Genomic DNA, 144,179 nt, shown 5'->3' on the forward strand with positions numbered 1-144,179 from the left:
GTGCTATATATTCATTTTTTGTATATTTGTAATATTCTAAAACAAGAATATATAGCAATATAGCGAATATAAAAAAAAAAAAAAAAGGAATGTAGAACAATTTAGCTAATCTTTTTTTTTATAGTTGTACATTTTTTCCAATCTGAACTTCAGATGAGAAAAAAATGACAACTATTAGACAAAGAAGATTATAGCACTATATTAGCTAAATTGCTCTATATTATTTTTTTTCTTCGAATATTCGCTATTCCTTCTTATTTTTTAATATTACGAATATTGTAAAATACGAATATATTCGTTTTCTAGAATATTCGTCTTTATTTTTTAAATCTGTACAGTTGTTCCACTTTGGCATACTCCTCCCCGTCAAGCGTCCCCGTCACCATGGGAGCGCTTGGGGGTTAGACTATACCATCGGATCTGAGTTTTCACAATCTCATTGATTCTCATTACGAAAAATCGCATCACGAAATTTCTCATTACGAAAATTCGCAACCAACACTACTCCTAACGAATATTCGAATTTGAGAATATTCTACTAAATATTCGTGAAATATTGCGAATTCGAATATGACCCCTGCTGCTTATCACTTCTGATTATTTGCTTCTAATCTCTTGTGTACATGAGACTTTGGTTATTATTTTCCTTTTTCCTTAGTTTTTGGATGGTTGTTAACCATATTGCTGTAGGGTTTAATTGTAACTCGTTGAAATTCCATGCCTCATGAAATAAAGAGATTCTGTGTTTCGTGTCTGCAAAATTTCTCACCAAGGTAATCACTTGCCCACACCCCACATTACAGCCATGAATGGCTAACAATACTATTTAAAAGTTTGACAGTCTAAATCTGCCAGAGCAAAACCCTTTTTATTAGAGGCTCTTCCCACTGGCTAACTGTCTATGAAGTCCATCATCCCTGATAGGGCTTGTCTTTTTGAAACCATTAAGGCTATACAGTTTGACAATGCACCATTAACGAGGTTATGCCTTGATTAATTTAAAAAAGGAAAATCAGAGATGATAATCTCTTTATGTTACGACATTGGTTGTGGAACCGCAGTGTCAATCAACTAGTTTGACCTTAAGCTAAACCTAAGGGCATTATCCTGGCTTCTCCCTGGTATATACCCTCAGGACTTTTCTGTAGGGAACCACCAGACCACTACCTACCAGAGTAGTCCTGGTATGGTTGACAGCTGACTCACTGAAGGGACAGGCAAAACTCGTAGTCAGTAACAAGCTGAGGTCAGGGCAGGCAGAGTTTATGCAACTCCGTGAAACATTTCCGAGGTCAGGGCTGGCAGCAGTGGGTCACAACCGTAAACAGGCAAGATCAGTACATAGGCAGTCAACCAAGAACAACACTTAGCAAACAGCTAGCACCCTAAGAACTTAATTGCTCAGGCAAGAAGTGAGAGGGCAATACTGCATTTATAGCAAGAGCTAAAGAGTAATTAGAAACAGCCAGGCAGCAGAACACGGAGCAAGGAGAGGAGCAGAGTAGTGGTTATGGCAAAAATGTTAGGAGTAGTAGTTAAATAAATAATGTTCCTAATAGAAATAGTGGGATGCAAATGTAACATTAACAAAGCTAGAACCAGCTCTATACCTCACATGGATTCAGAGATCTCCCAATTCATTGCTTCAGTTGCTCTTAGATTTATTTCAAGCTGGCAGCTTAGGGGGCTTGTCCTTTCTCAGGGGGCTTGCCCTTTCTGCTGCAGGTAAGGATGTGTGTTCTTACTCAGGGGAAATTTTTATGTAAATGTCACAACTTCCAACAGAAGATATGGCTGGAGGTAGTTGAAGGTTGAAGGACGAAACAGAGCATGTGCATCCACCTCAGCAAGATGGGCAGAGAGATGAAAATAAGGACAAACAGCAGGTGGCGCTATACAGACACAGAACATTTTTCATGGGACAGACCCTTTAATTTAGAAATTAGCAACTCAGTGGCTATACTGCTGGTTTTAAAAATTTAGAACATTTTTAATGGGACAGACCCTTTAATTTAGAAATGCTTTTTAAAAGAATTTTCTATTGGAAATCTAAAAATGTTGAAAGTATTAAATATGTTAACTTACTCAGTAGCACAGCATCCTGTGGAACTCAGAGCATGTTTCCATATGACTTGAGCCTTGCAGTCCTATCAAGTGTTACAGAGATGAAGCTTTGCATACAGCAATTTGCTTAGTTAGGTTTAGAAACTGCTTGACTGAAAACCACTCATGTTTATTCATTATACTAGTACCAGGAAAACCCCATTAAGCATGCTTGGGTCATGTCCATTGCAATGTGAGGATAAGGCATATCAGCTCCTGGGTTAACCTCTACATAGTATCCTATGGAGAAACTTAAGTTTATATTACATTTAAAGAGGACCTTTCACCTGGAGAAACATTGTGAACTAAATATCCTGACATATACAGCGGCACCCAGGGATCTCACTGCACTTACTATTATCCCTGCGCGCCGCTCCGTTCTCCCGTTATGTCCTCCGGTATCTTCACTCAGTAAGTTATAGTAGGCGGAGACTGCCCTTGTTCTGCTGGGCGTCTCCTCCTCCTAGGCTGTAGCGCTGGCCAATCGCAGCGCACAGCTCGGGATAAAAAAAACTCCCAGGCTGTGAGCTGTGTGCTGTGATTGGCCAGCGCTACAGCCCAGGAGGAGGAGACGCCCAGCAGAACAAGGGCAGACTCCGCCTACTATAACTTACTGAGCGAAGATACCGGAGGACATAACGGGAGAACGGAGCGGCGCCCAGGGATAATAGTAAGTGCAGTGAGATCCCTGGGCGCCGCTGTATATGTCAGGATACTTAGTTCACAATGTTTTTCCAGGTGAAAGGTCCTCTTTAAAGATAAGTGACTAGAATAGAATACATATGGTCATATAATGTCGGGAATTTAAAGCTTATTGTCCAGAGGAGGAGAGTTTTAGAAAAACCATCCCTTTTCCTCTGTACTAGAAAGTGAGTTGTTGTTGTATTGCACATATTCGGAGGCGTACACAGATCTCATAGGTCCCCTATAGCAAAGCTCAGTGTGAGCCTCCCTGCACCACCATTTTCTCAGTACACCTACCTCAAACACTCTCAGCCAAGGCAGAACATAAAGAGCAACGTCCCAGATTTCAGACCAATTTACAATCTTTTTCTTTAAGCAGAAGACATTTTTATTAAATTAATTAAAAGATTGTAAGAAAAAAGTCCTTGGCCTCACCCACTTTATCTAACTTTAATGTCAGAAAATTGAACCAGGGCTTTAAAAATATGGCGCTTATTCTCACATCATATTTCTCAATGTACTTTCACAATGTACTTTACACCAGACAACTGGTATAAATACATTCATAAATCTTCTGCTTTATTTCACATATTACAAAAGATGTTTGCCTGCAGCCATCCCTAGGGGGAGCTCAGTGCATAGGAATTTAGACAGTTACCATTGTCTGCATTGGAAGCTATAATCATTTATTTTCCATGTGAGCTCATTCTAGTAGCAGCTGCAAATAAAATGTGGTGTTTTCACATTGGGAACAGGAGTTCAGTGCTGGGCCCCTCCTCCCCTCCGGTCTCTGTAGCAGTTGCATGGCCTGCCTCCATTGAAGGTATGCCTCTGCTTATATTGTAAAATTAGGGTGAAATTTGATGAACTGTTAAGATCCCCAGTGATCATCTCTGTGGGTGAATTTGTCAGCAAGTGTTTAATTTTTCTCCAGCAGTACCACAGGAAAAGTAAAGTATTATATCATTTGCGTAGAAAACAATGGCTTGTCACCAGTTATGTCATCGGAGAAGGGGGAGACACTCTCTTGAAGGGCGGAGGAACTTTGTTTGGGGGAGGGCCCTGGCTTCCGGTCCCTTCACTCTCTAGTGTCGGCTGCGCTCTGAGGATGTAAATTTCTGATTTGACGCTGCTGCATCAAATCCCTGGCTGCAGCGGTGTCCTGCACCCCTTGCATCATGATGTGGGAGCACAAGCGCATCTTGGGAGAGAAGGTTCTGAGAGCCAACGTTGAGAAGCAGGTAAGTATGCATCCTTTCGCAGGTTTGCCAAAATCCCCCCAAAAATGCACAACCCCTTGATTTACAAACAAACCAACACACAAGAGTTCTAAGAAAAGAAGACAGTCATTATTTCATGTCTATTAGAAAAGTAGATTTTTAATTGTAATTCCAGACATACTACTAAGCTCGCACAACAGGCAACATACTTAAGCCCTAAATTCCCTGAAATTAATAAAAAAAAGTGTCTCTATGGAGAATATCTTCAAGCTAGAATTGTTGGCAAAAAAAAAAATCCCATCCGTTTAAAACACTCAATATAATTCAATACAAAAATGTATCTATGAAATCTGTAAGAAGAAAGAAAAGAGACTTAACAAGGTTTTAGAAGATTGCATTCCATCTCGGTAAAATTGTACATCGCGTACATTAATTTATTACATTCCTATTTTATACAGCGTCAAATAAGTGTCGATACATCATTTGTAATGACTAGGTTACATGGTTTACAAAAAATTGTCAGCAGTGCAGAGATATATTGCACTGAATGTGGTAAGTATTTACATCTAGTTAACATTCACATTCCCCTATATAATCACAGCTCTTAAAACATGTCATCTAATAGTTTATATTCCATCAGTAAACCAGGGATGGGTGGGATGATTATCTTGCGCTCATCGGGCAAATGCTACATACAATTGCTTGCTGCTGAAGGTGAAATATGAGACATCACAAGTGACATTTGGGGGCGTGTATATTTTTGCACAATGTATTATTGCCAGTATTTCAATGCCACTCTAAGAAAGCAACCTATTCACAATCTTTCATGTAGGCTCATTGGTAGCAGCTATTTTATGAGCTGGGTCAGTACATGCCTCCTCGATGCCTGGAAGTAATGTCTACAAAAGGACTGCCTACAACAGATGATGACATAGAATTGTTATAATGACTTTCCGTTCCCTTCAGTATGTGGGTGACAATTACCTGATAATCATTTTTTTTCTCCCTTGTTTAGCAGTCCGTACTTGCTATCATTTTCCCCCTGCCAAAATGAAAATCAAGCTCTTGGTGCACTTTGAGGAACTTGTGAATCCGAGGAGGCAGGGCTGAACGGAGGAGACACAGCGCAGAAGCCTGAACGTATCAGGAGGCAGGGGACATGTCGCAGACTACCTCAGCCTCCCTGGAGGCACTGTAGCTAAACTGTAGTCACAGATCACAGTTCTACACTAATGAAGCTAGGCTAAAAAGCAGACAAGGAGTAGGCATTAAGGAAAAAAAACTTGCTAGTAGTCATCCTCCACAAGGACTTCCTTACAGTACACAAATATAGCCCATGAATGGACAGTCACATGAAGTATTGTTAAATTATTTGTTAACTATTTGTTTTCTCACTATAGTTTTCAAAGTGCATTTCACAATTTTGGTTCGCAGCACAAATAATATACTAAAGCTATAAAGCAAGTAGTAGTAGTAATATGTCTATATATTAGTTGGCTCACCACCCTGCTTAATCTGAGAAAAAGGTGCTCTGTCTGTATGATTCACCCTATCACTTCAATAAAAAAATATACAATATTGAAGAGTGAAGAGTGCATGTCCACAATATTATATAAGTAGTAGTAATAGCAGGTGACCCATCCAACTCTGCTTTGTTCTTCAAAGTGGATGCATAACTAATGCGGTAAAAAGGTTAAGAAGGTACAGAACTTCATTTACAGCATGTTGGAATAGGCACGATATTCCATAAAAGAAGACTCCCATAGACAAGGGTTGTCATAAGAGCTTGTGGTTGGTAAGAACCAAGAGATGAGAAGAGCTTAATCCAATAATAAAAAATGTAAAATTAAACTATAAGGCGGAGTATGCCAATACGGAAATGTAAGGCCAACATAGTAAGGCCTATAGATTGCACATAAGGTAAGGCCTATAGTATAAAATATGTCAATAAGGTAAGGCAGTCAATCCCAACCTTTTTAGTCAGGGAGGAACTCTGGGGAACCCATACAACCAACCCAATAGGGTTGCTGTCTTCTGGGAGCCAGTTCCCAAGGAACATTATGGTTCTTAAAACCTCAGGTTGGGAAATGCAGGCCTAAAACATTTGTACATACATTTTTACTCCAGAGAAAATGACGATATGTATATTTCTTGGATCTTACAGAAATGCACATGGATGACAATCAAAAAGATTTAAAGCCACAAAGAGAAAGCCATTAGCTTAATGCCAAATGTGTTTTTGATACGAATGCAATGTGCACATATTGAAACGTATTATCAAAGAAAACAAGGCGAGTTCCTGGTGGTTCTTCTGCTTTAAGGACTCCTTTGATAATCAACCCCTATGATTTAACTTAGCGGAAAAAAAATTATCGTAGGAATTTACCTAGGATAGATATTGCCGATCGTTCTCGGTAGGAAATGTTGTTTTTGCTCATTGTGCTTGTATTTTTTGCAATTACTATTAAAGAGAAAGAGATTGATTTTGACCTTACTAAGGCATGTTCAACAACCAGTCGAAAATTGCACTATGTATGCACCGGAGGAAGTAATGAAAAGTGCAGCAACATTAATGGATTGCACTGAAGTAAATGTCCTTTCCCCCCCCACCCCAGTTTTAAATAATACCTTCATGAATAATTCAAGTCGATAAAATGTACAGATGATTGAACTGCTGATTTTCTGCAGGTTGTATGCGCACATAGCTTGCATTAGGTATTTTACAGCGTCAGTAGCAGGTCATGGCGTATACAAAACACAATGTTATACTGGACATGTCATCAAAAAGCTGCAAAAAGCAATATACATATTAAAACATTAATTATTCTATACAAAGACTCCTGCGGGCTTACAGTGTATGTTCTAGTTTCCTTTTTGTCATGAAAGATCACATAGCTAACTAAAACTTTAAATTCCAATTATTCACCTGGTGAGACAGAATAAATAGCGGTAGCGGTTAACTCTGTCGGTTTATTGGTAAAAATTAAGCACCTTCGGATGTCTTTAGAAGATTTTTCAAGAACGTTGTATTGCACTACTGCATGTAAATGGCATATATCAAAAGAATTCATCAGTTCAAATGAAGCCATATGACTCCTGTCACACTATCTACTGGAGTAATAACTGGACTTCAACATACATTCAGCTTCATGCCCTTAGCGTCATCCTGGATCTTAAGATCACTTCAGCCGTCACGCCCGTGCTGCCTATCAGCAGCGACGTCAAACGTTATGGCCTGTGGAAAGCGCCTACACACTTGAGTGCAAAAAATCAATTACAACAAGCTTTTTCAATCAGCTGTTTTCTCAAACCACCAATTACACCAGTGCGTCATGGTGAAACTTTCACCGGTTTACCATTCTTGTCGTACTGATAGACGAACATTTTAATACAGTGAGAATTGGCTGGTGAAATCCAAGGGCTACTAGTGATAGAGAAGTTATAATTCGTATAAAACTGAACTGGTTGTTTCTGGCACTTGAAAAATGCCTTGAGCGTCCCAGCGGCCATTGTGCGAAATCTTTTACTTATAAAGCAGTAGAGGAAGAAATTAATTGCAGTGTTTAGGAGTGCTAACATGTTGGCAATGTCCGTAACTATGTGCACCAGCCAACTATTGTCTATAGGAGATACGTAGAGATGGTAAAGTATCATAATTATTCGTGGTGCCCAAAGGATGGCAAAGATGGACGTTATTGTGAATAAAATAGCAGTGGTTTTCCCAGTGGAGTACCCTCGAAGACGAAAGTTGCTTTTCCTTCTGAGCTTGTAGACGATGATGGAATTTAGAACAAAGAAAATGGAACATGGAACCAAGTAGACTGTGAAACAATGTATCCAGATAAGGATGTGATGTAGAGACGTGCTTGTGTAATCCTCAGTCCATATGTTGGGCCACCAATAGTAAGGGATGCTAGTCAAAAAACAAGTGATGTATACACTTACAATGACTTTCCTTGTACGAGCTGGGAAGGAAACAGTGTGATATTTCAGAGGGTGGCAAACAGCTATATATCTATCAATGGTTAATGGTACTGTAATCCAAATAGATGTATGTATGGAAGAAAACTCCAGAACTTCAATCACCTTGTTCAGAATTTGAGGCATCTGCTTATTAAGGATGAAGTCCTCTAAAAGGAAGTCCACAAACACAATAAAGAACAGTACCATGATGTCTGCTGCAGCCAAGGCCAAGAGATAGTTGTAAGAGGACTTCTGTCTTCTGGCCACAAGCTGAGACAAGATGATCACCGTCAAAATGTTCGCTGTGGAGACAAAATGGGAGAATGAATGTCTTTTTATGTTCATACAGAGCTGTAACATACTCAACATACAAGAAGGTAGAGGAAGCCAATTCTGCTCACCGCTCAGTATCTCAACAGCCAGACCCCAGGCATGGAAGGGTGCAAGGCATGCACCACCTTGGCTGTGGTTACAATATAGAAAAGAAGTCCAATCTAGCACCACGTCCTAAAATCAGCAGCATGCCATGACTAAGGACTAAAGGTAACTGTCTAAAGCATGCTGGTTGTACTTTTTCTACTCTATGCTTCTGATTTTATCATGAACAAATAAAGCTTGAAGATTTTAGGACGTTGTGCATGATTGGACTTCTTTTCAACATACTCAACAGGAATTGGAGCTGTAGGATTCAATTGTAGTCATTTCCAAAAGATATAGTCAACCAAGCCTGAATCTCAATATCTCTTAAAGTGTCCCTGTACTTCAAATAGCTTTTGACATATCAAAGGTTTTGATTAGTGGGGTTAAAGTGCTAAGACCCCCACCGATCACTAGAATGAGGGTCAACGAGGTCAATAGAAAGTCTATATGAGCCCATCTCCAGTCACCAGCAGTGAAGAAAGACATTCTGTATGAAAGGTTCTTTCTCAATCAATCGGCAGCGGTCTTAGCACTCTGACTTCACCTATCAAAATCTTTGATATGTCACTATGACGTATACATTTTATTTTTAAACACAGGTACGCTTTAACTCTTTAAGTTTTTTTTTTTAAATAGAGACTGGGAAAAAACCCAGTTATGTGTCTCACAATGTCTCACAATAAATACAACAGCTACACATGCTTCTTAAAACCTCAGTATCTTTGTTTCTATGCAGTTATATCCCTGGCTGCCTGCTACATTGATTTCTGCTGGAACCCAGAAGCCTCCAATCTTTAGAGAATAAAAGACTATAAAAGAGAAAGCTTATTAAAAGAAACAACTAAAGGATGTGGCTTTTGTCTTAGTGTTAAAGAAGTTGGCTGCTTCATTACCGTGCAGCTTATTTTAAAGGGGGGCACAATATTGATGGCCTGTCCTGAGGATAGGTGATTAATATCTACGTGGTCTTGGCCGGCCAGCAGTTTGAAGAAGTGGTTGAGCATTGGCGCAGCCTTGCAGCATCCCAGTCAAAGCATTGTACATTGTGTAGTGGCTGCGCTTGGTACTGCAGACCATGGCTATTTATTTGCCCACTTACAGGCCAGATGACCAATTAATATGACACCACTGTCCTATGAAGAGGCTGCGGTTCAGCACTGATCTCTTGCATTCACAATGGCCTGTCCCCGTGTCACTAAAGCCTTCTGCACTGTTTGTAAAGTGCTTTCATTCTCAACGTGGTCACTGATGAAGGCGAACATGACCAGATCCATCCATAAGTCTCCTCCATTGAAATCTGCAGCACATGGGAAAATAGCAAATGCGCAGTGTGAGAAGGACCCACCAGAGTCTAGTCTAAGTGTTATCTGAACCTTCTTACTATTGAACAGCTGAGATTTCAATGGGAGTGGGGAATAAAAACCTGTGGCAGAAAAATCTAAAGGATCTTGAGGAAATCTGTGGGGGAAGAGCCAGGACAACCCCATGCATATCAGTGGTAGGCCAGTCCTGCTGAAATTGGCAGCATTGGCTGATATTTATCTAATGTGTATTGCCAGGTTAACTTAGAATAGCTAGGACAGTGATGGCTAACCTCCAGCACTCCAGTTGTGCTGAAACTACGACTTCCAGCATGCTCCATTCATTTCTATGGAGTTCTGAGAAGAGCCAAGCAAGTGTGCCTTTTGGGAGTCATAGTTTTACTACAGCTGGAGTGCCGGAGGTTAGACATCACAGAGCTAGGATAGCATTAATTGCCAACGGGGGGATTTATGTCTTACAGTTAGTAACCCTGATGCCCTCATTGTCATGAACATTCAACTGAATTTGCTAGTGAAACCCATGAGGAGGAGAGAAAGGTGACCAGCAGCCAAAAAACTGGAAAAGAGAAAAGGTTCGAACTGACAAAAATTCACCTGACCCATTTATCTTCCTTTAGGTCTACTTCCTTAATTTCTTAATTCTTCTTCCCCTGAGAGCAAAACTAGGTAATTGGCAACATTAGGATAAGGGATGAAAAGTTAGTAGTATAACCTGGGCCCTGGTGCTTGAAGGGGCACAATGGCCCATCTACCACATAAGACAGCACTATTAGGAATGGTATATAGTAGGAGAGGGGCTTACAGATTATGTATTGGGGACCAGAAGCTTACTCCTCTCAGCAAATTTCTTTGAAAATGGGGAGATCCATTGAAAACAGTGTTGTAAGTTTGGGTGGCCTTGGACTGTAATTATGATAATGGATACTTCTGAAGCATGGCATCATTTCCGTCCTTTGGGGTGCACAAAAGTTCAAACTGAAAAGCTTTCATAGTTTAGATAAGAATTCACAAAGCAGCAAAATTTCTCCTATTATCGATAGCAGTAATGTATGAATGTGCAGTAAATATTAAAAATCATCATTTCATACATTGACAATATGGCTGAAATTTCTCGAAAGCATATGAATATCAAATATAACTGGATGCGATTGCCGTTTTTTTAATTTTAATTTAATGATCTACTTGTCCTTTCTGTCTTATGGATGAGCTGCTTGCTGCTTATCATCTGACTCATTAATCAAAGACGGCAAATACTAATAGCATTTAAAAATATCTCATTAGCAAAGTTTCTTAAGCTGTATATTTGCTATATATTTACTCTATTAATGATATTAATTGCATATCAACTCTGCAGTGTTTTTTGCTTTGCACGAAAAACAAGACAGCATTATTTATTTATTACTTATATAGCGCTGAAATATTCTTTAGCGCTTTACAGACATTATCATCCCTCACCGTCCCCAGAGGAGCTCACAATCTCAATGCCCTATCAGTATGTTTTTTGAGTGGGGGGAGGAAACCCACACAAACACTGGGACAATGTACAAACCGGATTCCCAAAAAGTTGGGACACTATACAAATCGTGAATAAAAACTGAATGCAATGATGTGGAGGTGCCAACTTCTAATATTTTATTCAGAATAGAACATAAATCACGGAACAAAAGTTTAAACTGAGAAAATGTACAATTTTAAGGGAAAAATATGTTGAATCAGAATTTCACGTTGTCAACAAATCCCCAAAAAATTGGGACAAGGCCAGTTTCACCACTGTGTGGCATCTCCTCTTCTTCTTACAACACTCAACAGACGTCTGGGGACCGAGGAGACCAGTTTCTCAAGTTTAGAAATAGGAATGCTCTCCCATTCTTGTCTAATACAGGCCTCTAACTGTTCAATCGTCTTGGGTCTTCTTTGTTGCACCTTCCTCTTTATGATGCGCCAAATGTTCTCTATAGGTGAAAGATCTGGACTGCAGACTGGCCATTTCAGTACCCGGATCCTTCTCCTACGCAGCCATGATGTTGTGATTGATGCAGAATGTGGTCTGGCATTATCTTGTTGAAAAATGCAGCGTCTTCCCTGAAAGAGATGACGTCTGGATGGGAGCATATGTTGTTCTAGAACCTGAATATATTTTTCTGCATTGATGGTGCCTTTCCAGACATGTAAGTTGCCCATGCCACACACACTCATGCAACCCCATACCATCAGAGATGCAGGCTTCTGAACTGAGCATTGATAACAACTTGGGTTGTCCTTGTCCTCTTTGTCCGGATGACATGGTGTCCCAGATTTCCAAAAAGAACTTCGAATCGTGACTCGTCTGACCACAGAACAGTCTTCCATTTTGCCACACTCCATTTTAAATGATCCCTGGCCCAGTGAAAACGCCTGAGCTTGTGGAGCTTGCTTAGAAATGGCTTCTTCTTTGCACTGTAGAGTTTCAGCTGGCAACGGCGGATGGCACGGTGGATTGTGTTCACTGACAATGGTTTCTGGAAGTATTCCTGAGCCCATTCTGCGATTTCCTTTACAGTAGCATTCCTGTTTGTGGTGCAGTGTCGTTTAAGGGCCCGGAGATCACGGGCATCCAGTATGGTTTTAAGGCCTTGACCCTTATGCACAGAGATTGTTCCAGATTCTCTGAATCTTCGGATGATGTTATGCACAGTTGATGATGATAGATGCAAAGTCTTTGCAATTTCTCGCTGGGTAACACCTTTCTGATATTGCTCCACTATCTTTCTGCGGAACATTGTGGGAATTGGTGATCCTCTACCCATCTTGGCTTCTGAGAGACACTGCCACTCTGAGAAGCTCTTTTTATACCCAATCATGTTGCCAATTGACCTAATGAGTGTTAATTGGTCTTCCAGCTCTTCGTTATGCTCAAATTTACTTTTTCCAGCCTCTTATTGCTACTTGTCCCATTTGTGGGGGGATTTGTTGACACCGTGAAAATTTGAATCAACGTATTTTTCCTTTAAAATGATACATTTACTCGGATTAAACGTTTGATCTGTCACCTACGTTCTATTACAAATAAAATATTGACATTTGCCATCTTCACATCATTGTATTCAGTTTTTATTCACAATTTGTTTAGTGTCCCAACTTTTTGGGAATCCGGTTTGTATAAACCCCATGTAGATGTTTTCCTTGTCAGATTCAAACCTAGAACCTCAGAGCTTCTAAGTTATACGTTTAATGATCACCTTATGATGTTCAACTGTACACCTACGTGTTAGGTTGCTTTCTCACTTGTTTTAGTGGATGCAGAAGACACTCATACTTTACCACTAATTGCCTTGACTTGACATTGTTTCAATTCCTGCAAGCCCAGGTGCAGACCAAGAATTAGCTATAAAGCACAAGTGCTGGCCACGGTCACTAACACAGGTGTAATAGCACCAACAAAGGGTTTTTTCCAAGGACCTTTTTTTTTTCATCTACTAGCCTACCCAATTATATTTCCCTCTCTGTGTTTGGTACTAGCATAACTTCTAGGCAGCACGCCTGTAGTCTTTGGGTTTGTTTGACGCTGATCTTTTCTTCACCCCTTATATTCAATCTCTTATGCGCTCATGCCGCCTACACCTCAAAAACATCTCTAGAATCTGCCTTTTTTTTTTACTTTCTCATCTTGATTACTGTAACCCATTAAAAATCAATCTTCCGTCACTAAACTCTCCCCTCTCTAATTTATCCTGACTGCAGCAGCCAGTCTCGCTGGAGGGAGTCCCATAACTGTAACAATCACTTGTTCACTGTTGTTCTAGGCACAGTGGTAATTCTATTCTGTCCCTTGTTTGGGATATTCATGTATGTGTTGGTAGCATCAATGAAGATGTAAGCTATCTTCACCTATCTAAATATTAGATGTTTGCATCCACTAGGCATAGGTCAATATACAGTAGAGCCACTGTATCTGATATATAACAGTAAGTTCTGCTGCTGAGTAGGGTTCTCAGAGATTGAACTCCCATTGATGGACTATGCCAAGGATAATCCATCAATGTAAATTCCTGGAAAATCCTATTAATGCCAATATTCAATTTCTATGCATACAATCATGCCAATGTTTTAAGGAGATTCTGTTGATATCGAGACAAGTGCCAAAATTGTGAAGAAATGACGTATGAGTGAATTTGATCATTAGTGCCTGAATTGGTGGTTTCAGTATCTCAGAAACGACACACCAGGTTCTACACCTGCCAACCAAGAACTGAAAGTGGAGACTTTAGTAGGCACAAAGTGGCACAGATAAAGATTAGAAAAACTGGCCTGCCTACGACAACATATTATTATTGACGTGAACCTTGTCCAAAACACCACCTCTTTGAGAAGAAAACTCACTTATCCAGACCAGATTTTATGTCACAGATGCTCAGTTTCACCATATATTATGCATACTGCCCATCATCTTTGAGAAGGTCACTACTTCTCAATGCAACTTTGTTTGGTCTCAAAAAGGTTTATTATTATTATTAATAATTATGATTATAATAAAATCTTATTAACCACTGCCCGTAATAATAAAATCTTATTAACCACTGCCCGTAATAATAAAATCTTATTAACCACTGCCCATTTCAAATAAACATTCAGTCAGCCCACACTTAACTCGGCAACAATGTTCCTAGATGTCTGTGCAGAGATAGTAGGTGCATGGAGATTGGGAAACTGTGGTAATGGAAAACCCACTGTCTGTGACAGCAAGGCTTTCCATACAGAAGGCAGGGCTGTTTTTAACTGTCCCTGCATTCTCCATTGCTCTGTACCCGGTGATCAGTGAGTATCGTACATTCAGATCAGCAAGCCACCACCAGCCCGATCATGTGATTGTTGAGGGTTGGGCATCTGCAAATGCTGCTGGGTCTAAGCAAACCTAGATTAGCTTTGCAGTGAGGCTGAACAGCCTTGCTAAAATGCCTATCGGCAGTATTCCCTCTATAACTGGGCTGTATTCCATTTGTAACTGGGACAATATTCCCTCTGTAATTGGGGCTAATGTGTCAGCCCTAGTTAACGAAGAAATCAGAAAAAAAGCAATATTAAAGAAATGTTAAATGCCCGTCAGCCAAGTTCACATCTGTCACATGACGAGCAATGAGTGTGTCCTCTGATTTGGAAATATCCGAGACATGTTCTCTCGCTAGGTTGGCTGAGTGAGCGGGGGAACGCCTGCGGGGCGGGGTGTTTTGCCCTTTAAATCGCGGCACATAGGCGGCCGTTTCGTGGCCATAACAGTGCCAAGGCTTACATCACAGCCACACTAGAACGCCGACTCTCACACTAGAAAAGTGCGGCTTAGGCAGGCTTAAGTTTCTGGTGAAAATTACATTAATGGCTCCTGAGGAAGTGTGCTAACTCAGCACGAAGAAACGCGTTGAGCCTTCCCACTACCACACCTCTGCCAGCTTGCGCTGATGTTTATGTTGCCATATAAGCAGTTCTCTGCACTGGCTTTGTATGTGGCAGAATTTTTCTACTGTCCTTAGTGGATGGCAAAGTGCACGGCCTATCCTCTGAGTGGCGTTCCTGTACCCAGATTTAATTCTGTTGCTCTCATTGAGCCCGGCATTGGATACATTATTTCTGTTCAGAGGTTTGATCCCTGCAGGCATCTGTGTTATGGTGGCACAGCACATACCACATATAACTCATTGCTTTATGCGCTCTATGATGCCTATTTCTCACCCTCTGGATTAGAGGTCTTATCTTTTAGTGTGCTCATCTGACTGACAGACAAATAACAGGGTTTTTTAAATGTAAAAACAGTGTTCAACCTATGTAGTCACTGTGAACCACACATGACCTTATAGTCAGCCTACTACATATGATGTTCTTTTGGTCATACACCCTTTTGTGTATTTTATTTTTTATTTTCAATAAAAATATACAATGTAAGCATAACACCAACATTGGTGTGAATCGGTACCAGACACATAATCATTAAGAGGTAGCAAAATGTGGAGAGGATGGAGATTAGTAGCATTTGATTTTTAATGCAGTCGACTAATAAACTTTGTTGTGTTAGTTTAAGGTCCTAAATTATATTTGCTTTACTTCTACACTTATTGCCCTTGGAATTTTAAATATTAAAGCAGTCCTATACAAAGTAATAGAGAAAAAAAAAAAAAGTATAATTATTGGAGCTCATCATGATTTATTGATCATTGGGCAGTATTTCCCTAAAGTAGTTGACCTTGAATATACGCCTAGCAGCAAACCTTACCAAATTAAAATGTCAGGGATGCCCAGCTGACAAGTTAAGTGGATTGCTGCCTCTACTTGTGCCGGCTTTGGGTCAACCTTTTAAACCTAATGCTTCTTTTGAACAGGATCCAGTCTTCTTCCTTTCCAAGCCTGTATTTGCATTGCTATATATCACTTCTGGTTTAACTCGACTTGGAAAAAAAAAATACACCCTATGATTTTATGAGACGAGCATAAGTGAATTAGACAGTAGGGAACAGAATAGTGTATACTATAAGCATTGCATAACTATCATTAATGGTCATTAAGAAGACACTGGGGACATCAAAGTGGTCAAAGGGGCCGAGTATTCCTGATACTTTTAGACTGACATATTCATTAGAACCGCATATATTTGCATCTTTTTCTCTCAGAGCTCTTCTTTAAAGTGTTGGCCCATCTCACTCTTTGATGTAATATCACTAGGCCATGCTATCAAAGTCAAATAGGTGCGGGTCCCACCTTTTATCTCCAGAATAGGTGCCCTGAAGTGAAGGAGAGCACACTGCGCAGGCACGGGTGCTCCCCATTATCAGCTATGGGAGCTCTGAAAATAGCTGAACGAGCGCACTTGGCTGTTCTCGGAGATCCCAAATCGGTGAATAGAGAGCACCCCGCTTAAGCACGGTCACTTTTCCATTCACCTTTATGGCCTGGAAATAGCCAAGCAAACAATCAGCTTTTTCTGGAACTCCCATAGTGGTAGATGGAGGGTGGTGAACTCTTCTTTACTTTGAGGGGTATATTTTAAAGATAGATGCGGGTCCCAGAGGTGGGACCTATCTGACTTTTATGGCATAGCCTAGCGATATGCCATCAAAGTCTGAGATGGGAATATGCCATTAAGGCACCCCATACACATTAGTGTATTTCTGGCTGAACTGGCCACGATTTATAGCAATTTAATGTGTAAAGGGAGCTCGCGACTCTCCCCCCGGAAGTGTTGTTGGAGGACAGACGGATTGGGTGGAATCAATATTTTCTTTTTGTTCTCTGTGGAGATAAGCTGCCACCAGGAGTGTCCTGCAGCAGTTTTTCCCCCTCTCCCCATTGGATACATATATGCCAAATGTGCATATATAAGGGGTAGGGAGTTGTGAGGGGGTCAGGAGAGATATCTGTCGGCCGAACACCTATTGAATGTATATGACCTCCTTTAGTGTAGCAGTGTATGTCCCTGTTACTTAGCAACTGCTTGTTTCCTGTCTGGGTGACGACCATTTTGGCACATGAAGTTGCATGTGCAGAAGTGGGCATGGGAAGTTATATCTTTTGTACAAGAGGCTTTTATATAGAGAACCTGTTACCTCTCCTGACATATTTTTTTTATTTAAAGGGGTTCTACGAGCTTTTAATATTGATGACCTATCCTCAGAATAGGTCATCAATATCAGATCCGAAACCCTGCACCTGCGCCGATCAGCTGTATGAGGAGATGGTGCACGCGGATCCCCAGGATTAGGTAATCAATATCAGATCGGGGGTTGTGTGACTGCTTGCACCCCCACCAATCAGCTGTGAGCACCACAGCTTCTTCCTAGGCCAGTGATGTCACATTCATTGCTCACATGGCCTAGGTGGAGCTCACGGGCGAATTGGCCCTAGACCTTACAGGGAAATTTTCCGGTGGGCCGATGCCCAGAGGGCTGTCTGGGCCCTCCTCATGGCCGGCCAGTGGAAGTTTTTCGGGATGTATTTTGTGCTGCTGGCATTATTTTGTGATGAACTGTATTTGGCTCTTTTGGGGGGTTGTATAATGGGTCACAATAAGGTATTGCTGGTCCTGCCTTCCATCTATTTGGACACGACTACAAAATGGGGCCACTTTTATTATTTTTTTCCAGGGCCACTTTAAGTTCCCAGTCTGCCCCTGGTGGAGCTTAGTCCCATTCAAGTGATACCAAGAACACCCACTATAGAATGTACAGCGCTGTGCTTGGTGAGCACAGAGAAGGATGTGGTGCTCACTGGAACGACTGATCCATGGGGATGCAGGAGACCCCCACCTATCAGATACTGATGACTTATCTTGAGAATAGGTCATTAGTGTCATACACTTGGAAAAACCCTTTAATCTCTTTTTATCATATGTGATTCTTTATTTTTGATGTGACTTTATCCTTTGTGCCATTCTTTCCTAATGTATATTTGATAGGAGATGGAAATAAAGACTGACTGACATGCACACGACTGTTCCATTTTTTGCGGTCCAGAACGGAACAGGCGTCCCATTGTAGAAATGCCTATTCTTATCCGCAAAACAGACAAGAATAGGACATGTTAAAAAAAAATTTGCGGGGCCACGGAACGGAGCAACGGATGCGGACAGCACACAGAGTGCTGTCCGCATCTTTTGTGGTCCCATTGAAGAGACTGGGTCCGCACCCGAGCCGCAAAAACTGCGGCCCGGATGCGGACCAGAACAACGTTCGTGTGCATGAGGCCTAAAGGTACTGGTCCAGCTGCTGTAGAAAAAAAATGTTGGATGAATAATCGTCAGTTTTTCACTGACAGAACTCGCATGTGATTTTCATTGTTCATGTGAATAAGTCTTTAGACTCAGTATTATTTATTACTGGTCATTTCTAATCCAGTATCCTGAAACTCCTGTCTACCTATTTTCTACAGTAAAAAAAGATCTTCTGTAAGATTTGTCGTCATATTGATTTTAACACATGTCAATATAAATTTGCCTGAAAGATAGCTCCAAGAGTCCGCGCTGCATCGGGAAGAGGCCAGAAAACTCTGTTCTGTTTCAGATGAAAGCACTTTATGAAATGAGATTTTATCTCTGCCACCTAACAGCTATTTGTAGGGTCACAAGACGCGAGATCTAAGTTCATCCAGTATAAAAAGTCGTCTGTCCCTAATGTACCATATATGTCATTTGTATCACAAAAGAGGATGCACCAAAATGTTCTCTTTCCTGTTCTTCAATAGACTTTAAAGGGCATCTGTCAGCAGATTTGTACCTATGACACTGGCTGACCTGTTACATGTGCACTTGGCAGATGAAGGCATCTGTGTTGGTCCCATGTTCATATGTGCCCGCATTGCTGAGAAAAATGAAGTTTTAATATATGCAAATGAGCCTCTAGGAGCAACGGGGGCGTTGCCATTACACCTAGAGGCTCTACTTTCTCTGCAATTGCCGCACCCTCTCGCGAGCGAGCTCCATCTTTGAAGTCCCGGCTGGCGCTGGTTGGGAAGGGGTTAAAGTTCAGAGGGCGCGGCAGTTGCAGAGAGAGATGAGCCTTTGGGTGTAACGGCATTTTTCTCAGCAATGCAGGCACATATGATAATGGTGGTATACACTCTATGTGAAGAGCTCACCAGAATAGAGCACGACCAGTTATAACCACCTAGCTACAGTAATATATAATTCAACCAATGGCCGGCTCTAAGTAATTGATATAAAATGTATTTTAAGATACAATACATATGAGAGTCCAGACAACAATTATAAAAAAATAAAAAATTCCATTTCATATAAGACCAGGATAACAATTTTAACATATATATAGTGATATATTAGTATTTATTAGTTAATTGTAGTCATGGTCCCTCTTTTAGTTCCAATTGCGGAGCTCGCGCAGTTTTGGAACCAAATTCATATGCTGCGTTATATAAAGTTAGATACTCCTCTACATTATATATTCATATGTATCATATCTATAGTGTCATTTCAGGTTAATATATAAAGTTCAGTCTCATTGTTTCATACTGCGTTTTCCTATTGATGTCAATGTGGAGCGTAATTCATATATGGTTAAGTGGGGTATGTTGCGCTCTTGCGTTTCTTATCAGTATCCCGGTGTACCCGTCTTATTGTACAGTTGGCCACTACCAATAGATAGATTGATACATACGTGGCTTTATCATATGTCGTTTTATTCCGCCTCCACTCGACATGCGCTGCCATGCTGCCGCCGGAACTCCTGGCCCACCTCCATTATAGTCAATAGGGCTGGAGCGGTAGTCCGGGGGCACGCGTGCACTAGCAGGCAGCACGGATTCCTTGCCGCTAGTGTGAAAGTAGCCTCTTGTCTGGGGGTGTCTGATGTCACTTGCAACGAAGTCGAAAACCGAGCACCGCTGGGTTGCTGGGCAAGACACAACCCCTAGATGACACCGGGAGCTCAGGCCTTTCACTGCGATTGTTGCTGCCACCCCACTTCTTCTGCTGCCTGCAACAGAAACATTTTGGCCACTGCCCATTACCCTTTGAAGGGCCTGTCACCTGTCTGTCTAATATACTATATAATAAAATAATTTTATTAAAATTTAAATATTACCCCCCAAAAAAGGCTGTAATACAATGCAACTTCCCAGCTGAACGGAAATTAAGACATATATATTTTTTTCTGATTAATAAACCCCCCCAAACAAAATAACAATCACAATAACCGCAGAACAGATAATAGGAAGTAGGTTTATTTCCCTTCAATATACCCCATAAATGGCTGTAATACAATGTAACTTCACAGCAGAAGGTCAATTAAGACGTATTCTTTTTCCTATTTTTACACTCCAAAAAAAGAATCACAATTCACCGCAGAACGGCTAATGGGACGTACGTATATTTCTTTTTTTATACATCACTTAAATGGCTGTAGTAAAATGTAACTTCACCGCTGAACGGCAATTAAGACATATATTTTTTTTTCTGATTAATAAACTATGCCCCCCCAAAAAAAATTATAATCACAATTCACTGCAGAACGGTAATTAAGGCGTATTCTTTTTCCTATAACTACACCCCAAACAAAGAAATATAATAATAACAATTCACAGCAGAACGGCTAATGGGACGTACATATATTTCCTTTTAATACACCCCGTAAATGGCTGTAGTACAATGTAACTTCACCAGCTGAACGGCAATTATGACATATATTTTTTCCCCCTATTAATACACCCCCCCTCCAAAAAAAAGTTAAACAATGTAAAATCAACGCAGGACTGGCTAATAGGACGTACGTATCTTTCCTATTAAAATACCCCCTAAATGGCTGTAGTACAATGTAACTCCACCGCTGAACAGCAATTATGATGTATATTTTTTTATTTTATTTTTCCTATTAATACACCCCCCCAAAAAAAATGCCCCGTAAGTGGCTGTATCACACAGAACTTGCACCCCAATCACAAGCAAGGTTTGCTGGAATTAGGGATGTATCATATAGTGAAAACAACCTAAAAGCAGCAGTATAACTGCAATTTGGATCCCCAATTAGTGCAGCAAGGTGTAATAGAATCGCTCCTATTACCCAGGCTGTACACTCTCCTATTGCACCCTATTCTCCTTTTATAGCGTAGATAATGCCTCCCTATCCTTTCCCTACACCTTGAATAATCTTTCCCTGAACTTGTAAATCAATTTTTTAGCACAATGGAGTCTTTCCTACCACTTTCCCTAAAGCCTGCTGATGTCTCTCCCCGCACTAAGTGTAACACCCTAGAGTTGTGTTACTACACGCCTCTATCCCGCTACTATCTTCTATGAGCTTTTACACCATCAGATACGTCATCAGATATGATTTTGCTCATGTCCTCCAGAAATGTGCATATAAATCCATGTTAAATACAATTGTTCATGTAATTTGTCTGGTAACCAGTAGGTGGCAGCAACACGTTGGCAAGGTACTAGTCCCAGTTTAGTGAATCTAGGCTGGAATGGATTATTCCAGTTTAGCTCCCCCTCTGTGAAGTGGGCTGTTCCCATATCCTGCAGCATGGGTGGAAAAGGAAGTTAGAGTGAGTGTAGCCTCCCCCTTGCTAGGGGAAGGTTGTGTGACAGAGTTTTACCCCTGCATAGGGAAGACAGCAAGGACCTAGTCTTGGCTGAGACTTGGCCATATTCCCAGTGCAAGCACCTTCAGCTCAGCTGGATGAGAGAAGCAGAAAACCACAGACAACCTCCAGAATTCCGGGAAGAAGGCATCCCTTGAGAATCCATCTGTGCGCTAAGTCCAGTGCCTAGGAGAAGCCTATTCCTCCTCAGTTAGTCTGTACCCACATAGCAGAAGTTACATTTAAAGCAGAAGTATTCATTCCTGCCAATCATTGCGAAAACCTGCTGGGACCAAGAGACCAAAGCTGTATACTGCTTGGATGCAAGTTATCTCAAGTAAAGCAACGTTTGAACTTCATCTAAAGGTCTGGACATTATTTCTTCTGCAAAATTCCTCTATTACTCCTACTATCACTACACTCAAATTTATTGCAAGTGAGCCAGGAGCCAGGAGTCCAGCCGTACCCAGGTAGGAGACACCGTGGCACAACTACCACCAAACTATAAAGACATTCTAGGCCATTACACCACTCTGGCATTCCTAATCTGGGACGTGCATTATAACACCTTGGAAGGGCCATGGGATAGTACCCTGCGCACGCTGCAATTGGCGTCACGACAAATACAGAATATTATTCCCCCGTACCTGGCCACTGCATAAGTACACTGGAAAATGGCTGAATCCAAGATGTCTGAGGCTATTTATAGGGCTCTGACATCACAGGGCTGGCTGGCTGCTGATTGGCTGCATGCATGGCATTCTGGTTGATCCCTTGTTCCCAGAGTTATTTGCTCCATGTCCTAACACATGCAACAGCCATTTTATAAAAAAATGTGATTCGTTACCATGAAGAGCGAGGAAATTCGGATTCGGAGCGAATCAAATTTTTCCTAAAATTCAGATCGAATTCCACTCCATCAACTTCCATTCGCTCATCTCTACTGACCTTCTAAGTGAAATAAGTTGGATCTGCGCCGTTTTGTGTAATTATTCTGGCTAATAAAACAGGCGTTCAAAGCTAGGGATCCCCTTCCTATAATATTCATGTGCTCCTAATATGTCATATAGAGAGAAATTGCCGTGGTCATACAGCTCCTTTAATATAATGTATTAACTGCCCTTGAAGTATTTGGACACCTAGTATTCATTATGTCAAAATCTAGTTCTGGTTTCCACTAAAAGGAAGGGTTTTCTATATAAAAGTGCACTTCAAAGAGCCTGTAAGAACTATTCTTCGGTGCTTTTTTTATTATTATATTTGCTGGAGGAAATGAAAGATTACATTGTAAACGGACACTTGAGACACATTCGTTCATGTCACTTCTGCTCTGGTAAACTTTCCAAACGTCTTTTTAACATTTCTTGGCGAAAAGCTGCCATTTCTATTTGAAATGACTTAAATGGCCCATTTAGAGTGTAGGCACGAGCTCGCAGCGGGCGGACATTCTCAGTAGTTCTAAGAATCCACGGGAGGACGTGGTCAAGAATGACTCAGTTGACGCAGGGTTCCATCTACTAATGTTTTGCAGGAGAAGAAAAAACAAAACAAAAGACTAAAAAGCCCAAATCACTGCACAAAGCCATAGCAAATGCATCAAAGAAATGGAATCCAACTGAAATAAATTGTACTTTTTTTTCCCCTTGGTAAGGTTTTTCCCCGGGAGACTAATAAGTGTCACAGCGCGTTAAACAAATGCTCTGTTTGTAGCATGCATTAAGAGACAAAACGAAGGAAAATAATTGAATGTATACGTGGAGCCAAAGAAGCCTGCTGGCTGCATTTACTCCGGCGCGGGGGTTTTCAGTTAAATAGTGATATCGCTTTCACGTTTGACATATTGTGTCATAACAGTAGGTCGTACTCCTCTGGGATTAATCACATGCTTATGATCTGTGAAGGTGTTTGCCTACTCTTGGTTAAGAGTCTTTGTGATGATTCACCCATGGAAGTGATCTCAATGCTCAGTTTGTAGGATAACATTCAGAAAATGACCGGGGAGACAAAACAGCGTCGGTGGAGGGAAAGGGTTAAAGGGAACCTGTCATCAACTTTATGCTGACCTCACTGAGGGCAGCATCAAATAGTGACAGAAATGCTGATGTCAGCGGTGTGTCACTCATGAGCTAAAAGTAAGAGTTTGCTGAGAACCAGCATCATAACCATTGCAGCCCAGGCCTTGAAAAGAGTCAAATCTACCTGAGAAGAGTCCTGGTTATTCATAATCTCCTGCTCTCTCGCCCATCTGGTGATGATTGGCAGTTCTCTCCTAGAGAGAAAGGGAGAAAACTAGGTAGAAGATGGTCAGTCATCAGCAGGTGGGCAGGGAGAGCAGGAATTTATAACCATGACTCTTCTCAGGTGGCCGTGACTCTTTTCCAGGCCCAGTCTGATGTTGGTTCTCGGCAACCACTTACTTTTAACTTATAAATGACAGACCGCTGAAATCATCTCAGCTGTCTCTACTTTATAATGCCGTTAGTATGGGTAGCATAAAGTTGATGACAGGTTCCTTATAACGACTTTCATCATAAATGCCGGGGCACGGAGGTACGGTGACTCAGTGTTGCCTGAGTAATGCTGCACACATGGCAACGCCACTGCAATGATGGGTGTTCGCTGAAGGACTGCAAAGGTACGACCACACGGCGCCACACTGTGGTCGAGTAATGGACTGCCGTATGGACTGCAGTTGGCTCTCAGTCGGGCTGCATTGTTAATGGCCTCATGGTATTGAAGGTACATTAACAATGCAGACCCACTGAACAGTGTGAGCGCAGTCTCTTTACTTTAAAAGGGTTTTCTGAGATATTAATACTAGGTCATCAGTAACTGATCAGTGGGGGTCCGAAACCCAGGACCCCAGACGATCAGCTGTTTGAGAAGACACTGGTGCTCCTGGGAGCGCCGCTGCCTTCTCCGTGCTCACGAAGCACAGTGTCATACATAGTATAGAGGCTGTGCTTGGTATTGAGCTCAGCCCCATTCACTTCTAGGGGGCTAGGCTGCGATGACCTTGTCATCAATGGCCTAGGGAAAGCTGTGAGAAGTTCAGGGCGCTCATTGGAGAGTTTGTGCGTTCTCAAACAGCTGATCGAACCCCCACCAATCGATACTGATGACCTATCCTGAGGATAGGTCATCAATATTAAAATCTCGGAAAACCCCTTTAACAAGAGCCAGATGTGGCAAGCAACAGCAACATGACCACGCCATGCGGTCATACCCTTGAACAAAAGGTGTTTGCCAATTATTACTTCTACAACACATTACAACAAATCATCTTTAGACGGTTTAGTCTAAGGGATTCATATTTCAGGCCGTTTGCGTAAGAATTTTGGCTGAAGAAAATATTGCTAATTTTGGCGCATGCCATGTGATCTTTTCCTTTTATTTATCCCGTTGTCTCCACTTCTGAATAGTAGGTGGGAGGGAGGACTGGGAGTGTTCAATTATGTTAATTAGGTAATTTGTGGTAACTGCCACAAAAGATGGAAAATGTTGTACTTTCATTCCAGTATGGGGGTTGCTTAAAAACATTTAAAAAATTGAAAAAAACTCTTGAAAAATTTCCTTATCAGACTTTTGGGTGCACATTGTTGGATCTTAAAGGGGTTGGCCCATCTCAGACAATTGATGTCATATCGCTAAGATGTCAATGAAATAGTGGCCGCAACACTCGTCTTTAGTTAGGTGCATATCTGTAGTTGACCTGTCTTCATCCAACCAAGGATCCATTATCTCAATATAGCAGGGTTTCAGACAGCACACCAATGTCAGCCGTTGGGGTAGGCATCAGAATAGTGCAAGGTTTCAGGCCCTTTTGGGAAGCCCTTTTTATCAAGAAGTTCTAACGCGCTTTGATGGTCCAGGTCGGCTGACAAAAAAACTACAGGGAAAATTACATTACTGCAGCACAAAAAAGTTCATCAGCTAACCCGCAGCTAGCAAGAGATGCACACGGATCTCCCAGACCAGGACACTCCAATAGGAAAAAAAAACTCCAGCACGGTCATTCGCTGTTAAAATCTACGTTTTATTTGCCATACATTAAAAGTACAGGAACAAGAGCCATAACAGGTTGACGCGTTTCGACATCAAGTCTTAGTCATAACCATTGAGCTATAACAGGTTGACGCATTTCGACATCAAGTCTTAGACATAACCATTGATTGGTTATCACTAAGACTTGATGTCGAAACGCGTCAACCTGTTATGGCTTTTGTTCCTGTACTTTTAATGTATACCGAATAAAACTTGGATTTTAACAGCAGACAACAGTGCTGGAGGATTTTTTCCTATTACTGTAGCGCGTTCTGAACCAAAGATTATTGAAAGAAATGTATGGAATATGGAAATATAGTTATGTTTGCCATAAAGCCACTTCTAAATGTAACAGACTATAAAATAAAATTCATCCTATGGATTCTCTTACGTTATCCCACACAGTTTCTAATATTAATTTGCTGCACATTTTTTATATTACGTTTGACAATTTTTTAAGCCGTTATCCACATTATACCTATTTTATAGCTTCTGCTTGATGTCTCTGTGACTTTACCATTCACTGTGAAGTTCACTGTCCATCAAATATACACATTTTATTACAGCTCTGACATCATTATCTTTTCTCGGGGCGGTGATTGTGTTCTGCTATTTCCAGATTTTGAAACAAACACTTACCTAGGTATGTGTCCCAGGGTGTAAAGTAAAGCGTCTTACCCTTCCATGAAACCCAAATTTGTTTAAAAAAAAAAATCACAAGCTCAAAGATTTTAGGGTGAAGAATTGGGGTGAAGAGCTTAGTCTATACACACTGAAACAGTCATGCTGCTGACACCTATTTATACCCATTCTCTCAAACACATGTATGCTTGGCTCAGCCGAACCTGCATGTGTTCTCAATCAATAGAGTGGAGTAAGCCGATCCTGAGAACTAAAGGATTGAGCATATTGAAACTCAACAGTCTGATCCTTCTCTCCCCTAACATCTGCTATCGTAGGACACTCTGGATATCAAATATATGGTTATGTTTCAGGGCATCTAACCTCCATGGTGGCATGTTTACTTTGAAACTGATTATGTGTAACAGCTGCTGCTGTACGCCCCTGTTTTCCCACTTATCGTCGTGGTCCCGGGTGCTGCGCTCAGAGGTGACATGTGGTTGGTGCTTTTGAGGATTCCGCTCCACAGCTTTCACTCAGCCCTGGACACAGCATGATGTCTGCTGGTTTCATGTTACACTGCTCTAAGGTCAGAGTGAATCACTCCCTGGGCTGTGGAAGTTAGGTCAGGTGACCTCGCTGACCAACCCTGGCTCTCCTGCAGGTATTTCAGTGGCTCAGCCCTCTTCCCAGATGCCTCAGTGTCAAGGTCCTTGAGTTTGCTGGCTCCTGATACTCTTGTGTTCTCCTGATTAATCCTTAGTTCCTGGACTATGCGTATCGTCTGATCCCTGCCTGCTTGCCTTGTTGCTCCTGTTGCCGACCCGAATTGCCTGACCTGTACCTGTGCTGCCTGCCCTGACCTTTTGCCTGTCTGACTATGCCTGACTATGCACTGCACTGTTGCTCTTCATAACGACCCCGACAGTCTGGATGTCCACATACACATTTGATGGTTGACCTGTCCTGCTAAAAATTGGCAGGTTGCCTGACATAAATCTTAAGAGTATAGCCAGCCTTACACATTCTGATTAGATCATGTCTTGCGTTTTATAGTCATAGATTCAATTAAGCAGGAGTCTGAGGAATTTGTGAGCGAGAATATGTTGGGAAGATCTGAGAGAGTGGAAGCAGTAGCTTTATAGGAGCTAAAATGGCTAAAATGCTCTTGTCACATCCCTTCCTGCCCTTGCCCCACCCACTTTTAGAAAAGTGGCAAACATGGTATAAATCAACAAAAATTCACAACTTTTTCCATATATAAAAATGATTACTTTTCTACATTAGAAAACTAGCATAGAAGCCAACATACATTTTCCCAATGGGCTTTTGAGGCAGTAGAGGTTGTAAGTGCGGAATCACCTTCTGAAAGTAATTCCTCTTAAAGGTATGTTAAATGTGCTATGTGTAGTGTTTTTTTGTTTTAGGTTGAAAAAAAAAACAAGCATAGTTGTTGGGGTACACACAAGAAACAGCTGTGACAACTGCAGCTCTGATATACAGTACAGACCAAAAGTTTGGACACACCTTGTCATTTAAAGAGTTTTCTTTATTTTCATGACTATGAAAATTGTAGATTCACACTGAAGGCATCAAAACTATGAATTAACACATGTGGAATTATATACATAACAAAAAAGTGTGAAACAACTGAAAATATGTCATATTCTAGGTTCTTCAAAGTAGCCACCTTTTGCTTTGATTACTGCTTTTCACACTCTTGGCATTCTCTTGATGAGCTAAAAGAGGTAGTCATCTGAAATGGTCTTCCAACAGTCTTGAAGGAATTCCCAGAGATGCTTAGCACTTGTTGGCCCTTTTGCCTTCACTCTGCGGTCCAGCTCAACCCAAACCATCTCGATTGGGTTCAGGTCTGGTGACTGTGGAGGCCAGGTCATCTGGCGCAGCACCCCATCACTCTACTTCATGGTCAAATAGCCCTTACACAGCCTGGAGGTGTGTTTGGGGTCATTGTACTGTTGAAAAATAAATGATGGTCCAACTAAACGCAAACCGGATGGAATAGCATGCCACTGCAAGATGCTGTGATAGCCATGCTGGTTCAGTATGCCTTCAATTTTGAATAAATCCCCAACAGTGTCACCAGCAAAGCACCCCCACACCATCACACCTCTTCCTCCATGCTTCACGGTGGGAACCAGGCATGTAGAGTCCATCCGTTCACCTTTTCTGCGTCGCACAAAGACACGGTGGTTGAAACCAAAGATCTCAAATTTGGACTCACCAGACCAAAGCACAGATTTCCACTGGTCTAATGTCCATTCCTTGTGTTCTTTAGCCCAAACAAGTCTCTTCTGCTTGTTGCCTGTCCTTAGCAGTGGTTTCCTAGCAGATATTATACCATGAAGGCCTGATTCACACAGTCTCCTCTTAACAGTTGTTCTAGAGATGTGTCTGCTGCTAGAACTCTGTGTGGCATTGACCTGGTCTCTAATCTGAGCTGCTGTTAACCTGCGATTTCTGAGGTTGGTGACTCGGATGAACTTATCCTCCGCAGCAGAGGTGACTCTTGGTCTTCCTTTACTGGGGCGGTCAGCATGTGAGCCAGTTTCTTTGTAGCGCTTGATGGTTTTTGTGACTGCACTTGGGGACACTTTCAAAGTTTTCCCAATTTTTTGAACTGACTGACCTCCATTTCTTAAAGTAATGATGGCCACTCGTTTTTCTTCACTTAGCTGCTTTTTTCTTGCCATAATACAAATTCTAACAGTCTATTCAGTAGGACTATCAGCTGTGTATCCACCTGACTTCTCCACAACGCAACTGATTGTCCCAACCCCATTTATAAGACAATAAATCCCACTTATTTAACCTGACAGGGTACACCTGTGAAGTGAAAACCATTTCAGGTGACTGCCTCTTGAAGCTCATCAAGAGAATGCCAATGTCACAGCTGTTTAAGGGTAACCAGAGCATACACAGTAAGAAGAGCTACTGACCGGACCCAAACTAGGGAAGAGAAAGGGTGACCCCTGTCAGACCCTCAACACTCTCCCTATGCTGCTAAAGCACATGCCCGGATCCAAATGGTGGAACGAGGCATGCCCGCGTACCTTAGACTGATGAGCCCTTTAACCCCTACAATAGTGGAAGGGGCACGGCCACCGATGCCCTGCTCAGAATATGGAGGGAACCGTGGCCACCTCAGATGCAGTCAGGAAATCACCAGGTACACAACAAAGTCTGCACACTTAGCTGATGGAGCTGCAGCCGCAGAGAAGACGGATCCAAGGGCCGCTGGCAATATCCGGAGTGCTTGCAGCAGCAGAACACAGGTCCAGAGAACTAGTAGCTTAAGAAGTGAAGATACTCAAGGCAGAGCTACAACTGAAAAGAGAAATATAATCCACGCCCTGCAATAGGAGGAGGGGTGATTTAAAGGCAGGGAAATCAAACGCAGGAGAGACAGCTGGGAGTAAAGACCTCATCACAGGGGCGGAGAAACAGAACAGTGAGAACACCTCCAAACTCTAAGTGACATCATCACAGGGGTGGAGACACAGAGCTGTGAGAACGTCTCAAAGCTCTGGTAGTGACAGCCAAGAGTGTGCAAAGCAATAATCAAAGCAAAAGGTGGCTACTTTGAAGAACCTAGAATATGACATATTTTCAGTTGTTTCACACTTTTTTGTTATGTATATAATTCCACATGTGTTAATTCATAGTTTTGATGCCTTCAGTGTGAATCTACAATTTTCATAGTCATGAAAATAAAGAAAACTCTTTGAATGAGGAGGTGTGTCCAAACTTTTGGTCTGTACTGTATGTAGTCTCTTCTGCTAAAGGGCATCTGTCAACAGATTTGTACCTGCTGCCACCTCCTTATGACAGTAGGATTTGATTGTAGTCTGTTACCATGGAGATGCTTAGGTCTGCATATGAGATGTAGACACAAGCTGACATTTTTTTAAAGGGCATCTGTCAGCAGTTTTGTACCTATGAAACTGGCTGACATGTTGCATGTGTACGTGGCAGTTGAAGGCATCTTTGTTAGTCCCATGTTCATATGAATATGAAGTTTTAATCTCTCTCTGCAACTGGCATACCCTCTTCATGCTTCATGCTTCATGCCTGGTCCTTTCAATCAAACTGGAGAGGGCATAATAGTTGAGCCTATAAGTGTAACTGCAACGCCCCCGTTGCTACTAGAGGCTCATTTGTACATATTAAAACATCATTTTTTTCAGCAATGTTGGCACATATGAACATGGGACCAACACAGATGCCTTCAGCTGCCAAGCGCACATGTAATAGGCCAGCCAGTGTCAAAGGTACAAATCTGCTGACAGATGCCGCCTTTAAAGAGTTTGTCTAGTTCAGAAGGGGAGTCTCATCTATTATCCAGAGCATTTCAGATCTAGAGGACCTGGCAAGTTCATTCATTACAAGGACAAATACTTCATGGAAATTGTGTAATTCTTCATTTCCCTTGTGATGGTGCTGCAGGGAAATTGATTACATCCTGTCAGGTTCTCCACCAGATTATCACTGCAAGTTCCAGCAGTAGGACCACAAGTGGACAATCGCTTTAAAGGGGTATTCTGGTTATGACAAGTCATCCCCTATCCTATTAGAACAGTTGGGGGTCTCATTGCTGGGATCCTCACTGATCATGAAAATGGGGGCCCCATAAGGCAGGTCGGACATGCTCATTTGCTCACTGATGCTCCTGCCACTCCATTCATCTGGAGTTTCGGAGACAGCAGAGTACAGAGCCTGGCTATTTCCAGAACTCTCATAGAGATCAGTGAGGTGGAAGTGTGCATGCTGTACCTGCCACTCCATTCATTTTGGGGGCACTATGGGTACGGGCTCTTAGTTCTCATGATTGGTGGGTGTCCCAGTGGTAAGACCACCACCTGATCTAATAGTTGTCTCCTATCTTGTGGATGGGGATAACTTGTCACAACCAGAATAACCCTTTAATTCTAAGAACTTCCAGCTAAGGCCTCTTGCACACGACCGTGTGCATACGGCGGGTCTGCAATACACTGGCCGTGTGCATTCCGCATCACATGCGGACTAGGGTTGAGTGAGCATGCTCGGCTGAACTGATGTTCGGCTCAAGCATCACTATGCTCAGCACATGGCGGTACTCGGCTGAGTACCGCATGTGCTCGAGCTCCATTCTCGAGTCTCCTTCCCGCACGTTTCGCGGCTGCTATGCAGCCAATAAACTTGCAGGTAAGTACTGCCCTCACCCTGCCCTAGATATCTGTCCAATACCTTCTGTGTGTCAGGGCCAGAGATTGGAGAAATATAAATGAAAAATACTATATTTTTTCCATCATTTTCAATACTTTTCATATAGAGGGTGTTTGCAGTGACTAGTGACATCTGTCCAATACCTTCTGTGTGTCAGGGCCAGAGATTGGAGAAATATAACTGGAAAAATACTATATTTTTTGCATCATTTTCAATAATTTTCATATAGAGGGTATCTGCAGTTACAAGTGACATCTGTCCAATATCTTCTATATGTCAGGGCCAGAGTTTGGAGAAATATAAATAAAAAATACTATATTTTTTCCATCATTTTCAATACTTTTCATATAGAGGGTGTCTGCAGTGACAAGTGACATCTGTCCAATACCTTCTGTGTGTCAGGGCCAGAGATTGGAGAAATATAAATAAAAAATACTATATTTTTTGCATCTTTTTCAATAATTTTCATATAGAGGGTGTCTGCAGTGACTAGTGACATCTGTCCAATACCTTATGTGTGTCAGGGTCAGAGATTGGAGAAATATAAGTTAAAATTAATATATTTTTCCATCATTTTTAACAATTTTCATATAGAGGGTGTCTGCAGTGACTAGTGACATCTGTCCAATACCTTCTGTGTGTCAGGACAAGAGATTTGAGAAATATAAATAAAAAATACAATATTTTTTGCATCATTTTCAATAATTTTCATATAGAGGGTGTCTGCAGTGACAAGTGACTTCTGTCCAATACCTTCTGTGTGTCAGGGCCAGAGATTGGAAAAATATAACTAAAAATACTATATTCTTTGCATCATTTTCAATAATTTTCATATAGAGGGTGTCTGCAGTGACTAGTGACATCTGTCCTACACCTTCTGTGTGTCAGGGCCAGAAATTGGAGAAATATAAGTTAAAATTAATATATTTTTTGCCTCATTTTCAATAATTTTAATATAGAGGGTGTCTGCAGTGACTAGTGACATCTGTCCAATACCTTCTGTGTGTCAGGTCCAGAGATTGGAGAAATATAACTGAAATCAATTTTCCATTTTACATACTTTTTCCATATACTGTGCTTGCTGTGAACTGTGACATCCGTGCCACATCTTGTGTGTCAAGCGTGCATATAACATTTAATATGCGCAAGGCGAGCAGTAAGGGATGGGGAAGTGGCCATGATGCTGATGGTTCACGCAGAGGCCGTGGCCCTGGGCACGTTGAAACTGTGCCTGCTGCCAGAGCACAAGAAAAAAAATCATCCACGATACCGAGCTTCATGTCCAAGTTTGCAGGGCGTCGCAGGACAAAACTCTTGAAGTCAGACCAGTGCGACCATGTGATAAGTTGGATTGCAGCAGATAATGCTTCCAGTTGGTTAAGCACCACCCTGTCTTTTACCAAGTCCAGTCTCAGTAGCCAAGAGTCTGGTCAACAGAATCCTCTCCCTGATCCTCCTTCCTCCCACCATGGAGAGTCTGGCCAAACAAGTGATCCCACACTCGGAGGAGCTGTTTTCATTGCCATTTCTTGATTTAGCCCTCTCGCCTTGTACGCTTGAAGGGGACATGAGATCTTGTGCCCTGATTCCCAACCTCTTGAGCATCCACAGTCACAAAAACATGACGGTGGGGAACGGCAATTAGTGTTTAATGAGGTGGATGATGCGACACAGTTGCCAATTACTGTCTCAAGAGGTTGATAAGGAGGATTAGACACACTTGTCAATCACTGAGGTTGTGGTTAGGTCAACAAACAAGAGGATGATCAGAGTGAGGAAGTGGAAGAGGAGGTGGTGGACGATGAGGTCACTGACCCAACCTGGGAATGTTGAAAGCCGAGCGAGGACAGCAATACAGAGAGGGAAGGATCTGCAGCACCGCAACAGGCTGGAAGAGGCAGTGGGGTGGCAAAAGTGAGAAGACGGGCCACACCAAACAGGCCCACAACTGTTCCACGGAGCACCCCCTTGCATAAATCTCCCTTGCCAATGGGTAGGTGTTCCGCAGTATGGCGCTTTTTTGAGGAAAGTGCGGACAACAAAAGAATATTAGTTTGCAACCAGTGCCACACCAAAATTTGCCGGGGCGTGAACACTAGCAACCTCACCACCACCAGCATGATCCGCCACATGGCATCCAAGCACCGTAATAATTGGGACGAACGCCTGGGTCCACAGTATGTGTCTGCGAGTCACACCACTGCCTCCTCTTCCCCTATGGTATGTGCTGGCCAATCGCCTGTCGAAGGCGCAGGCAAGGATGCCTCCTGCCCTGCACCTGGACCTTCACAGGTACTATCAGCGACCACATCCATTTATTTGTCCAAGCGCAGCATCCAAATGTTATTACCTCAGGCATTTGAACGCAAGCGCAAATACCCAGCCACCCACCCACAGGCCATAGCACTAAATGCGCACCTTTCATTATTACTGGCCATGGAAATGATGCCATTTAGGCTTGTGGACACAGAGGCTTTCCGCAGTCTGATGTCGGCGGTCATCCTGTGGTACTCTGTCCCCAGCCGCCACTATTTTTCGAGGTGTGCCGTGCCCGCCTTACACCAACGTGTGTCCCGAAACGTCACACGTGCCCTGACCAACGCAGTTACTGGGAAAGTCCACTTAACCACGGACACATGGACTAGTGCATTTGGCCAGGGATGCTACATTTCCCTGATGGCACACTGGGTAAACATTGTGGAGGCTGGGAGCGAGTCATACCCTGGGATGGCACAGGTGCTACCAACGCCAAGGATTGCGGGCCCTAAGTCCATCAGGGTTCCAACCCCCACTTCTCCTCCTCTGCCTCCTCTTCCACTTCCACCTCCGAATTATCTCTGTGCAGCACCAGTCAGCTGTCAGCCGGTAACTGGAAGCAGTGTAGCACTGCAGTGGGGTAGCGTCAACAGGCCATGCTGAAGCTGATATACTTAGGGGACAAACAGCACACCGCCACACAGCTGTTGCAGCGGATAAGAGAATAGACTGAGCTGTGGTTCTCGCCACTCAACACACATGGTTGTGTGTGATAATGGACGTAACTTGGTGGCGGCTTTGGAGCTCGGCAAGCTCATACACATCCCATGCCTATCCCACGTCTTAAACTTAGTGGTTCAACGGTTTCTCAAAACCTACCCCAATTTGCCTGAGATACTGGTGAAGGTGCACCGCCTGTGTGCACATTCCCGCAAGTCATCGACAGCTTCAGCCGGTCTGTCAACGCTGCAGCAGTGCTTTAACTTGACAGCTCACTGGCTGTTGTGCGACGTGAGCACGCGCTGGTCCTCCACGTTCCGCATGTTGGCCAGGCTTTGTTAGCAGCAAGGGGCAGTAGTGGAATACCAGCTGCAAGATGGTCGTCGCCTTTCCAGTCAGCTTCCGCTAATCAGAAGCGAGGATTGGGCATGGATGTCTGACGTCTGTGAGGTTTTAAGAGACTTTGAAGAATCAACACAGATGGTGAGCGGCGATAATGCTATTATCAGCGTCACCATCCTACTTCTGTGTCTACTTAAACGCTTGCTGCTCACAATTAAGGACAACGCTTTGCATGCGGAAGAGGTGGAAATGGGGGAAGAAGATATTACACAGGGTGATAGCCAGACCACCCTCTGTCCGACTTCTCAGCGCGAATTGGATGATGAAGAGGAGGAAGAGGAGCAGGAGACGGTTGCCTCCTCTACAGAGAGTAGTACCCATGGAAGTTTAATTCCGCGTGGGTGGGCAGAAGAGGAGGAAGAGGATGAGGAGATTAAAAGTGATCCTCCTGATGAGGACAGCGAAGTCTTGCCTGTTGGAACTCTGGCACACATGGCTGACTTCATGTTAGGCTGCCTTTCCCGCGACCCACGCATTATACGCATTTTAGACAACACGGATTACTGGGTGTTCACCCTTCTCGACCCCCGCTTCATCTCTCATTCCTCAGGTGTTTAGGACGAGCAAAACGGTGCAATACCAGAAGGTCCTTGTTGAAAAATTGCTCCAATAATTTCCATCTGACAACGCTGGCGGCAGAGTCCGTAGTTCCTTGGCCAACCGAGGAGGGGAGACAAGGGGAACACACAGCAGTTCCAACAGAGGCAGGGCAACACTCTCCAAGGCCTGGGACAGTTCCATGACACCCCGACAGCACCCTAACCCTGATGCGTGGCCTAGTGTCACAAGGAGGGAAACGTTTTGGAAGATGGTGAAGGAGTACATAACAGACCGTGTCAGCGTCCTCAGTGATCCTTCAGTGCCTTACAACTACTGGGTGTACAAGCTGGACATGTGGCATGAACTGGCTTCTACGCCTTGGATGTGCTGGCCTGCCCCGCCACCAGTGTTTTGTCTGAGCGGGTATTTAGCGCTGCTGGTGGCATTATAACAGATAAGCGTATCCGCCTGTCAACTAAAAATGCTGACAGGCTGACATAAAAATGAACAAGGCCTGGATTGCCCCAGACTTCTCTACTCCACCAGAGGAAAGCGGAACAAAGGCACTTTAAATGTGTTGTTTAATGTACTCAATACACTGTATTCCCATGCACCTGTTCCACCGCAAAAAAGGGTATATGGTTAAATCTTCCTTTTCTCATCCTCCTCCTCCTCCATCATATCAACATGCTTATTTGTCTCATATAATGCCCTCGCATATATGCCCTCGCGTATAATGTTTTACAGGGTCAGCTCAACTGCAGGCCCTTGCATATAATGTTTTACAGGGTCAGCTCAACTGCAGGCCCTCGCATATAATGTTTTACAGGGTCAGGTCACCTGTAGGCCCTCACCTAAAATCTTTTACAGGGTCAGCTCAACTGCAGGCCCTCACATATAATGTTTTACAGGGTCAGCTCAACTGCAGGCCCTCGCATTTAATGTTTTACAGGGTCAGCTCAACTGCAGGCCCTCGAATATAATGTTTTACAGGGTCAGCTCAACTGCAGGCCCTCGAATATAATGTTTTACAGGGTCAGCTCAACTGCAGGCCCTCACCTAAAATCTTTTACAGGCTCAACTTAACTGCAGGCCCTTGCATATAATGTTTTACAGGGTCAGGTCACCTGCAGGCCCCCACCTAAAATCTTTTACAGGGTAAGCTCAACTGCAGGCCCTCGCATATAATATTTTACAGGGTCAGCTCAACTGCAGGCCCTCGCATATAATGTTTTACAGAGTCTGCTCACTTGCAGGCCCTCGCATATAATGTTTTACAGGGTCATCTCACCTGCAGGCCCTTGGATATAATGTTTTACAGGGTCAGCTCAACTGCAGGCCCTCGCATATAATGTTTTACAGGGTCAGCTCACCTGCAGGCCCTCACCTACATTCTTTTACAGGGTCAGCTCACCTTATTATGATGACAGCGAAGTCTTGCCTGTTGGTACTCTGGCACACATGGCTGACTTCATGTTAGGCTGCCTTTCCCATGACCCGCGCGTTATACGCATTTTAGACATCATGTATTACTGGTTGTTCACCCTACTCGACCCCCGCTACAAAAAGAACTTCTTATCTCTCATTCCTCTGGTGGAGAGGACAAGCAAAGCGGTGCTATCCCAGAAGGCCCTTGTTGAAAAATTGCTCCAAAGTTGATAGGGCAGACATCCGAATGGATCGTTACCATCTCGAGGACATGCGATCGCCTAGAAATTATCTGGAGTCAACAAAGTGGCAGCAGGCCCTCACCTACAAGTCCAGTCTCAGTAGCCAAGAGTCTGGTCAACACAATCCTCACCATGATGGCACACTGGGTGAACGTTGTGGAGGTCAGGAGCAAGTTGGTTGCTGGCACCAGACTTGCCCTCCAATAGATCCTCGTTAACGGAAAGTGTACTCATTCCAATAAAAGGGCCGCTTAGGACTGCTGTATTGTTATTTATCGTCACTACCTCCCCGAGTCGATTGTGGGTAATTGCCGCATGCCTGCTGCCTTCCTTGGATGCTTGTGCTTTAATAACTTGATCCACCCTCTCTGGGTGGTTCACAATTAGGAAAAAAAAGTGGCAAGGTAACAACTGTCAATCAGATTTCAGCCATTGACCCCCCTTGAATGTGGTAGCCCTTTCTCAGGCTCCCTCTCCAGAATCGAACCCTGATTTCCCGTTACCCGTGATCACCATGGTAGGCGCAGAAAAGAACATAGAAAGTTGATAGGGCAGACATCCGAATGGATTGTCGCCGTCGCCCAGAGGTTATCTAGAGTCTCCAATGCAGCAACACGCCCTCACCCCTAATGTTTTAGATGGTCAGATCCGCAGGCCCTTGCGCCAAATGTTTTTGAGGGTCAACATCAGGCCATCATTTATAATTTTTCAAGGGTGTGTATGATGCCCTCCTTTATGTGTAACAAGAGTGTTTTGGAGTGCCGGTTCCTTGTAATTGTTGGCAGCCTGTGCACAGGCTTTATGAGTGTAGGAGTCCCACTACCTGAACTATTGTACCACAATGTGAATGAGGCCCTCCATTATGTGATATACAGGCTGTATCGGAGTACCTCTTCCATGCAATTTTTGGCAGCACTTGCACTGTATATACAAGTAAATATACAGGAAAGATGGTTTCTTAACAATTTTTCCTCTAAAATTGTTTTTTTTTTCCCGGTTTTGTGCATATTATTGTCAGTCTGTAAAAATAGCATACTACTCGGACAACATGGCTCCCAGCAGCGACCTGGGAGTCCAAGATGCATCCAGACATCCTCCCCATGCTGTTCCTGAACCATTTAGGTGGTGTTTCCATCAATTTCTGACCTTTTCCTATGAACCAAACACCCTCCACTGTTCAGAGCCTTCAGTGCCTGGTTTAATTCTCGGGTTCTCCTATTGACTTCCATTGTGCTCGGGTGCTCGTTAGCGCACCCAAACATCCCGATGTGTTCGGCCAGAGCACCCGAGCACTTTGGTGCTCGATCATCACTAATGCGGACCCATTCACTTGAATGGGTCCACAAATCCGAAAATGCGGTGAGGAACGGAACCACGGAACGGAAGCACTACCGAGTGCTTTCGTGGGGTTCCGTTCCGTGCTTCTGTTCTGAAAAAAGATAGAACTTGTTCTATATTTTTGCGGAACGGACGGATTGCGGATCCCATTCAAGTGATTGCAATTTGCTGTCCGTAGCACGGGCACGGGCATAAGGATTAACTCAGTATACCCATATATTTGTACTATACATTGCTGCTATATTATAGGAAATATTTCAGAATCATTTTAGAGGTTGACAGTCTTGTTGTGCAAGAGTATTTTTTTTTACTCAATGAATCGCTTGGTATTCAATTTGTGAACGAGCTGTCATAGGTGACGAGATAAAGATATAAAATAAAGAGAGAGACTCCTGTAAACTTTTACAATCTCAAGAGGGTAATTAAACTGAGGCTTGGAGAAAATCACTGGAAGCTTTCCTGAAAAGTAGAATGACCTTCCTGCTCCCATATATTTAATGCTGTAGAGTTGCACTCAACACAATAAGCTGGACATTTTGAGGCCATGAGATATAGATGTTCTAAACACATCTGCTCCAGACACTGTGGCTGTAAAGTCATATCCTTAAATGTACTAACACGGTGAATGAAAGCAAGAGCCTCTGAGATCAATTTATCCCTGGTGCTACAAGAAAATAATATATAATGACTTGTATGATTCGGGTAACAATAAAACAAGCTGCTCTATCAAATTGTTAACTGCATGAGCTCCAGAGAAATTTTCATTTTTGCGTTTTTATTTTTCACTCCCTGCCTTTCAGTTTACATAGCTGTATGAGGGCCTGTTGCACTTTCTAATGGCATCATTAATTGTCACACTTAATGGAAAAAAAAATCCAAATAGGATGCAATTGGGGAAAAAATGCTATTCCGACGCAGTTTTACAAGTTTTGTTTTTGCGGTGGTCACTTTGTGGTAAAACTGACCTACTAGCTTCATTCTTCAGGTCATTACGATTATAAGGGATACCATATTTTTATAGTTTTTCTTGCGTTTTAAAACTGAAAAGAAAAAAAAATTGAAAATTATTATTTTATTTTCTTCACTTTATTATGACTCCCATTACCTTTTTATAGTCAATAGGTGATCTGTCGTTTTTATTGAGTTTTGTATGACTTTTTGATCAGGTGAAGCGATGAGAAAGCGGTGAATTTAGATTTTTTTCAAATTTACTTACGATTTTTTTCCATATCGACTTTTTTATTTTAATTTTTTATTCTGTTACGCCATTCATCGTATGGGATACATAGTTTTATATTTTAATAGTATTAGCATTTTTGGATGTGGTGATGGCTATTATACTGTATATATATATATATATATATATTTTATTATTTATTTTCATTCTGGGGAAAGGGAGTGATTTCAATGTTAATTTGTTTAATATTTTAAATTTTAAAACTTTTTTTAAACCTTGTATTTCAGTGCATTAGCTTATCTTTTATCTTATTAGATTATCTTTTACACGAGTAAGAACAATAAAAAGATAAATTGAACTTTAAAAAAACGTTTGACACGTCATAGTGACATACCAAAGCCCCCACTGATCGCTAGAACGAGAAGATAAAAGTGCCCACACTTTCTCTCCTTGCTGCAAGAGACAGAATCAAAACAGGCCCATAGGCCCTGATTTATCATACCTTCACTTCAGAATTCTGGTGTCAAAAAGTCACAAAAATAGAGCTTTTGAGGCGTTTTGCACTTGCTTGCACAAAATTTGGCGACTTTTTGCATTTTTACTCCACTCACTCCAGTTCTGTAACATGAGTGAAAAAGTGGGCGTGGTCAGCTATGTCAATGAGTTTTAATCCAGATTTATCATTGAGACTTTTTTTTTTAGATGTTGCAAAAAAGTCGCAATCTCACTTCAGGAGGAGAGTGGAGGAGGAAAAATGTTAGGTCTAAGGATAAGACAAATTTATCAGGCAACATGAGACATTTGATAAATGTGGCATAAAGTATCCAACGCAGACTCAAGCAAAACTGACTTCAAAGTTTCCCCTCATGATATATTCCCCCCATAGACTTTCTCCTGCAGGGAGGAGAGAGTGCAGTATGCAAGCTCTTCTTCTTCCTTGTTCTAGTGATCGGTGAGAGTTTCAGCACTCAAACCCCGACCAATCAAAAATAAACAAACAATCACAGAAAAAACTAAGATAAAAACATCCTGCACGGTATGATAAATAAATATGTGGATGTCCCTCGCCATATTCGCGAAAAAAAATCACAGAATTTTGATCAAAATATATTGGCTTGGTCCATATATAATGCTTGCATCTATTTTGTTAGTGCATTATTATCTTTTTTTCTGTGATTTTTTTCCTGACCAATCGAAACCTTTAATACATTGATATGAGATATCAAAAGTATTTTTAAAGTTTTGTAACACTTTAACATGTAATAACATCAAACCAGAAATCCCCATTAATGTGTAAGACATATCTGTTACTATACAGAAAAGGAGGTCCAAATGGAAAAAATGGCATATGGTCGAAGAATCTTACAGTGATACGTCAATATGATTGAACCATTAAAGTGAGTTTTCTGGGATTTATACATCTCAGAGTCCATATAAATACTGTAGCATTAAAAAAAGTTTCCTCTGCTAACATTCTTCAATATCTGCTGAACTTTTCAGTGTAAAGTAGAAGTCATTTATATGGCATTTCCTGTAAATGGACTCTCATCTACCGGTAAATTCAGGATTTTCACCAAGATGTTCTTTGCGTCCATAAAAGATGAGTCATATTTCTCTGTGATTGTTGGAGTGGAAGATGGATGTTATTTTCACATGATCTTTAGGACGGCTTCACAGCAAGTGAAATAAGCTCCAGAGTGCCCAATTCACCTACTGTCTTTGTAAATTTAGACTTATCCAAATCACCACCTATAAAATGCAGCGCAACAAGAAGCAGAATTAATACAGGGCTATTGAAAAGTTTTAGGCAGGGGTTGAAAAAATGCTGCAAAATGCAAGAATGATTTAAAAAAATAGAAGTGGTAATAGTTTAAATTTAAATTCATTCTGCAGCAGGACAAAGACGCCAAACATACACCCAATGTCAACAAGAACTATCTTCAACGTAAAGAAGAGCAAGGAGTCCTGGAAATGATGATATGACCTCCACAGAGAGATAGAAGGTTTTAGCAAGCATACATCCACAGAAGATCTGTGGTTACTTCTCCTAAATGTTTGGAGCAACCTCCCTGTCAGGTTCCTTCAAAAACTGTGTGCACGCGTACCTATAAGAATTGATGCAGTTTTGAAGACAAAGGGTGGCCACACCAAATATTAGGTTTCTCTTTTCTTCAGTCACTTGTTAATTAATAAACAATAAACTATTAGAACTTCTATTTTTGAAAAAAAAAAACTTACTTTGCCCCATTTTTCCCACACCCTCCTAAAACTTTTGCATAGTACTGTATATTGGACATCATATTTTGAAGAGGAACCCCTAATGTAAATGAGCACCCCCCAAAATGGCCTAACATGCCCATTTTAAAGGAACACTCAAGTGTGGGCACCCCATAGATGACCACACCAGATCCAAGTCTTTAAGGCCTCAATAATTCTGACAAAACAAAGCAATGCTTCCCATCCCTGCAACTGATGTCCTCGAAACTTAGAGGCTGAATCACGAATCCTATATTGTGAGGTCATTGATGCAACATTTGCAACAGGACAGCCAACAATTACATGCCATTCTGCTTGCCGCAAACAGGTGCAGCTGCCTCATCTGCACTCAATGTAGTGACACCCATGTATGAAGTTACCCAATCCTAGGGAGCATTGGCCTGAGGGAGTACACCGTGACACAGCAACATCATCATCATCAGGGCCACTACCATCCTCTGCACTGGCTCCTCAGGGGTTCACTGCATGTAGGTCCATGTCTCACTGGTTCCCACTGACAAATATTTCTGAACAGTGCCTGATGGGTTTTGCGTGCAATAGATTTTGCAAGTGGTGGACTTTTAAGTTCACAGACCCCATAGATTTACTGAGATTTATCTATGACGTATCATTAGATCACTTTTGAGTGGAATTTCCCTTTAAACCCAATACATTTTTTGAGTTTTGAGGCTTGGCCTGACTCGACCTTTAACTGGTCGCTATCTTATTTTTCTCGGTTTGATAAAGGGGCATCAGATGCTTAATAAACATCTAGGTTATTCATATAGATTGAGAGCCGTTATTTGTGTTTGCATGCTTTTATAAGCACAATCAATATTTCTGTACATAAACCAATGTTTCAGCAGTATAAAGCATGGCAGGCTGAATTTCTGTCCATTAGTTTCAGGAACTGCGGTTAATGCATCCTGTGAGCCCATAAATATGCAGTGATAGTCAAACGAGGAGGACACAAGGAAGGTCACCTACTCTATATAACCAGAAAGAATGGTCTGTCATGCGCTATTTAGAGGAGCAGAATTGCAATAAAAAATCATTTATCGTACAAATTCCATCACTGAACTGTGAATGGAACATGCGGATTTCAACTTTTGAGAATGTGTTTTGTTTTTCACGTAAACTGAGGCTGATTTTCTCTTCAAGGAATATTTTAGGCCATCAATCTCTGACAGGGGTCCGACACCTAGCACCCCTGCTGATCAGCTGTTTTGGGGTAACTCGGGAAGTCTCTCCCAGAACTACATAGCTCTGTCCATTGTCTAGTGGACATGGCTGGTTACAGCAGCACTGCTCCCCCTAAAGGGAATGCAGTAACCAGCTCCATCCACTAAACAATGGACAGAGCTGTGTCGTTGTGGTGCAGACTTCCGGGGCTAGAGCTATTTGTGATCACTTGATCGGTGGGAATGCAGGCAGTCAAACCCCAGGCGATCAGATATGAGAATTGTCCATTACTAGCAAAACCCGAGAACAGAACACATTTAAGAATAAAATTGAGGTTGAAATTTCAGCCCAGGATAAATAACCAATGCAAAAATTACAAAGTAGTGTTCCTAAAAGTATGAGATCTGTGGTTAAATGGGTTGTCTGAGATTAAGTCATCAATATCAGGTTGATGGGATCCATGTTCTAGCAACCCCACTGATCAGCTGTTTGAAGAGGCTGCAGCACTCAAGGGAGCGCTGCAGCCTCTTCCTAGGCCAGTGACCTCATGTTCATCGATGACATGTCCTAGGCGCAGCTCAGTCCCATTCAAGTGAATGAGGATGAGCATCAGTTTCAAGCACAGCTGCTATCCAGTGGACGGCACTGTGCTCAGTAAGCTGCCAGGAGGCACGACATTCAAAGGAGTACAAAGATCTCCTCCAACAGCTGATTGGCAGAAGTGTTGGGAGTCTGAACCCCACTGATCTGATATTGATGACTAGTGATGAGTGAGCACCAAAGTATTTGGGTGTTAAGCCCAAACACATTGCTATATTCATGTGCTCAGCCGAGCATAATGAAAGTCAATGGGAGACAACCAGGCACCGGGTGCTTGGAAGAGAAGAGAGTGTCTGGTTCATAAAAAAAAGGTTAGAAATTGATGGAAACCTCATCAAAATGGTTTGCAAACAGCATTAAGAGGATAGCTGGATGCGTCTTAGACTCCTATTATGTACAACATACAATAGACAACTGCACAAAGGCTATATGCCAAAAGCCAGGTATGTGCAAGCCATCCATCTATACCTATACCTCAGCATACCTTACAATGGCAGCCTCATGCACTATGAGATTTTCCAAACCAGCTCTCAACTGAATGAGAACTAGTAAACCTCAGTTATTTTTGCATCTGTTGGATGGCTTGGGTGGACCTGCACACCTAGATCAATATCATTAGGGCGACAAAAAGTTTTCTGATTGTCCAAACATAATATTTAATAACCTTTCTATACTCATTTGCATAAACATGGGCATATGGGAAAGACATGCAAATGAGCAGAATCTGCCTTGTTTTTCAGCTGTCATAAGACTATGAAAACCAATAGAAGGCACTACTGAATTATGAACAGCGCCCTCTATTGGTTTCACAGTCTTATGACAAGACATTCTTGTCAGAAGACTATGAAACCAATAGAGGGCGCTGTTCATAACTCAATAGCACCATCTATTGGTTTTATAGTCTTCTGACAAGAATATTAGACTGAGTCTTATGACCAGCTTATCAGTGTAGCCTTTTGCATGGAAAATTTGCGATTAGAATATTAACAATATAATAACTCATATAATAACTCAGTGATAAAATCTGACATTGGGAAAGCTGGGTAATAACTCGCGATCTACACTGAGTTATTACCAAGCTTTTCCAGTGTCAGATATTATCACTGACTTACTACATAATTATTACATAATATTTGCTATATTGTTATATATTAATTTCTTAGAATATTCGTAATATTCCAAAAAACAAATATATAGCAATATAGCTGCTCAGCCGAGCATGCTCGCTCATCACTATTGATGACCTATGCTGAGGACAAGTCATCTGTATTAAACTCCTTTAAATGTCCGTACTTATAGTGTATCTTCTAGAAAAACTTTGAAGACCACTCCTGTGCTTTTTGTCAGGGGTATACATTTGAATACCGTAAAACAGTACTCCAATGTATACTGTTATGGATTAATTTAATACAATATGGAAAACAGAGCACAATGGATTAAACTTTGACCTGCTTTCCGTTTGTTTGTCTTTTTGACTAAACAGAATAGCGTAGCTGAACCCACCATTGAGGAGTCTAAACTCAAACTGAAGAAACTGAGGAATGATCAGTGGTTCCTCAGTGAAGATGTCCCTGAAGGATTTGTGTCTGGTCCCTGTTTTTTGCCCTCCATATTCCAGATACATTGCTAGGCTAAAAATCTATTTCAAGAGCATCTCCTAGCAATGATCCATGAAAACAATGGCCAAACATGAATGTGATTTTCATGGACCCATAGATTACAATGTGTATGGGGGATTCATAATCATGGTCCTAAATAGGGCATGCTTCCATGGTGTCACCATGGAAAACGACTGATGTGTGAATACATGCATTAAAGTCAATAGCTAGGTGAGCGGTGTGTAGGTACCACAGACTTCTGCGATTTAACGACGTGTGAAAGAGGCCTTAGTGTGAACAGAGCCATATGATGTGCTAAAGCCTCCTAATACAGCTCGGGTAAGATTGTCCTTGAAGAAACGTACTCTTCTTCCTCGCCTTCCCTGCATCTCATTTCAAGAAACCTTTCCAGGCTTTTACATATCTAATAAATCTATCTCATGCTGCTACAACATGATTCATTTCTGGGCTGTAAAGCAAGATCAAGTTCTTTTTAGATTAAGATCAAGTTAAGACTCACGATCCTTAAAAAGATTTTCAAACTCCTGCTTGAAATCAAGATAGATGATTGACCTTTTGCAAGGGCAAATATATAACTTTGCTGAACTGGAATGATGTCTTTATTAGAATCTGGAAACCATAAATTGTACTTTACAGGGCTGGCACTAAATAACTTGGTACTATGGTGAGATATGAAGCCATGGCAGTTTCATTTTATTAGCCTATTTACGGCACATCGCTCATAGAGGCCTAAAGCCGTATAATGATACGCTGATGTTTCTTTCCCTACAAGCTGAGTTGACATTAACATGGCTTATCCCATAAGTGATGACCTCCTTTATCATGTCTTTCTGACAATACTGGAAAAAGTATGTGTAATATATGTTCTACTGTCAGCAATAAGGTACAGACAACTCAGAAATGTTGGGTTGTAAGTCATAAATGCTCTTTTGCAAGGAACGATCTACCGGTAATTATCAGGAATGAAACAAGCGTTCCAGATAATTGCCTGATCGTAAACAGGAGTGAGAGCTGCATTTTCATGTGGCCATCTCCTCCTCTGTATGGAGACAAACGTTTGCTGCTGCAATTGTTCTTTCCCACACAGATTGATTGTTTCTCGGCAGTACATTCCTGTTTACACAGGACGATCTGCCCAGAAATGATGATTTCATGTGCTTCATTTTATGGGCTCACACAATGAACGAGTGTTTGCTCATTTGGAGGATCAGAGGCACATTTACACGGGGCTGTCATTAGGAATGAGGGTTTGTATAATGCTCACACCTGAAAATTGCCCTGGTCCTCAGCCCGTGTAATAACACCTTTCGAATGGATAGCTAACTACTACGATAGCAGGGATCGCTGGATACCAGTGGATGAGGGGCCCAAAAATCTAAGCCGCGTAGAATTGTGGAAGGGGATGTATTAGAGAGGTTAGTCTACTTTTTTCCCCATAAGCTAGTGCCACTCTGATCCATAGGCTGTCACTAAAATTGCAGATCAGCCCCATTCAAGTGTTCTTAAAGGGCATCTGTCAGCAGATTTGTCCCTATGACACTGGCTGACCTGTTACATGTGCACTTGGCAGCTGAAGGCATCTGTGTTGGTCCCATGTTCATATGTGCCCGCATTGCTGAGAAACATGATGTTTTAATATATGCAAATGAGACTCTAGGAGCAACAGGGGTGTGGTCATTACACCTAGAGGCTCTGCTCTCTCTGCAACTGCTGCACCCTCTGCACCGTCCCACTTAAAATTCATAGAAAAAAGATTTATTAACCAAAACGAAAAACAAAAATGTTTCAAAGTCCTATGATAGGACTAAATTGTAGCATTTTTTTGAACATGGGTAATAAACCTTTTTCTCTATGAATTCTAAGTGAAGAGAAGAGAGAGAGAGGGAGAGAGATGAGAGAAGTATTGGAAAATTCGATTCGGCTGCTTCACTGAATCAAATTTTCCAATACGTCACAAAGGTAAGTAGTGGGTGCAATGACAGGAAATGGCGATTTGGCGCCCCGTCATTGTTTCCCTCAGATGCCATGTTCATCGCTGATCGCAGCATCTGACATTAACCATTTCACGCCTGGTGACATACATGTACCTCATCGGGAGTGGGTTTAAACATGTTGACCGTTCTTGCCCGCTGCAGGCGCCATTGCCACAGGTTGCCACCTGCTTCTTTTGGCAGACACCTGCGGCTCATGTCAGCAACCGGCAGTAATGCCGATCGCAGACATTAAATCCCTGACCACTGCATCCTGACCACGGCATCTGAGCTCGCTGAAACCCAAAAGCGAAAGCTTTTGGTTGTGCTCCGGCTCCCCCATGTGGCGATCGGAGGAGCAGGAGCATGTATGCAGCAGCCCCTGTCTTTATGAATGACATGGTATGCATAGTATTTACTATGGAGCCCTTGCCTGTAATAGTGTAAAAAATAAAATAAAAAATTCAAATAACCCCCCATTTCCCAAAATAAAAATAAAACAAAAAAAAATACAAAATATACATCATGGGTGTCGCGATGTGCGAAAACGCCAACAGTATAAAAATATATTCCCCATACGGTAAACAGCAAAATGGAAAAAAGTGTCTAAATGGACGATTCGCCATTTTTGGTCGCTTCATTTTCTACAAATTTTTTTTTATAAAAATAGACCAAAAAGTTATATACAGCCCAGAATGGTATGAATAAAAAGTTCAGATCGCCACGCAAAAATGTAGCCCCATACAGCTCCGTACACATAATTACTAAAATGTTATAGGGGTCAAAATATGGCAACAAAACAATAAAACATATTTTTTCCCACTTAATTATTTTTTTATTATTATCAAAACACACAAAAAAATACACATATAAGGTATCGCCGGATTCGTACTGACCTGCAGAATAAAAGTAACTGGTCAGTTTTATCGCACATCGAAATTCGTAAATAAAAAATCTATAAAACTGTTGCGGATTTTTTTTCTTTCAATTTCACCCAATTTTTTTTAAAAAATCCTGTTTCCCACTACATCATATGCAATGTACAACTTGTCCCGCAAAAAAACAAGCCCTCATATGGCTATGTGAACAGACAAATAAAAAAGTTATGGCTCTGGGAAGGCAGGGAGCGCAAAACAAAAACAAAAACAAAAACAAAACAAAATCCGGGCGTGAAAGTATTAATATTACATAAATAAAATCATACTCACCTCAATCACCAGCCGCTTCCATCTTGATTGGACAACCTAGTGAAAAAAATCTTGTGCGACTCGTGATGACGCCACCACGTCGGCTGGCGTGGTGATATCATATGTCACTGTGCATAGGATTTTGCTTGGGATCTTCACTAAAGATGGAGGTGGCCGGCTCTTCGCGCTCAAAAGTTTCAGGTATGTATGATTTTAAAAACATTTTACCGCTGTTTCAGGGAAAATCGATTTGTTACCATGAAGCACGAGGCACGAGGAAATTCGGCTTTATGGCGAACTGAATTTTCCCTGATATTCGGATTAATTCGCTCAACACTTTATATGTATAAATATATATATACAAACCGGATTCCAAAAAAGTTGGGACACTATACAAATCGTAAATAAAAACTGAATGCAATGATGTGAAGGTGCCAACTTCTAATATTTTATTCAGAATAGAACATAAATCACAGAACAAAAGATTAAACTGAGAAAATGTACCATTTTAAGGGAAAAATATGTTGAATCAGAGTTTCATGGTGTCAACAAATCCCCAAAAAGTTGGGACAAGGCCATTTTCACCACTGTGTGGCATCTCCCCTTCTTCTTACAACACTCAACAGATGTCTGGGGACCGAGGAGACCAGTTTCTCAAGTTTAGAAATAGGAATGCTCTCCCATTCTTGTCTAATACAGGCCTCTAACTGTTCAATCGTCTTGGGCCTTCTTTGTTGCACCTTCCCCTTTATGATGCGCCAAATGTTCTCTATAGGTGAAAGATCTGGACTGCAGACTGGCCATTTCAGTACCTGGATCCTTCTCCTACTCAGCCATGATGTTGTGATTGATGCAGAATGTGGTCTGGCATTATCTTGTTGAAAAATGCAGCGTCTTCCCTGAAAGAGATGACGTCTGGATGGCAGCATATGTTGTTCTAGAAGCTGAATATATTTTTCTGCATTGATGGTGCCTTTCCAGACATGCAAGCTGCCCATGCCACACGCACTCATGCAACCCCATACCATCAGAGATGCAGGCTTCTGAACTGAGCGTTGATAACAACTTGGGTTGTCCTTGTCCTCTTTGGTCCGGATGACATGGCGTCCCAGATTTCCAAAAAGAACTTCGAATCGTGACTCGTCTGACCACAGAACAGTCTTTCATTTTGCCACACTCCATTTTAAATGATCCCTGACCCAGTGAAAACGCCTGAGCTTGTGGATCTTGCTTAGAAATGGCTTTTTCTTTGCACTGTAGAGTTTCAGCTGGCAACGGCGGATGGCACGGTGGATTGTGTTCACTGACAATGGTTTCTGGAAGTATTCCTGAGCCCATTCTGTGATTTCCTTTACAGTAGCATTCCTGTTTGTGGTGCAGTGTCGTTTAAGGGCCCGGAGATCACGGGCATCCAGTATGGTTTTACGGCCTTGACCCTTACGCACAGAGATTGTTCCAGATTCTCTGAATCTTCGGATGATGTTATGCACAGTTGATGATGATAGATGCAAAGTCTTTGCAATTTTTCGCTGGGTAACACCTTTCTGATATTGCCCAACTATGTTTCTGCGCAACATTGTGGGAATTGGTGATCCTCTACCCATCTTGGCTTCTGAGAGACACTGCCACTCTGAGAAGCTCTTTTTATACCCAATCATGTTGCCAATTGACCTAATTAGTGTTACTTGGTCTTCCAGCTCTTCGTTATGCTCAAATTAACTTTTTCCAGCCTCTTATTGCTACTTGTCCCAACTTTTTGGGGATTTGTTGACACCGTGAAAATTTGAATCAACGTATTTTTCCTTTAAAATTATACATTTACTCGGATTAAACGTTTGATCTGTCATCTACGTTCTATTACAAATAAAATATTGACATTTGCCATCTCCACATTATTGCATTCAGTTTTTATTCACAATTTGTTTAGTGTCCCAACTTTTTTGGAATCCGGTTTGTATATATATACAGTATATATAAAATATCTTCTCTCATAGCTTCGCTTTTTCAATCATACGTACAGCCAGGTCCAAAAATATTGGGACATTGACACAATTGTAACATTTTTGGCTCTATACACCACCACAAAGGATTTGAAATGAAACGAACAAGATGTGCTTTACCTGCAGACTGTCAGCTTTAATTTGAGGGTAGTTACATCCAAATCAGGTGAACGGTGTAGGAATTACAACAGTTTGCATATGTGCCTCCCACCTGTTAAGGGACCAAAAGTAATGGGACAATTGGCTTCTCACCTGTTCCATGGCCAGGTGTGTGTTATTCCCTCATTATCCCAATTACAATGAGCAGATACAAGGTCTAGAGTTCATTTCAAGTGTGCTATTTGCATTTTGAATCTGTTGCTGTCATCTCTCAAGATGAGATCCAAAGAGCTGTCACTATCAGTGAAGCAAGCCATCATTAGGCTGAAAAAACACAACAAACCCATCAGAGAGATAGCAAAAACATTAGGCGTGGCCAAAACAACTGTTTGGAACATTCTTGAAAAGAAGGAACGCATCGGTGAGCTCAGCAACACCAAAAGACCCGGAAGACCACGGAAAACAACTGTGGCTGATAACCGAAGAATTCTTTCCCTGGTGAAGAAAACACTCTTCACAACAGTTGGCCAGATCAAGAACACTCTCCAGGAGGTAGGTGCATGTGTGTCAAAGTCAACAAGCAAGAGAAGACCTCACCAGAGTGAATACAGAGGGTTCACCACAAGATGTAAACCATTGGTGAGCCTCAAAAACAGGAAGGCCAGATTAGAGTTTGCCAAATGACATCTAAAAAAGCCTTCACAGTTCTGGAACAACATCCTGTGGACAGATGAGACCAAGATCAACTTGTACCAGAGTGATGGGAAGAGAAGAGTATGGAGAAGGAAAGGAACTGCTCATGATCCTAAGCATACCACCTCATCAGTGAAGCATGGTGGTGGTAGTGTCATGGCGTGGGCATGTATGGCTGCCTATGGAACTGGTTCTCTTGTATTTATTGATGATGTGACTGCTGACAAAAGCAGCAGGATGAATTCTGAAGTGTTTCGGGCAATCTTATCTTCTCATATTCAGCCAAATGCTTCAGAACTCATTGGACGGCGCTTCACAGTGCAGATGGACAATGACCCAAAGCATAAAGAGTTTTTTAAGGGAAAAATGTGGAATGTTTTGCAATGGCCAAGTCAATCACCTGACCTGAATCCGATTGAGCATGCATTTCACTTGCTGAAGATAAAACTGAAGGGAAAATGCCCCAAGAACAAGCAGGAACTGAAGACAGTTGCAGTAGAGGCCTGGCAGAGCATCACCAGGGATGAAACCCAGCGTCTGGTGATGTCTATGTGTTCCAGACTTCAGGCTGTAATTGACTGCAAAGGATTTGCAACCAAGTATTAAAAAGTAAAAGTTTGATTTATGATTATTATTCTGTCCCATTACTTTTAGTCCCTTAACAAGTGGGAGGCACATATGCAAACTGTTGTAATTTCTACACCGTTCACCTGATTTGGATGTAAATACCCTCAAATTAAAGCTGACAGTCTGCAGGTAAAGCACATCTTGTTTGATTCATTTCAAATCCATTGTGGTGGTGTATAGAGCCAAAAATGTTAGAATTGTGTCGATGTCCCAATATTTATGGACCTGGCTGTATATGGCTGCTAAGCCTATCAGCTTAATAAGCCTTTCTACCTGCAGATCCATATCTATTTGATGTCTGAATGTGAGTCCTGTGAGCTAGATTTTGCCAAAAAACAAAAATTCCTGGCCAACCTCCAAGTTTAGCACTGTGTAATTAACTCCTTACATCATCACAATGCTCAGAACCATATGGAAGCATCTGTCTGAAGCTTTTACATATGCATTCATTATGCAGATCTACAGATGGCTATTCTTCTGTGCAGATTTAGTCTGTCAAAATATAGAGAAATCGAGAAATAACAAAAATATAAGGATATCTATATCCACCGTATATTTTTTTTACTGAATACAAGAAATTGTTTCGTGAAAATCTTTTATGAAAGATCTCAGACAAAATGTAACTTTTGAAATTTGCGCCCAAGAGTTTTCTTTGCTGAAATATAATTGACAGCCAAAGTCGGCAGGTTCTGTAAGGTTTTAGGAATTATTCACCCATCCATGTCCGTTTTGCAGATGTACAGGTCTGGACATGTGTCAGTGTTTTTTTCAACATAATAGATCCCTGTTGCATGTGCGCTTGGCAGCTGAAGGCATCTGTGTTGGTCCCATGTTCATATGTGCCGCATTACTGAGAAAAATGAAGCTTTAATATATGCAAATGAGCCTCTAGGAGCAACGGAGGCGTTGCTGTTACACCTAAAGGCCCCATGCACACTGCCGTGTTTCACAGCCGTGTGCGGGCCGTGGAACCGCGGCCTGGATCCCTCCTGAGAGCAGGAGCGCACGGCGTCACTGGTTGCTATGACGCCGTGCGCTCCCTGCTGCCGCCGCAATACAGTAATACACTGGTATGATCTATACCAGTGTATTACTGTACTGTGCCGGCAGCAGGGAGCGCACGGCGTCATAGCAACCAGTGACGCCGTGCGCTCCTGCTCTCAGGAGGGATCCAGGCCGCGGTTCCACGGCCCGCACACGGCTGTGAAACACGGCAGTGTGCATGGGGCCAAAGGCTCAGCTCTCTCTGCAACCGCTGTGCCCTCTGCACTTTGATTGACAGGACCAGGTGTGATAACGTTTTCACTGTCAAAGTGCAGAGGGTGCAGCAGTTGCAGCGAGAGCGGAGCCTCTAGGTGTAACGGCAACGCCTCCATTGCTCCTAGAGGCTCATTTGCATATATTAAAACTTCATTTTTCTCATGAATGAGGACACCTATGGACATGGGACCAACACAGATGCCTTCAACAAGTGTTCACATAGGGGGCCACTTTTCCCAATGCTGTTCTGGATGTAGTAGGGTCATTTACTGTGTTCTCGTAGTTGCTGTTAGTGGTTTATTTGTCACTGTCATAGCTGAAATGGCTCTTCTTTTGGTTCTGAGCATTTGGTTCATCAGAATGCAAAGAATTAACAGAGCAAAGCCCAGAATGTGTCCATGAATTAAAAAAAAACCATCCTTTTGCAGCTAAAACTGAATATTCCAGGGCAGATTTACTAAACCTGTCTAATATTTAGACAGTCTCAACTTATCTAGACAGTCTTAAAGGGGTGGTCTAACTGGCATAAAACTATTTCCCAAAATAAGCCAATAGTTAACACAGAGTCAGAGAAAGGTCTCTCCCTGCACCACATTCATCATCCAGCCTGAGCCCTTGGGATAAATCTGCTACAGGTCTAGACGGCCGGTCTAAGCTCGTCTACAGGGTAAGTAAATCTGCCCTGTGGTCCTTTAATATATTTTCATGTCAGAGGTTTCCAGTATCCTGAGACTCCTGTCTACCTATTTTCTACTGTAGAAAAACGATCTTCTGTAAGATTTGTCATCATATTGATTTTAACACCAGTCAATATAAATTTGCCTGAAAAGCTGCTCCAAGAGTCCGCGCTGCATCGGGAAGAGGCCAGAAAACTGTTCTGTTTCAGATGAAAGCACTTTATGAAATGAGATTTTATCTCTGCCACCTAACAGCTGTTTGTAGGGCCACAAGACGCGAGATCTAAGTTCATCCAGTATCAAAAGTCGTCTGTCCCTAATGTACCATATATGTCATTTGTATCACAAAAGGGGATGCACCAAAATGTTCTCTTTCCAGCAGTGTTCTTCGATAGACTTTAAAGGACATCTCAGATTTGTCCCTATGACACTGGCTGACCTGTTACATGTGCACTTGGCAGCTGAAGGCATCTGTGTTGGTCCCATGTTCAGATGTGTCCGCATTGCTGAGAAAAATTCCACCATATTTTTTAGATTCCAACTTTTCTGAGGCCCTTTGGAAAATAAAAAGGTGGAATCTTTACACCAGTTGTGATAAATCTCCCCCCATGTGTTTTGGTGAGTATTTATTAATGGAGTCAAAGCCTAAAGGGGAAGATTTATAAAAGGGTAAGGTTAAGCGTTGGCCCCCATCAATCAATCGGGCTGTGCTCTGCAGCTATATTTATCCATTACTCATTATGGCTGACGGGACATTTTGTCGGTTAAACAGCTGAGAATCAAATCATCTAAGTTCCTATGACATCACCCGCTCTTTACCAAAGTAATATTCTAAGACGTTGATCTCCACCCTGAATTCTCTATTTATTGCGGTGCTACAGTCTCCAGCATGCCCTGATGGCTATAGGTGGTCAGGGTATATTGGGAGTGTAAGTGCACTGTTGAGTGGGCACCACAGGGAGGGCATTTCAAAAACATATCTTTAAGTGTACCCAATCTAAAAGTTACATTGAAAGGGAATCTGTCAGCAGTTTTGACCATGCTAAACTGCTGCCAGCACTAGGTAGCGGCTTGATGGAACAGTATAAGCATGCTTTTTGGAACTTTTTTCATCAGGAGTAAAGAGAACATGAAGTTTTATTTTGCTAGATTTTTCTTCTTAAGTGCACTGGAGGCGGGGCTTCACTGTAACGTGCTCTCTGAATTGAGCCCCTCCCCTCTGCTCTGAATGACAGTTGTAGTGGTCTCCTGGTTGGATGCTATAGAGTTACAGTTGTCACTCAGAGCAAAGGGGCTGGGCTGTGAAACAGTGCACTTCACAGTGAACCTTTGCCTCCAGTGTTCTTAAAGGGGTTGTCCACTCCTTCACTAGAGATGGACTATCTCAGGATCAATATCTGATTGGAGGTGTCCAATAGTGTTGAGCACGAATATTCAAAAAGCAAATTTTTATCGCGAATATCGGCACTTCGAGAATTCGCGAATATTTAGAACAGTGTTTCCCAACCTGTGTACCTCCAGCTGTTACAAAACTTCAACTCCCAGCATGCCCGCACAGCCAAATGCTGTCTGGGCATGCTGGGAGTTGTAGTTTTGCAACAGCTGGAGGCACACTGGTTGGGAAACACTGATTTAGAATATAGTGCTATATATTCGTAATGACGAATATTAGTTTTTTTTTTTTTGTTTTTTAACACAGTACACATCAGGTGATCATCCCTCCCTTCTTCTAGCTTGTGGACCAATGAGAAGGCTTTGTCACAGCTTAGCAACATCCCTAGCAACCAATAGAAAAGTTGCCTACCCCTTACTGTACAAGTTACACATATTGCGAAAAAATGTGCGCATCATTAATTGCCAAAAATCAGCATATAAAGCTATACTAATGTTCTGCCGTGCCAACCATTTTCTCCAGTCTCAGGAAACTCAACCAGCTTGAAAAATGTAGCGTAAGTGACCCACGCCAGTATTTTGCGCGCATTACGCAAATAATACATTGCTGGTTTTCACAATCAAGAATAAAATCTCGAATTCACAAATATATGACGAAAATTCTACAAAATATTTGCAAAATATTGCGAATTCGAATATTGCCCCTGTCGCTCATCACTAGTGTCCAACACCCCTCACTCTCACCAATTGGCTGAGTAGCTCTGGTGCTGAAAGTCAGTGCCAGGCCTACACAGCTCTGTCCATTTTGCAGTGGATGGAGGTCGTAACTGTGTCCACTGCAAAAATGGATGGAGTTGTGTAGTTCTGGCACCAACTTGTAATACTGGAGCTACTCAGTTGATCGACTGGGGTTAATATCTGATCAGCATGGATGTGGGTGTCGACATCCCATTTTTTCGCCCATCAGATATTGATAGGCCATCAATAGTAAAGGAATGGACAATTTCTTTAAGGAGCAAAATCTGGTAGAATAAAAATTCATATTGTCACCACTTCTGATAATAAAAATCTACAAAACGTATGTTTATACTGCTCCTTCCTGCTCCTACGTAGCACTGCCAGCAGTTTAGAATTATCAAAACTGCTGACAGATTCCCTTTAAATTGGCTGTCGTAAGGTGTAATAAGGCCCAGTGTTCTTTTAGAACCCATTTATAGAAGGTTTGGACAGTGCTACAGAAGAAAGTCACTGTCCCCACAATAAAGTTTTGGGGACTGTATGGCTTTGGAATGGACCAGGGACAAATGTCTTTAAAATGAGATACAAGATAAGACAAGTGCCACACGCCAGTTTCCCTGCCTGGACGGTGCTGAGATTAGAGGTCAGACACATCAATAGTTCACAGGCTCATAAACCCAGTAGTCTAGTCAATAGGCCTGCTGGGGTGGAAATCACAGGTTACATAATTACAGTAACAATACTGATACTAAACAGGATAAAATATTATACTCACTGTCTCCTCTGAGCTGACAGCTCCTTGCCCTTTTAAACAGGAGTTTTGAGATACCTGACATCCAGGAGGAAAGCACTCAGCCCCTTCATGTATGATGAACAGGAGATCGTGCATGTAAAGAAGAGAACAGGAGCATCTCTGCTTCACATGGACTCAGGATGTGTATTCATTATGACATTCGTTGTGAGTACACAACTCCTTGTACTGATCGCTGATGTCTTAGAATATGTGTATTGGTGCCTTTATTAGTGATGAGTGAAGTTTTGAAAAATTTGATTCGGTAGCTTTGCCGAAGTTCCCCAAGAAATTAGATTTGTTACAAATTAACTTGTCAAAAATCATTATAAATCCGGTCTTCCCCATCCACTCTGCCTTAGGCCTCATGCACACGACCGTATGAACTTTGCGGTCCGCGAAAAATACGGATGACGTCCGTGTGCATTCTGTATTTAGTGGAACGGTACACCCGGCCCCTAATAGAACAGTCCTATCCTTGTCCATAATGCGGACAATAATAGGACATGTTCTATTTTTTTGGGGAACAGAAATACGGATGTAACGGAATGCACACGGAGTAACTTCCGTTGTTTTTGTGGACCCATTGAAATGAATGGTTCCGTATACGGTCCGCAAAAAAACGCAAGACACGGAAAGAAAATACGTTTGTGTGCATGAGGCCTAAGGGTATGGTCACATGGAGTGGCCATGCTGCAGTGAAGAATCGCGTGGCTAATGAGCCCGTAGCTGCCTTTCATTTAATAATGAAGACCATACTGTATAGTCAGTCTTCATTGTTAATGTCCGCCTTTAAACAGGGGCTGTTGCTGGTATGGGGTTTGGCTGGTTAGGTGGGGGCACAATTTGCTGAAATACCCACTTCTCCAGCCCCAGAGCTCTCCTTCAGTACAGATGGGAGCCCTTCCTCTGCCATCTGCTTGTCCTCCTTTTCCACATCATCTAATATCAATGAGAATACGTCATCAAGAACATCCAGCTTCTCCTCTCTCTGCATCTTGCTGACTTTTCTAAGACATTGAGATTTTGAAAAATAATTTGGAAGAAGTAAAGCCAGCAAAAGATGATGATGGTCATCATTAAGACCTGGCCCACCAGACTGGATGGTATTGGTTGGCATACTTGCAGTGGAATAATAAGGGCTTCCATCTTATTGGTGTTGAATTCTTCTATTAATCGTTTTCAGCAACACTGGCCCTAGCGCATGGGCACTTGCCACATCTCTCTCTGTGCTCAGCTCACAGGACAATGGTGGAGACCACGCGGGATAAGGCTTTAATAGGGCTGTGACAGTAAATAGAATGGCTATCTGCGGATTGGCTGATCTTGCGTTCCCGGGCTTGTCTCCTCTACACTTTCACTTTTTAACAAGTGCAGCCACCAGTTTTGGAAAACCTGATTTGTTACCACGAAGCACGAGGAAATTCGGATTTGTTGCGAATTGAATTTTTTCTAAATCTCGGATCGAATTCCGCTTCGAATGCTTTGTTTCGCTCAACACTATCCTTTATATTACAGATTCATCTCAATAAATTAGAATATCATTGAAAGTTCATTTATTTCAGTAAATTCAAAAATTTTAACTCATATTCTATAGATTCATTACACACATCTATTTCAACCCAAAAGTCAGTATCTCAGAAAATTAGAATATTATATAAGAACATTTTAAAAAATTATTTTTAATACAGAAATTTTGGTGTACTGAAAAGTCCACTATATGCACTTAGTATTTGGTTGGGGCATCAATTACTGCTTCAATGCGGCGTGACATGGAGGCAATCAGCCTGTGGCACTGCTGAGGTGTTATGGAAGCGCAGGTTGCTATGATAGCTGCCTTCAGCTTGTCTGCATTGTTGCGTCTGGTGTCTTTCATCTTCCTCTTGACAATACCCCATAGATTCTCTATAGGGTTTACCAGATGCTGGGTTTCATCCCTGGTGATGCTCTTCCAGGCCTCTACTACAACTGTCTTCAGTTCCTGCTTGTTCTTGGGGCATTTTCCCTTCAGTTTTGTCTTCAGCAAGTGAAATGCATGCTCAATCGGATTCAGGTCAAGTGATTGACTTGGCTATTGCATACCATTCCACATTTTTCCCCTTAAAGAACTCTTTGGTTGCTTTTGCAGTATGCTTTGGGTCATTGTCCATCTGCACTGTGAAGCGCTGTCCAATGAGTTCTGAAGAATTTGGCTAAATATGAGCCGATAATATTACCCGAAACACTTCAGAATTCATCCTGCTGCTTTTGTCAGCAGTCACATCATCAATAAATACAAGAGAACCAGTTCCATTGGCAGCCATACATGCCCACGCCATGACACTACCACCACCATGCTTCACTGATGAGGTGGTATGCTCAGGATCATGAGCAGTTTCTTTCCTTCTCCATACTCTTCTCTTCTCATCACTCTGGTACAAGTTGATCTTGGTCTCATCTGTCCATAGGATGTTGTTCCAGAACTGTGAAGGCTTTTTTAGATGTCGTTTGACAAACTCTAATCTAGCCTTCCTGTTTTTGAGGCTCACCAATGGTTTACATCTTGTGGTGAACCCTCTGTATTCACTCTGGTGAAGTCTTCTCTTGATTGTTGACTTTGACACACATACACCTACCTCCTGGAGAGTGTTCTTGATCTGGCCAACTGTTGTGAAGGGTGTTTTCTTCACCAGGGAAAGAATTCTTCGGTCATCCACCACAGTTGTCTTCCGTGGTCTTCCGGGTCTTTTGGTGTTGCTGAGCTCACCGATGTGTTCCTTCTTTTTAAGAATGTTCCAAACAGTTGTTTTGGCTACGCGTAATGTTTTTGCTATCTCTCTGATGGGTTTGTTGTGTTTTTTCAGCCTAATGATGGCTTGCTTCACTGATAGTGACAGCTCTTTGGATCCCATCTTGAGAGTTGACAGCAACAGATTCCAAATGCAAATAGCACATTTGAAATGAACTCTGAACCTTTTATCTGCTGATTGTGATTGGGATAATGAGGGAATAAAACACACCTGGCCATGGAACAGCTGAGAAGCCAATTGTCCTATTGCTTTTGGTCCCTTAACAAGTGGGAGGCACATATGCAAACTGTTGTAATTCCTACACAGTTCACCTGATTTGGATGTAAATACCCTCAAATTAAAGCTGACAGTCTGCAGTTAAAGCACATCTTGTTCGTTTCATTTCAAATCCATTGTGGTGGTGTATAGAGCCAAAGTTGTTACAATTGTGTCGATGTCCCAATATTTATGGACCTGACTGTATTTCTTCCAGCTTCTTTAGCAATGACCTTTCGTGGCTTACCCTTCTTCTGGCCAACTGTCAAGTCAGCAGTCTTCCCCATGGTTGTATAGCCTACTGAACCAGACTGAGGGACCATTAGGTTTAGGAAACCTTTGCAGGTGTTTTGTGTTGATTAGCTGATTAGAGTGAGACACCAGGAGTCTACAATATTGAACTTTTTCCACAATATTCTAATTTTCTGATATACAAATTTTTGGGTTTTCATTAGCTGTAAGCCATAATCATCAACAATAAAATAAATAAACACTTGAAATAGATCACTCTGTGTGTAATTAATCTATAGAACAAGGAGCAGCAACCTTCGGCACTCCAGCTGCTGTGAAACTACAACTCCCAGCATGCAAACATGCTCGGCTCCTCTTTTAACTCTTATAGAACTTAGTTAAGCATTCTGGGACTTGTAGTTTTAGAACGTGTGGAGTGCCGGAGGTTGCTGATCCCTGCTATAGAATATATGAATTTCACTTTCGAATTAAATTACTAACCAAAAATTTACTTTTCGATGATATTCAAATTTATTGAGATGCACCCGAACACAGTTCTGCTGATCATCACGCATGGAACTTAACAGTTCTACTCCTGTTGGGCCTGCCTTGTTCTCACATGTTTTTGATCTCCTAGTCTTCTACTGCAGGGCATGTTCAAGCGTTCGAAATTTCACACAAATTTTGGAACGTAATCCGTGTCGAAGTCTGTCCATAAACCTCCTCATGTTATTTTCAAAAGGAATTTTGCATGGCAGTGTAGATTTAAAACTTCAATGCCATGGGAAAAAAAGAAGTGACACAAAATGTGTTAGTGTTTCTGTTTGACTTCCACATGGGAACTATGGCAGGTGGCCAAGTGTAAATTAGTCAGATTAAATGAATCCAATCTACGTGAGAATCCGTATATGTAGCAGCAAATATGCAGCAGAAATCCAAGAGTGACCCATAGTATCTGCCGAGGATTTTCTTGCATATCAGAGAAGTATTTTTTAGCTCATGATATGTGCACCCCCACCGATGAGCTGTTTGAACAGCCCACAGCACTCCCTTGACCCCAGCAGCCTGTCAAGCAAAGTGCTGTACATTGCATAGCGGCTGTGTTCGGTATTGCAGCTCCGGCCCGTTCACTTGACGTCACTGGGCTAGAAAGAGGGTGCAGCGCTCCATTTAATGCTTTGACCTCTTCAAACAGCTGATTGGTGTTGGGCTCAGGAGTTTGAGCCCCACCAATCTGACACTGATGACCTATCCGAATACCTCTTTAAAATGTAAAATAAAATTTCCTGCCACCCTGTATCCAAAACTGCAGCGATGATAAGGCACCTTAACGTGTGACTGTTGCAACCAATCACTGGGCACAGGGGTCAAATCAGTAAGGGCTCTTTCACACTAGCGGATGCCGTGCGGGTAATCCACTGCGTGAAAGAGTGCTAAGCACCGTTCAGGACAGCAGAGACACGGAGCATTAACATGACTGATAATGTGCCTCTCCGTGACTTTTTTACTACAAAATCACAGTGAGATAAAGTTGTCACCGTGATTTTGTAGTAAAAAGATTACAGAGAGGCAAGAAGCATTATTAATCATGTTAATGCTCCGTGTCCCTGCTGTCCTGAACGGTGCTTGGCACTCTTTTACGCAGTGGATTACTCGCACGGCATCCGCTCGTGTGAAAGAGCCCTAAGGCTAAGATAACGCCACTGCAGCCTGTAATGGTTTAGGACAACAGAACTGTCAATGCAGAAAAAGAAGGGGTTTGTAAAGTGAATTATTTATTGGTTTAAATAATTTCCAGCTTAGGCACATTTGTGGTAAAGCCAGAACAGCCTGCTGAAGTTCTCTGGATCCAGCATTGTTGGATGATACTGGAACGCCTGATGGCCTCATTCACTATAATAGGGTTTGGCTGAGATCTGTCCTCTACCAGGCAAACATGCCAGGGTGCAACTGGACTAGAATCGCTGCACGCAAAGTTTTTTGTCCAGCCGATTCATGGAATTCTATGCCAGAACAGCCTGCTGGAGGACACAGCCAAGCACAATTTATCCGTCTTAGGGAATTAAGAGGCTTATAAGATCTAAACACCTAGCCACACATTTTGGATGAATTTATTTAGGAAAAGACTATAGGACTGTAGATACAGGACCTAGCTGGATCTGATTAAAAAGAAAAAAGGCACACACTTGTGATGTCACAATAGCTTACTGGGCAAAAACACAACTATGATGTCATCGTAGCTCACTTGACTGAAACTTACTTTTGGATGTCAGGTGTCGCATCTGTGCTTCTGTGACATCCAAAAGTATGTTTCAGTCAAGTGAGCTACGATGACATCATAGTTGTGTTTTTGCCCAGTAAGCTATTGTGACATCACAAGTGTGAGCCTTTTTTCTTTTTAATCAGATAAGCTACTGTAACATAGGCAGGCTTCTTTGTTTTTGTACAGTAAGCTATTGTGACATCACAAGTGGGTTTGCAGTCAGATAAGGATACTTTCACACTCGCATTTTGTGCAAATCCGTCATGGACGGATCCGTTCAGATAATACAACCGCATGCATCAGTTCAGAACAGATCCGTTTGTATTATCTTTAACATAGCCAAGATGGATCCGTCTTGAACACCATTGAAAGTCAATGGGAGACGGATCCGTTTTCTATTGTGCCAGATTGTGTCAGATTGTGTCCGTCCCCATTGACTTACATTGTGTGTCAGGACGGATCCGTTTGGCTCAGTTTCATCAGACGGACACCAAAACGCTGCAAGCAGTGTTTTGGTGTCCGTCTCCAAAGCGGAATGGAGACTGAACGGAGACAAACTGATGCATTCTGAGCGGATCCTTTTCCATTCAGGATGCATTAGAAAGCAAACTGATCCGTTTTGAACCGCTTGTGAGAGCCCTGAACGGATCTCACAAATGGAAAGCCAAAATGCGAGTGTGAAGGTAGACTAAGCTGCCATTGCAAAGCACCGCCCCCCAGGGCCCTGTCGCGTCCCAGGTGTATAGGAAATGCAGAGTGGTGGAGTGCGGCATAAATGACTCTTCATGTGTCACGGTGCTCTCACCCGGACACTGCTGACCCCAGGCCCTGGCTCCAAAGCAAAACAAAGGGGGAACAATTAAGGGCTGAAAGAAAAAATAACCAGTCCAGACCTTGGGGTGAAATTCAACAGCAACCCCATCTGAACAAACGTTCATCCAAACAATTGGCAGACTTTGTCTTGGTTCCAGCAGGCCCTGGCATCAACCGGCAGGCAAACTCAACAACCCAGTCCTCTCTCCCTCCCCACTGTACTGACAGGCCTGCCTGACAACTCCGCCTTCCCTCTCTATGCTGCACCAAACTCCCTTAAGTCTAGTTTACGCACTCCCGATCTGCTCTGGTATCCCTGAATAGGGCGCCGTCAACTGCCACTCCCCTCCTGACACTCAGCAAAACGTATCCAGCCGAAGAACTCTTCCTATTGCTGATTTCTCTTATGGTGGCCGAAGAACTATTCCTCTGGCCCCTAGGGCTATCAGACATCTTCTTCCATAGCCAGCAGAGCTTAGGGTGTTCTGGCTGACATAGGCACGTCTGAGCGTGCCCCACGTTATTTCTTTCCTGTCCAACTTAGAACTAGAACTAACTGGAAACTTCTGCCCCACCCTTCCGACGGGAAGCAGGACTGGACCACTTCTGCCCAAAGGGGGGAGAATGGAATGGTAAGTTCCATTCTCTCTAACTATAGCTCTGCCATTTGCACTGCCACCTGCTGGTGAACCATGCACATTACATGTAATAAACAGTTGCATAGAAATCATAGCATTGCAAAATGTAGAGGACCTGGACAAAAATACATAAGATGGCATTTATGTTAGCCCATTAAAGATAGTAGCAGGGTGTAGGAGTGGTAACGCCATTTCAGGGTGTTATACCATGACATCACAAAGGAGTCACTGTTGTTGGTGTTTGTCCCTCTGTCATGTGTAACAGGACTTCTGGAATAAATAACTCAATTTATACACTCTTTACTTTGCTATATTTTTTTTTTATGGATTGCTTCATGACCTCATGACCTGATTCTCTGACAGCATGACCTCTGTCTACATATTTTCTGACTGCATTACCTCTGACTACATGATCTCCCCTTACATTTCCTCTGACTAGATCATCTCAGACTAGCTGATCTCTGACTACATGACCTCTGACTACTTAGTCTTGCAGTAAATTTCCTCTGACTACATGACCTCTGACTAGATTATCTCTGACTATATGAACTCTGACTACATGATCTCTGACTGCATTATCTCTGACTATATGACCTCTCACTACATGAACTCTGACTGCATTATCTCTGACTACATGACCTCTGACTGCATTATCTCTGACTACATGACCTCTGACTGCATTATCTCTGACTACATGACCTCTAACTATATGAACTCTGACTGCATTATCTCTGCCTACATGAACTTTGACTGCATTATGTTGACTACATGACCTCTGACTAGATTATCTCTAACTACATGACCTCTGACTTGATTATCTCTAACTACATGACCTCTGGCTACATGACCTCTGACTACATGACCTCTGACTACATGACCTCTGGCTACATGACCTCTGACTACATGCCCTCTGACTACATGATCTCTGACTACGTGATCTTTGACTGCATTATCTCTGACTACATGAACTCTGACTGCATTATCTCTGACTACATGACCTCTGGCTACATGAACTCTGACTGCATTATCTCTGACTACATGCCCTCTGGCTACATGAACTCTGACTGCATTATGTTGACTAAATGAACTCTGACTACATAAACTTTGACTGCATTATCTCTGACTACATGACCTCTGACTACATGATCTCTGACTACGTGATCTTTGACTGCATTATCTCTGACTACATGACCTCTGGCTACATGAACTTTGACTGCATTATGTTGACTACATGAACTCTGACTACATAAAATCTGACTGCATTATCTCTGACTACATGATCTCTAACTACGTGATCTTTGACTGCATTATCTCTGCCTACATGATCTCTGACTGCATTATCTCTGACTATATGACCTCTCACTACATGAACTCTGACTGCATTATCTCTGACTACATGACCTCTGACTGCATTATTCTGACTACATGACCTCTGACTGCTTTATCTCTAACTGCATGACCTCTGACTGCTTTATCTCTAACTACATGAACTTTGACTGCATTATGCTGACTATATGAACTCTGACTGCATTATCTCTAACTACATGACCTCTGGCTACATGAACTCTGACTGCATTATCTTTGACTACATGACCTCTGTGTCACGGCCATGCCCATGACCGTGACTCCTTGACCGCATGCGGTTGCCTGCGGTTTTATATGGGTGTTCAACCACGGGTGAGGGCCGCTGGTGTGTGGCCTCACTTGTGGTTGCCGCGGGCAACTAGTTTTGTATTTAGCAGCAGAGCAGCCTGAGCGTCGCTAGGCAGCTTGCTGCCCTGGCATGCGGTCTCACCTGACTACCTTCGGAAGAGGGTGCAGCATGCAGTGCCATCCCCTTGTGGCCTGCATGCGCGTTCTCCGGAGGGAGAACGTCCCGGGGGGATCACCGTTAACGGCATGGATGGTGGCTTATTCCCCGCCACCGTACCTTCCGTGTCCGTGTTGGTGATCCCTCATCCCTCTCCATGTTCCCATCTCTGGTCGTTTGCTGGCAGCACTCCGTTAGTGGTCCGGCTGCGTGCTGGTTAGGAGTGTCTGCTGGCAGCGACTGGAGTGGGGACGTGACTGGAGAGTCCCCTTGTCCACTCTCTGTGGTTCCATTCCCTTGTCGCTGGTGCGGGCTGCAGGCCTCGTCGGACTGGCTAGTGTGAGCTGGGAGAGGATGCAGCTGACAGTGACCTCCTGGGAACCATGTCCTGAGAGTGGACGTATCCTTCTCCCATCCCCTTGTGTGAGTTCCTCACCAGTTTCTTTTTTTTTTGGTGGGGGGGCTTTGAGGGGTGGGAGTGTCACGGCCATGCCCATGACCGTGACTCCTTGACCGCATGCGGTTGCCTGCGGTTTTATATGGGTGTTCAACCACGGGTGAGGGCCGCTGGTGTGTGGCCTCACTTGTGGTTGCCGCGGGCAACTAGTTTTGTATTTAGCAGCAGAGCAGCCTGAGCGTCGCTAGGCAGCTTGCTGCCCTGGCATGCGGTCTCACCTGGCTTCCTCCTGGAGTGTGTGTGCATGCTGACCTTGTTTTCCTGTCTGCTACAAAGTTAAGTGTTGAACATTTATCTGTTATTTTCTGTTTGCTGGATCCCAGGTGACCCTGACTCCCTCCGTGTCTGGAGTAGGGAGTCGGTGGTCGTGTCCCCTCACTATTGTAGGGTGTTCAGGGGTTATATAGTCGAGGTACGTGGATATGCAAACCTCCACCTTTCGGATCTTTGCATAGGCTGAGCAGCCAGGGATAGTCTCAGGTCTTATGCAGGGGTCTCCCTTTTGGTTCCTTAGCTTTGGATCCACTCAGTCGTTTGTGCATGTTGCTTTGTCTTGTTTGCTGTACACCGTCCGTGACACTCTGGCTACATGAACTCTGACTGTATTATCTCTGACTACATGACCTCTGGCTACAAGAACTTTGACTGCATTATATTGACTACATGAACTCTGACTACATAAACTCTGACTGCATTATCTCTGACTACATCACCTCTGACTACATGACCTCTGACTACATGCCCTCTGACTACATGATCTCTGACTACGTGATCTTTGACTGCATTATCTCTGACTACATGAACTCTGACTGCATTATCTCTGACTACATGACCTCTGGCTACGTGAATTCTGACTGCATTATCTCTGACTACATGCCCTCTGGCTACATGAACTCTGACTGCATTATGTTGACTAAATGAACTCTGACTACATAAACTTTGACTGCATTATCTCTGACTACATGACCTCTGACTACATGCCCTCTGACTACATGATCTCTGACTACGTGATCTTTGACTGCATTATCTCTGACTACTTGTCCTCTGGCTACATGAACTTTGACTGCATTATGTTGACTACATGAACTCTGACTACATAAAATCTGACTGCATTATCTCTGACTACATGCCCTCTGACTACATGATCTCTGACTACGTGATCTTTGACTGCATTATCTCTGACTACATGATCTGTGACTGCATTACCTCTGACTACATGACCTCTGACTACATGACCTCTGACTACTTCTGCTCTTGTTCTTTATCTTCCAGTCTGGGGAAAACAAAAATATTGAAGTGAAGGGAGACATTTCTAACCGTATCAGTTGTTTATGCAGTAGGTGAAAACATTGCTCTTTACAGAACTGAAATAATTTGTGGCTGTAGCAGCTTTGGAGATTGTGCAGAGAGTTGGTGCAGACAGCTCAGAAGTCATGATCGCAAATTTTTATTGCGAATATTGGCACTTCAAAAATTTGCGAATATCTAGAATATAGTGCTATATCTTTGTAATCGCAAATATTCTAGATTTTTTTTCATCAGTACCCATGATCCCTCACTGATTCTTGCTTGTGGGCCAATGAGAAGGCTGCAATATTTGACTTTAGGAGTAATGTTGATCGCAAATTTTCGTATATTGTGCATTTTCCAATTGCCGATTTTCGCGATCAAGAAAATATTGATGAGATCACGAATTCTCGAATTCACGAATATATGATGGATATTTGCCCAAATATTAGTGAAATATCGCAAATTCGAATATTGCCCTTGCCGCTCATCACTGGTCATGACTAGGATCTCAGTGGCTTCCATTTATCCCTAGTAGAACTCTATCCCTTTAGCTATAAGTTGGGCCTCTCCTCAGTAGAAGACACATGAAGTTTGCAAAAAAGAAAATAAAAGCATCTAAAAAACTCTCAGACTGTGAGAAACAAGATTCCCTAGTCTGGTGAAACTAGACAGAAATCATCAGAAACTGGACAACCCCTTCAAGGATGGCTATAAGGACATGTCCATGGTTCAGGCTCAGGAAACAGTTTTAGAGCTTATTACAAATATAAAACTTCCATAAAGAAACATGTATTATCTCTTATTAAACCTTGAGGTTCTAGTGTGTTTGAAAATGTAATTTCCCCGAGGCAATTAGTAGTTAAAACGGATTGTGCAAATAATTGGTTAATTATAAAGGCTGATATTAATGAAAGGCTTGAAAATGAAGAACCTGTAGCAATTTGATACTACTAGTATTGCCATTGTACTTGAGGCTGTGAAGATGACTTTGTAATTATAGTCTTACAGCGGATTTAGTTGTGATATTGCCGTTTATTATTTAGTCTTTCAGCTTTGCTCTCCTAAAAGCTATTACTGTGGAAATAAAGCAAATATTATTTTTACATATTTTATTTCCAGTAGTTACTTGGTTTCCCGCTCTTATATTGGTTTTGTTTTGTCATTGAATGGTTAGTATTTTCAGTTATGAGTTTAGTTATGACTAGGGATGAGCGAATCTACTTCGGATGCTTCATCCGAAGTCGATTTGCATAAAACTTTGTTTTAATACTGTACGGAATGTACTGGCTCCGATGAGCAGAAGTTATTACTTCGAGAAGTCTCGCGAGACTTCGTGTAATAACTTCGGAAATTAATTTCTACTGTAAAAAACGTTGTTACCGAACTCGGGTTCGGTTCCAAGGTACCACTTGGAACCGAACCTGAGTCAGTACCATGGTTTTTTACAAGGTTTAATAAGAGATAATAAATATTTATTTATGGAAGGTTTATATTTATAATAAGGTCTAAAACTGTTTGCTGAGCCTGAACCATGGACAGGTCCTTATAGCCATTCTTGAAGGGGTTGTCCAGTTTATGATGGTTTCTGTATAGTTTCACCAGACTACGGAATCTTGTCTTTTTAGAGTCCTTTAGATGCGCTCATCCCTAGTTATGACTAGTAAAGCCTCATTCATACTTCCATGTCCATGCTCAAATCCATGAAAAGGTGGTCAGTGTTCCCTTCGTGAAGATGACCCCTGAAAGGATCTATGTGTCCTTTTTTGCTGTTCGCATGTCCTCCGTGTTTCACGGACACTGCGCACCTGAAAAATTATTTTCAAAGCATCTCTTCCCAATGATCTGTGAAACACGGATGGCATCCGTGTTGCATCCTTTCACTGACCTATAGGCTATAATGGGAGTGATGGATCTGTGAACATGGACAAAATAGATCATGCTTCCATGCTAAAATCATGGACCCACGGACTGTGGTAAAACACGGATATCTGAATACACACATTAAAATGAATGGGGACGTGTGCTGTCCGTGAATCACTGACATGTGAACGAGGCTTTAAAAGGGTTTTTACATTTTAGATATTGATGACCTATCTTCTAAATAAGTCATCAATATCAGATTAGTAGGGGTCCACCACCAATTAGCTTTTTGTTCCAGAGGCTGAAAACATAACATGGCTCTGTCCTCGGAACTTGACCCCCAGTCACTTGAACTATTTTTATTCACTTGACCTTCAATTGCTATTTTTCTGGCAACAGCAGCTTCAACAAATGCTTTATTGGTGTGGTGCAAAGTGTCCCCAAACTTCCACCAGTCAGATGTCATGACTTATCCAGAGGATAAATCAATATCAAACAGGTGGAAAACTCCTTTAAGGGGGTGGAGCTTGACACAGTGATTTTTTATTTGGTGTTCTATGAGCTCTCTATAAAAAAATGTTTTGTGTTCTAATGCCACCAGATATAAGGTAGCTCTCCTATAGGTCAGTGTTTGGCTTTTAAACAGGCCTTGATGCATAACTTATGATTATTATCTATAATTCAAACATAGACTTTTAGGATAGCTAACTTCCACCTGGTGACACCAGAGGCACATCTCTCTCTTTTCTTTTTGAAAAGAGAGCTAATATTAACTTTTTCCTCAGAGGAGCACTGCACTGCATAGACTATAAGGCTGGGTTCAGACCTGAGTGTTTTACAGCGCGTTCCTACACGCTGTAAAACGCTCAACAGGCAAGAACCAATGATTCCCTATGGGAATGGTTCTCACCTGAGCATTTTACAGCGCGTACGATCGCGCTGTAAAACGCCCGACGCCCCAAGAAGTACAGGAGCTTCTTTGGGGCATCTTGTCGCGCGTTCCCGTACATAGACTTCAGCGGGAACGCGCGACAATGGGCGTTCGCTTGTCTCTGTATGCGTGATTGCAAACGCCCGTACAATCGCGCATACAGAGCGTACGTTCAAGTACGCTCAGGTCTGAACCCAGCGTTAGACCCTGTATGCCTATTAGGCTCTCTCTCCAAGAAAAATAGTACCCGCTGGATTAAATCTTGGTGTCGTGCAGCAAACCTCTAATTCCTAATGACGAGTAGTCCCTACTCATATAAATTAAAAAGAAACCAAGGCAATAATTCTACCCTGCATTGCACATTATAAGTGCGCCATAAGAACATTGCAAGTTTCCTCTAGAGACATGGTGGGTATGTACCCCCTGATGCACATTAATCACATATTGAAAATTTAAGTTTGCTGATGTGTGTTTACACATTGAGGTTGGGCACAGTACAGAGGCAAAAAAATACGTGGTTTGGCAAACCCACCATGATTTTGGGGAAAAAAATTGCATTAAAAACATGATTTATTTTGAGGCACGGTACATTTTGTCCTGAAAGGAGCTATCTCACAAAGGATTAATACTGTATACCGTACTTGCCACTGTCTGCACAGTACATATCTTTTATAAGATACTTTAAAGCGTACCTGGGTTTTCAAAAAAAGTTTCCATAATGGCTGTGCTACTTTGTACAATCAATCAAGGTTAACTAGTTAAAGTCAAACTGTTATGTCTCTTTCCGCCATATTATCTCTTGTTTTAGCTGCACAGCTAGATGCAGTTCACTCAGAAGCAGAGGTGTCTCCCTTTTGCCAGTACCTCACTTCCCTTACTTCCCGCTATGTTTGTTTTCTTCTAGGGAGCTTAGAAAGCTGATAAGGAGGGATAAATCATACTTGCATAAAAACAGTAGACCCCTGTGGTTTTCAGAAGCTGCGTAGAAGCAGTTCTTTTTATCAGGCTCAGGATCTCAGCTAGCTCAGACATGCCCCCACCTCCCCCCAACCGTATTCTTTGTCTCTGTTACCAGTGACGGATCTTGCCTGACAAAAGGCAGTGGACTGCAAGTTAGGTGGAAGTGAAACCCCTAGTGGCCATGACTTTACAGCTTTTTTTCTTGTGGATGCAGGCAGATTTAGAAATTTACCAGTTACACCATTCTCTATTAAATAAAATGAAATTGTGTGAAAATACAGTGACTCTTCAACATTACTTTAAAAAATAAAATACAAAATAAAAAAGATAGACAAATTTCAATATGTCTTATCAGCTAGAAAGAAACTTATCAGTTCAGAGTTCTGTTGCTAAGTTTCCTTTACTTTCATTGACAGCACTGTAACTTTCACCTGGTACCTGCTGATAACAGAGAGGAGATATGAAAGTGGTATATTGCTTAAAATGAAACTCAGAATATTAGATAATGCTGGGAAATGTTGACAATGATGGTTCAAAGTAAATCATTGTGAAAATTCCCTTAAGCATTTAATAAGACATGGTCAGTATTGTCCGTGCGTTTAATCTGTTATGGATTTGCGGCAGTATGTAAACCTGGATGGGGGAAGCTCAAAGCTATTCTGAGGAGACTGGAATATGGCTATTCGGGTGTTAGTGGTGTGTGTCAGACCTAGGACCAATCTTAAAGGGGTTATCTTGGTTCTAGATAGTGATTATCTATCCTCAGGATAGTTCATCAATATCAGATAGGTGGCGGTCCAGCAGCCGGTACCCCACTAAGCAGCAGCCAGAAAAACACAATGTAAGCAGCTAGATGGAGAAAGCTCCTTCCATTGTTTTGTGACCATGCTGGGCCTCTGCAGCTCAGCCCTAATTCACTTGAAGGATAGGTCATCAGTTTCTAGAACCCAGACATGCCCCTTAAGTTGGATGGCACCCATGGAGTATCTTCTATTAAACCCCTTCTCATCCTCATGGTATGCAATGTAGATCACCAAATAATAATAATTACGTCGCCGTTAGGTGCCATTATGCTTTATAGGTAATAAACTAGAGAATGTAACTCCTTTGAGTACCAAAGGTTTATAAAACAGATGTGGCATTGAGCTCCAGGTGCCCAGGCCTACTGGGCCAATGGAAACTCATTTGGTAGAAGGAAGTTTTGACCCCAGTCCATTTATACAGGTTGCACACCACCATGCCAGACTAGTGAAGTTAGGCAATAGTATCTGGCCTTTGTTCAGGCCGTTCAGGTTCTACCACAGCAAGCTCTGTCTATGGGGTTGCAGTTATGATCAAACAGGCCAATTTCAATTTCAAAGAATGTATAGTATACTCATGTAATCTTCTGATTCCTTTTCTAGACCTGATAGACCCAAGTTAAACCTCAAAAATAGTTCCTTACTGCCCACCACCTCGCACTCCCTGAAACTTTACAGTTGGCACCACCTATTTAAGTCAAAGGCACTCTAGTATCTGAAAATCCATAGTTGGCTGTCAGACTGCCATAGAAAACCAAGGGTGACAAGCAAAGAGTGGTGCTGTTCTTAGGAGACTTGCTTTACTGATTGCATACAACCCTTTTAAAGTGTTTTTACCATCTTGTATAGCAGATTGCTAGGATATGCCATCAGGGTATGATCAGTACAATCCTTTTGGCACTGAGGAAGAAACCCTTGCGGTTTTGAAACGCGTCTGGCGACAAGAGCGACTGCATCCTTTAAAAACCGTGTGTTACATGATCAGATCATACAATTCCAGAGTGTTACAACTATACAAAGAAGATACAACTTGGCGATTGGGAAATCGAAATACCCCTGCGCGGAGTTTTGATACCAGTGAGAGACAACTCGTGACCCATGGGTGTGTTTTTATAGTTAGAATAAATAAGCTATATTTGACTTCTTGTGAGCTGACAACTTTTTTATTTTTATTATGTATCAATAGCTATGGGATGATTTACTGCTCCATTCTCTGAACAATGGTTCTCAGTGATCATAAAGTCATGGCATATTTTAGTCCTGTGCCATCACTTTATAAGATGGGAAAACCTTTTAATGATGAATTGACAAGATACCTGTTCTACCACAACTAATGCTACCTTGTATACCTTATGTGTTACAGAAAGTAGCTAAATATCCTGGGTTTACATCCTATGATAATACCTAGATTTTTAGGTTCCACTCTTCATATAATGATATTTAGTGAGGGCTAAGAGCCTAAGCAAAGGTTTCTAGGTTATCTAGTCCTGCAAATGTCCTCTATCGTATGGTTCTGGCCTCCTATGCCTGACATCTGCCTGATCACCGTATTGACCATGTGCAGCCTTCCCTGACCTATTGCCTGTTTACTGCATTGCAAGAACTCTGCCTGTCCTGACCTTGGCTTGTCCTCTGAACAGAATTTTGCCTGCCGCCTTGGCGCCACACATCCATAACCTTTGACATACCTAGGTTATCAGCTTCTAAATGGAGACTCCTAGAGGTAGCAGACTGGTGTCTTCTGCATCAGAGTCCAGATTCCTGTATTGGAGGTGAAAGAGTGAAATCCAGGGGTCTACCTTGACCATGCCCTCAGGAGTAGCCCCAAACCAAATTTGTTCAATGGTACACCCATTACATTATTCGTGATGTTCATTAATAGATACTGATGTATACCAAAGTTGGCATGAGTTGACTCCTTGGCTGGAAGAACTACGGATTAATAGATTCTAGTAGGAGGATCTCTCTTAATGATCTCTCTTAATGGTGTATTACGTCAACTGAAATTGAAATGAAGGCTGACATTTATGAGTTGAACTTTTAGATGACTCTATCCAATGTTTTCAGCTATGGTGATATTTAATTTTTTTTTCATGATAGCTGATGTTTTTATCTAGAGGATCAAAGTAAAAAATAAAGGTATTTGTTCTCATTTTCAGTTATGACCTTTGAATACTTCAATCGTTCTGCTGTTTACATTTCTTTCTCTGTAACAAATTGGTTTCTGGCGGAGAATGTGTCACCCACAGAACGTGGGTGCTTATCACATCTTTATGCATATATATTGTATATAATGTTTATGCCGGCTTCTTATCACAATTCTGAGGACATGTTTAATGAACACAATCTTCTTGTGAGTGCTAGGTAGTAGAAACCAAGTAGCCCTGCCTCACATATCTGGGGGCCTTTGGAAGAAAATAGCAAGGCACTAACAAATACTCCCGTGAGGCCTGGAACCCCCCCATGTTGACATTTCATCTCCTTCACTGTAAGATCACAAGATTACCAAAATATATCAAACCCTCAGTATTTCACTATAAAAAGGCTTACAGTTGACTGTGACCATAGCACGAATCTGACCATAGGGAAACATGGAGGTCATGTGACAGTAAACTCATTGTCCCTCCTTGCATGGCCCCTTCTGTAGTATCTAAAGACCATGGCGAAAGCCATTGATTTCAATGAGAAAAGTATCCACAGCCAGCGCTGAAACCTCACTTTCCTAGAGGTGGGACCAGCACCTGTCAGTAATTTATGGCACACCCCGAGAATACCTTTATCACAATGACAGCTATTTCTTTCTACTTAATAATTTTAAGGTGTTTTCCTATACTTAGATACTGATGACCTATCCTCAGAATAGGTCATCAATATCTGGTTGGTTGGGGTCCGACACCTGGCACCCCCATCAATCAGCTGTTTCAGGAATCTGATGTTGTCCGAAACTATACAGTGGATAGAACTGGAAGCACGTGGGAGCTGAGCTACAGTATGTCAGTGCTGGAAACGACATCGTGGATGGAAGCACATGGTAGCTGAGCTGCAGTATGCCGGTGCCAAAAACTACATAGTGGACGGAGCTTTTGGTAATCTGTATAGCTTCCAACATAGTTAGATGCCCAAAACAGCTGATCAGTGGGAGCGTCAGGTGTTGGACTCGCATCGATCTGATATTCATGACCAATCCTACAGGATAGGTCATCAATTTCTTAAGCACTGAAAACCCCTTTAATTTTATTTGCTAATCCTAGCATATAAGAATCAACTCTTACCACGTGAGCCAATCCTATGATTTATCAGGTCTTTGCAATTAATAGGAAACAAAATCACTACTAATTGCGTTGGAATCTCTAATTTATGCTGCAATTCCCCCCTGCTTAATCCTTTTTTTCTCTCATTACTAAAGGAAGCCTGTCACCATGAAGATGCTAATTAATCTGCAGTCAGCCTGTTATAGAGCAGGAGGAGCTGAGCAGATTGATATATAGGTTTATGGGAAAAGATTCAGTAAAACTTGCATTTTATTTATCTAAGTTCCTGATCATTCTGGGATTTGAAGTCGAGGAGCTGGTCCTACCGGTAATTGACAGCCTTCCCTCTACCACTGATAGGACCGCCTCCTGGACTTCAAAGTCCAGAATAAACAGGAATTTAAATGAATAAATTACAAGTTTTCCTGAATCTTTTCCCATAAAACTATATATGAGTCTGCTCGGCTCCTCCTGCTCTATAACATGCTACATTGAGCACAGACACTACGTTCAATGTGACAAGTTCCCTTTAAGCACAGGCTAAAAGAACTGCCATTTTTCCTACTACAAAGCAATTAGTTCAGGACTTTGAGCTACTTATGATTACATGATTGGCAATCAATGATGTCGTAAGTCCCTTAATAAAAAGAAGCAATGTTTTTAGAGGAGAAAAGTTCATAATGTGGAATCTATAGGATCATGCCCTGCTTCGGCTTTGATTCAGCCAATCTGAATACTTTCGACCCAAATCAAAAGTGCTCAGATTTCCCTGAGAAGTTGTAGATGGTCACCAGTGACTGTATCCTACCCCTTTCAAGCTCCTTAACGCCAATGTAGCCTTAGTAACTTAAAGTGATGGTGACCTATATGACTATAGGTAAATGCATGGTCGCTGTTGGTATCAAACCGCCTACTGCACTGCTGAATTTTTGCATAAAAAAAATAAAAAAAAGCCAAAATATTTTTTGGGCTTTTTGGCGGCAGAAGCCTGCCGGTGTGTATACCCACATGCTGTCCAGGGTCATTTGATTCCTCTCTTCATCTTTACTGTCTTCTGATGTGGAAAAAAGCTGATGTCATTTTGAGAAATTCGCTCAACTCGAATCAACAAAAATTCCGAATTTGGGTCAAATGATATTACTTTAGAATAAATTATTTGTCTATTTATTTGTATATTTGTCTCTAATACCACAGGTCCCCAAAATATCTATGGGCGCTGTATTACAGCTCTGTTCGGCTCAGATACGAAGCCATGATGCAGTGAGACGCATGACCCCTAGTTCTATTGGGATTTCATTGTATTTTTTCTGTTTAGAGCCTTGATATATAGCGCCGGAGCCTGTTCTCTTATGGTTTGTTCAGATGACCCGATTCAAACAATGCAAGTGGTGCTCTGAGTAGATGCAGTGAATGGAATATACTGCTTCAGTTTCCGTAACGTTTTTTTTTGCAGACCATATGCGGGACCATTCATTTTGATGGTTCCGCAAAAAAAACTGAATGTCCTGCGTGAGCATTTCGTTTATGTATGTCCGTTTTTTCGTTCTGCAAAAAGTTAGAACATGTCCTATTATTGTCCGTATTAGGGACAAGGATAGTACTGTTCTATGAAGGTCCAGCTATTCCATTCTGCAAAATATGGAATGCACACGGATATCATCCGTATTTTTTGTGGATCAGTTTTTTGCAGACCGCAAAATGCATATGGTCGTGTGAACAAGCCGTAACATAGGTATTTAAATTCATGTTTTGGATTTCAGCAGCTTGGGAACAGTGAATTCACATTGTGGAATACACAATTGCCTCAATTATGTAATTATTTTTCTTATTTAATCATGTTTGCTTTATTTTTGCTGGAGAAGTAATACACTCAAAGGTTATTCCCTTGAATGGTGCTGATATAGTGTAATGACATCACAAATATCTGGAGAAGACAGACATGTATGCACAATTAAGACTACTCGCACCATGGCAACTAATTATCTTTTGGTTAAGAATAAAGCCTGAAAAGATGGAAAGCCTAGCCCATTACACAAGTGCGTAACAGGCGCAAACGTTCTCCAGTGATATAAAGGGATTTGCAGTGCTACGATATTGTTGACCTATCCTCGGGTTAAGTTATCAATATCAGATCATGGGGTTCTGAATCCCAGGACCCCCACCGATCAGCTGCTTCAAGGGATTTCAGTGCTTGTTACAATTATTGATTACAATTATTGATTTAGAGAATAGGATGTTAATCAATTTTCTAATATATATCGATAAAAAAAATTGATCACAGACCTTTATTATATCAACATAATGGCATCTTCCTAATGAAAAACATTGTATAGTCCTATAAAATGCATACATAGGAGAGCTGGGTAGGGCTAATCATGGGGTCAGTCATGTGAGCCATCATGTGACCCTCACAACTATCATGTGACCTGGCTTTCAGCTAACTGCCAAGGCACCTAACAGGTGAATAGTAGTGTATAAGGGAGCAAAATACAGTTGCAAGACAAAGTATGTGAACCCTTTGGAATGATATGGATTTCTGCACAAATTGGTCATAAAATGTGATCTGATCTTCATCTAAGTCACAACGATAGACAATCACAGTCTGCGTAAACTAATAACATACAAAGAATTAAATGTTACCATGTTTTTTATTGAACACACCATGTAAACATTCACAGTGCAGTTGGAAAAAGTACGTGAACCCCTAGACTAATGACATCTCCAAGAGATAATTGGAGTGAGATGTCAGCCAACTGGAGTCTAATCAATGACATTGAGATTGGAGGTGTTGGTTACAGCTGCCCTGCCCTATAAAACACGCACACCAGTTCTGGGTTTGCTTTTCACAAGAAGCATTGCCTGATGTGAATGATGCCTCGCACAAAAGAGCTCTCCGAAGACCTACGATTAAGAATTGTTGACTTGCATAAAGCTGGAAAGGGTTATAAAGTATCTCCAAAAGCCTTGCTGTTCATCAGTCCACGGCAAGACAAATTGTCTATAAAAAAAGTTAAGCACTGCTCTACTCTCCCTAGGAGTGGCCGTCCTGTAAAGATGACTGCAAGAGCACAACGCAGACTGCTCAATGAGGTGAAGAAGAATCCTAGAGTGTCAGTTAAAGACTTACAAAAGTCTCTGGCATATGCTAAAATCCCTGTTAGTGAAGCTACGATACGTAAAACACTAAACAAGAATGGATTTCATGGGAGGATACCACAGAGGAAGCCACTGTTGTACAAAAAAAACATTGCTGCACATTTACAGTTTGCACAAGAGCACCTGGATGTTCCACAGCAGTATTGGCAAAATATTCTGTGGACAGATGAAACCAAAGTTGAGTTGTTTGGAAGAAACATACAACACTATGTGTGGAGAAAAAGAGGCAAAAAGAGGCACAGCACACCAAAATCAAAACCTCATCCCAACTGTGAAGTATGGTGGTTTGGGGATGCTTTGCTGCGTCAGGGCCTGGACGGATTGCTATCATCGAAAGAAAAATGAATTCCCAAGTTTATCAAGACATTTTGCAGGAGAAATTAAGGCCATCTGTCCACCAGCTGAAGCTCAACAGAAGATGGGTGTTGAGACAGGACAACGACCCAAAGCATAGAAGTAAATCAACAACAGAATGGCTTAAACAGAAGAAAATACGTGTTCTGGAGTGGCCCAGTCAGAGTCCTGACCTCAACCCGATTGAGATGCTGTGACCTCAAGAAAGCGATTCACACCAGACATCCCAAGAATATTGCTGAACTGAAACAGTTCTGTAAAGAGGAATGGTCAAGAATTACTCCTGACCGTTGTGCACGTCTGATCTGCAACTACATGAAACGTTTGGTTGAAGTTTTTGCTGCCAAAGAAGGTTCAACCAGTTATTAAATCCAAGGGTTCACATACTTTTTCCACCTGCACTGTGAATGTTTACATGGTGTGTTCAAAAAAAACGTGGTAACATTTAATTCTTTGTGTGTTATTAGTTTAAGCAGACTGTGATTGTCTATTGTTATGACTTAGATAAAGATCAAATCACGTTTTATGACCAATTTGTGCAGAAATCCATATCATTCCAAAGGGTTCACATACTTTTTCTTGCAACTGTATATCCAGTATATACAGTATTACTACCTGTAGGAGCACCTCCTCATGCTTGTCAGTGTCAGTGTAGAAGCAGATCAGTTTTTTTTTTTTTACACTTAACTTTATTAACAACATGGCAGCATCACATAGAGACAGGCAGCTATTTTTTACCAAATCACCTAGAAACAGGCCACCATGTAAATACATACAATAATGTAGTTACTGTAATAACTACAATACAAATCATTGTTCCAACATTGAAGGGGTTGTCCAGGATTAGAAAAACATGGCTGTTGTGTTCCATAAACAGTACCAGAACTGTCTATGGGTTGTGTCCGGTATTAATGATTTGCTCTATTGAAGTGAATAGGATTGAGATGCAGTGCACATACTATAGGGGAGATGTATCAAAAGGTAAACTGATGTAAAGGAAATCTGGCTTAGTTGCAAATAGCAACCAATGAGACTGAACCTTTTATTTTTTAGAGCTTCTTTGGTATATGAAAGGTAGAATCTGATTGGTTGCTATTGGCAACTAAGCCAGATTTCATTTACACCAGTGTTCACAATTTCCCACTTATGTGTGGCCAGCCATGGTGCTGTTTCTAGAAGAAAGCGCAATTTCTAATCCTGGACGATAATGTCACAAACGTAATGATTGAAAGAAACAGGTTTTCATATTTATAGGAAATACTCTGTGTTGCCCATGGCAACCAATCACAGCACAGCTTTCTTTTTACTGGAGAAGCTTAAGAAATGAGAGCTGAGCTCTGATTGGTTGCTATGAGCAACAAAGGCAGCTTTTCCTTTTGACAGTTTTTTGGGCATCTTTAGCCTGGAAGTCAGTGCTAGTTTTGCACTACTTGCTACTAGCACACCTCCCAACTTTTTGGACGGTCAAAATGGAACGCTTATGGTTAATTGTGTGCAAGATCCATTTTTCATGCTGATTTATACACTTGGTAAGCGCCCGACAGGTTAGGGAGGGTGCTTAGGGACTGGTGGTTCCCCTTCCCTTCCCTGAGCATGGTCCGGTATCGGAGATGGCCCCGAAAGTGATTTTGATGCAGCATTTTGGGCATGTGGAAGTTAATTATAGAAGCATTTTCTGGGCCCTGCCTAATGGGGGTGGCTTGGTAACCCCTCCTATCTAGAGGGCATATATAACCCCTCATCCCTGCTGGACTTCCTCTTGTTCGTGGAAGCTGAATTGCCCGCCCTCCCTTAAGTGGTTTATTTGGGCTCATTGCTGTTTTCCTGGTAATGATGGATAATTTTTTATATATTTTTCTTTTCTCTTTCTTTCAAGAGCGCTTCCGTCGGTTTCTGATTGCGATGTCTCAGCTGCCGGCATATGAGATGGCAGAGTTTGGGGAAGTTGTTGGAGTACTTACCCTCCAGAAGACTGGGGGTTGGCATTACCGCCCGATGTTATATTTTTATATATTTCTAAGAGTTTACATATTGATAATAAAAGCTGTGGCCGATCACCTCCCAACAAAGAGTTAACATGTTGTTAGTGTGTTTCTTATAGAATAAAGGTAACAGAAAATGGGGGGGCCCTAGTGAAGAAAAGGAGGCTCTTCCCCCTGTCCTTCTTAATAGTGCAAAAAATATCGGAACATAGACATTTGTAATATCCAAATTGCTTTCAAAGAGTTTTCCAAGATTTAACTACTGATGACCTATTCTTTGGAAAGATCATCAGTATCGATGGAGGTCTCTCAGCTCACCAATCACAGCGCCATACATTGTATAGCTACTGTGTTTGGTATCGCACTAAGCCCCACAGAACTGTGCCTAGGCCATGTGACCGATGAACGTGATTTCACATGACCTAGGGAAAGCTGAGAGAAGGCAGTGGCACTCACAGGTCTTCTCAAACAGCTGATCGGTGGGGCTCCTGGGTGTCGGACCTCCACCAATCAGATACTGATGAACTATCCAGAGGTTCTTAAAATCTCAGAAAAATATACAAGGTGGACTCTTAATATACAGCTAGGAACCAAACAAACACTTCCTGAATCAATACTGTAAATGTAATACTACAAATCTATACCTCAGATCAAAAAGAGGAACTTTTAAACAGCAAGGTGGGACAAGTAGAGACGGTCCCTCCAAAAGAGGGACTCTTGGGAGGTCTGTGCTAGCTTTTTGGCTAAGAGGAAGCAGTCGTACCCAGGCCCAGGTGTCTGCGGGGTCCAAAGGACCCTCTGCCATAAGAGTAGACAATTGTATTAAGTGGTACTAGTAAGTACTAAGTCAAGTCTTGTTGCAGAATTTGTGTCGAAGGATGGAGAAGGGGTCCACAGACAGCAGAGGCCATATAGTGTGCCATGTTTTCACTTGTGCCATGTGCCTATGTGCACTTCCATGTCAAGGCCACCTTCCTATAGTGTGCAAACACGACCACACTTCTGCTGGATTGCAGGGCAGTCGTAACCTCTGGAAACCCAGACGTGAAAATTAATCCAGCCAGCAAAGGAGTATGGAAAATCACAATACATTAGTAAGTGCCTTGTATTAACTTTCTCTACATGATAAATGCTATTTGCTGAAGTGAGACAGCCCATTTATGGTCCCTTTTTGTGGGACGATGATCAGGCTGATTATTGGGAACAAAGGTTTGTGTGAACTCTTGTTGCCAATAATTGGCCCATGAAAAAGTGCCAAGATCACCCAACGAAGGAGCTAATGCATTATTGATGCTGACGTCTAAATCACCATTCATTTGCTTGCTCTTCCTCCTTGAGTGGACGTGATTGCCGCATGTAAATGCAACTCTCAGCTCCTCTGATGAGCAATCAATTATCGGGAACAAACGTTTTGCTCCGAGTGCTAATAAGTGCCCGCTAACTCGGCCCGTGTGAAGTGGTCTTTACATATTGGGCCCTTGGGTAGCTGCACTTATGATATGAGTTGAGGAGCTTCAAGTTTCACTTATTGATCCACCCTTGTGACCCTGTGACCATAATCTATTACTGAAGTGCAGCCTGAATATATTTAAGCTAAATGGCAGCAAATTACTAGTAAGTCTTAATTAATTCATACAGAGGGAGCATCACTTTAAAGGTATGTACTCTTATGGTTGGTTTCTAAAACCCATTGGTAAACCACGGCCAACTTAGATGAGCGGTCAAATGGTTCATTCAAGACAGTATACAGTACATTATTAATTAAAGGGGTTGTCCGGGTTCAGAGCTGAACCCGGACAACCCTCCATTTTCACCCTGGCAGCCCCCCTGACAGGAGCATCGGAGCAGTTCATGCTTCGATGCTCTCCTTTGCCCTGCGCTAAATTGCACAGGGCAAAGGCATTTTTAGGAGTTCCGGTGACGTACCGGGGCTCTCCATGGGGCTGACAGGAACCCCGGTGACGTCACCGGCACTGATCGGCGGGATTTAGCTCTGCCCTAGCCATTTTACTGGCTAGGGCAGAGCTAAATCCCGCCCATCAGTGCCGGTGACGTCACCGAACACACTATGTTATTGAAAACAAAAGAGCCCGTGCCCTGCGCGGTTTAGCGCAGGGCACGGGAGTGCATCGGAGCATGAGATGCTCCGATGCTAGGCTGAGGGGGGCTGCCGGGGTGAAAATAAGGGTATGTCCGGGTTCAGCTCTGAACCCGGACAACCCCTTTAACAAACAACAAACTCAATTAAGGCTACTTTCACAATAGCGGCACGGACCTCCGACAGGCTGTTCCGCCGGGTGAACAGCCTGTCGGATTTGTCCTGCCGCTAGTGACCGTGTGCCTCCGGACTACCGCTCCGTCCCCCTTGACAATAATGGGGGCTAGGGCGGAGTTCCGGCGAGGCACGTCAGTGCACGTCGTGAGGCTGCCGGAATAAAACTACGACATGTCCGACATTTATTTCGGTAGCCTATGGCCGTGTGCTGCCACGCCGTAACCCCGCCCCCGCCCCAATTATTGTCAATGGGGATGGAACTGCAGTCCGGAGACACACGGTCGCTGGTGTGAAAAAAGCCTAGTGCTATTTTCATGTTACATTATCAGAATCCCTCCTATTACAAGTGATGAAGCAGGAAAGCAGCTGAGAAATCATAGTTGTTACTGCTGCCCTGCAAGCATACTTAAATAGTCTTCCGGAATGTCAGGGAGACACCTGAAGAAGAAACAGACATGTCTCCAAGCCCTTCCATACTATGATTGGAATACATTCACAAGCAATACCTGTGGGTGTTACAGTCCTTCATGCCATAGGTTGTCATACTGTCCTAACAAACTGCACTCTGGATAAAATTAAAACAGACCACAAATGGATGGCATCTGTGTGCAGTCCAAGGTTTTCATGGATCCTTCAAACAGAAGGGGCACATTCTCTCCACAAAACAGACCAAACAGTGCATGCTCCAGAGTTTTTCTTAAAGACCAACAGTTGACCAGAAAACATAAATTTCTGAATGCACATATTGAATTCAATGGATCTGTGGATGGATCTTACTATGATCGTTCGCCTCCATGCAGAGTCAGGGGTCAGTTACATGGAACAAGCGTTCCTGCAAATGTTTGTTCCCAATAATTGGTCCCATAACCTGCCCATGTAAATGGGACTTTAGTACTGGAACAGATATACAGTAATATAGTCTGATAGATTAGTTCAACCGAACTCTCTAAAGAGAATGTAATAAACCTTTTGCTGTGAAGGACCCTTCAGCTTCAGAGAGCTCAGCGAGGGCACATGCTCTGACACACTGACAGTGAGATCTGACTGCTGAAACACACAATTATCAGAATGAAGAGGACAAAGGCCATAGATCTTATAAATCTAGTTAAAGGGGTATTCTGTTAATTACAAGTTATTCCATATCCTCTGGTTGGGAATAGCTAACTGACTGGTAGTGTCTAACTGCTGGAAGCCTCAATGATCCTGACAATGGGAGTAAACAGGTAAAATATTGCAGGAGTTATAGGTTCCTCCACCCAAAAGTAATGTCCCCATTTGGTTAGTGCTTCAGGAATGTCCAATGTAGCAGCACCCCCTGGCTTGATTGTCTGAGGACATTCAAATGATGTCCTAAACTTAAAGGGTCTGTTCTGCTGACACTTCTTTCAAAGAGTTAAATCCCCTAGCACAAACAGGTCCCTTGATGATAAGCTGAACCTTGACTCACCGGTGAGTTCTTGATACTCGAGAAAAAAGAATCAGCGGATGCCACCAATGAAATCAATGACCTGTCCATACAATACAAAGACAAGTTCTTTGTAGAAGCTCTCTGCTCTAATTAGTACGATGACAGGAATTCCCATCTATTACATACAAATACCCCAATGGTGGGAATGTCCATCAGTTATATTTGCAGCCTCCCCCAAAGTCACATAGAGATGAAGCCAACATCAACCTGAGTGGCTTAACATGTGAACACAAAAAAAAAAATCACATTGCAGAAATTTAAAAAACCTCGTTATAGTGACCATCCTGGCTCACCAGGAGTCAAGTTAAGGCTGGCTACATCTATATACCCATGGCTGGCCATGAAACACCAAATTTTCCCACCATATTGGCAGTGCCTAGGACACTATTTAATGTTACAGTAAATACAGCTTAGGACATAGACCAGAATTGTGATAGGTGGTACTAAAATGGACTTTGAAGCTTGGAACCCTCCACATCCCTCATCTTTGAGGTCTTATGGCATGTTCGGATTCTCTTCTTGCAAACTATAATCCTTCATTGCTATAAAGTCTTTTTTTCTGCTACTTTTCCAAACCCAAAGGGATCAGGAAGTGTAGACACTTGCCACTAAGCTGATTCCACACCACTGAATGGCAACCAGGGAGTAGTGATGAGCGGCAGGGGCAATATTCTAATTTGTGATATTTCGCAAATATTTGGGTGAATATTCGAGAATTCGAGAATTCGTTATCAGTCATTATTTTCTTGATTGCGTAAATCAGCAATTGGAAAATTTGCAATAAAAATTTGCAGTACGAAAAATTTGCAATCAACACTACTCCTAAAGTCAAAGATTTTGCAGCCTTCTCATTGGCCCACAAGCTAGAAGCAGTGAGGGATCATGTGTACTGTTTAAAAAAAATCTTTAATATTCGAAATGACGAATATATATCACTATATTCTAAATATTCGCAAATTCTCAAAGTGCCGATATTCGCGATAACAATTCGCAATTCGAATATTCGTGATCAACACTACCGGGGAGCAGCATTACACACTGTATCTCATTAAATGAGATCCCTTACTTGAAGGCACCTAATGAGACCCTTGCAAGCCGTCATCATTGCACTAAGCAACATAAACATTTTCCTACTTAACGTCTTCTGTGATATTGCCTTGGAAACCCCATTCTGCCAGTTTAAGGTGTTATTTCCCAATCAGCTAGTTATATTGTATTGCTATGAGCTAGATGGTTTACTATACGGCAGCATGTGCCGCTTATGGATAACACTTGTCAGTGCACATCCAGAAAGTGTATCAATAACACTACTGGTGTTACATCATTTGTCTGTCCTTGCAAGCTCTCATTTTATTGCTTGCATGGCCTACTTTTAGCCCCAGATTAAAAAGCTCTCAGGATTTTATTTTGTATAGTTCAGCAGAATTCAACACCTGTAATCTTGGCATTGTACATATTGCTTCATACTGTAAAATGATTGCTCTGGACATTTGATCATTCTCTGGCATCTAAGGTACGATAAACTGGAAGAAATGATTATGACGTTTGATAGCTTGGATAGTATATGATGCTATCATCATATTATGAATACATTATACTATTGTACTATTACTATTATTTATTACTATATTATATGCATGAAAATTATGTGCATATGTTGTACAGTAGAATGCTAAGTCACATGATGGAAACCTGATGGATTCCATATAATCAATAGGGTTCATTGGGCACCGTTTTTGTCCTGCATGTGTTGGACCTGGAGATTTCATCATTTTCGCTGTTCTGCTCCTACAACAGAATAGGGCAAAGTACATGAAAAATGTCCACAGCCTTGAACATTTTTATTTTACAATTTTTCCATTTTCCATGTCCTATCTATAGTTAAGAACAAATCATACCATTCTGCAGTTTTCGCACGGGCCGCTAAGCCTAATAATAAGTTGGACCATGTGGTCTGTAGAGATCACTTCTCAGCAATCACCTCATTATTATTACGGACAGGATTACAATAGAAGATGACACCTTGGTAAAGATAGCACAGGATACGCGATTCACAGTTGGTGATGGTCACAACTTACAGTATACACTCCCACCTCCTGCACAATGACCTCTGTCGGGTCACAGGGCATGTCTAGAAAAAATTACATAAAGTCAGGGAGTCATCTCCTTGTTTTTATGTTCCATGGTGCTGCAAGATGGCCCCATAATCTTGCATTTAAAAAAAAGAGAATAAAAGCATCAGAAAATAAAAACTGGATATAAAAGTAGAATATGTTTTCAACTAGTAAAAAACTATAGGTGATACATTCCCTTAAAGGGAACTTGTCATGTTAAACATAGTATCTGAGCTGCAGGCAGCATGTTATAGAGCAGTAGGAGCTAAGCAGACAGATATATACTGTAGTTTTGTAGGAAAAGATTCAGTATAACTCATATGTCATTCATTTAAATCCCTGCTCATTCTGGGCTTTGAGGTCCAGGAGGCGGTCCAATCAGTGATTGACAGCCTGCCCTCTATGAGGAGATGGTCCTATCAGTGATTGACAGCCTTCCCTCTATGAGGAGGTGGTCCTATCAGTGATTGACAGCCTTCCCTCTATGAGGAGGAAGTCCTATCAGTGACTGACAGCCTTCCCTCAATGAGAGGGCGGTCCTATCAGTGACTGGCAGCCTGCCCTCTATGAGGAGGAGGTCCTATCAGTGACTGACAGCCTTCCCTCTATGAGGAGGTGGTCCTATCAGTGACTGACAGCCTTCCCTATATGAGGAGGCGGCCCTATCAGTGACTGACAGCCTTCCCTCTATTAAGAGGTCCTATAAGTGACTGAGAGCCTGCCCTCTATGATGAGGTGGTCCTATCAGTGATTGACAGCCTTCCCTGTATGAGGAGGAGGTCCTATCAGTGACTGACAGCCTTCCCTCTATGAGGAGATGGTCCTATCAGTGACTGACAGCCTTCCCTCTATGAGGAGGCGGTCCTATCAGTGACTGACAGCCTTCCCTCTATTAAGAGGTCCTATAAGTGACTGACAGCCTGCCCTCTATGATGAGGTGGTCCTATCAGTGATTGACAGCCTTCCCTGTATGAGGAGGAGGTCCTATCAGTGACTGACAGCCTTCCCTCTATGAGGAGATGGTCCTATCAGTGACTGGAAACCTTCCCTCTATGAGAAGGCGGTCCTATCAGTGATTCACAGCCTTCCCTCTATGATGAGGCGGTCCTATCAGTGATTGAGAGCCTTCCCGCTATGAGGAGGAGGTCCTATCAGTGATTGACAGCCTTCCCTCTATGAGGAGGAGGTCCTATCAGTGATTGACAGCCTTCCCTCTATGAGGAGGTCGTCTTATCAGTGATTGACAGCCTTTCCTATATGAGGAGGTGGTCCTATCAGTGATTGATAGCCTTCCCTCTATGAGGAGGCGGTCCTATTAGTGATTTACAGCCCTCCGTCTATTAGGAGGTGGTCCTATTAGTGATTGACAGCTTTCCCTCTATGAGGAGGCAGTCCTATCAGTGATTGACAGCCTTCCCTCTATGAGGAGGTGGTACTATCAGTGACTGACAGCCTTCCATCTATGAGGAGACGGTCCTATCAGTGACTGACAGCCTTCCCTCTATGAGGAGGCGGTCCTATCAGTGACTGACAGCCTTCCCTCTATGAGGAGGTGGTCCTATCAGTGACTGACAGCCTTCCCTCTATGAGTAGGAGGTCCTATCAGTGACTGACAGCCTTCCCTCTATGAGTAGGAGGTCCTATCAGTGACTGACAGCCTTCCCTCTATGAGGAGACGGTCCTATCAGTGACTGACAGCCTTCCCTCTATGAGGAGGAGGTCCTATCGGTGACTGACAGCCTTCCCTCTATGATAACACAGTGGCGAGCTTTATAAACTCCCTCTGCCAATTACCTGGCGGGAAAAAAAAAATCATTGTGACATTTTAAATGCCAATATGACCAAATTTAGTCACATGTGGTGTTTGTACGCCACCTTAGCCAATATCCGAGAATGGGGCGTGACAAGGGTGGAGGTGGGGCTAGCAGACCTGATACATTTCTCTTCCTTTGCATCAGTTTTCTAGCGTGAATGAAGACTGAAATCTACAGCAGCTCCAAGCCTGCTTCATGCCATAAATGGTGGTAGCACATGCCGGACATGGTAAATCTCCACAGTCCGTAGTTGGTACAAGTCAGCTGTTCGATATTTGTCAAATTAAACCCTACAACATCTTAGGACCAATTTACACGAGCTATGTTCACAGCTAGGTGCTGTCCAAATGTACGACGAGTCAAGGGGCCAATTCACATCGTAACATGCACCATTTAGGTCAGATTTTCCTGCAAGATTCACCCATTCTTAAAAATGCGTAAGGGCACGGCCAGGTTTCCTGATGCAGTTCTGGAAGCCAATACCAGGAGTGGTTCATAAAAGGAGAGAAGGCTTCCAGGACAGATACAACTTCTTCAGGTTTTTTACACCTTTTACGGCCATCTCTCAATGGCTTTAGGCTGCTGCCTTTTCTAAGCACTGCACGGGTCACATGAGAGCAGCACTCTAACTCTAACAGCCCGGATGGGCAGGAGTGTTAATCTGGGCTGTTTAAATCCTTACATGCCTCGGGCAATGGTGTCTGATGCACGTAAGGGTTGACAGAGAGAGCAGACTCCTTTTGTCCCCATCTGCATCCCGCAAATGAAATTGCAGGGTGGCCATATGTGTATAGGCAGGCTTCGACCTGGTATAGGCCTCAAGCCTGCCTTGAGTCTGTTCCAGCAGGCTGCGCCTCTCTAGAGCAGCCTGCTGGTCAATATCAGTATAGCACTGACATTAAAATGTTTTTTTTCCCATCTCTTTTCCCATCCCCTCCTAGAAAGAGTTAATAAAAGTTAATAAGAAAGTTATGTGTACCCCAGAATGGCACCATTAAAAACTACAACTTGTCTCACAAAAAAGGCCCTATACAGCTACATAGATGGAAATATCCATAAAGTTAGAGCTCTTGGAAGGAGGCAATGAAGAAAAAACGCTTGGTCAGTGAGGCCCAAAACAGGCTGTTTACTAAGGAGTTAGTTCACCCCTGGTTTTGGCGTCCAAAACGGCATGCAGAAACCTGACTGTGTGATCATACCCTAAAACAGACTGCACAGTCATGTCAAACCTCATCTGAAAAAGAAATAGTAAATTTTTTCCATCCAGTGCACAAACAAGTTGGAGCTCTTGTGTCTGAATGAGGTTATAGTCTTGCACCTGCGCCATAGATAATACAATTGGCACATGCTCAGTGGTCATCTGCACTGCTGAGGACTCATATTGACATCTATGATGCAGGTGTGAGATTACAGGGTCAGGCGAAGTGCCTAGTCCAGTCAATCAAAGGAAAGGGGGAGTGTCAAATAGGGCAGGGCTGAGAAGATCTGGTGCTCTGAGGGGCTTGGGCCCACCCATAAGGAAGAGATAAGTCACATATGAATAAAAAGTAATATCTCGGGAACAGTGCAACGGAGGCACATAAGTAAGACATGGTGGTACTCATCAGGATCAACAATACAATGCATTATGCCTGGTTTTATAGGATGACAGATGCTCTTTTGCAGAACCTTTAAAACTGAACTATGGGAACTGATGGTGGCATTATCCTTTTACATTCCCTAATTATTTGTATGGAACTTAAGTCCCATGACTAATGTAAAAAAAATATAGTACATGATAACCTCTTTCTAACAAATCTAGAACCAGCCCTGTACCTCACATGGATCCAAAAATCTGCCAATTTATTGCTCTGCAAGATTTATATCAAGCTGACCGCTCAAGGGGGGTGTCTATTTTACTGTTGCTAGAGGGGTCTGCGTGCCCATGCTCTCCCAATCACAGCTCAGGGGGCGTGCCCATGCTCTCCCAATCACAGCCCAGGAGGCAGTTAAAAGGATGAAACTAAGCATGTGTGGCCATCTTAGTGAGCAGGAAGAAATAAGAAAAATACAAACAGTAGGTGGCGCTATACAGATACATTTTATTGAATAACTCAGAGGTTATGCAAAATTTTTTATTACATGCAAATACAAAATAATTCAGATACAGGTGCTGGTTCTAAAACTGCTAAATATTTTCTGTGGGACAACCCCTTTAAAGATCATAGTAACAGCAGTGGAGGGTTGTGAAAATGTCCAAATGTATATATATACAAATGAAAAACCATTAAGGATCTCATTAATGTATGACCAATAAATTTGTATTAAGCAATAATATTTCCATACAGAATAAAACATCATAATTATTATTTTCATTTCCTTAAACCTTACCCCCCTGATTCCCTTCCAAACTCCCACCCCTTTGCGATGCTTCTCCCACCCCCCCCCCCCCGACAAAAAAAGGATGGACCTACAAGGTGACCTTGATTAAGGTGGTACATATAGGTTTGTGTGCTCCTCCTCTCATTGGTTACTGATGCACACAGAGGTGAATAGGAGCAACACACTATACGTGCAGGGTCTGCTCTCCTGAAAGTAGATGCCCAACAGCATAGGTAGGTTTAGAGTAGGAACTGCCTGACCTGAGACCACCGTGGCACTGGGTAGGTGGGCACAGATGTGTTTTGATCAAAATATATTGGCTAAGAGTCTCAGATATTATCATTAGGCCTTATGCACATGACCGTGGTGTGTTTTGAGGTCCGCAAATCGCGGATCCGCAAAACACGGATGGCGTCCGTGCGCATTCCACAATTTGCGGAACGGCTCGGACAGCCTTCAATATAAATGCATATACTTGTCCGCAAAGCGCGGACAAGAATAGGACATGTTATATTTTTTTAGCGGGGCCACGGAACGGAGCAACAGATGCGGACAGCACACGGAGTGCTGTCCGCATCTTTTGCGGGCCCATTGAAGTGAATATGTCTGCATCCGGCGGCTCGGATGCGGACCAAAACAACGGCCATGTGCATGAGGCCTTAAAATGAGGGCTTAATCCTTATGTTATGTTTGCTTCTATTGCTATAGTGCAGGGGTGGCCAACCTTACAGACACAAAGAGCCAAAAAACAACAACATATGACTACCAGGAGCCACAAGCTATACATTTACACAATGCATTAGAATGCAAACTGATCCGTCTTGGGCCGCTTGTGAGATCCCTGAACGGATCTCACAAACGGAAAGCCAAAACGCGAGTGTGGAAGTAGCCTAATGCGCGCAAAATACAGGCGTGGGTCACTTTTGCTACATTTTACAAGCTGTCCAGCCTGTCTTTGTTGTAATCCAAAAAGCACTTTATTGAATATCAAATGTTAAAAAACATCCAGGTACAGGTAGCATATGTCTACGCGTTTCAGGCAGAAAACAATTTAGCCCTTACTCATGACTGAGTCATGAGTAAGGGCTAAATTGTTTTCTGCCCGAAACGCGTAGACATATGCTACCTGTACCTGGATGTTTTTTAACATTTGATATTCAATAAGGTGCTTTTTGGATTACCACGAAGACAGGTTGGACAACTTCCCTTTTTCTGCATTTATCACTACTTGCTCCCAGTCCGGGCGCGGGAGCGGTTCCGTGCCTCAAAGTGGGAATCCTAGGCAGGTGAGAGCTGCTCAAACTACGTTTATTTTTGAATACTAAGTATTGTTATGGACTCACAGCACTATGTAGCATGTATGTATGGACAGCAGAGAAACAGTAATTCCTATCACACTACCTAACACCCTGCACTGCAACAGCTACACTATATCACTATCTAACCTACACTGACTATCTCCCACTAACTATCTATATTTATATATATAAGCTATCTAACTATCTATCTGATGTAGTGTGGAAAGCACAGAGCACAGCAATGGCACTGCTGTCTCTTTCAGAACTTTAAAAAAACTGTAGAAAATGGCTGCTGGGGAGGTCCTTATATAGTAAGGGGTAGGCAACTTTCCTATTTGTTGCTAGGTATGTTGCTAAGCTCAGACAAAGACATTGCAGCCTTCTCAGTGGCCCACAAGCAAGAATGGAGGTTAGTGGTGAAAAAAAATAATCTAGAATATTCAAAATTACGAATATATATCACTATAGTCTAAATATTCGCGAATTCTCAAAGTGACGATATTCATGATTCGAATATTCGCGCCCAACACTAGTAAGGAGTGCTTATATTTGTGCTAACATTAACTTGATGGAAATAGGGAAACCAACACATGGGATTGTTCATAGCAGATGCTTAGCTTGAGAGTCAAAGTCCAACCAACCAGACATTTTACATACATTGATATCATCCAGATGATATCATCTACCACTGTAGACTCCACTAAAAAGAATTCCTTCCCAGCATAGAGAAGGTTGGACAACTGTTTTTAATATGCATATAGTCAATCGTCTATCTTAACCACACTACACTCTGTGCATGAAGCTTTTATGTCATCCCACCTGAAGACCAGAGAAGAAGAGCTCTCATTCCTTGAAACAGGGGATGAAGGTAGAACAGCCCCGAGCTGGCTGTGAATCACAAAGGTAATTACATTGCATAAGTTGACCTGGTTCTCTAGTCAATCATTTTACACATGCGAACCTTAAAACAAGGGGACATTCAAGGAAACCAAGGTGAAAACTTGTGATAGTCCTCAATGACCTGTGATGGTTCATCTAATTTCTTCAAGATTTGGGGGTTAACTGGCTAAATCTTTAAACAATCTATCGCTAACAGATCACTGACATAGGGATGGACATTGTGTGTAAAATTATCAATATACTGTAAAATATGAACAAGAAGAAGGTAATCAAGGGCATGCTCGCTGTGGATTCTTCATGAGACTGCTTAAATTACTTCTCTATAGGATCTCTACATATCTACATATCAAGGTTCCCGTTCTCCTGATTCATCTCCATAATCTCTTACAGAGCAAGGAAGCAGAAAATTGAACAGAGTAAAATGTGGGGCTTGAATTTTAATCTTCACGTCATGGTTGTAAGAAAAAATCATTTAACCCACTATTACATTAGCATATTAAGGCAAACCATGATATCAACAGCTCAGCTTTTAGATTTTCTGGTTTCATTCTTTTCTTAGACGTAATATATATATATATATATATATATATATATACATATATATATACATTTGAGTCACATTATTATGACCACCAGCTAATATCCTAACTGCTGTGTGCAGGACTGCAGCTATGAGGGCTGGGAGTGACTCAATAAGGTCCTGGTAGGTTGTCATATTTATCTGGAGCCATGCTGACTGCAGTTGCTGGAAGGTGCGTGGAGGAGGATCAATAGAATGAATATGACGGGGATTAAGGTGGTTCCACAGATGCTCAGTTGGGTTTAATTCTGGGGAATTAGGAGGCCAGGGTAGTACTTGGAAGTCTTGGTCATGCTCTTCCAACCAAAGTCAGACATTTCTAGCCATGTGACATTTTGCATTGTCTTGCTGGAAGATCCTATCCACCCCAGGGAAGACAATTAGCATGTATGGGTGTACGTTATCTGCAAGGATGGATTCATACCCAAATCGGCTGAGAGTATCTTTCACATTGATGAGTGGGCCCAGAGAATCCCCCCAAAAAACTTCCCCAGACCATAACGCTGCCACCATCAGCTTGTGTTCTTCCAGCAATGGTCGCAGGGTTCTCATTTGTTCTCTGATGTCTCTCACCTGATACACCAAAGTCCATCTATTTAATGAAGCAGAAAACGTGACTCACCAGAGAAGACAACCCTTTATCAATCAGCGAAGGACCAATTCTGATACTGCCATGAAAATTTAAGCATTTTCTGCTAATGCAGCTTCGTTAGCAAAAGTGCAGTGACCATCTCCATATGCAGTATGGTTCGAAGAACAGTTATTTTAGACACACTGTAGTGTGTCAGTCCGCCATCATGCACCTGCATAGCTGATGTTCACCTCTCACATCAATGGCACATGTGCTCCGGAGTCTCCATGTCACTCAATGGTGCAATTTGTCCACTCATGATGCACCTTCTCCACAGCAGCACATGAACAGTTCACAACTGCACAGTTTCAAAAATACTGTCACCTTGGCCTGAATGCCAATAACCATTCCTTATTGCAATGCTGTTAATCACCCCTTTTACCTGTGAAAGCTACGAAGAATATGTGTGCAGACCGCCTATTGCACACCTTATATAGCCAGCAACCTAGCTCACGACACATGACTTCATTATGAGCTACACACTACCTACGTCAAAAGTAGAAAGTGGTCATAATTATGGGACTCAACTGTGTATTTAGTTACAATCTACAATTATATCTACAATTGGTAGATTGCTATGCTCATTATGTACAAACAAAGCTCTTAAGAAGTGGTTCTCCACCCAACCAGTAGCTCGGGAACCACATGTGGCTCTTGGGCCCTCTGCATATAGCATCCCACCTGATGGCAGCTCTAAATAATATTGTCCTCCAGGGTTGGCACTGGGGTCAAAACCATATCAGTGAAAATTAACATTAGTCAAGTACAGACTAAGGCAAACTGGCTATTTTTGAGGATCCAGATTGTGAAAAACTTTTATGACCTCGGATCGGTGGGGTCAGTCAACAGTGTAAAGATCTGGCAACTAAGTTGGCCTCCCCACACTTCAATTCTTTTCAATGGAGATGTAACCGTGCATGTATAATTTGCTCTTCACTGAAAGCAGGGAATGGGATCCCCCTTGTTCTTGAGTTGAGTTGAAGATGGTTGAAAAACCTTATTTGAGGGTCAGTTAAAAGAATCTTTGGTATCCAAAAAGAAGAAAATTCGAATAATATTAATACATGTAATCACTTGTCCGAGAATGGTACCTTGACAATATTGATGCATCTACTAAAAATACAGCTTAGGGATACAATCTCATTTATGATGTCTTTTGTGTATTTTGAAACCTCCTGTAGATGCAGATGTTCCTTGCAGATATTACGGTATCTATCACCGTTACACAGTTATTATAGCTCTGTCTGAACCATACACACCAGAGCAGGCGGAGAATTTTTTATTTTTTTTTATATATATAATTCAAATATAAAATGTGCCCTTACCTGGTAATCCTAGACAAAGCAAGAGGCTGTAGTAGATAACAGGTACATATCCCAATCCACAGCCATACTTGTGAGACAGGAGAGAGCTGTTGTAGATATGATTGTGCTCCATTTACTTGCTTTTTCAAGGTTTCTTGGATTCTGCTCTTTCAAAGCATAAGTGAAAGAATCAGAAAGATGCTGGTGCCCCTCTTAAGAGAGCTGTGTATCCAGCAGGCGGCTTTGTCCTTCAGAGCATCCCTGTATTCCAGGACTCCCTCCACCTGCTGCTCAGTGAAATAATTAGGAGAAAGTGCAGTGGTGCCGCTGCGAGCTGCATGCTTCACACTCGGAAGGAAAGAGCTGAGCTGTCCTTAGGAAGACCGATTTATATTGTGAATTGTGGATGAGCGAGCAGTTCTGTGCAGTGGATGTGAACATCAGTGGGGGAGAAGAGCGCGTGTGTGCTTGTCAGAAGAGAGGCAGGAAAGAAGCCACCTCTGCACCAGTTGGAGAACAACTAGGTTCAAGTGTTGATAATGAATTTTCATGCCACCATCCCCCACTCATCTGTTCCTTGCTACTCAGAAATTTATGTCTGTAATTAATAGAATATTCCCATGCCCGTGGAAATCAAATTAATTTAAAAAGAATACAACCTCTTTTTAATAATATATTACGTATCAATTATTAATTTTCTTATTATGGAACTACATTGTCAATACTGGAAAATCTGTGTGGATAAATGTTCATGTTATCCGGGTAATTTTAGGTGAAAAGGGACATTGCACTCAAAATACAATAAAATTGCTTTAGAAGCTCACAAAAAAGAATAACAAGTCATTTTTTTAAAGGGGTTTTAGAATACTGATGATCTTTTCTCAGGATAGGTCATCAATATCTGATCAGTGAGGGTCCTACTCATAGTTAATAGTTAATACGGTTGAAAAAAGACATAAGTCCATCAAGTTCAACCAAGGGATAGGTGGGGATGTAAATTTTAGAAGAAGGGGAGTGAGACCCAGATTTCTACACATTTTTATAAGCATTAATGTAATTTCCTTAAATAATTCATCTAAGCTCTTTTTAAAAATGTTCCAAGCCCCATGCCGATCAGTTGTTTAAAGAGGCCATGGACACCTCGGCCTCTTCCGAGGTCAGTGACATAATGGTCATTGGTCACATAGCCGGTGTGTGTTCCTGGATAGGTTCTATCTGTAGGAGAAAAGGTCATACTTTTCAATGACCATTTATAAAATCAGAACATTTGCTAGTCTGCCATTTATCAAGTCACCCTTAATGTATTTTCAAACTGTATGGCCTGATGGCATCTCTAGGATATGCCTTCACTTCTTCATTATTGAGGTAATACTGTTGATAACCCCTATGGTCCTCTTTTAAAACTTTCCCTGTAAGGGGAGACTCCAAGTGACCTGTTTTGAAGGCAACTTCTACAGTTCTGTCCAGTCACTTTACAGGGAATAGCCGTTCCCCAGATCATCTGGTCTCTGAGAGGTCAGACCTCCACTCATCAGAATATATTAATGATATGTTATGGGTCTTCTCACAAAGACAACCACTTTCTGTAATAACGCCGGTGCAGTGGTCTGCTGTTCGGCAAAGATTCACCTTTTAAAATCCCGAGCAATGAGTTCTTATCACTTGGTGGAGTTAGTGATAAGGTCAGGTTTCTGGATGTGGTTTTGGAAACCAAAATCAGGAGTGGATCATAAAAGGAGAGAGATTATACAGGACAGATATGACTTCTCCTCTTTCATTGTTTTGGCTTCCATAACTGCATCCGGAAACCTGACCGTGTGGCCGTACCCTTACCTCTGGCTGCTGCAGGGGTGATGTAGAATTGCATGGAGGCCATGCATGGGTTTGGTCAAGCAGAGCACTTAGAGCTCTGCATAGAGAGAGCATGACGTTTAATATGTGAATTGTATTGATGCAACCTATTTTACAAATTGCTTCTTCCATGTTGTGGGTAGAAAACCGCATGAAATGCATCTCATATTAAGACTGACAATTGAAAGAGTAATAAAAATGTATTACGATCATGTCTCATTTTCATACCATGTTGGCAGGCATATTGTTTTCTGTATACTATACCCCTGAGAAAGCGTGTTTGTATAACACACTAAGCAAACTGCTGAAAGCTCCAGTAATAAATATCTAAATTAATATGCACTACAGATAAATTCTGATGATTTACCAAGTAGTTAACCATATATTTATACCCAGCATGCAATCCGACTAGAGTAAATACATAGAGAAAATGGAGCTAGCCTGTCTTGACTTTGTAGTTTTTTCAGCTTATGATTGGCCCTGAAGAATAAATAAGATATGCAATCTCTGTATTGTGATAGAGAAGATTTCTTTACTGGTATATAGCCAGATTTGCACCAATGGGCTGCATAGATTAATAGGGAATAGTGGTGATGTTCCCATTGGTGCAAGATCAGGTAGGAGATGCAATGGTCAGGGGGACAGCAGATCAGAAAAATTTAGGTCAAGGGGAAATGCCATGAAATAAGAAGAAGACCCATTACTCACTTGATATATAACTCATTATTCCAATGCCACCACTCTGGTACAACCCTTTTTTTGGCTGCAGTGCTCAGTGCAGTGCAGTGGGTAGTCAGGCACGGCAACACAATGAACATAAACTGGAGTACTGGAGTGGTGAGATACTGGTATGACAGGTGATTTATCAGGCAATGGGTCTTTTCAGGGATGTAGCTATGATAGAAGTGGAGAAAGCGGCTTCTTCAGAAAAGGGGCACAGGAGGAGGACAAATGGATTTATTTTCAGGGCGCATTGAACAGGGAGTCCTAGCACTGGTCTTACTCACTGCTCCCTGTTCTTCTTCTCCAGGCACCAGCGCTGCCCTAAGTCTTGGCAGTGCACGCCTTTAGGATGAGATGTAGTGTGCCTAGTAGCAAACTATGATGGAGTGTGACGTTAGGTCACAGTGTAGCACGTGCCTAGACACTGTGTTGTGCGAACGGAGGCACCCATAGGAGGAGAAGAGAGGTGAATTTTTTTGGGGGGTCTGGTCTGAGGTCTGCGTTAAGGGTACCAAGGGGGACCCTATTCAAAAATTAGCTATGGGGCCCAGTCAGTTCTAGTTACGCCACTGGGTCGTTTATTATTTTATGGCATTTTTCCCCACTTGACCCAATTTTTTATTTATTTTAGAAAACCCCTCTAAGTACTAGATCATACCTATACACACACTTAGGCAGTCATTAATGAAAGCAAATATGTACGTTTTGTGACTTAAAAAAATCGTAAGGCATGGCAACTTTTCATGTCAACTGCAACAAATATTATTAAGGTGCACCACTTAATAGGTTTGGTGCAGGCACACAAGGCAAAGCCAGGCTTCACTATTCCTGACATGTTTGTTTTAATAGTGTCATGCATTACCCACCCATGTAATAACTATTCTGGAGCATCTTTTCTTATGTCTCTATGTTGTGCCGTTCCTTTATTATTTCTACTAGAAGTTATGAATGAATTGCTAGCAGTCTGCAGTAAGAGTACAGAGGGGAGGTAACCAGTTGGGGGGGGGGGGGGGGGGGGTGTACCTGCACAGTCTGAAAATGACAACACTGATTGGATAGAGTGAGTCTGTGCAGGTACACACCCCCAACTGGTTACCTCCCCTCTGTACTCTTACTGCAGACTGCTAGCAATTCATTCATAACTTCTAGTAGAAATACTAAAGGAATGGCACAACATAGAGCCATAAAAATAGATGCTCAAGAATTGTTATTACATGGGGAATGCATGACGATATTAAAACAGGCATGTCAGGAGCGGTGACAGGTCCTCTTTAAAACTGACTCACAAACAACCTTAGGCTACTTTCACACTTGCGCTAGAAGGGTCTGGCTTGCTGTCCCATACTAATGATACCCCAAGTGTTCCGCTGGAAGTCCGCTCTGGCCCCATTCACTATAATGGGGACGGGAAGGGGGTCCGGCCACAGCATGGCAAACATGCTGAGATAAGACTAAGGTTTATGTTGTGTGAAATATTTATAATGATAGTCTATAGTGTCGCACTGCGACATACTGCAACATGACAGTAGCAAAAATCCATCCAAGATGGATTTTTCTGCGACTGACGCGTCGTAGTCGCAGCATGTCGCATGTCGCAGTGCAACACCATAGACTATCATTATGAAATTGTTGTGCGTCATTGGTGCGACATCAATGTCGCACGACACATGTTGCAGTGTAGTTGTGCCCTATGTGTCGTGCGACTTATTGTAGCGCAACACATGTCGTGGTGTATCCCTAGCCTAACACTGCAGCATGCAGTCAATGGGGCCGGAGCGGACTTCCGGCGGCACACTGGGGCTAGCGTTAGTAAGGATCCGGCAGGCTGTTCCCCTGCTGGACCCTCCTAGCTCAAGTGTGAAAGTAGCCTTAAACAGGCATTGTAAAAGCAAAAACAGTATGTCCAGTTCTGTAAGATATGGCGTCACTATAGTTCAGAGAAAAATGTTTAATGTATCTCCCATCGTTAACTTTAGAGGCAACACGTGTACATGGTGGATAATCCACTTTCTGTTATGGTCAATTTGATATACGGATATATAGTTTATGGTCACCGGGGGCAGGGCTAAAAGTAATATTGTGGGCTAGTGGTGATGTTTATTTTAATTTAATTTTTTATCCTTTATTTATATTTTTAAATATTTTTATTGTACACTTTGTGCCCCAATAAGTTCATACAAGACCTTTGAGGGACATTTTAACATTGCATTATTTTTTTTTTTGCTTATTACAGATTTCTGGTAGGCTTGATCTGGCATATAAGTCGCAGTTACAAGGGAATACGGCATCTAAGCTTTTGCAAGGCTTTTGACCTCACTGCAGACCTTACCAGCTTGTGCGATCACATGCAGTAATTGCTAGGACAGGAACGGAAGTGGCATTGCAAATTCCTGATCTGTATACATGACGCTCATTGAGCCTTGCTAAAGTCTGGTTGTTGGACGGCTCCACCGTTATATAACAGTGGTCTGAGGTGCAACGGCTGTGACTCACCCAGTCAGTAATAGAAAAATATTAAAAATAAATATGGTAGCAGGCACTCTCTAGATTCAGAGTCACATATTAATAGTTATAATATACAGTGTGAATAATAAGGACAGATGAAACTAAATTAGCAAAACTAGATATATTTCTATTATCACACAAAGCAAAAACAAGTAATAACCCATAGATAAAAATGAATGCAAATAATACAATAGTTGGGATAGGCACAGCTACCCAGGAATACCTACCCGCACGTAAGTTCTTTTACAGACTCCCTCTGATACGACTTCAACAGGAGGGTTTTCTGTGTTTTACTCATTACGATTATCTATCTGTTTTCCATCTGCTTGTACCTGAGACCAACCGTATAAATTCGGACCAGCTACAATCCGAAAGATACAAGGTTGCAACCGAATATTATAATAATCGAATCTGTATCATTCGAAGGGCCATACGAACAATATTGACTTATCTCATCACCACCATCTCTTTGCAGATTATTAGACACCTGATTTTACTACCTTTTATCACTACTTATATTTTAATTATTAGCATTGTGATCACTATTTATTATCTATCCCAACTATTGTATTATTTGCATACATTTTTTATCTATAGGTTATTACTTGTTTTTGCTTTGTGTGATAATAGAAATATATCTAATTTTGCTAATTTAGTTTCATTTGTCCTTATTATTCACACTGTATATTATAACTATTAATATGTGACCCTGATTCTAGAGAGTGCCAGCTACTATATTTCGTTCATTGAGCATTGTGTTTACAACAATAGAAAAGGCAGGGATACTAGAAAAAAAAACAGCCCTGCCTTCTCTATGAGGAGCTTGTCACAGCTGGCTCCCCACTCCTGCAGCTGCATGGTCTCTGTACAGCTGCTAAATCTGTAAGGATGTTCAGAAGTAGAGCAACGGAGCGGGGCGCAGACAGTAGCGGAGTGTAGCTTGACTTAGGGGGAAGTATGTAAGCAGGAAAGGGTTAAGTGGATTTTCAGGATTGGTGTATGTAGGGTTAAAAAAGGGGGTGGGGGTTATAATTCGTGGGCTGTTTATAACCCAAGGTGGGGGTGGGATCTGCAGCAGTGTCCGGGGATATTCGGTGAGTTACCCATGATTTGGTTATTAATTTTGTTTCAGTGAAAGTAAGGGTTGGTTAATGGGGCAGGTTAATGGAGGTTCCTGGAAGGCAATACAATGTTTAAGAGGTGCATGACACGTTGGAGCGTGCATCTCATGAGGTTCGTTAAGCTGATGGCTGGGACTCCTGTTTGGGCTAAAATGCCCACAGGGGTGGATGGAGATGTAATGTTGGAGGATTTGGTACCTTTGGGTCCGTGACTGCGGCCAAGGGTAAGGTGGAGAGTCAAGTGGAGATGGGAGTGAAGAACGCAGCTTGCTTGGGTTGCCTTCTAGGATCCTTTCGCAATATGTTGGAAGTTATTGCATTTTATTTATGTGTTTATGTGTTCATTATTATGATCATTAAAAGAAAGTTGATGAAGAATTTGTTGTTTAATAAACGAGCTGCCACGGCCATTTATACCAAGAAGTTTGTGTCAGAGTGTTATTTTGAAGTAAGGGTATTTTGTAGTAGGTCTGGCAGCTGACGGAATGTGATCTTCCATCGTAGTAAGTCAATATCCTTGAAGAGTTACTGTAATCAGTTTAATGTCAAGAGACCTTTCTAACAAGTCAACGTGGTCCACCCCTTTAAATGATGTGGCCCATCTTTAAGACTTTCAGTTTCCTTGAGAAACACTGAAATGGGCCTCTGAATAGTAATGTCAAGAATTCAGATAACTGTTTCAGAGATTTGGTACCTGCAATCTGGTTTTCACAGGGGACGGTGAATGTCATGCCCTGCTCTGACTATGTGCGGAGGTCGGCCCGAATAGCAGCACGAGTTTAGTGTTTTTGTTTTGGAGCCGTGCTGGATCCGCCTCCTATCAGGTGCACTGGGTGGGGTCATTAGTTTAAATAGCACTCCATCCCAGTGCTCTGAGCGGATTATAGGAATCACTTTGGTCTTGGAAGCTAGGAAGGAAGGTTGTCTGTTCCAGCTCAGAAAGATAAGTGTGGTTTCAAGTTTTGTTGTTTGCTGTCTTGGTTGTTTTTGTGTCATCTCTCCCATCCAGGTTCTGTGCGAGCAGGCTGCTCCTATTACCCCTCTTAACCATCTCAGAGAATCTAGGGTGTTTCAGCCCAGGCACGGGGACACATCATACCTACCACCAAGGTCTGAATGTGGGCTGAGCAGTGCAGGGAGAGAGGTCAGGGATTAGCTAGGAGGTGACCCTTCCCCTGCCTCTCGCCTAGAGCCTGGTTGGTGGTTTTTCTGTGAGTCTGAGTGCATGTCCGCCGTGGCAGTGAATTTGCAAGGGTGCAACTCGTCATCGAAAAATACATACAGCTGTCTACAACACACCCAGCACTTTGGGTTGTAGAAATGAAATAACTTGGTTCTTTTGAATATTGCTTCATATTTAAGAGTTCTGCAAAGTAATATTGTATTCTTGAATCTTTTTGACATTAATTTTTTAGAGAATTTCTCTCCAAATTTCAATATTTTTTGCTGAAGGGCTACAAAATGCCATAGCAAACACAAATAATGATATATCTAAAATCTAATAAGTTTCATCTGATTTCCATCAATGTTACAATTTGGTGAGTGAAACATTGCTGTGTGCAACACCAAAGAATTAAGTAGGGTATTGAGTTTCAATGTATGCAGTAATTATAGTAATATATCAAAGCTCCTAGCACAGTATAAAGCAGCCACTCACTGGTCTTGCATGAAACTGCGAGGAATAGGGGAATGTGAAATATAGATCTCTTCAGTGATCTCAAAGATGATGTTTTATAGAACAGACATGCCCTTTGTGAAACCGCTGTTGAAGGGCAATATCAAATAGATAGTGATATGTAAAATAACGCCACCTACATTTTTTTAATAATATTTTAATTATTTTAATAATAATTGCCCTGTTATAAAAATAATCTTAAAGGGGCTGTCTCATCAGAAACATTGATGGCATATTGCTATGGCTGGATGGATGGACCAGCGAGGGTTTTAGCCTTTTTTTTTTACAGCAGTCTGCAGGGGATGTCTAAGATGGTGGCAGCCATTTTGGTCATGTAGAGGACCAGAGCCGAGGAATGGAGGGCACCAGATATGCTGCACTATGGGGCGCATTAATGATAATTGTTAAATGGCACACACTACACAGTACATTTTGCCCCACATATAGCATACTTTCTCTGACTTGTACCACCTTATGCAAAAAAAAAACCATGGAGCCAGATATCCTTCAAAGGAAGGAAAACCGAGCAAAGGGGTGTCCCCATTACAGATCCACCATATTTAGTGGCAGCACCACCATATGCGCCATGGAGGGAAATAAACCTGCAGCACCACCCGCTATAATTACACTGCACCTCCTCTACTACAATCTAGATAGCATACAAGTAAGCCTTGAAGAGGACACAGTGCTTCAAAAAGCTGATTGGCGAGGGGCCGGGAGTCAGGCCCCCACTTATCTGATATTGATGACCTACCCTGAGGATAGCTCATCAATATCATGAAACTGGGGAAACCTCTAACATTCAATGTGTCTGCCTTGTGAGTGGCAGTTGTGTTGGACCAGTATTTCATCTGAATTCACTGGTTGTTAAGAAAAGTTTCTTAGTTTATACGTTGAGTACATTCTTACCTTCCAGTGTGAACCCCCTTGGCTACAAATACATTAGAGAGTATTGATCACAGCAGAAACATGGTCCTTCTGTTGCCACTTATCATAGTTTCTGGCCACAGCAGATTAAACCAAGTAAAAAGCCTTCTGAAGCTTGACATTTTCTATTTTCTTGGTCTAAAATAAACCACCTGTCAAGTTACTTCTGCCACATGAAGCCATATCTCTTCTAATAGAGCTTGACAAAATAAATGTGATCCCAGGACCTTTTTTATTGCCTTATATGTCTCAAACAATGCACAGACAGAAACATTTATTCATGTCACATTATAATAAAAGCTCATGCACGTGGCTGTTGCCAACTGCGGATCCGAGAAATACAAATCCCGGACACGTGCATCCTGCATTTTCTGGGGCCCTATTATAAAAATGTATGTTGAGCGAAGCAAGCTATGGATCATAGATCTGAACACTTCGGTCAAAACTTCATTTGAATGCTGTACGGCATGAATTGAAGCATAAACACGCAGGCTTCTCCTGATATTAACAGATGTAGGATGCTTTATTTTTGACCTGCTAGTTATACCATATATGTACAACCATATATTGGGTCCATATCCGTTCCACATTTTTTGTGGCTTGCACATTGATATACTCATTTCTATGAAACCTAAAAAAATACAGACAGCATGGATGTCATCCGTGTGCTTTCCACATCCATGAAGCTGTTCCATAAATTATAAAACATGTCCTATTCTTGTCCGTTTTGCAGCCAAGAATAGACATTTTTACTAGGGTTGAGTGAAGTGCACTCCGTACAGCATTCAAATGTATGGGCTCCACCCAGGTAAAATTCGTTGTCTCTGAAGTCGCGCAAGACTTCGTTGACTAACTTCAGACATTGATTATTTAACTTGAAAACAATTTTTAAACTGGGATTTGAAGTTACCAGTAGCTACCGAAGCCAACATCCGATCCCAGTTTTAAAATTGTTTTCAAGTTGAAAAATTGAAGTCCAAAGTTATTCATTGAAGTCTTGCAAGACTTTGGAGATAACGAATTTCACCTCGGCAGAGCCCATACATTTGAATGCTGTACGGAGTGCACTTCACTCAACCCTAGTAAAAATGTCTATTCTTGGCTGCAAAACAGACAAGAATAAGACATGTTTTAGAATTTACGGAACAGCTTCATGGATGCGGAAAGCACATGGATGACATCCATGCTGTTCGTATTTTTTGAGGTCCCATAGAAGTCCACGTGCAAGCCACAAAAATGTGGAACGGATGTGGACCCAATATATGGTTGTACATATAAGGTATAACTAGCAGGTCAAAATTCTAGTGGTACACAGTTATGGAATATTTACAGGATGTCCCAAAATAAATGTCTGATAGATGCAAGTCCCACTTCTGGGACCCACACCTATCTCTAGCCTCCCCGTCCCAAAAACCTTATCTCAAATTGTGCTGTGACCACTGTGAATGGAGAGGTGGGTAAATGGAGAGCCCTGCATGTGCAATCACTTTTCCATTCACAGCGCTCGCAACACTAGTCATTATGGAAGGGTCACCTTGTTCTAGAGATAGGTGTGGACCCAGTGGTGGGATCCAAATCTATCCGACATTTAGGGCATATACGGTACCCCAGACCTGGGGGTACTAATATTGCAACTGAAATGGTTTGTAATGCAATGTCATGCTATACACCTTGTACACCAGCAGATGGGGCACAGTTGGCACTGTTTGACTAACCATCTTATTCCTCCTCTCTTAGTAGGAGCGGGCTGGTCCTACTTCCTGCCAAGAGATGGGCAGAGCTAGTTAGAGCAGTTTAGAGAGGAAAATGAGGAGTGAGAGAGCATGTGATCCATCTCACTCTCCTCTGGGCTATGTGGACCACAGAGGCAGCTCATGTAGGAGGACATCATTGCTCTAGAGAGACTACAGGATTCTAGGCCGTGGAAGATTTGTAAACTATGTGTATTAGAATCAGCAGAGTGATCAAGCAATCAGCTATCAAGATTCCACTGCAAGTTGGTGGGAAACACGTTAAGACACCATCACTGCAATTCAGGAGAGGCACAGCTAATAGCTTGCATCATATAGTGAATGCCTACAGCTATAGATGCCAGAGTAAACCTGTAGGGAAGGGAATCCAGAGAGACATAAGGTCAGCTAGCAAATTTCTAAGTGTCATCTCGCCCACATTGCCATCCACCATACCCTATTATCTGGGAGGAGAGACTTGCACTTAGTATGACCTGCTGATGAATGTACTGCTATCTGTTTTTTGCACTCAGTAAAGAAAGATGTTCTTTGTTCTACAATCTCTACCTGGTTCCTTTCATAGTCACCATTTTTTACTGCACTGGACCCCAGGGAGCGACGGCCTGAGATAGGACACTGTGACAGAACAACATCTCATTAGGGCTATTACCAATCCTATCCTCTGCACTGGCTCCTCCAGGGCTTGCTGAACATATGCTGTGAATTTGACATAAATGTCTAACATGGAAATACCCCTTTTATGAACCCTGTGTAATATGATCCTGCAGAGACATGTATGACTCTCTTCTGCCTGCCCCTTCTTCTACTACCTGTTAGCAAGTAGAAGGGATAGAGGACATCATAGGATCAGACGACACAGGGTTTGTTTGTAGTCTGTAACCACGGAGACACATAGGTATGTATGGGAGCTGTGTATACAGGAGGTTTTTAAACGTTTATTTGAAAAATTCCTTAATTTCAGATGTGTTGGAGAAATACACTGTTGGTAAGATCATTGTACCTAGAGTTCTAGGAGTAGAGTTTAGCTATTATGCTCTGATATGAAAGGTTTCTGTGGGTGCATTGTTTGAAGAATGGAAGAGACAGAAGCAGGTAATGATCATCTAGAACACATTTTTCAGATTTATGATGCTCTTTTCATATAAGCAAAGTAAGAAATATAACACTGGAGTAAGACATTGCTTTATTGTAGATCACAGTAACACAATTTACAAGACCAATTTTACTCATTTCGGCTTTTCAGTGCTTTCACTATTATTTCCTGAAAGTCAGTTGTCACCACAGCTTCAGCATCATAGACTCTGCTGTTGAATTCCTGGATGTACCATATATCTTCCAGTTTACAGTGATGCTGGCCTTATGCTGGTGCCTGGAATCAATACTTCTCTGAAACAAGATGATTTAAGATTAGTCCAAAGTCTTCAACAGAATCCAAGCAATCAGTAACCAACTGTGAAATATAAGGGTAACTGACTGGAGTTTTTTTTTTTTTTAGCTTTTCCAGGTGTTATACCAGGGTTTTCTAAGAGTACAATATCAATAACCTCAGGATAGCTCATCAATATCAGATTGGTGGGGTTCTGACTTTCAGCACCCCCGCCAATCACAATCAACAGTTTGAAGGAGCCTCAGCACTTGGACGATTGCTGTGACCTCTTTGCCACATACCAAGCACAGTGCTGGAACTGAGCTGCACATAGACCATGTCACCAATAAGCGTGACGTCACCGGCCTAGGTGCAGGGAACAGTGCTTACTTACTGAAGCGCTGCAGCCTCTCAAATAGCAGATTGGCGAGGGTTCTGAGACTTAGACTTCCAACCATCTGATATTGATGACCTATTCTTGGGACCATGTGAGAAAAAGTTGTGAGATGCCTCACTCTTGACAGATCTAGTGACATACTTAAAGTTATATGGTTGTAATGCCTCTGCTACCAGGAGTAAGACATGAACAAATAATGATCAGATCATAAATCTCTAGTTGGGACAGATACACTTACTTTTCTTTTTTTCTCCAAAAGGCTACAGTCGCCTGACTGTGGGGCCGCCGTTCCCGTGTTGAGGACGGCAAGCCACAGGTCCGCAAAACACAGGCATCGGGCGTGTGCACTCCGCAAGATGCAGCAAGAGGTAGGACATGTTCTTTCTTTTGCACCATGGAAGCATGGACTCGGAAGCTGACGAAAGGGCTACTGTGTGTTTCTGTGGGCTTCCGGGTCTGTGCCTCCTCACCGCAATTTTTTTTTTTATATCAATAACTTGCTATATTACAATGAAGTTTTGATATGTTCCAGCTCCAGTAGTCTATGTTTCTTGTTTTAGCCCATTTATTTCAATGTTTTAATGGGTAGAGGTCAACACAGCTAGAAAAGAGTTTTACTATTAAACCCAAGCTTTGTTGCTGCCTTTTTAACTTCAGCACCTGTAATAGCGGACAGCTCCTTGTCTAGATTCACCATAGGCTGCATTATTTTCTGATTTGCTTTACTATGTTAAATTTTTGATGACTAAGGGCTCTTTCACACTTGCGTTCTTCTCTTCCGGCATAGAGTTCCGTCGTCGGGGCTCTATGCCGGAAGAATCCTGATCAGGATTATCCTAATGCATTCTGAAATGGAGTGAAATCCGTTCAGGATGCATCAGGATGTCTTCAGTTCCGGAACGGAACGTTTTTTGGCCGGAGAAAATACCGCAGCATGCTGCGCTTTTTGCTCAGGCCAAAAAAACGGAAGACTTGCCGCAAGGCCGGATCCGGAATGAATGCCCATTGTAAGGCATTGATCCGGATCCGGCCTTAAGCTAAACGTCGTTTCGGCGCCTTGCCGGATACGACGTTTAGCTTTTTTAGAGTGGTTACCATGGCTGCCGGGACGCTAAAGTCCCGGCAGCCATGGTAAAGTGTAGCGGGGAGCGGGGGAGCAGCATGCTTACCATCCGTGCGGCTCCCGGGGCGCTCCAGAGTGACGTCAGGGCGCCCCAGGCGCATGGATGACGTGATCGCATGGCACTTCATCCATGCGCATGGGGCGCTCTGACGTCACTCTGGAGCGCCCCGGGAGCCGCACGGATGGTAAGTATACCGATCCCCCGCTCCCCGCTCCTACTATGGCAACCAGGATTTTAATAGCGTCCTGGGTGCCATAGTAACACTGAAAGCATTTTGAAGACGGATCCGTCTTCAAATGCTTTCAGTACACTTGCGTTTTTCCGGCATGTAATTCCGGCAAGTGGAGTACACGCCGGATCCGGACAACGCAAGTGTGAAAGAGGCCTAAGGACCCATTTGACACAAAAAAAAATATTATATCTCTCTCTTTCTCTCTCCCTCTCTCTATATATATACATACATACACACATACGTGTTTATTTTGCGCCATTATATATTTTTCAATTACTAATTCAATTGTACTTATGCATGGGAAGAATACTAAAGAGGTTTTTAGTCAGGGAAACTCCTTCCATTGACTACAGTTAACTGATAAGGTTTCTGCCTCCCATACAACAGGTCTTGGGTATAGGAGTTGGCGGAGACAATCTGGAAAAAATTAGTAAAGTTAAGTCTATAGGGGAATCCTCAAGCACTATCATAATGCTGAAGGCCCATCACCCTCCTTGTGAGTTGCCAACTCTGGGACTCCATAGAAAGAGCATGGTGTCCTTAGAGCCAAGCTGATAGTAGGCTTGGGAGGTGCTGAACTGTGACTCCACAAAGAAGAGTGTAGGAGGAGTCATGGATCTTCAGCCCTGCTGGGCACTTCAACCCTGTGGGTCCTATTGCAACTGTGCAGTCTGCCTCCATTGACTGTATGCCACTGCTCCCTATCTACAACCTGTGTGAAATATGGGGTATTATCCCTCATCTCCACATACATCTGCTGGGTAAAACCATATTCCTTGCTGCTATCTCTAACACTGAGAGAATAGAGGGTCAGAAAAAGGAGTAGAGCTCTGATGGATTTGTGTCAGATTCACCAGCACCAGCAACTTGGTGAAGGACTTACACATACTCTGCAGAAGAATGAAGACTAGTTAGAACATTGCTTGATTTTGCATTTAGAAAGCAAATGAATAAAAATAAAAAAAAATCAGTGGAAAGATATCTATTGCCTTTAAGTAAATGAAAAGTAACAACATTGAAAACTTTCCTTTCCTTATCTTGCACTTCTGCATTTAAATATATGCCTACAGATATTCCTCTAATATCTTAGCTGAGTTCATATAATGGTGCATTGAATTCTGGAAGAGATAGCTTTTTCTACTACTATTCCGTCTTTGGTATAAGGGCTGTAATTGCACTTGTAGATGAGACTGAGCTATTACACATGCTGTAACACATAACCAGAGAAGGATGAATAACAATTTATGTAGATGATAATTACATGTGAACTGTGTAATGGTGCTCAGTGGTGAACGTATGCTTTCATTGGGTTTTCCCATCTAGATAACTCCTTTCCATACACTCTGTTAGGGCATATTACTAAAGGGGTGATCTCTTTCTGTAAGAGAGTCTTAAAAGAGGGCCACCTATTTAGATTTCCTCCCAATTATCAAGAGTGGCTACTATTAGAATGCAGATACATACAAGGACTGGCGAGACCCACTACCTGGTCTACATGCATTCAGGTCCAAATCGGACCCTTCATCTGGCATTAACATTCATTTATAGGAGTATATAGGAGAGACTAGTGTTCATCACGAATATTCGAATTTCTAATTTTTATCGCGAATATAGGTACTTCGAAAATTCGTGAATATTTCGAATATAGTAATATATATTTGTAATTTCGAATATTCAAATTTTCTTTTCCTATTTTTTTTTTTTATTTGATTTTTTTTTTTTTTAAATCAGTACACATGATCCCTCCCTGCTTCTAGCTTGTAGGTCAATAAGAAGGCTGCAATATACTTGACTTTAGGAGTAGTAGTGTTTGCGAATTTTGCTCTATATTTGTTTTTTCGAATATTCGCTATATATTGCTATATATTCTTGTTTTAGAATATTATGAATATTTGAAAAAACGAAGTTATAGCAATATAGCGAATATTCGAAAAAAACTAATATAGAGCAATTTAGCTAATTAATGCTATAATCGTATTTTTTATAGTTGTCATTTTTTTCCAATCTGAACTTCAGATGAGAAAAAAATTACTTTTAGACAAACTATTAGACAAAGAAGATTATAGCACTATATTAGCTAAATTGCTCTATATTCGTTTTTTTAGAATATTCGTTATATTGCTATATATTCTTGTTTTAGAATATTACGAATATTGGAAAAAACGAAGTTATAGCAATATAGCGAATATTAAAAAAAAATCAAATATAGCGCAATTTAGCTAATATAGTGCTATAATCTTCTTTGTCTAATAGTTGTAAGTTGAAAAATTCGCAATAAAAATCCGAATCCGAAAATCCTCATATTACACAATCATTACCTTGGCAATTTTTTTCAGTAAAAAAATCGTGAATTTTCGAATAATCAACGAATATTCTAAAAAATATTCGCAAAATATTGCAAATTCGAATATGACCCCTGCCGCTCATCACTAGGAGAGACATGTTAGCTCATGTTAGCTCAGTCAGTACCCCCTGTCGAAGGGAATGAAACCCATGATGATGGGGTCTGTCCTGCCAGGTTAAGGCTTGCATTAGGCACTGTATCACCTTAAATGCACTAATTGTTAGTCTGCGTATATGATACCTGTAAAAGCACATGCACTTTATTCATTGTTATAGTATATAGTATATGTATTAGTATTTCCTATCATTCCTCCCTGTGCTGTGTTTTGTGTGTTTGGTCACTGCTTTTGAATGTGTTTGAATCATGCATATTTAATAAAGGTGACATTTATATTACAATTAGTAGTGGTGTCTGTGTATGTAGGTTTGCTGTTTGACCTATGTCCAATTGATTGAAGTAGATATTGTGGAAAAGGGACTATTTGTATTGGTGGAAAATGTAAGGTTGTGACCTACTGTAGATGGGAAACCAGATTTAGTTGCACTAAATAAGCTCAATCAAGGTACTTTGCTCATGAACACAATGTCTTGATGATAAATGAATGAACTTCTCCCCTGGAAGGTTCAAATGCTTAAAAATGTTAGAGTATGGTCACACCAGCAGGTTTATGGATACAGTTTTGAAAGACAAAATCAGTAATGAATCATAAGAGGAGAGAAAGTACAAAGGACAGATAAAACGTCCCTTTTTTGAATTCACTCATGGTTTTGGCTTTCAAAACTGAATCAGGAAACTTGACCATGGGGCTGCACCCTTACACTTCAGCAACAGCCAAGTTGTCCACCAATAGCAAGGGTGGACATGCAAGGAACCCAGGAGAGAGGAGTAGTTGTGGCAAATAATGGAGATAGTAGTTACTCTGACGCCCCCCTAGGCCATGCACTGATGGGAAGGGCACATCTTTTGTTCCTTTTGGGGCACACCCTGGTTCTGGGGCTCTCCTGCCTGATGTTAGGAGGGGTGCCCTTGATAGTGATGGATTCTGAGGTGCAAGGCAGGGTTCCCTGAAATGTGAGGAAATTATGAGGCCGATGTTATAGCCAAGAAAATAGGCAATGGTGGCAACTTTCTAATGCACAGTTTCGAAATGTAAGGTTATACTATTAAATATAAAGTAATACATGGCGTTATATATGTCTGTTATATTGTTAAACAGGTAGGAAATAGTTATGAACTACCAGTTAGTACTATAGAGTGCTGCTGTGCGACCTTATTTCTGCAGTTTGTGTTTACTTGGGGCCATAGCTAGAAGATGGTCAGCTCCATTGTAGTGGGTGGAGTTATGTTAGCCTGTGGGTGGGGTTAGAAACATCAGAGGTGGCCAGTGGTCAAGGCTATAAGTGACCAAGGACTATCGCTTGTGATGCAGTTGAAATTAGAAGATTGGAGAGACAGCGATGACTTACTGCAGAAAGGAGTATGAAGCTCAGACGTATATCTGGCAATTTAAAGACTGTTATTGTGAAGAATATTTCAGGCTGTACATCTACAGTAACTACCTGGAATTTATTAAAGACAATTGAATCAACAAAGTATTACTCATTTCTCATCACAACAGTGGTGGTCCCACAGGTCTTTTCATACACGTTGCACAGGTGTTATAGGGGGCTTTGAGTTGCATAAAGTTCCCCTCTGAGTCCCTTTTACAGATAATTGATGCAATCTCCTCGCTCAGCCAAGGAGTAAAATCTTCCTCTCACACTCTGTCAATATTTTTCCACAGTATCTTCAGCGGTTTGCGGTCTTGCAAAGATATGGCCAGTCTGTATTATTTGGTATGGTAAGGGCCCTGAAGTTTATAGCCCTAACCAAAATGCAGGGAAGTCTATAGCCAAAATTCCAGTGTTGCCTTCTATGACAGGTACTCAGGACTCTCCTGAAGAGGCCACTGAACTATCATTGGTATAAATGCTGCTTCTTCGCTGATTGCTCTTAGTTTAAGGCACAGTAGTTTCCTGCTTAGCTCTGCTCTCAGCCTGCACACAGGACTCAACTGCCTCCTCAGAGAAAGTGGGCTGACCAACCACCACCTAGTTACTAGTTTCTAAGGGGCTGGATGTCCGATTAACTCCCTCCTTCCCATACACAATCTTCGAGATACAAGGTGCATATAGACATTACTTTAACACCTTGCAGTGGATTACTGCTTAGCAGGGGCCACTGTAGACACTCACAGATAGCAAATTTTTAGTCGGTGACAGCGGCATGGTCTGATTAGTATCGTAGTCCCTCGTCCTAGGATCTATTGGTTGTCTAATCATCACAGCCTCTTTTTGCCATAGCTTGCACACTTCTCACTGCATATGCAAAGGCAGGACGCTCCCCCCTCTTATTGTCTGAAGTGCTGCTCAATGGAAAGCTTGGCAACTCTGCCATGTGCTTCTCTGTCAAAGCCCCCAAACCCTCCCACAGGCACAACGATGAGGACGGGGACGTAGCTACAGGGGAAGCAGGGGAAGTGGCTACTTTGGGGCCAAAACTCAGAAGGGGCCCACCCAGGATGAAGACTAATAAGATTTTATTATCAGAGCCCCCTCAACAGTATTATACAATGACATTGACACTGTAGGAAACGGATGGAGCGGCTGAGGGGCCTTGTCTAACAAACAGCAATCTTGACTAGCCACAGGAGTGAGGTTTGCACCTGAAAAGGGGGTTGTGAAAAAGTTTCTGGGAGAGGGGGGGTGTCCAAAAATGTACTTTGGGGCCCAGTCATTTCTAGTTATGCCACTGGATGGGGCCAAACAGTTCCCCTTCTTCAGTCCTGAACAGAGTAACATAATACGCCATACAATACTCCAGGGAAACAGCCACAAAAACCAACATATAACAAAACACAACAGTTACACAGAGCACTGGGACATCAACTAGGAAGGGCTGCCACACCCCTCCAAAAAATTACTTAAGATTAGTATTGGGAAGCAGCGCTGAACTTGTGGCAAAAGGCAGGAGATAACCTATTTTCAAATACCTTATTAAAGCTTTCTGAGTTAGTATGGTCCCTCGACTGAGGTCTTCATTATTTTCCATGTGCAGAGAGCAGATACAAAGAGGCTCCCCCACCCTGGAGGACCCAGTATATGCATGCAACATATCAACACCCAATTGATTTCACTAGGCATCCTGCAATATTTTATTTCCCCTGAGGTGGCAGTGCAGGGAAACGGAATACCTGCTGCGGTGTTCTACAGATTGCATCTGATCACTGGGAGTCCCAGCAGGGAGAACCTATGATCAACATATTTTCAGGGGACTCTTTTACAAAAAGTGATTGTAAAAAGCAAACAAACCTTTTAGCTAAACAGCATTTAGTTTCAGGTTTTTCAGGTTAGAATGTAAACTGCAGGAATATCATCTAATACATAATGTAATATAATAGGTTCCTTTAACACAAGGCTGGAAGTAAATATTCATGAGAGGTTAATATCTGTATCCAGGATTACCTTGTCATGGTAATCTTTAATTATTTTAATTGATTCAAGCTCGCATGATTATTCATATCGATGTTTTGTTTGGTGATTTTTTTTTTCCCCGCTGTTTCCGTCTTCCGTGTTAATTACTTCTGTTCTGAATTCTGTCTGGGAATTGTAGAAACATGATTGCCAAGTGACATACTTTAGAAAACTACTTGCATTATCGCTGGGAGGTTGAGCATCGTGCATCTGTTTTATGCTTTCAATTACTCCATATTCCATTCAAGATCTGCCTGATTGTAGAATGCTGGAAAAGTCACCCCGTGATCCGTACCAAAAGCCTTGTCTTGTGTGATGACTGCTGAGCAGGAATTAAAGGGAGCGACTCATCAATCTTTTTCCGGTGAAAGAAACCTAGAGAAGAGTTCAGGACCTTCAGTGATAATGCGAAAGAAGAATAAATTCCCACTCACACATTACAGTTTTTAAATACTTTGTGGGATTCTGTGATTCTTTTCCAGTCTGTAATATATTCTGGTTGTGACGTGGACGCAGACAGCAGAAGACCGCACAATATGGGCCCCTTACTCTCCAACAGCTTATTAAAGACCTGCCATAGGTCACTTTAACAATCCACCAGTAATGTATATGAAGTTCCACTCATGGAAGACAAAACAAAATCTAACTTGTAGGCACATGTTGGTCCCATGTTCATATGTACCCGCATTGCTGAAAAAAATTATGTTTTAATATATGTAAATGAGCCTCTAGGAGCAATGGAGGCGTTGCCGTTACACCTAGAGGCTCTGCTCTCTCTGCAACTTACACACCCTCTGCACTTTGATAGACAGGACCAGGAATTATGATGTTTTCACTGCCTGGTCCTGTCAATCAAAGCAGAGAGGGCGTGGCAGTGACAGAGAGAGCAGAGCCTCTAGGTGTAATGACAACGCCCCCGTTGCTCCTAGAGGCTCATTTGCATATATTAAAACATCATTTTTCTCAGCAATGCGGACACATATGAACATGGGACCAACACAGATGCCTTCAGCTGCCAAGTGCACATGTAACAGGTCAGCCAGTGTCATAGGTTTAAAATCTGCTGACAGATGCCCTTTAACCCCTTAGTGACCACCTATATGTGTTTTTACGGTGGTCACTAAGGGGCCTTAAATGCTGCACGGATCCACCATGCAGCGGGGCCCAGCTCTCACGTGAGAGCCGCGGCCCTGCTCTAACAGCCCGGACCGGCAGGAGTGCTGATCCGGGCTGTTTAACACTTTACATGCCACAGGCAATGGCGCCCGCAGCATCTAAAGTGCTGAAAGAGGGAGCGGACTCCCTCTGTCTCTCATCGGCACCCCGCAAATGCGATCGCGGGGTTGCCGATGTGTGTGAAGGCTGTTTGGGGTCTTTTAAAAGCAATCAAATTACTGTCTGTTATAGTCCCCTTGTGAGACTATTAAGTGGTAAAAAAATTATTTATTAAAAAAAATTTCAATGAAAAAGAAAGATTGCAAAAAAAATCTTCCCATATGGTAACAACCCAAACGACATAGATATAACGTAAATTATTCCCTACTGTAAACGCTGTAAAAAAAAAAAAAAAAGACAGAACTCCCAATTTATTCATGGTTGCCACCAAAAAAAAAAGGAATAACAAGCAATCAAAAAGCGTAATTTACTCCAAAATGATACCAATGAAAAATAAGCGTCGTCCCGCAAAAAATAAAGACCTTATACAACTCCATAAAAAGAAAAAGAAAAAAGTTTTGGGTCTTGGGGAGCAGCGATGCAAAAAAAAGGGGTTTTATTGCAAAAAAGTTGTAAAACATAAAAAAACTATGTATTTGATATCACAGTAATCGTACTGACCCAGAGAATAAAGATATTATGTTATTTATAGTCGAAAAATTAACGCTGTAAAATTTAGAACGTAAAAACGCAGTGGCAGAATTGCTCTTTTTCCTATCTCCCTCCCAGAAAGAGTTAGGTCCCTTTCACACGAGCGAGTTTTCCCGCGCGGGTTCAATGCGTGACGTGAATGCACAGCACCCGCACTGAATCCTGACCCATTCATTACAATGGGGCTGTGTACATGAGCGTTGTTTTTCACGCATCAGTTCTGCGTTGCGTGAAAATCGCAGCATGTTCTATATTCAGCATTTTTCACACAGCCCTGGCCCCATAAAAGTGAATGGGGCTTGGTGAAAAACGCATTGCATCCGCAAGCAAGTGCGGGTGCTGTAACGGACCGGACAGGACCGACTGTCTCTGCCCCCTGTAACTCCACCGGTCCTGCAGGGAATTGGGAGCCTAGTCTCCATTCCCCAGCGGCAGGCTGAGTTACAGGGGGCAGAGGTAGTTGTTCCTGCCCCCCAGCAGCAGCATGATTTTTTGAGAATTGGGAGCCCAGTCTCCATTCCCCAGCGGCCGTGTGATGTACAGGGAATTGGGAGCCCAGTCTCCATTCCCCAGCGGCAGGCGGAGTTACAGGGGGCAGAGACAGTCGGTCCTGTCCCCCAGCGGCAGAGTGTCCCCAGCAGCAGGACACTGTATTGGGAGCGGAGGTGGTCGGTCGCCCTCCCCAGCGGCTGGAAGTATGTATGGGAGAGGAGCTCGTTACCCCCTCTCCCCAGCGGCAGCTTAACGCACCAGGGGGAGACAGTAAGCCCCACAACTGTGCAGATGGGACCGTGGTCTCTGCACTCACAGCACAGGGGGTAGGGACAGTCGGTCCTGTCCCCCAGCAACAGGGCTGTTTAGCCAAAGAGGAGACAGTCGGTCTCCCCCTCAAACAACCAGATCTCCAGCCATCTCCGCAGGGATACCTGGAGGAGGAGGTAAGCGAGCCCTCCCCTTCCCAGCTACTTCCCAACCGAGTTCTGGGGGCAGGGGATGAGCCTGCAGTACCCACTGATCCCTTCCCAGCGGAAGAGCTGGCATCAGGGCAGAGCGCAGTTGGCCTCTGCCCTCCCCTATCCTCTTGTCCAGAGACTGACTTCCCACAGGCATCCCCAGCGGAAGAGCTGGCATCTGGGCAGAGCACAGTCGGCCTCTGCCCACCAAGTACCTACAGCTCCAAGCTGGAGAACCACAAAGCAAGGAGTAGCAGATGCCCACTCAACAGCTGGGGACATACAGAACAGAGCCAGGCCCTAAGATTCAACAGGTCCAGTATTGGGTCGTGGGTGGGCTGCCAGACTAACTCAGGTACCGACCGGCGTGAGGTCAGGTATCTGGTTAGTCTTCCCTGGGGGGGGGGGGAGATGTGTGGCAAAACCAACCTCGCCACTGGGTTTTGGAAAGGGCTGTTTAAAAGCCTCTTGCCTCAGGATTATGGGCCCATAGTAACTTTAAAGGAGAAGACAGACCGGCCGCACAGCTTAAATCTGTCTGTAGAATTGTATTTTATGTTATTATGCGTTCGGTTAAATTGTATGTTATGTGAGGGTACCCAGATAGCTAATAGTATTGTATTCGTGTATTCTGAGTGCCATTCACCTAATGATATGCACTCAGACTTGAGCTATCTGGGGATATGTAAAATGTCTGTGTTTGCTGTGGGGGTGTGACATTGTGTGTTTAAATGGTGATGTCTGTCCTGTTGTCTCCACATGTGTAGTGGTGGTCTCCCTTTGTCCTGAGAGATAATTGGATTGCCTTCGTTTGTCTCCGGGACAGAGAGGAGGAAACCATGATGCATTGTGGGGATGTGTTGTATCTGTCCTGTGTCGCAGTCTCCCTTCTGTTCCTCTGGGGGCGTGAACGATTGGTTGCTGTATTTACATTGTATGTGTTGTAAATTACTGATTGGTTGTATTTCAAAACCCTGTGGGCGGACCTGTATTTGCAACAACTGTAATAAAAACCAGGCTGGGTGTGCCAGCACGTGAGACCACTGCTGACCCTCAAGACGGAGCCTTGTCTCGTTATTGGGGGGATTCCCTGTATGCTGTTAGAGACTGATTGCCAGGAGTGTAAGCTGACTGTACGCTTTTCCTGTTCGTCTGCCAGCAGCTATTCGCAAGGTTCCAGTTTGGAGTGCTATTTTGTATCCAGTTCGGGAGGTTGGTGTTCTGCAGTAGATGTGCCTGTCCCTCAGACAGGGGCATATCGCCTAAACGGATTTTAACCCCTTGTCTGCTGAAACGGTCCGTTACATTGGTGGCAGCAGTGGGATAATTGGATTGCCTTCGGTTGTCTCCGGGACAGAGAGGAGGAAACCATGATGCATTGTGGGGATGTGTTGTATCAGTCCTGTGTCGCAGTCTCCCTTCTGTTCCTCTGGGGGCGTGAACGATTGGTTGCTGTATTTACATTATATGTGTTGTAAATTACTGATTGGTTCTATTTCAAAACCCTGTGGGCGGACCTGTATTTGCAACAACTGTAATAAAAACCAGGCTGGGTGTGCCAGCACGTGAGACCACTGCTGACCCTCAAGACGGAGCCTTGTCTCGTTATTGGGGGGATTCCCTGTATGTTGTTAGAGACTGATTGCCAGGAGTGTAAGCTGACTGTACGCTTTTCCTGTTCGTCTGCCAGCAGCTATTCGCAAGGTTCCAGTTTGGAGTGCTATTTTGTATCCAGTTCGGGAGGTTGGTGTTCTGCAGTAGATGTGCCTGTCCCTCAGACAGGGGCATATCGCCTAAACGGATTTTAACCCCTTGTCTGCTGAAACGGTCCGTTACAGGTGCGATGCGTTTTTCACTGATAGTTGCTAAGAGATGTTTGTAAACATTCAGTTTTTTATCATGCGCGTGAAAAACGCATCAAAACGCATTGCACCTGCGCGGAAAAAACTGAACAACTGAACGGAATCGCAGACAAAACTGACTGAACTTGCTTGCAAAATAGTGCAGTTTCGCTGAACGCACTCTGAACGCATCCGGCCCCAATCTGCAACGCCCGTGTGAAGCCAGCCTTAATAAAAGTTAATCAGAAAGTTGCCATTAAAAACTACAACTTTTCCTGCAAAACAAAAAGTCCCCACACAGTTATATAGACGGAAAAATGAAAAAGTTGTAGCTCTTTTAACGCAAAGATGAAAAAAAACGCTTGGTCAGTAAGGCCAAAAACAGGCTGGTCACTAAGGGGTTAAACCCAATATACACTAAAAACACCCCTAGTGGTGGCTGCAGGCTACCAGCTTTGTAATAGAAGAGAAGCAGGAGATTTATAATTGTATTTTAACAATTTTTCTGGTAATATGTTGAGAGAAATATGGTGTTCAGAATAAGCGCCATATATATGGGACGCACCTGTTCCGCTTTTTCAGACATAAAAGTCGGATAAAGTGGGTGGGGCAACTTTTTTTATTTTTTATTACAATTTGTATTTAATTTAAATTTCTTCCACTTGATGAAAAAATGAGCATGTTCTATATTGCCTGGGAGTGATTGACGCTCGTACGCTGGGATACCAGGTGCAGGGGGCCCATGCTAAGTTTTGCTATGGGGTCCTATGAGATCTGTGTAAACCCCTGGCTCAGGTCAAGCTAATCGGAATCTATATAAATTTAAGCCACAGCTTGTATTGATTCAGTCAGAGTGGATCTTTATATTAGCTCATCTGTCTTAATTGCTAATGTCACACGGAACAGACCGGATGTAATTCTGCAACGCGATTGACAATTGACTGCGGTGAATTATTTATTTCGTGTTATGTACTACTGCACGTCTGGTCACCGTACGTGACACATGGCCGTTTAGCCGTAATAGCGACAAACATATTCTTTATTATCGCCTTTTCTATTGGATCCCTATGTTTCTTACTGATGATTGTGGAATGATAGCCAGATGAGATGAGTCTGGGAGATAACTATGAGGGTGTACATTTAGGGGGCTATTAGTGTAATATCTAAGGGGGGCAGACTTTTAGGCATCTCATTTATCTTGTGACAGAAACAACGCCCTACTGTTAGTGATACCGCCATAGCTATGTGGTGCTTTACCATGATAGTTTGATTATTGTACTATAGATTTTAATGTGACATTTTAAAACATAGTTTTTTTAACCCCTTCAGGACTTTGACATTTTCTGTTTTTGTGTTTTCATTTTTTTACTCCTAACCTTTCCAGAGCCATAACATTTTTATTTTTCCATTCACAAAGCCATATGAGGGCCTTTTTTTTTGTGGGGCAAGTTGCACCATTTTAGTCTACTTTTACACTAGTGTTTTTGCAAAAACGCTTCCGTTACTGATAATACAACCATCTGCATCCGTTCTGAACAGATCCAGGTTGTATTATCTTTAACATAGCCAAGGCGGATCTGTTATGAACTCCATTGAAAGTCAATGGGGGACGGATCTGTTTTCTATTGTGTCAGAGAAAACGGATCCGCCCCCATTGACTTGCATTGTGGGTCATGACAGATCCGTCTTGCTCCGCATCCCATGACGGGAAAAAAACCGTTGCTTGCTGCGGTTTGCTTTCCGGTATGAGAACGTAACGGAATGCATTTTGGAGCATTCCGTTCTGCTCAGTTACGTTTTGTCCCCATTGACAATGAATGGGGACAAAACGGAAGCATTTTTTTCATGTATGGAGACTCTATGACGGATCTCAATACCAGAAAATATTAATGCTAGTGTGAAAGTAGTCTTATATTGCATACAATGTAGTGGAAAGCTAGGAAAAAACAAACAAATGGCGTGCAATTGGAAAAAAATAAATCGCAATTCCTTAAACAGTTTTATGGCTTTTATTTTTATGGTGTTCCTTATGCGGTAAAACAGATTTGGTACCTTCATTCTCCTGGTCAGTATGATTACAGCAATTCTTGTTTTAATACTTAAAAAAATATAAAAACTTTGGCAAAATTAATTAAAATGTATTTTCTTTGCATCACCATGTTCTGACCCCTATAACTTTTATAGTTATGTCTGCAGACCCGTGTGAGAGCTCATTTTTTGTGGGGCAACCTGTAGTGTGTATTGATACTGATATTGATTTTGGAGTACATATGGTTTTTTGATCACTTTTTATTCAGTTCTTTTTGCAAGGTGAAGCCATTTATATATTTTTTCCTTACAGTGTTGACTGTACTATATAAATAGATTTCTATTTTAATAATACAGGTTGTTTTGGGAGGGAGCATTGCAAATTATCTTTACTTTTTTTATTGTTTATTTATTTGTATTTTTAATACAGGGAAATTGGTGTGATATGAATTTTCATATAGTTTTTTATATAGTTTTTCATATAGTTTTATATTTTTTAAAAAAAATTTACACCTATTTTTCACTTTTTTAAAGTCCCCCTAGGGGACTTAAACATGTGATCATCTGATTGCTTTTCCCAGGTACTGCATTGATTTACCATTGCAGCCTAAGGGAGATTCCCATCCCACATAGAAGTGCATTGGTGTGGCAGCCTCAAGCCTTATGCACTGAGCTCCAGGCAGCGAGCTTTGTAATATATGGGAAGCAATGTATTTATACCAATTGTTTGTGAATACATTGAGAAATATGGTGTTCAGAATATCAGCCTTATGACCCATTTGTTATACTTTACTGGCATAGAAGTCAGATAAAATGGGTGAGGTCAGGTCTGACTTTTTTTATTACAATTTTTTAATAAACATTTTTGTCTGCTTAATAAAAAAAAGTAAATTCATCAGAAATCTGGGTCGTTGCACTTTGCATTTGCAGCAAGTCTCTGAGGAGCCAGAGCAGAAGATTGGGTGGTAGTGGCCCTGATGATGATGTGTCACTGTGTACTTCCTCAGGCTCAGTAGGTGCATTAAAGAAGGGGCACCCTTTATTCCCTCGGGCACTCCTTGTAGCTGTGAGCTCCCTGCCTGATGGTACTTTGGGGTTGCCCATGGTGTTAATGTCCATTTGGGTGCAAGGCAGGGCAAGTAATAAAAATGGAATGGCCAGCATGTGGTGCTAAGTGAGTCAGAGACCAGTCCAGATTTAACTTAACAAAAGTCTTTCTTTACTGTGTGCACAATAGGAGTTGTAATACTTCCAACAATTTTCTGCACATAGTGAACATTCCTCCCATGAGCTAGGCAGTTTGTTGAAGCAGCGACGCTCTAGTTACTCCTACTCATGCTAAAGTCCCTGTTAAGCCTCATTTACACGTCAGTGTTTTAGTCAGTAATTTTTTATCAGTGATTGTGAGCCAAAACCAGGATTGGAGCCTATACAGACATAAGGTATAATGGAAAAATCTGCACCTGTTCTGTGTTTAGAGCCGCACCTGGTTTTAGCTCACAATCACTGATGGAAATCACTGACCAAAACACTGACGTGTGAATGAGGCATTATTGGGATCTCTGGCTAACAACTACAATCTGGCAACCGTAACTGTAGTTTCCTCTAGTCTGGGATGCATAGGGTGTCTTAACTTGTGTTCCCTTTGCAGCAGCAGGGTCTGGAACACTTTAAACTGGGTTACCTTGCTGCCTCTCTCTCTGTCCAGAAAGAGCTGGGCTATGCCCGCCTTATGCTTAAACATACTGAGTGTGCCACATTACATAGCAGTGTATAATGTAACATTACAGTACATTAAAAAACAATCGCAGATACCCCTTTCCACTGGAATACTGCACATTCTGTGTTGCCTGGGAGTGTGTCACATTACATAGCAGTGTATAACATTACAGTACAGTACATTAACAAACAATTGCAGATACCCCTTTCCACTGGGGTACTGCATATTCTGCTTTGCTTGGGAGTAACGCATGCATAGTGGAAACTGGGTATGGCAGGGGGTCAAATACTTAGTTTTGCTATGAGGCCCTATGAGATTTGTGTATGTCTCTGATTGCTTATAGAGAAGAAAATCTCCAACCTACAGATCCCCTGCAGATCCGCATTAAGGAATCACAGGCGAGGCAACATGGCACAACGAGGCCTAAAGGAGCAGGTGAGATTTATGTTCATTGGTCTTTGTCAGCCCTGGAGATTGGTATTTGAAAATATCAAATGGCTTTACATTATTTTCACCTGTCATTATGATGAATATTATGTCTGGTCGTTATTGAGCACTACGTGGCAGATATATATATGGTAAATAGGGAAACGTTAATAGTAAATGTTGAACTTCTGCCTAGAGATATCTTGTCTTCAGCACAGTGTACGTAGACCAGACCCATCTGTTGTGCTGCAGCACGGTGTATGATTGACTTCTTAGAATTGATGTTTCTGCTCTAACAGATTTGTGATTTCTCTCCGTCAGATTAGCTGACATGAAAGTAGGATCGCAGGTGCAGATCGACTTTTTCATCTTGCCGGCCAACATATAAAGTCATTGGTCGTCCTTCATCTTCCACCCCACAGATTATTGAAGAGCACAATACCTACTATAGTCCACAGTTACCGACCAGTCGTTGGACATACAGAGATGTTCTCTAGTTTGGCAGAATGGTTTTTTTTGTGATAAAAGATGAGAAATGTTCCTGTGAGAACTGAAACTAACAAAATGATCAAATGTTTGGCACGGGGTTGTTACTGTCATTTTTGTATGTTATAAAAACTCAATAAAAATGATCTGATATACAAAATAATAAAATGCTAGCAAAATCTTCATTGTAAATATTATAAAATTAGACCTTTAAAAAAGGGAGAAAACTGTGACGCTGCATGGATAAATCTTCAGTAACTACAGGAGGTGGATTTTTAGGGTATGCATCTTCTAAGGCTGGGTTCAGGGGTGCACCACCAAGGAGGCCAGGTGAGGCGATTGCCTGAGGCAGCACCAGGTAGGGGCAAGAGAGGGGCAGTGGAAGGGCCATGGGCAATGAGCGCTTTCATTGTGGCAAAGGGGTTAGGTTAAGAAATTAATATTGGTCGGGGGGCACCGTGTCAGTTTTTGCCTCAGGCAGCAGAAAGGCTAGGTTCACACATGACTGATAGTGTTGGGTGAGCATGCTCAAGTCAGTGTATTTAAATGTAATGTAGCATCTATTTCTGAAACGTTTCTGCCGGGATTTGAACTCCCAACCTTGTACATTAGAGGGAAGGATGTTCCACTACACTATAGAGCTACATGTAACCTGCACAGAAATATAAAATAAGTCTTCTGCTGAATAGGAATACTCACTACAACAGAAACTACTATGAGGTTTTTCCTGACACAGTTTAGCATTCAGCTTTATAGCTGAGTGGATAAGGTCCTTGCCTCTAATGTACAACATTGGGAGTTCAAATACCGGCAGAAAATTTTCAGAAATTAGATTTAAATACACTGGTGTGTCCCCAAGCACTGACTCTATATATAGATATAGCTATATATGGAGTCAGAGCAGGGACTCCTAAGCCGAACTAAAGTCCTGACACCCTCCCCTCTTGAGAGCAGGGGTAGAACCCCCGAGCATCATGAAGTGTAATACTCGAGCACACAAGCACTTTGGTGCTCGCCCAACACTAATGACTGATTAGCTGCAGATTTTTACAGTACCAGCAAAGTGGATGAGAATTTGTGAATTCTTATCCACATGCTACGTACAAAAACCGAGTAAATTGACCCGTGCTGCAGTTTGAAATCTGCAGCGTGTCAATTTAAGATACAGTTATCTTCTGTGGATTTCACCTTTTGCAATGGAGAGGGTGAAGTCCACTGATTTTTCTATGATCTTTCTATGGCAAAAACCACTGGGGTCATTTATCAAACTGGTGGAAAGCAGAACTGGTCAGATTCCATTCATTTTTCACAGCTCCTTTGGAAAATGAAAGGTGGAATCTGATTGGCTGCTATGGGAATCAATGTAAAGGTAATCTGTTCACACGCCATATTTTTCTGCTGAATTTTGGTGTAGACAGCTGGGCTAAAATTCTGATGAAAACCTGAAATCCCACCAATTCTTTTTGGGAGGCAGAGCTGACGATCTCTGAGTGGCGGTTTACAGCCGTAGCCACACTGAGAAGGTACATGTCTGTTTTTTTTTTAAACCATTGTGAGCTTCTGTGCTACATCCCATTGAAATGAATGAGAGGCAGAAAGAACGCGGCCAGCGGGATCTCGGCAAAATTTTGTTGCTGCTGTCAGCGCAAAAATACACTGTGTGAACAATCCCTTACACAATAGGTTGTTAACATCACACGAAATAACAGAATGGCTGCATGTTACTGGGATCTACCAGCAGTGGCTTAACTTCAATAGAGGCAGACCATGCAACTGCTAAAGGGCCTATGGGGAAAGAGAGGGCTTTCGCTGAACTCTTTCTACTCTTTCCGACATGAAACACTGCATTTTCATGCAGTCACCACTAGGGGGAGATTAGTGCAAAGAGATTATTACAGGTTCCACTGCAGTCAATGGTAACTGTATAATTTCCTGCCCACTGAGCTCCCCCTGGTGGTGGCTGCAGGTAGCCAGTTTTGAAATATCTGAAGGGAAGCAGTAATGTAGCTCTCTATGGGGGAGATTTCTCAATGTACTTATGCCAGTTGTCTGTTGTAACTACATTGAGAAACAGGGTGTTCAGAATGAGTTCTATTTTTTGAAGCACCTGTTCCACGTTTTACAACATAGATGTCAGATAAAGTGGGTGAGTTTAAAGGAGACTTATGATTATAAAAAAAAAAAAAATCGTTAAATTTCTTCTGTTTAAATAAAAAAAATAATCTTTCAGAGATCTGGGGTGCTGCTCTTTTCATTCTGTGTTTCCTGGAAGTGATTAATGCACTCGTACGGGGAAACTGGGTGGGGAAGGAGGCCCCAATCTAAGTTTTTTTATGGAGCTCTATTATATCTGTGTATGGCCCTGTGTACAAAAGAAGTTGCAGAAACATCACCCCGTCCTCCGACATCTGTTCCTGCTCTGCAGAAGTTGCCCGTCACAGACTTCTTGGTCTCCATTCCCCTGTATGCACCATGCACATAGAATTGGCAAAACTGAGACCTGTCTGCTTAATTTTAACTCAGAGACGGACATATTATATGCGCATCCCGTGCAGGGGCCCAACAGGTAAAGGGGCCCTTTGCCACCTTAAAAGCAATGAGCAACTTCCCACTGCCAATTACATAGAATTTAAAGGGGTTATCCCATGACATGTAAAAAAAAAAAAAAATCAGACATCATATAATACATGACAATCTCTTTCTACCAAAGCTAGAACCAGCCCTGTACCTCACATGGATCCAGAGATCTCCTCATACATTGCTCTGTTAGATTTATATCAAGCTGGCAGCACAAGGGGAGTGTCTTTCTGCCTCAGTTCAGGGGCGTGTCCATTCTGCTGGTGCTCCCTCCCTATCACAACTTAGGAGGCCGTTGAAAGATGAAACTGAGCATGTGCGGCCATCTCGGTGAGCAGGACAGAGAAATAATAAGAAAAAAAACCAGCAGGAGGCGCTGTACAGATTCATTTTATTGAATAACTCAGTGGCTATGACATATTTTGGATTACATGGACTATGATAAGGAGGATACTCTGTGACTGGATATCAAGGGGCCCATATATTATTCGGGGGCACTCAGCTGTCTATGTCACCCTGTTTTAACTACTTATCCCTACATTTGGACCAGAAAGTGGGGCAAATTATCTGGAAGGGAGAAGCGTTCTCCTAGCATTTCCAGTATTATTCAGGGAGCAAGAGTTCTGCAAGCTAATCCCCAGATATGGTGTGCACTAGTGTTGAGTGAATCGAACTTAATGAAGTGGAATTCGATCCGAATTCCAGTAAAAATTTGATTTGCTGCAAAGCTGAATTTCCTTGTGCTTCATGGTAATGAATCGATTTTGCTTGAATGGCGGTAAAAAAATTAATAAAAAAATCATCCATCATACCTCATCCGTTTCAGCGCGAAAAGCCAGCAGCAAAATCTCGTGCACGGTGATGTATGATGTCACCACGCTGGCCGACGTAATGATGTCATCACGGGCTGCCCGAGATTTCCTGCTGGATCTTTAATCAAGATGGTGGCGGCTGGCTCTTCGCAATCAAATGGATGAGGTAAGTATGATTTTATAATTTTAGAAAATTTTATTTTACACTGTAATATTAATGTCAGGTGCCGCGATCAGCTATGAACACGGTAACTGAGGGGTACAATGATGGGGAGCGGCACAATCACCGCCCCCTGTGATTGAATCCACTACTTACAAAGAAACTCGCTTCGAAGGAAGGCTACTTTCACACTTGCGTTGTTGTTTTCCGGCATTGAGCTCCTGCACAGTATCTCAATACCGGAAAAAAATTGTTCCGTTTTGTCCCCATGCATTCTGAATGGAAAGAGATCTGTTCAGGACGCATCAGGAATTCTTCCGCTCTGGCAGCATTCTGTTTTCTGTTTTGCTGCAAGCTGCGGTTTTGTGTCCGTTCATAAAAACGGAAAACAATGTAAATCAATAGTGAGGGATCCATTTTTTTAGGAGCCTAAAAAACCGGATCTGTCACCCCATTGACTTTCAATGTATTTAGTGATCCGTTTTTTTCCGTTCTGATTTCACACAACCGCATCCTAATGGAACGGATTAATCCTGATGTGCAAAATCTAAACGGATCCATTTAATTCTGGTATTGAGATCCTCTGCCGGATCCCAATACCGACATAAACAACGCAAGTGTGAAAGTAGCCTAGATGGTCACAAAGCAATTTTTTTTGTAAAATTTGGCGAAGCAGCCGAACCGAAGCTTCCAATACTTCGCTCTCGCTCATCTCTAGTGTGCACCCCCTGAGGTATTACATAGAACAAAAAAGTTACGGATGAAGCTCGCACGCCGAAACAGATCCTCTCCACATACCTTGGTGCTCTGACTGTATGATAAGCGAGGACATCATTTAAAGAACACGGCTAAATGTTCTTTCGCGGCGTTCACAATGCACAGTGTAAACCTTTGTGATGGATAACAAGAAGCGGGAGCAGAACTCACCCCAGGCTATTATATTTACTAAATTAGATTGCAGACATAATATACTGTGTGTTGCCATGGTACCTAGGAGTTTTAGGAGACATGGTATGTTTCTCCAGACAAAAGACGTGGTCACACCTCGTACTACGGCTCCCTAATTATCACTGGATTTGTGAAAGAACACATTGAGAGGTAATTGTTTCCCGGCAATAATTGTTGTTGTGCTCTTTAAACGACATAACGGATAAAGTGCGGTGTATTTAAGATGAATCTCAATTATAATAATGTTCTTCTGAGCTTCTGGTAGAAGATTTAGACACCTGTAACCTACTGAAACACCCAGCAGAGAGAGCTAATCCGAATCAATGCTAAATGCAATCTCACGTGCAGAGTTCACATTGTTATTTTACACAATGGTTTAAAACCTAAGACGTAAACGGAATGTATAATATTAAAGGGGTATTCCCATCTTAGACATGGATGGTACATATGGCTAGGATATGCCATTTATATAAGATAGGTGCTAGTTCCTCCTCTGTGAACTGCTCGCGACTCCAGAAAGAAGTGAAGGAAAGCACACCGCGCAAGCGCAGCCACCCTCTAGTCACCGCTATGGGAGGTCATAAAATAGCCGGGCGCTAGTTTAGCTAATTTCAGCAGTCCCATAGTAGTGAATGGAGAGGTGAATGTGCGGAGCACTATTCATTCACCACTGTGGGACTTCCTAAAATTGCCAAGCGTGGTGCCAAAGCAGTGAATGGAGAGCACACGGACAATGCGCGGTGTGCATTACTTCAGTTTGGAGGCCCCATTCTAGAGATAGGAGTGGGTCCTAGAGGTGGGACCCTCACCCAGGCTCGGACTGGCCCACAGGGCAACAGTGGAATCCCCTGGTGGCCAATGAGAAGGGTGGGCTCCAATCCAGAAGGTTAAGATAGCCTCTAGGAATAGAGGCAGGCCAGCCAGTATCTTCTCTTCCTTGGGACCCACCTTTGGAAGTTGTTTCAGAGATCCCCATAATCATTCATCTTGTAGCATCTTGTTGCTGTCTGCCTCTGTGTGGGCAGGTAATATTTGCATGTCGCTGTACAGTGGGCCCCCAAAATAAATTTTACTGGTGGGCCCTAGGCATCCCAGTCCAACACTGTCCTCACCTATCTGATATTGATGTCATATCCAACTTATGAGATGGCTGTATAAATGAATTGGTTTGATTTATAAAATATTTCCCTTCTAAGCACAAGTTTGGTTCTCAGTTCACAGATGCATTTAGATTCTGTCAGGAGTTACGTTGGGATTTCTCTTACTTTTGACCACAAGAGTACTGCAGGATGCAATGCTATTTTTGCCATCAAAATGACAGGAACCTCAAAGGAACCTTGAGGTGCTGCATCATTTAATGGAGTCCATCAGTCTCCATTTGGATCTGACATGTGACACATTTGTCACATGTCACAGCTTACATTATACACGTGACAATATTAACCAAAAACTTAAAGTGATTTAGTTCTTAAACAAAAATCATGTGTCAGCTGACCCAATCCATAAGGGCCAAGACAAGGTATGTATATTATGGTAGGTGTTGTCAATTTTTTGGGAATACATGTTCAATTAAGGTCTTAAAAGGGTTTTCTGGTTTGTGTCAACATCCTGTAAAATAATCATTTACGAAGGTTGTGATTTTGTAATGTATTACTTGCGCCTTCTGTGCAAGCCTTCTGAAGAGAGAGATACAGGACAGCTGGCTCAGGCCTTTCCTCAGCATCAAACCCTTCTTCTGCCAGGGAGGAGACTGGACAAGCCAGCCCTATGCCTCACCTGTATTATTTTGCACTGGAGTTCCTCAAGTAAAGAAGCACACTGCTTTACTGCAGACCCTGACTATCTGGACTTATTAACCATTGGGATGCACCATGCCCTACCATGCTCTGCTGTGGCAGCGGCCCGATGCTTGAAGGGTAAACTGAGGGAGGGAGCTCTCTCCCCCATAGGGCTGCTGCGCTGTGGCATCCGGCTTGCTGTGGTATATCTAAGCATGATCAGGCTTAGTGTGAGTTCAATGCACTGCAGTAAACTATATAGTGTACTGCAGTGTATTGTAAGCCATCAGACCCACTGGGTCTTCAAGAACCAAGTGGGTCTGGGTCCCAAAAAAGTAAAAGAAAACTAAAAAAAGTAAAAAAAAAAATTCCTTTATGCACACATAATTGGTTAAAAATGTAAAAAATTTAAAACACTTAGCATGTTAGTTATCGCCGCGTCCGTATGGACCTGATCTATAAAAGGATCATCTTACTTTTACCGCATGGTGAACACCATAAAAAAATACAGAAAAACTATGATGGAATGGCAATTTTGCCCACGCACTACACAAAAAATGGTAAAAAGTGATAAAAAAAGTAATATGTATCCAAAATTAGCACCTCATCCCACAAAAAATGAGCCCCTACATAAGCCCCATCCCAAAAATAAAAAAAATATGGATTTCTGAAAAAGGAAGACACAAAAACGATTTTTTTTCAAACATGCTTTTATTGAACAAAATAAAGTTAGAAAATATACATATTAGGTATCGTCATGTCCGTAATGACATGATCTATAAAAATAGCATGTGATCCAAAATAAAAAATGTGCCCAAAAAATTATTTTTTATCACCTTACATCACAAAAAGTGTAATATCAAGCAATCAAAAAGTCATATATGCCCCATAATGGTACCATTCAAACCCTCATCTCATCCTGCAAAAATGAGACTCTACCTGAGACAATCGCCCAAAAAATAAAAAAAATGGCTTTCAGAAAATGGAAACACAAAAACATGATATTTTTTTCAAAAATTCTCTTATTGTGTAAACTAAACTAAAATTAAATAAATGCACATATTAAGCATCGCTGTGTCTGTAACAACCTGCTCTATAAAAATAGTATGTGATCCAACCCTACTGGTGAACGCTGTAAAAAAATAAAAAAATAAAATGTGCCAAAAAAGCCATTTTTTATCACCTTACATCCCAAAAAATAGCCACCAGTCTTGGCCAGCAGCCACAGCCACCAGTCACCAGTCAGTGCCAGCAGTCTCAGCCACAGCCGCCAGTCTCGGCCACCAGCCACAGACACGTCTCAGCCACCAGTCATAGTGGTCAAGTTCCCTTGCCATTTAATATAGTCTGTTCCTACTAATGTTTATGCACTACTGTTCTAGCGCCCGTTATTGTAACAGGCTTAACGTCTAGAAAGTAATAAATACAAGTAGTGACCAGAGTGTAATACTTCATTCTTCCTCTGGTGGCACTGCAGGGAAACTGAGCACTTGCAGCTCTGGAACAACATGTGATCAGCTTATCACAAGGGAATTCTTCTAACATTTTTCAAAGTGGGCAACCCGCGTAAAGGTTAGTTTAAGGAAAGTTATACATAGCTAGTTAAAATAGCCCCCATATTTTACATTGTCTTTATTCTCCAAACAATCCCTAAACCTTTTGTTAATATAGTGTTTAGAAACTCGATGGTTTTCGTGCCTTTTATGCTTGCCGAATGACTCACTGCATGTATTCTGGCTGTGTTAATGACAGGCCACATCATCTTAATAGAATGCCATTATGGTCTTTGCCCAATCAAATTGCTGAGAAAAAGCCACCAAAGACGATGAAGAGAAATGATAGAAATGGAAAGTATTCCATGTTTAATCTAAATTGTTCCCTCACTAAAGAAGAGAGAGATGACAGAGAGATGAATACCTGCCAGAAAGGTCAGGAGAAAACATGATTTGGCCTAATGGACCAGATAAAACCCCTGTTAGCCTGCTGTGATATAACCCATATATTCTGATTAAGAATCAGGACACTTTAAGGTGAGCTGAAGCAAGTCTGATAATTAAATTCATTCAAAGTAAAAAAAAAAAGTTTTGGCCGCAGAATGAAAGTTGTTGCATTTTATATCTGACAGGTATTAGTAATCGTTCTTGTGACACTGCGGATCTTATTAATAAAGTAGCTGTATGGATAAGGAACATCTCTATTGCTTCAGAATACTGTATGTTAAAGGGTTTTCTCTCAGTTCAGCAAGTGGCATTTTTCATGTGGAGAAAGGTAATACAAGGCACTTACTAATGTATTGTGACTGTCCATATTCACTGGCTGGCGTACATACAGGGGTCGCAGTTGAGACGGGGGCTGGCACTCCAGGGGGCCCGGCCGCCTGTGGAACCCCCTCAGGCCACTGGCCGGGGCCCTGCTGTACTCACATGTAATGGAGCGCTCTGATGGGGCCCGGCATGAAGTACAGTGGCAATTTTGGGCCCCATCAGAGCGCTCCATGCCTCCATTACATGTATAATATGGGGGGGAGAGGGGGGGAGCGCACACTCACTCACACACACCCGGCCAGGCAGTTTGTTTTCATAGTGAAGCAGGGAAACCTCTCTGCTCCCTGCTTCACTGATCTTCAGAGCTCAGGAGCTCCCCCTGCTGGCCCCACATCGCACTGCTGGCTGTGGGAGGAGAGCTGAAAGCCCGGGAATCTGCCTACAGCACAGCCAGCAGCGCGATGAGTGTGGGAACCTGTGATCGGGGAAGAAGGTAAGTTTTATTTTTTATAACGCTGGAGACTGGGAGTAAGGGGGGGGGGGTAATGGGCACAACTAGAGTGAGGGGGCACAAAAGTGGGCATCTCTACTGAGGGGCACCTAATCTGGCATAACTACTGTGAGGGGGGCACATATGAAGGCATAACTACTGTGAGGGGGAACGTAATCTGGCATAACCACTGTGAGGGGCACATATCTGGGCATATCTACTTTGAGGGGGCACATAACCGGGCATAAATACTGTAAAGGGGCACATAATCTGTTGAGGGGGCACATAACCGGGCATAAATACTGTGAAGGGGCACATAATCTGGCATTACTACTGTGAGGGGACACATAATCTGGCATAACCACTCTGAGGGGGCACATATCTGGGCATATCTACTTTGAGGCGGCACATAACCGGCCATAAATACTCTGAAGGGGCACATAATCTGTTGAGGGGGCACATAACCGGGCATAAATACTGTGAAGGGGCACATAATCTGGCATTACTACTGTGAGGGGACACATAATCTGGCATAACCACTCTGAGGGGGCACATATCTGGACATAGCTACTTTGAGGCGGCACATAACTGGGCATAAATACTGTGAGAGGCACATAATCTGGCATAACTACTGTGAGGGGCACATAATCTGGCATTACTACTGTGAGGGGACACATAATCTGGCATTACTACTGTGAGGGGGCACATATCTTGGCATTACTACTGTGAGGGGCACATAATCTGGGCATTACTACTGTGAGGGGACACATATTTGGCATTACTACTGTGAGGGGGCACATAACTGGGCATTACTACTTTGAGGGGACACATAATCTGGCATTACTACTGTGAGGGATGCACATATCCGGGCATAACTACTGTAAGTTGACACATTTTTGGCATAATTACTGTGAGGGGGCACATACCTGGGCATAACTACTGTGACAAGAACAAAGGTGGGCATAACAACTGTGAGGGGCCACAAGGTGGGCATTAGTACTGTGTGGTTGCACTTAGAGGAAATGTCCTATATTACCCTGCTATACATTGGCATGGCTCAGTCTTACAGGCCAGCACAGCGCCCCCTGCTGGTGATTTCACAAGGGCAGTCACTATCTCTTTCTTATGTGATTATTCTTTTTTTCTCACCACAGGGACCTTGTTCTGGATCCAGCGGACATCACGCCGATGCCAGCGACACCCTGAATGAGGTAGGACCAGATTTTATTAGGACTGGGTGAGTGTAGCCATGCATTGGGCTTAGGGCTCTTTAACACGAGCGGATCCCGTGCAGGAAAGAGAGCCAAGCCCTGTTTCGGACAGCAGAAACACGGAGCATTAACATGATTGATAATGCTCCGTGCCTCTCTGTGATCTTTTTACTACAAAATCACAGAGACATAAAGTTGTCACCGTGATTTTGCAGTAAAAAGAACACAGTCAATCATGTTACTTCTCCGTGACTCTGCTGTCCAAAATGGGGCTTGGCACTCATTCACGCAGCGGATTAGCTGCACGGAAAGAGCCCATAGTAAGAAAATTTGCTGCTTCTTTGTAAAAATGGGGGGGGGGCCAATCCAAAGTTTGCACTGTGGCCCATAACACTATAGTTACGCCACTTGTAGGGGAGGTAGTGGGGGGGGGCGGTGGAGTCAGGTTTGGGGGGGGCAATGGGTAGGGGGCCCCATGGATCAATTTCACATCGGGGCCCCATGGATTGTGTGTACACCACTGTCCATATTGCTTTCTTTGCTGGCTTGATTCATTTTTCCGTCACATTATACTTTACACTTCTCGTTTCCATGGTTACAACCACCATGCAATCCAGCATTGGTGGCCATGCTTCTACACTATAGGAAAAAGCAACATCTTCTCTGGTGGCCGGGACCGTGGGAGAGCACATAGCCTGGTGCTTTTTCCTATAATTTTCAAGCACGACCATTGCTGCTGGATTGCAGGGTGGTCATAACTAGTGTTGAACGAATTGAACTTCGGATCTCTGATCCGAAGTTCGATTCGCTCAAACACTTTGTTTTTAAAGCTGTCAGCATTAAAATGCATACAGCATTAAAATGTATTGCCTCCTTGTAGGAAAAATGTGTCTCCTCCAAGTCGCGCAAGACTTCCGTGAATTAATTCAGTAATCCCATCTGCGTCTTTAAAAACATTTTAAAATAGCAATCCGAAGTCGGGTTTGGTACCGAGGTACCAACTGGTACCAAACCTAACTTTGGATTGCTATTTTAAAATGTGTTTAAAAACACAGATGTGATGACCGAATTTATTCACCGAAGTCTCGCGCGACTTTGGACGAGACAAATTTTGCCTACACGGAGGCAATACATTTTAATGCTGTACGGAGACAGTGTTTGAATAAATCGACTTCGGATCTCTGATCTGAAGCTCTATTCACTCAAGACAAGTCGTGACCATGGAAATGAGCAGTTGATAATGTGATGGAAAAATTAATCCAGCCAGCAAAGGAGACAATATGGACAATCGCAATACATTAGTAAGTGCTTTGTATTTACTTTCTCTACATGATAAATGCCACTTACTGAAGTGAGAGAACCTCTTTAAATATGCCTCATATATGGGGAGAGCACATGGTAAAATTAATAATTGTCTAATTTGATTAAATATACATACGCCTGCAAAATCAGACATTCTAAATGTGTCTTATGTGTGCATGGTAATGGGAAATTCAACCTGTAATGTATTTCCATCAGGCTGTGTGTAGCCCTTCCTATTATTAACAAGGTTTTCTTAAAAACTGTATCAACATTTATGTTTTAATGGTTCTAATGCATATTTAATGCAAAATGATTAAAAATCATTTTTTGTCCACAGATGCTATGCAGACTTAGGTGTTTCCATGGTAGCAGACCTCAAACAAACTTTTTGCAGTCTGATCCTTGTTTTTAATCTTGTTTCCCATCTGTTCACTGTGTTTTGCTAAGATACTAAGTATATATTTAGTATAGGAGCAGACCTATATGCAGTACGAACCTGCATATAGGTCTTCATAGGAGCTAAAGGTACATACCATAGCAATAAATCTTAAATTTTTTAATTGTTTGCAAAGTCGCATTAACTTTTAATTTAGATGCATTTGAGCAAAAAAAAAAATGTAATTTGTTTTTAATGTAAAGACTGATATGCCTTTAATTTCATTGACCAAAGATTATTGCTATTACGGACAGTAGACCCACTGTGCAAACCAACTGGTTTGACTTTGGGCTAGTACTGAGGGTGTTATCCTAATGATCCCCTGGTTTTCAGCCTTTAACCTCTATACAGTGATCTGGACTTCACTGCAGGGCACCCACCAGGTCGCTAACCTCTTGAATCAGTCACGAAAGAGTTGTCTGTTGACTCACTGGGGCAAGAGACACCAGTCCCAAGCACCAAGAGATCGGGTAATACACATGTTCAGGTAACAGGCAGAGGTCAAGGCAGGCAGAGCATTTGCAAATCCGTTAAGAGGTCAGGGCAGGCAACTTTTGGTCATTATGGTGAACAGGTACTGGCCAGGCAGCAGAGAGTCAGGATCCAGGAAACAGGTGTGAGATTGAGAAACAGCTCCCATTGTTTGAACACTGTTTACGTGTTCTGGACTGACGTTCTGCTGTTTGGCCACAAGATGCTGCTGTTTCCTAGGCACAGATGACTGACTGCATATACATTTCCATATTCATGAAAGGTGTGGTTTTCAGTGCATAGAGAAGGAGAGCGGCAGCCATCTTAGGAGTGAGCTGAGGAACTGTGTGTGAGCAGAGAAGCTAATGGACCCAGGAGAAAGAGGACCCCCTCAGTGACCACAGCTGCAGCTGAGTGGAGCTGATCGTTGTACAAGACCCAGATCCTGTCCAGTCAAAGGAGAATTGCTTCCAGGAAGGCTGACAAGAGCTAAGGAACAAGCTGCATACCCTGTGGGACCACATGTTTGCTGGAGAGACTGGTTGTTCAGTTCAGAGACATCAGTGGATAAAGAGCAGACCCGGGTCGGTAAGATCGTGCCTAGAGACTTAGACCAGGCCTGTAGTTATCTAGTTAGGGTCTCTGCTTTGTGTCAGGTCTAAAGAGTTGCTACTGGTACTACAAGGACTCCATTACTAAAAGGGACATTGCACATTTGGGAGCTGATAAACACCCCCACGAACTCTATCCAGTTCAGCTTTGTGCTCAGGAGAAATAATCAGGCACGTACTACCAGACTAGGGGGAATAATATAGAGCACGGTAAGATTGTGAACTGTTGTGTTGCACCGCAGGCCAGCTCGCACTAAGCACCCAACCAATTGTTCATGTTTTTTTCAGGGTAATAATAGATACAACGAGGCAGTTTTAGTTGTGTCCGCCAGTAGGTAAATTACCGCTAAATATCCGCTGGAATCCATCAGAGGGCTCCGTGCTGTGCAACACAGGGGTCTCAGCCTGGGTTTATGTAAATGTATTTTATGTTCTCAGCATTTGTGGTTGTGTTTATTATCATGTGCTAGTAAAATTCAGTTTTTGCAAAAGAGGGTGTCAGAGTTGCTTTCCTCGTTCGTGACTTCGCTGTATACTGGGGAGCCCACCCCGGTACATGGCTTACACAGGCAGAAGTCAATACACAGACAGAAAAATGGATTATAGCTCTTTTGCACGGCCTAGCAACCTAGCAAGCAGAAGAAACCAAAAGCAATTTATTACTTAGGAAGGGATGGAACAAACAACAAAGTATATATAGTTGAGTTTATTAGCACATTAGTCAAACAGCTAAACACAGAGCAAAAAGGGGAATTTACCATTGCAGTGCTGCAGGAAGAGATTCAATGAATAGACACAAATACACATGCAGAAAGGGACCTAGCAGTCAGGCTGCAGCCTTCAGCATAGGTCACAGGAGGCTGGAGACCGGCATCAGGCAGAAGCTAGGTGGGTGATGCAGAGTGAGTGCCCACCCCGCTTAGCCGGATTGTGGGGGGCACAGAGTGCTGTCGTGACAATTGCCATGTAGTAAAAAATAATGCCCCATACAGTAACTGTATAAGGTTTTCTGATGTGTAGTGTAGAGGTTAATACTTACCTCCCTGGTGGTCTAGGGTAGGAAAGTAATTCTTGCTATTTTCCTTGGTGGTCTAGGCCGGGTACTAAAATAGCTTATCATCAACAGTGAATGAATAGCTGGACAGTGGTCTTATGATCCAGCACAAAGTTTCATCAGACGTCTTTCCATTCCATAAGGGAACTAACAAAAATTGTGACATTCCTTTAACGTGACATAATAAGAGTAACAAAAGTCAATCTGCTTCAGCTTATCAAGAGCAAAATCACAAGGGTAACTAAATTCCAACTGTCCAGGGGAATTAAAAAACTCAATTTTGTTGACTGTATTACAATAAAACTGGGGTCAATTGCCCACCTAAAGTGTGTGAGTTACCAAACATAAATACATTTACCGGACACTCTAGTATTATCAGTGGTTTTAACGCTAATTATTGGCCGTGACATTAGACGGGCTGGCAGACCCAACTGATTCGTCATTTTCTACGCCAGTTTGTAGCGTACAAAATGGCTTAAATCTACATTAGCAAGGGAGCGCCAAAGTTATGTAGGAGTACAGAGATACTTAAGTCCGGCGTGGAAAATGCCAACCTTAATAAATGAACCACCAAGTGTCTGGTTTTCACATTTTTCTAATACTTAGAGGTGTAAATAAAGATGGGGAGGACCCATACCAAAAATTGCGGACAAGAATGGGAAGTTCTATGGGGGTGCCGGCCGGGTGTATTGCGGATCCGCAATACACTACGGACGTGTGAATTGATCCTTAATCTGTACTAAATATACTGTATTGCTCTCTAATTGTACCTAAATACTGTACTGTACTGTACTGCTGTCTACCTATACTACATATACTGTACTGCCCTCCACATGTACTGCATATACTATACTGTAGTTCCCCCCACCAGTACTACATGTACTGTTCTCTACCTGTACTACATGTGTTGTACTGCCCCCTAGCTGTTTTACTGTTCTTTACCTATTGTACATGTACTGTACTGATCTCTACCTGTACTGTACTGATCTCTACCTGTACTACATGTACTGTGCTGTTTTCTACCTGTATTAGATGTACTGTCCCCTACCTGTACTACATATATTGTACTGTTCTGTACCTTTACTACACTGTTCTCTACCTGTACTACATGTACTGTACTGATCTCTACCTGTACTACATGTATTGTACTGATCTCTACCTGTACTACATGTATTGTACTGATCTCTACCTGTACTACATATATTGTACTGTTCTGTACCTTTACTACACTGTTCTCTACCTGTACTACATGTACTGTGCTGTTTTCTACCTGTATTACATGTACTGTACTGATCTCTACCTGTACTGTACTGATCTCTACCTGTACTACATATATTTTACTGTTCCCTACCTTTACTACACTGTTCTCTACCTGCACTACATGTAATGTACTGATCTCTACCTGTACTACATGTATTGTACTGATCTCTACCTGTACTACATGTACTGTACTGATCTCTACCTGTACTACATGTATTGTACTGATCTCTACCTGTACTACATATATTATACTGTTCCCTACCTTTACTACACTGTTCTCTACCCTTACTCCATGTACTGTACTGATCTCTACCTGTACTACATGTACTATACTGTTCCCTACCTTTACTCCATATACTGTACTGATCTCTACCTGTACTACATGTACTATACTGTTCCCTACCTTTACTCCATGTACTGTATTAATCTCTACCTGTACTACATGTACTGTACTGATCTCTACCTTTACTACATGTACTGATCTCTACCTGTACTACATGTATTATACTGTTCCCTACCTTTACTACACTGTTCTCTACATTTACTACATGTATTGTACTGATCTCTACCTGTACTACATATATTATACTGTTCCCTACCTTTACTATACTGTTCTCTACCTGTACTCCATGTACTGTACAGATCTCTACCTGTACTACATATATTATACTGATCTCTACCTGTACTACATGTACTGTACTGATCTCTACCTGTACTACATGTATTGTACTGATCTCTACCTGTACTACATATATTATACTGATCTCTACCTGTACTACATGTATTGTACTGATCTCTACCTGTACTACATATATTATACTGTTCCCTACCTTTACTACACTGTTCTTTACCCTTACTCCATGTACTGTACTGATCTCTACCTGTACTACATGTACTATACTGTTCCCTACCTTTACTCCATGTACTGTACTGATCTCTACCTGTACTACATGTATTGTACTGATCTCTACCTGTACTACATATATTATACTGTTCCCGAATCCCTACCTTTACTACACTGTTCTCTACCCTTACTCCATGTACTGTACTGATCTCTACCTGTACTACATATATTATACTGTTCCCTACCTTTACTACACTGTTCTCTACCTGTACTCCATGTATTGTACTGATCTCTACCTGTACTCCATATATTATACTGATCTCTACCTGTACTACATGTACTGTACTGATCTCTACCTGTACTACATGTATTGTACTAATCTCTACCTGTACTACATATATTATACTGATCTCTACCTGTACTACATGTATTGTACTGATCTCTACCTGTACTACATATATTATACTGTTCCCTACCTTTACTCCATGTACTGTACTGATCTCTACCTGTACTACATGTATTGTACTGATCTCTACCTGTACTACATATATTATACTGTTCCCTACCTTTACTACACTGTTCTCTACCCTTACTCCATGTACTGTACTGATCTCTTCCTGTACTACATGTATTGTACTGATCTCTACCTGTACTACATATATTATACTGATCTCTACCTGTACTACATGTACTGTACTGATCTCTACCTGTACTCCATGTATTGTACTGATCTCTACCTGTACTACATATATTATACTGATCTCTACCTGTACTACATGTACTGTACTGATCTCTACCTGTACTACATGTATTGTACTAATCTCTACCTGTACTACATATATTATACTGATCTCTACCTGTACTACATGTATTGTACTGATCTCTACCTGTACTACATATATTATACTGTTCCCTACCTTTACTCCATGTACTGTACTGATCTCTACCTGTACTACATGTATTGTACTGATCTCTACCTGTACTACATATATTATACTGTTCCCTACCTTTACTACACTGTTCTCTACCCTTACTCCATGTACTGTACTGATCTCTTCCTGTACTACATGTATTGTACTGATCTCTACCTGTACTACATATATTATACTGTTCCCTACCTTTACTACACTGTTCTCTACCCTTACTCCATGTACTGTACTGATCTCTACCTGTACTACATGTATTGTACTGATCTCTACCTGTACTACATATATTATACTGTTCCCTATCTTTACTACACTGTTCTTTACCCTTACTCCATGTACTGTACTGATCTCTACCTGTACTACATGTACTATACTGTTCCCTACCTTTACTCCATGTACTGTACTGATCTCTACCTGTACTACATGTATTGTACTGATCTCTACCTGTACTACATATATTATACTGTTCCCTACCTTTACTACACTGTTCTCTACCCTTACTCCATGTACTGTACTGATCTCTTCCTGTACTACATGTACTATACTGTTACCTACCTTTACTCCATGTACTGTACTGATATCTACCTGTACTACATGTACTATACTGTTCCCTACCTTTACTCCATTTAATCTCTACCTGTACTACATGTACTGTACTGATCTCTACCTTTACTACATGTACTGATCTCTACCTGTACTACATATATTATACTGTTCCCTACCTTTACTCCATGTACTGTACTGATCTCTACCTGTACTACATGTACTGTACTGATCTCTACCTTTACTACATGTACTGATCTCTACCTGTACTACATGTATTATACTGTTCCCTACCTTTACTACACTGTTCTCTACCTTTACTACATGTGCTGATCTCTACCTGTACTACATATATTATACTGTTCCCTACCTTTACTACACTGTTCTCTACCTGTACTCCATGTACTGTACTGATCTCTACCTGTACTACATGTACTGTACTGTTCTCTACCTTTACTACATGTACTGTACTGACCTCTACCTGTACTACATGTATTATACTGTTCCCTACCTTTACTACACTGTTCTCTACCTTTACTACATGTACTGTACTGATCTCTACCTGTACTCCATGTACTGTACTGTTCTCTACCTTTACTACATGTACTGTACTGACCTCTACCTGTACTACATGTATTATACTGTTCCCTACCTTTACTACACTGTTCTCTACCTTTACTACATATATTATACTGTTCTCTACCTTTACTACATGTACTGTACTGACCTCTACCTGTACTACATGTATTATACTGTTCCCTACCTTTACTACACTGTTTTCTACCTTTACTACATGTACTGTACTGATCTCTACCTGTACTACATGTATTATACTGTTCCCTACCTTTACTACACTGTTCTCTACCTTTACTACCTGTACTACATGTATTGCACATTTTGCTGCTGTGAGGCACACCATTAATACACCCTTCACACTTTGACATATTCTGGCCAGACATGTCTTCAAAACACTGTATCCCGCAATGAACATTATAGGCTATGTAGCCATTATTACCAAAGTACTATTGCCTGCCACAGACTCTACTTAGAGAGACATTAGCAAAATAGTGCAAAAAAGAGTGCTATAACTCCCAGCTATCTGGGGAAAGGATTTGCACTGTGTATAGATGGAACTGTGCTTCATTGTTGTTGGATATACTACAATTCCCATTATGCACTTAAGTAAAAGAGACATTTATTCTGCACCATTTGGCCTGGTTTTCTGACTCCTACACCAGCCATTGTAAATGCCCACATACAAGCACCTAACATCATGGGCACCCCAGCTACCATCAGGCAGGGGCCCCGTAGTCAGGGTGTGCCCTGAGGGAAGACACGTTGCCGTCTCTTTTCAATCAGCTTACCCTAGGTAGCAACTGTGTCATGAAAGCCACCATGACAGATTATTGGCAGTCAGAGCCACTACCACTCTCATCCTCCACTCCAGCTCCTCCTGGGCCAAGGCACCTGCAGTTCATCCATGATCGTGGCTTCTGATATACATAACATGGTATAAAATGAAAAAAAAAAAGATCATACTTATCTGCCCCATTTGCTCACGACGAGCTGCCCGCCGCCATCTTGCTTGAAGATCTGGTGCGAAATCTCGTGCAGCCCGAGATGACGTCATCAATCCGGCTGGCGTGGTGATGTCACATATCACCGTGCATGGGATGGTAAAGACCAGTGCTGATCGTCACTTTAACCTTGATACATTTCAAGTTTTTTGGCTCTTACAGAATAAAGAACAAAAGAAGGTTGGGGACTCTCCCTCCGTGAGATGTTTAATCTTTAAATACGCCGCAGTAAATGACTTCTTCATTCAGTCAAATGTTCATTTCGCTTTAATGAAAATGCATTTATCACAAATCGTTGACCTCTCATTTTTTCGCATGTGAGATTGATGGTTTGCCGGAGGATTGGGTACACAGAGGCATTCGTGTGGACAGGATCCAAAGGTTTTCTCCACTGGGCACCTCTTTTAGTCAACAGGAGAATCCACCCCTCCCCCCAAAGTAATACATTTATGCATTAAAAGAGAAAAAAAATCAGTCATGAATTTCATTAGCACCAAGATGAACTCGGTACATTATTAAACAAGAGGACAAGCTCTAAAATCCTGACAATTAGCTCTCTTACATTATGAATAATCAGAGCAATTGTAATAAAACAAACAGATATTTTATTAAATAGATGAAAGTTTGACCAG

The 144,179-nt window shown here is 42.2% G+C and overlaps 1 protein-coding gene across 1 annotated transcript; it reads right to left on the minus strand.

The window, feature by feature from the left end:
• Positions 1 to 7,337: 7,337 nt before the first annotated feature.
• GPR139 (G protein-coupled receptor 139) lies at positions 7,338 to 95,693 on the minus strand. The gene is made up of 2 exons (XM_044305122.1): positions 95,457 to 95,693; positions 7,338 to 8,272 (listed from the first exon to the last, which is right to left on the minus strand). Exons 1-2 carry the CDS (start codon positions 95,566 to 95,568, stop codon positions 7,338 to 7,340), a joined length of 1,047 nt encoding a protein of 348 aa, XP_044161057.1. The 5' UTR covers positions 95,569 to 95,693.
• Between the last annotated feature and the right edge of the window lie 48,486 nt (positions 95,694 to 144,179).

The sequence above is a fragment of the Bufo gargarizans genome, chromosome 8 (genome assembly GCF_014858855.1).
Source record: "Bufo gargarizans isolate SCDJY-AF-19 chromosome 8, ASM1485885v1, whole genome shotgun sequence".
NCBI classification, from domain to species: Eukaryota; Metazoa; Chordata; class Amphibia; order Anura; family Bufonidae; genus Bufo; species Bufo gargarizans.

Excerpts from the sequence above, each read along its gene's own strand:
- GPR139 (XM_044305122.1), bottom strand. The coding sequence starts at position 95,568 with ATGGAGCACAATCATATCTACAACAGCTCTCTCCTGTCTCACAAGTAT. Across the intron at positions 8,273-95,456 it reads GCTTTGTCTAGGATTACCAG|CGAACATTTTGACGGTGATC; the intron begins GTAAGGGCACAT and ends TTGTCTCCACAG.